We start from the raw sequence: 144,179 nt of genomic DNA, 5'->3' as shown, positions 1-144,179 counted from the left end.
TCGTCTGGGATCTCAGTAGGTGTATCGCATTTAGTAGACCCGTTCCACCGGATTTTAACAATTCGACTGGAACTCGCAAAATTAACTTCTTCTGCTATCAAATGATGTTTAGTGGGGCCAGGATTACCAATGCGACTATTGATATTCGCCAGATGTTGGGTTCAGAAGCACTTTAAAATAGGACGCTCAGTATTTGTTGTCTTTGTAGAAGCTAGTCCGGGGTTGATATCAGTTCTTAATTGTATTCATTAGTTTATATGCTTTTTTGGTGTTTCTATTAGCTAGATTGTCAGTAATGTTCAGCAACTCATCATCACCACCGGTATCCGGCCTAAGCCTGTCTTAATAAGGAACTCCAGACATCCCGGTTTTGCGCCGAGGTCCACCAATTCGATATCACTAAAAGCTGTCTAACGTCCTGACCTACGTCATTGTTCCATCTCAGGCAGGATCTGCCTCGTCTTCTTTTTCTACCATAGATGTTGCCCTTATGGACTTTCCGGGCTATATCATCCCCATCCATACGGATTAAGTGACCCACTCGGGGTAACCTATTGAGCCGGACTTTATCCACAACCGGACGGTCATGGTATCGCTCATAGATTCGTCGTTATGCAGACTACGGAATTGTCCATCCTCATGAAGGGGGCCAAAAATTCTTTAAAGGATTCTTCTCTCGAACGCGGCCAAGAGTTCGCAATTTTTCTTGCTAAGAACCCAAGTTTCCGAGGAATACATGAGGACTGGCAAGATCATAGTCTTGTACAGTAAGAGCTTTGACCCTAGAGAGACGTTTCGAGCGAAACAGTCTTTGTAAGCTGAAATAGGCTCTGTTGGCTGACAACAACCGTGCGGGGATTTCATCATCGTAACTGTTATCGGTTGTGATTTTCGACCCTAGATAGGAGAAATTGTCAACGGTCTCAAAGTTGTATTCTCCTATCCTTATTCTTCTTCGTGTTTGACCAGTGCGGTTTGATGTTGTTGGTTGATTCGTCTTCGGTGCTGACGTTGCCATCATATATTTTGTCTTGCCCTCATTGATCTGCAGCCCAAGATCTCGCGCCAATCACCGCCTGCTCGATCTGGATGAAGGCAGTTTATACGTCTCGGGTGGTTCTTCCCATGATGTCGATATCGTTAGCATAGGCCAGTAGTTGGGTGGACTTAAAGAGGATCGTACTCCTCGCATTTACCTCAGTATCACAGATCACTTTCTCGAAGTCTACGTTAAAGAGGACGCATGATAGGGCATCCCCTTGTCGTAGACCGTTATTGATGTCGAATGGTCTTGAGAGTGATCCAGCTGCTTTTTTCTGGCCTCGCACAATGGTCAGGGTCAGCGTAGTCAGTCTTATTAATTTCGTCGTGATACCGAATTCTCCCATGGTCGTGGGTACCCTGACTATGCTATCTTAGGCGGTTTTGAAGACGGTGAAGAGATGGTGCAACTGATGTCCATATTCCAACAGATTTTCCGTCGTCTGCCACAGAAAGAACATCTGATCTCTTGCTGATATGCCTGGAGCGGAGCCTCTTTGGAATGGGCCAATGATCTTCTGGGCATATGGGGCTATTTAGCCTAGCAAGATAGCGGAGAATATCCTATAGAAGCAACGTGAAATCTCTATAATTGCTGCACTATGTGATATCTCCTTTTTATGTATGAAACAGATAATGCTTCTTTGTCAGTCGTCAGGCATTGATTCCCACACCATGAGCACAAATTGATGAACCACTTAGTGTAATTGGTCGCCTCTATTTTTAATCAATTCGGCTGTAATTCCATCGATTCCTGGGGACCTATGATTTTTAAGCTGGCGGATTGCACGGACTGTTTCTTCTATACTTGGTATTTGTCCGCCGTCTTCAGTTGGTGGGATCTCAAACTCGACGATGTTTTGGTTGTTCAGTAGTTCATCAAAGCACTCATCCCATCGCTCCAATGTGCCCATTCTGTGAGAAATAGGATTTCCCTCTTTGTCTCGGGAAGATGAGCATCGAGGTGAGTAAGGCTTCATCCGGCTGACTTTTCGAATTCACAGACATGTTGGTTCTCCCAGACTTCCTTTTTCCGTCTGTGAAGTCACTTATCCGCCCGACGGAGTTCGTTATAAGTCTCTGCGCGTACCCGCGTCCTTTGAGAATACAACGTTACTCGGTATGCAGCGTTCTTCCGTTCCGTCGCTAGCTTACATTCATCGTGAAAGGTTCAGCACACTGTTTGTCAAAATTTTTCCGTTTCTTACGTTTCATTACTCTATTCGAAATTTGCCGTAGCTCGCTATACATTTCCTTTTTTGGCTCTGGTTGGACGTTGGATATATTGCGTATCATCGCCAAATCAGTCAATTCGCGTTCGCTGGGTGGATACAAGTCCCTTCTCCGTGATTTTCTTAGCGGAGCCTTTAAGTTCTCCCCAGAACCCGTGTACATCTGTGTTGCTGGTATATGCATTTGGCGATTTCCAGGTCTCTTTGTGAATGCACCAGTGCGGGGAGCATATGAAGCTTGTGACAAGATTTCTACTGCTGACAAAGTCAATTAATTGTTGACCGTTACAGTTGCATTCTTCATTTTGTCTATGTCCTCCAGTGGTACCCCGATGCCAACTTTCACATTAAAAAGCCCTAAAACTATTTTGACACCATTTTTTGAGAAGTCAAATAGGGTCTCCAGGCTTGCATAAAACTCGTTCTTCACTGCGTTTTTCTTGTCGTCAGTGGGGGCACGAGCGAGGTTGAAAAAACGAGTCCTGATGCGAATCGCACACAACCTTTCGTTGATAGGTTTGAAGTCGATGACGTGCGGCTTGAGCTGTTTGCTCTCTATAAATGCAACTCGAAACCCTTTGTGGCCCGATGGTTTACAACTTTTGAAAATCGTGTGCGAATTCATATCACTTATTTCGCTATCAATTCAATTTGTGTCCTGGACTGCATTAATGCTCAGTTTGTAAATCTCGACCTGTTGAAGGAGAGCCTTGATAGCTCTTGGTTTGCTCAGGGAGCGTGCATTCCAGGATCCGAAATAATAGTTCTTTAGACGTTTGCTTGATCGAGGTCGTTCATCTGTCCAATCCCTAGTTGGGGTGGCTTCCGTGATACTGCTTCAGGTGATCCGAAACGTGCCAGGGTCCACACAACTATGTTGCTGGTCTGGCTACGTAATTCGTGACACCCCCCTCACCGGAGACGCTTAGGTGTAACTCGGCCATTTAAGCTACGGCTATCTCTCCCTCCTCTTCTCTCAGCCATGGCAGATCCTATCTTTCGAGCCACAGTAATGTCACAAAGTACTAATACGAATCGAAAAGCCCGAAACGAGCAGTCCTCTTTTGGCAAATTTCTGCTCATGAACTTGATGGTTCTTCCACTAACTTCATTCATATTTATGCAACCTTACTTCCGGGTCGTTTCTCCTCCTTTCTAATTTTTCACGTATTTTTTAACACTACAAGAAACAAAACTCCACCTCCCGATGCAATCAATATTTACAACTTCTGTGTTTAAATGCACTCCTATTCGAAGACACACAGACTAAAAAGGACTTCTCTTGTTCTGTTCAAATGTTTAAATGGATTTTTAAAATGCTTCCTGCAATCTGCTTCCTAACTCGTTCATCTCTACCGTCATAGCTCTTCCACACATACCACACCATAATAAACGCTGGATTGCTTCTTCTGGTTTCCATTCAACAATAAATGCACGATGTATGTACGAATGTCCTTGTGTATATTTTCAAGCCGATTCTGTTCTCTTGTAGAACATCTTAAAGATGCTCAAGAGGCTAAAAGATGGTTCCCTGTTTTCTCACATCTCAAGACTTCGCTTTTCTCGAGAAAAAGGATTTTAAATTTTCGTTGCTTCCCAGTGTTTTCTATTGTTTTCATTTTATAATAAAATATTTTCTTTTTCACGAAGATAGGTACAAATGTATTTGTGGTACTTTACCGAAGTTCTCCTGGCATTTGTGGGACTCTTTTGGAAAACGTTTTTGAGAGGTTTTCTTATGACAGAAGGTTGAATGCAGAGTAAGGAAAATAGAAGGGTATGGGAGGTTGAGGCAAGCTTGGATAAAAGGTTTCCTCCGCAAATACAATATTTATTTGGTAAATGATGGCTGAAAATGATGTGTGAAAAGTAAGGACGTTGGGGGTGATCAGTTGTTTGAATTCCTGACATTATTTGGATTTTTCTAGGCAGACACTATTAGGAGTTATGGTTTGCTACTATACTTAGGTTAGATTTATTGCGAAACCTGAGAATAATCTGAGGTCATACATTAAAAGGACATCTATATTTGGAAAATAGGATAACTCTTTCATGAAATTACCAGGGTTCCCTGGAATGCTCGTCTACCAGCGGTAAGGACCGAACAGTTTGTTTCTCCTCTTTCCATTTATTTGTTTGATCATTTTGGAGCAATTATGAAGATATCTGGAAATAACTAGCGGAAATTTCTTAAGTCTTGGAGGCTTCAAAGAGGATCCAAACCACAATATTTGGGTGGAATCTGACGACAGGCCCTACCGAAAAAGCCCGATGCAGAGGAGGAAGAGATTCTTGTAAGGAGTTCGATGCAATTCAGTCAGGGTGCATTCTCATAGAATCTGGTTTAACAGTTCACATCGGCCCGTAAATCATAATATGGTACCTTTATCGGTTAACCTAAATTTCAAGTTTTTCGTCCTTGTATCCCTTTAATGTTTGTAAAGCTTATAATCATCAAGAATTTTAGTACTTGCCCTACCTCCAGACCTTTCAGGCTGGCATTAGGTATTAATTGTGCCCCAGAACATGTATTGTGATTTCTTCACGTAGAACCTGCCTGAAACATCTGAAAGTGTCCGTAGATATCCCTAGCTTCTCCAGGTGATAGTTTATCCTGCAATGACCAGCGAGTATTGCTACCGAAGGTTTTCTTTGATGAGCTCTGCTGTGAGTGCTAGCGTCCTTATCACTCGGTGAGCACCCTGGGCTGTTCTATCTCTGGTAAGCTCGCCTAGTATAGTTGCTTCAATCGTTTCTCTTCAGTCTGTAGCTTCATAGTCAGTTTTCGATTCCAAAAAACACCTCACATCAGAATCCCTGCTTCTATCATGGCCAGCTCAACCGTTGTTTTATTTGCTTCTAACCCAAAATGGTCTGCAACTGAGAGTATCCAGACCTCTACTATAGCATTTCCATACCAGTTTATAGTTCAACTGGCTGGACTTAAGTGCCTTAATAGACTCCTGGCTGTCAGTCAAAATAGCAATGTTCCGCCGTTTATAGTTTCTTTGTATGGTAAAGGAGGCACATTTGCATATATATATTTGAAATATACTAGTGTTCTTGCACACTGGGTGAAAGCACGTGTTTCTTGCGCCAATGACGCCTACGCTCCCTCTGTTGTGACTGACCTTTCAGTGTACCAGGCAATCTCTACCCTATCTCAGCTTGCATTATTGTTTGATGATGTTTGCCATTTCTTGGTATCAATAATTCGAAATTGTAATGACATAATGATACGGCCAATGATCTAATGACTATCTTTAGTGGCCCGAGACAAAGAAGAGGGGAAAGCTATCCCAGAAACCTAAAGAGATGACTAAGTTCACCGCGAAGGTCTGCCCGCAAGTATTTAAGCTCTCGAAGTGCTCCGCCAACACGTGTTTGCAGACCTCTGTGCTAACCAGGCTTGGGAATGGGAGCACTTCGATCCCTCTCGTGTCTTTATAGAAAAATTGACATGTCCTTTTAACCGATGCGATGGTCCTAACATAAAACCAGATAATGGCTCGATCGCGAGCGTAGAGTCATAAAACTCCGGCCCCGAGTGCCGCGATCGAAAGGGATGTATGATGTGGCGCAGCCTTCGAGGTTTCCTCCCCGCCTTGGCATCTGCCAGTAGAATGGCCTGAAGATATCAAGGCAGGGACAGAACGTCGAAAACGGCGACACGTAAATGTCTGTATAATGACACATGAGGGATCGAAGTGCTCAAAAGATCCCCTCCCCCGATACTCCGTGTCGAAGGAACACTTTGATGAAGCTTCAATTTTTGCGGGTGGGCTTTCACTGTCACATTTGCCATCTTTTTAAGTTTTTGTAATAGCTTTCCCCACTTAATCGTTACCGGCCACTCAGGATGATCGTTAGACCACCTTCTCACTATGTCTTAACAATTACATTTTGTCATTACAAGATGCTGCCTAGAAAGAATGCCAATCTTCTCTCGATTTAAGCAGCTTTTTGCCAAGTTGATACCCCCGGGCATTCTGTAGATTGTCCTTCTTCCAACTATCTGTATGTAAAGATCGAGAAGGGTCAATCCCCAAATGTCCTCAAGGGATGCTGCAAGACATGTATTTATGCTGTGAATCTGGTACAGATTAGAGCATCTTGTATCTCTGCATGCGATGTGCTGTTATTTCTTAGTTTCAATAGCATCGCGTTATATTTTCGTCAACTGATACAGAGCAGTTTCGATTAACTGCCTCGGCCGGCAAGGATGTTGAAAGGATCTAAGGTATTGCGCGGCCTGAAACCTTCTCCACTAGTTGCAGTACGAATGATATCAAGGAAATTGGTGTGAAAGATTTAGGATGAAAAAGACTCCTTTTGACCGCTTTCGCAGTAAAAACCAATTCTGCCTTTTGTATATACCCTCTGCTGCCCTTACCACCCTTAGGAGAGATCTTATGATGATACCCGAGGCCCCTCTGAAGCAGTGATGGAAAAATGCCATCCATTTTCGATAATTTCCTTGGTTTGAAGTTCATGCTACACTTGCTTTCGAGCATTCCTGTTTGTTATTGTGGTATCAAGCAGAATTTCATTGCTTTCCGCCCGGGAGGCAAGTTTTGAGAAGCAGACGAAGGCTATATTCCTTCTTTTGACAGACGGATGATGTTACCCTGTCCTCGGCTATAGGTTGAAGGCTTCTTTGGTTGGTTTCCGGCAGTCTTTGATATCTTTTGCCTGGGTGAATAGTTTTCGGATCTCTGGTCTCATTTGAACTAGGTAAAGGCTTAGGGAGACCATTGGCCTGATATGCGTCAATGACGGCTCTGTTTTGAGGTTTACAATGCCTTTAGTTCCAGAAATTCACTAACCGAACGACTAATTTCGGTGGAATCCGGTTGTCATCTCCAGGTAAGTAGCCCGACACCACAATTACCGCAAGAGTTCTCCCCCGGCTTCGAAAGAAACTTCGTCATCCTCCTCCTCAGCCATGGCGGGTCTTGCATTACCCTTGAGCCTTAAAATATCCGGGTCTGGGAAGCCCATGAAGTCCCCTATTGTAGGGAGAACCACTTCCCTGCTCCATCGTGCCCCTTCTACCTCTATGATCTGCGTAATTCCGTCATTTATCTCGGCAAGTCTGTGTCTTCAGAAGTATCTTTCTTCGGTTTCTCGCGATGTTACCGGATCTACAGTCGATGAGGGAATTACGGTGTTTAATTATCACCCAGCATTAGTCGTCTATCCTCACCGTGTGGAGTGTGTCTGCTTGCTTTGCTTGTAGAACTCCCCAAAAATGGACGTGATAATCTTTATTTTGAACAATTAAAAGGTCTTCTCACTCTATCGCTGCGGTTTTGGGAATGTACACTTTCACAATATGTGCCCTTGATATATCATCCCGAGCACATGTCGAGAATTCTATTCATTACTCTGACAATTTAGGAACGGTGTCCTAAGTCATTCCGCTGTGTCGTTTGTCGTCCAGTATACCGGCATACCAGTGTATGGTAAGTCCTGGTCGAAACCGTATGCCAGAGAACACGAGCTCGACTCCCATCCCTAGCACATCTGCTTGATGACAAATTCTTCGCTGATTTCCGAATGCGTGAGTGTTTGTTCCGGATTTCGGCAGTATTGCCAAGGCCTCCTGGGCCTTACCTTCTTCCCTGGTTCGCACTGGATTTCCTTCCCCTTCCTCATCTTGTGCGCTCTGCTCTTCTTCTTCGGTTTTGCAGTTGAAGGCTTAGATCTATCCTAACTATTTTTAAGTGCCTATTCCCGTTCCGGGTCCTCTTTCCATTAAGAACCTGCACTATTGAGGCCTGTCTCCTTCCTGACTTCGCATACCATATACGGATCTCTGGCCTATTTGTCTTCTGATCAGGGATTTTAATCGGTTGATGGAGATGAGGTGTCAGTGAAGCGCCGTTCGAATGCAGTCAGTTACCCCCACCCCTCCCCAGCTTGTTCTTTGTTGGTTATTTTCAGTAACAATTCCCATATAATAGCGCAGAGAGAACATTAGGGCAAAACAACCTCAAATTCACGTTAGTGTTGAAACAGGTGCAATTGAAATTTTAAACAAAACAGCACGATGTTGAAATTTTTTTGGAAATTAATGAAAAACAGGTGGAACACTAGGTGCCTTTTAACATTATTACTCTAAGCACTCCCAAAAGCACAGTTTCATCATCAACGGCGCAACAACCGGCATCCGGTCTAGACCTGCCTTAATAAGAAACTCCACACACCCTGGTTTTGCGCCGAGGTCTACCAATTCGATATCCCTAAAAGCTGTCTGGCGTCCTGACCTACGCCATCGCTTCATTTCAGGCAGGGTCTGCCTCGTCTTCTTTTTCCTTTTCTCAGCTCAGTTTGGCGTCAATTAACACCCTCAGGTGCTTGATAGTTGGCTTAGAGACGACCATTTATCCACTGATTTCAAATTTACGGTGTTCCTTCAAGGTCCGTTATTATGACCGTTCCCGTTTTCTCCCGTCCGCTGGGTCAATCCAGCTTTTTCTAACCAGGGCTTTATCGCTGGTACTCCCGCTGTTACGATATACTTTTGAGGCCTTCCTCCTTTTTGTACAAGAAAGTTCTATCTGAGAGGTAATTGTTAACCAGACTCGCCAGATATCCATTAACACCCCTGTCAGCCAATGTATTTTTAATCCGGCCCTAGTTGGCGGAATTGAATGCGTTTTTGGAATCCGGTGTCACGGCGCAAAAACCATCAGAATTCAGTGCGTTTTTGCCAGGGTTACCACCATTCCTATTGCATCCATCGTAGAGTGAGCGTATCAAAACCCATACTGATGCTGCAAGAGGCTATTGCCGCTTTCGCTGATGAGCAGGAGTCTGTTCTATATGACTCTCTATCTTTTTTTTTTTTTGCGGAGGTGGAAATCTTCAAAAGGCACTGGTCTGGACACACCAGCGTATGGGATTTTTACCCACTAAAACCACCCCCGACTCCCTCCCTGCCCCGCGGAACCACCATAAGGTATTACATCACGGGGCGGAGTCAGCTCACTCTAGCTTAATCCCATTTCTTCTATACGCGGCACACGTGACCGCGTTTTTCTCCTTTCCTCTGCCTTTCGCAATTTTTCTTGAATTGATGCGATCATGGAGTTGACCGCATCCCAATTCTCTTGATGTGCTAGCATTTTCGGCACCAGATTTTCTGGTACCAGCACCTCTCCTAGAGTCTCCTCTAGGTTCTTCCTTTCTTCCACAAATCTCGGACAGTGGAAGAATACATGCTCTGGGTCCTCTGGGACTCCATCGCAATTTGGACAGTCGGGTGAGGTCTCCAATTTAAACCTGTGAAGGTATTGGAGATATCCTCCATGTCCCGTGAGAAACTGGGTGAGATTATAATTAATCTCACCGTGTCGTCTCTCCAACCACTCCTTGATGGCAGGAATGAGCCTGTGAGTCCACCGACCCTTTCCCGAGCGTTCCCACCGCTCTTGCCATCTATTTATGGATCTCTCCCTCTCAGCCTTCTTCGTCTGCAATAAGGGAGAGATTGGCTTCGCATGGTATATATTCGCCATCTCATCTGCCAAGATGTCAATGGGCATCATTCCAGAGATGACGAATGCTGCATCATCTGAGACAGTCCTGAAGGCAGAGCATACCCTTAGAGCTGTCCTCCTGTAGACTGCATTCAGATTGCTAGTGTTAACTGACATCCGCAACGCCTCGCTCCAAACTGGGGTCGCATAGAGCCTGATTGAGGTCACCACCCTGGCTATAAGCAACCTAGAGGTATGCCGTGGCCCTCCCACATTCGGCATCATCCTGGCTAGGGCCATACTGGCAGTGGATGATTTATCACAAACATACTGTACGTGTTGCTTATAGCTGAGCTTCCTGTCTATCACCACCCCCAAGTATTTGATGGCCGGCTTGGAAGTGATGATATGATTCCCGACTCTAACACAGGCGTAACTTCTCTTCCGGCGCTTCGTGATGAGGACCGCTTCCGTTTTTTCCTCCGCAAGTGTCAGACCAGAGCTCTCCAACCAGCATTTGACAGCACTGATTGCCTCGCTTGAATATAACTCAGCATCTTCGAGATGCTTTGCGACAACAACCAGTGCAATGTCGTCAGCGTAACCCACCACTGTGGCTTCCTCCGGAAGGGGAAGATTAAGTACATCGTTGTACATGATGTTCCACAGTAGTGGGCCCAATACGGAGCCCTGCGGGACACCCGCGGAAACGACGTACTCCTGCGGTCCGTCATCAGTGTCGTACCAGAGCCTCCTTTCAGTTAAATAACTATCGACAATTGCGGCGAGGTAGGCGGGAATATCAACCTTCGCTAGGGATTTCCGGATTAGATTCCAATTGGCCGAATTGAATGCATTTTTCACGTCCAGGGTTACTACCACGCAATATTTGCTGGTACTACCCTTTCCGTGGATTGCATCTTCGGCCAAGTCAGTAACCAATTTGATGGCATCAATGGTTGATCTGGCTTTACGGGACCCATACTGCCGATCTGAAAGGCCGCCTTGGCTCTCAACTACTGGGAGTAATCTATTATAGATTACCCGCTCTAGCATTTTCCCCACCGTGTCCAAAAGACATATGGGTCGGTATGAGGATGGTTCACCTGGTGGTTTACCAGGTTTAGGCAGAAGCACCAACTTCTGCCGCTTCCATACAACTCAGCAAACATATCAGGCCTGGATTTCACGGCAAGCTTAAGGGCCTTATTCGGTACTCCGTCCAGACCAGGTGCTTTATTGTCTCCTATTCTGCCACAGATCTCCAGGAGCTCGTCTCTGGTGACTGGCGGGATTGCCGTCACATATGACTCTCTATCTGGGAGCAAATGTAATGGGAACAGAGGTTAGAGACCATCAAATTACGGCTACTTTCGAGGCTGAAGTCAGTGCCTTTTCGTTACTTATAGCCAGAAGACTGATCGCAATATGATCGACCTGATTAGATGTTTATTGCACTTCAGTTGAAAGACGAGTGACCTTGCCCTGTTATTGGGGGTTTTGTGCTGGAACTGTGTGTCGCCCATGACGAAGTGGTGAAAGTTACGGAAGTTTACAAAACTTTGGCCTTTGCCGTTGGAGCCACCAAGTCTATGCCTCCCCATTACATCGCCTGGGAAATTGTTGTCAGATCTAATTTTATCATTCACGCCAGCCAACACAATCACAATCACCTTTAGGCAGCCTTTCTGAACCAGGTGCAGTTGCTCGCAGAAAGCATCATTTTTTTTCTAAATCACAAATTGGCGTGCTTCTTCACCTAGTTCGGAATATCGCTGTCAAGATCCTTCCAGAAACCTACTTCCAAGTGATGAACGCATGACTTGCGAAACCCATGAGCAACACCTAACATCGGATTCGTGCCTGCCACCACTAGGTTTTCCGGAATTCAAGAGAGTTCAGGACAGTACCGGAAGTGGAGGGGCTTGCTTCCTTCACTCCCGACTATCTGGGCCTAGAATGGTCAGCTTATATCCCCGGAATTCTCACTCAAGTCGGAGACCCCCGGAAACCAATTATAAATCATTTTCGATAACCAAAGTCATAGGCGTGAGGTCAGCTCTTACCCGAGACGTGGTTGACGTTTCGGTAGCAAAGCAGTTTTAAAGCTAGCCTGCGAATATTTTATCCTTTTTAGTCCGCTTTCAGGACAAGCACGGATTACTGTGAGGGTATCCCTAGACCCCAATTCATGGGACTCATATTTGGAGTTGGTAATCAAATCTTTCGCAAGAACTCTGATGAAGTGCGCAGCACAATTCCATCGGTCAATTTGGAAACTATCAGACCCAAAGATTTCTTATCCTGCCTGTCATCTTAAAATCGCACTAAAAGGAGTCACATCACGAACCCAAAAATTATCATCTCCATCATCAAACATCATCGCCATCATCATCGCTGCCACCACCATCGCCATAATAAAAGCATTATGATCATCATCTTATGCAAATATTCCCCGAAACCCTATAAATTACCTCTTCGTTCCAACAGGAAAAAATAAGGATGTAAAAAGGCCCAACCCGCAAGAAAGGTGAAAACCACCGAAGTGGAAGAAGGAAAAGTAGACAGCAGCGATGGTGATGGTGATGGCGATGGCGATGATGATGATGGAAAATATCTCAGGTCCTCTAATCCTTTGCTGTCGGTTCTTGTTGCTACTCATGTTCTCCGGAAACCATATCTAATATTTTCGCTTGCTTTCTTTCGCACCCTCGGAGGCGTATAAAAGCGAAAATATTTATAACAATTCAACTACTTAAGGTGGTTCTACACTTTCATGTTTTCCTGGATTCGAGCTTGAAGGAGGAAGTTGCCGCAGGGTCCTTGGGAAATTTAATGGAAGCTTGCAGCGCTTTGGGATTGTATCCTTGAGGATAGTTTCACGGAGTTTCAATTAAGTCATGTGAGGCGAGCTTGGGCAGTTTAAATTTTGTAGTATCAGAATAAGCCCCACCTTCCAGCAAACTAAAAAATGTCCTTTCCAGAGGGGATCTGGTTACATAAAATCAAGTCAACTTACCAAGCGACCGTGTAAATGCTCGCTAGAATTCACACCAACCTCGCATGCAATCCTTGAATAAAGCATGAACGTGTAGAGTCGTCTTTAGGGATTCCAACCATCGACATGATTTTTCAACCCTTTTTCCCGACATTTTTTTTCCTCGGCTCCGCAATTTTTTTCTTCATCACTGAAAATGGCAGGAAGAGTTAGTGTGGTCGAGGTCACAGAGTGGAAGAAAGGTTTCTGTCTATGTTTGCTAACATCCTTTATAATAAAGAAAGCAAATATTTTCGGGTGAACTTGAAAAGGAGCGTAGTAATGCCAACGGGGTTTGAATCCTTTCAACATGATAGCACTTTTCTTGAGTACACTTTTATCCTGTTCCACTTGTGCTCGGGTGCTAGCTCAAGTTCCAATTGAAAACGCTTTTATAAGAAATATACGACGGCATTTTTCCATGAGGCGGAGCGTTAGTTTTTCACGTGGCATCGTTCACGCGACCGAAAGGAAAATCCTTTCTGCAAACATTAAGTGCCAACACTATTCACAGAGACTATCATTCCATCAAGTATGTACTTTCGAACTGAACTGCGGATTGAAGCCGGGGGAAGCTTTGATAGTAGACAAATTTTATCGACTTAGAAGCAATCTGTCGTCTCATAAATATGCTAATTTGCGGATTTCGCGGGTAAGGAACAGGAATCAAAACAATTTGATAGCTGCAAAGCGAGAAATGCCACGGTGAAGTGCAGAAATCCTTTTGTGTTGAGAGCTTGAGAAGGTTTTATGGATTTCGGTGAAGTGTCCCAATTGAATGAAAAAGTGTTATGGGAGAGGAAGACACATTTCTTGAGTAAGGATGGAGTTGTTTTGAAAGGATTTGGAAGTTGATGATCAGATTATTCTAGGAGCTTTGGACACAAATAGCTTTGTTAGCGGCCCTGACTAAAAAGAGGTTGCAAAGCGGAAAGAAACCTCACTACAACGGCTGATTAGGTTTGGCTCAAATGCTGCTTTCAATTCAAGGATAATGTCACCGACCAATCCTAAAAGCTTCTTATTGAGTTATATGATACCAATTTAGGCACCAAATCTTTTTTCTAGAATATGGGCCATATGAGTCACACTGCAGGCTTGACAAAAAGGGAGTGGAAAAGGAGGGGACTTTCCCGGGACCCGGAGTTTTATCCATGGTGCGGACCCGTATACCAGCTCCTTCGGAATGCATCAATTCTTCTCAATTGGTTTTCTGGAGGCCAAGTAGGACGAGTCGCAGGACCTGCGACCAAGAAGGGTCGTTTTGAATCATTATAGCGTCGTTTAGCCTTAAAATTTCCAGACACGTGTTGAATGTCGGAAGTGAACTGACTGATAAAACCCAACTGCCGAAGTTGCAAGGGCTTACGGGCTGTGAACACTGTAAACGGCCTGCCTTCAAAGGAATACCGGAGGTATTTAATTGCAAGGTACGCGGCTAATAACTCGCAACCATAGGTGCGGTAGTTCCGTTGTAGGGGATTCAAATAGTGGGAGAAAAAACTCAAAGGTTGCTTGATTTGATTTACTTTTTGGTGAAGAACTGCATCTACGACAATGTCTGAGGCTCCGACGAATACGGGCAGGGGTGCAACTTGCTGAAGAAATGCCAAAAGTGCAACATCTCAAACGCCTGAACAGCCTCTGGAAACCACACGATCAGGCCCAGATAAGAAGGCGTTAAGGATTGACTGGCGATGGACGGCTTTGGGCAAGAAACGACAATAGAAGTTTAACATGCCCAAGATTCTCCAGATGCCTCCAGGGGTAATCAGGTTCAGCACTAGACCGACCACAAGCAGACATTGAAAAATACACTGAACGTGCTCTAAACGCTCGGACACAGAGGGAGACGTGACGGGAACATCATCCAAATATACGAAACAGAAGTGGAGGTTTCGCAGCATAGAGTGCATGAATTTCTGAAAGGTTTGCGCCGCGCTGCATAGTCCAAATGTCATCCTAATGAGCTTAAAAAGACCGAAAGGTGTGCAAATTGTCGTTTTCGGAATGCCTTCGGGAGCTACAAGGATCTGATAGTATGCCTTGACTAAGTCCAAGGTCGAGAAAGTACGGCAGTTTGCGATAGTGTCGGTCTGGAATTGTTTGAGCATTTAGATGTCTGTAGTCGGCGCAATGTTTCCATTCGCCACAGGGCTTAGAGACCATGTGAAGTGGCAAAGACCAACAACTGTATGAAGGTTTGCAAATACTCTGCTTAAGAAGTTCTTCGGACTGTTTCCGTGCTACTTCTGAGTGAGTAACTGCCGACTATAAAAGACAATGAACACGTCTTGCGGTAATGGAGACGAAGATGTTGGATTAGTGACGTGACACGTTTTGATCACATCCGAAATGAAGATATCCGCGATCGATATGGGGTTGTACCAATCGTGCAAAAACTACGAGAGAGGCGTCTTCGAGTCACGTAATTCGTTCAGTTTCCAAGATTGATCTGAACATCGAAGTTGATGGTAAACGATCAAAAGGTCGGCCGAAACAACAGTGGCAAAAACATAACATTCAGATCAGGCATGTGGTAAAATGAAATATCGAAACCGACCCCGATGAGCTGATCCCGCTTGTGAACGGGACAAAGTCTGAAGAAAAAGAAGAAGAAATTCTAGAACCAGTTCCAGTACAAAGCGGAGGAGCACATCAGCATGGACTGTAGAGCAGACCCAATTTGTGTCACTGTGCAAAGAGAGGAAGGAGGGTGTCGACCATCGGTACTTTGGAAGTGGACGTAGATGACCGAAATAAAGAAGAGCCCATGATCCTCAACCACTGCTAGACGGTGCAGGACTTACTCGCGCAAACCATCTGCCAGAAAGATATCGATGTGGCCATAATTAGTGAACCGTACGGAAATCACGATGGTGACGTTTAGGTGAAGGATCAAACGACCAAGGGACGCAATGGACTTGCCAAGAACATATTCTCCAGGATATAATAGAGCACCGGAAGAAAGATTTATCAGAGCGAAGGTGAAGTTACTTATGAGGCTGGTATACTCCACTAGCCCTATACTTGACGAGTATGGACAAATGCTAAGCGCTTTAGTCTCGGGAGCACGAAGACGTTAGCCAATAATCATAGTAGGTAATTTCAATGCTTGGGCTCTGGAATAGGGAACCGGATGAGTATGAGATGACGTGTTTTGTACAAAGCATTCGCTGGGCCAAACATGGTACTCTGATTTTGGGACCTTATATGCCTTCAGTCGAAAGGGTCTGGGGTCTATCTATAGTGAACCTGACGTATCTCAGCGGATGGAGGTAAAGGGCAATTTAAGCTCCAAAAAGAGTTCCTACTGAGTGCCTTAGTGGACGGCATAAGCTTTTGAAGGGATGTTTTCTATGGCGCTTAAGCCTGACGTATACCTGGATAGTAGTGCCATGAACAAAGTCAACCAAATCACTCAGCGGTAACGGAAGCATGCAATGCTAATATGCATAAAAGGTGACTCCTCTCCAACAGGCAACTCACAAATTCTCGCCCCTCTGTTTCTTCACCACAAAAACAGCGGAAGGTAAACTGTTATTAAGATCAACGAGTATGTGATAACTCCAATTATCGAGGGGGAGCTGCAGGAAATATATGATAAGTCCGGTGATAATAAAATCCGAGGTTTAGATGGCATCTCCAACAAAACTTTGAAACTGGCAGTGAAAACTGGACCTGGTGGGATATAGCGCGTCAGCCATACCTACGCCCCATTGTATCCAGAATTTCTTAAGATGTATGCATTCCTCTCCTACTGTTCTGCGGCCCTAAGCCCTTGGGAGACCCACTCATAGGTCATCTTAGGAGAGTGGATTCCACTGCAAGGCATTGCCCCTCCTTAATGTGTGACTTATCCACTGTCATTTCTGCCTTCCAATCACATCACGTACGGACAACAGGACTGTCTGTCGACCATCTTCTTCGTTTGAAAGACGCTTGCAAATCTCGGAGAAGCAAACAGGTGGAGTCCCTTTACCCCTACTATGAAAGTTTCCAGCGCCTTTAGAACCACGTCAGATGAATTGGGATTGGTGTTGACGAGAATGATGCCAGTTGACATTCTGGCGAATGAAATGAGCATGCTGTACCATACAAGACGTATGGAGGGGAGAACGCGGGAATGCGGCAAGGGTTGAGTCGCGTAATATCTAGTTCCGCAGATAGGACGAGTCTTCGAAGGGTCGGTGAACAATCCCCAAAAAATTCCCAACATTTGGATATGGCTAGAACAGAAATACGTCGAAATCAACTGCCATATTTTGGTGGCTTGCCCGACCGTATTTGCAGATGATTCACCGAATTCATTCAATGACATTTCAGAGGATCCAGAGTATATGATGTTTCACCGCCGGTGGTTCGGTGATGGTTCGCGATGAAGCTAACGAACCTGAATCAAGCGTTTAAAAGAAGTGTGAGCCCGGAGAGTATAGCTACGGGGATGCCGAAATTGAAGGAGAACTGGCTTGCGGTTTCCTTTGCCATTGTAAAAATACAGAACGACCTGGTGAAGGAAGTAAGGAGAAGAAAAGTTGAAAGGACGAGAAGCACGAGTCGTAAAAGGCAAATCCATCCTCAGGGGACATCGGGATGCGGAAATAGAGAAGAAATAATGCGTTTCCTGCGACGGAGAAGGTAACCCAGACAGTACCCCACAGTGCTACAGTTGCAGAAAGAGGTGCATTGGAAACTACTGAAACTCTCCAGATGGTTTCGAATGGAATCCGAGTTGGAGCGCTGTCGACTACTCTGGAAAAAGCTGAGGAGGAAAAGCTAATTAGGAAATGCGCGACAGTTGTGAAACGCATGCGATCTGAGACGCCCTCTCTGTGACAGACAAGAAGGCGCCAGGACCTGATGGTATTCCAACGGAGGTGTACAAACTGATGTTCCAACATCAGTCAGACCTACTGTTCGGCGCATTCAACGCTTGCCTGAAAGAAGGCATTTTCCCTTCTCGTTGGAAGGTGGTGGGGCTTGCGGTAGTCAGCAAAGGTAAGCTTGACACTGCTGGGAAAGTGTTCGAAAAGCTTATCACAAGACTCGCTGAAGCGATACATGCTGCCGGAGACTTATCCCCACGATAGTTTGATTTTAGAACAGGGAGATCCAGAGTTGATACTGTCATGCAAGTCGTGAATGTCGCTCGTCGCGCGGAGGCACACAGCGCCGAGCTCGATGGGTAGTACTGTTCGTAACACTTGACGTCGGAAACCCTTTTAATCCCGTAAGATGAAAGACATTCTAGGCACACTAGACAATACTTTCCATATGCGAACTATCGGATATTGAGGGACTATCTGAGGAACCGCTCCCTGCTTTATGAAACGCTAGAGGACGGATGAAGGTCATGTCTGGGATACGGGGAAACGTTTCCAATGATAGTCTATTTAAACTCGCCAGAAGAGTCGCGCCTGGTCGGTTATGCGAGTCTAGCCCTTGGAATGACTCTTGACTCAAGGATGAGCTTTTTTGAGCATACCAAAACCGCAGCGAGCAAGGCTGCATCGGAAGTACGCTAATGGCAAATATTGAGAGTCTTAGCAGGCGACGCATCTTAATGATTTCAATGCAGCCTCTCCTGTTCTTCGGCGCAGAGATATGGGCTGACGCTCTTGGCAAGGAGGTATATTGCAAGGAGTTTTGTGGGTTGTGTCTGCGTGCCGCACAGTCTCTGAACCGGCTGTGCTGGTGACCCTTCTTGAAAAGGAGCGTAAAACCATATACCAGCACAAAGGAGATGAGCTAAGGGAGTTGGTTGCAAAAACGAAACTACAGGCAGGTGCACTGCGCGGCTCAGTGGGATCTTAGGTGCGTGACTGAATCGGTAGCGTCGTAAGACTGATTATTCAGCTTACTTGCATAAGATTGGAAATGGAGTTGTTGATGAAGCCAATCACGCCTTTTTTCTCCTGGAAATTGGGATGGGATTAGTCAGTCGCTCCATTAAAGCACAGAGGATCTTTTTGCAGATCACATTGCCGAGGAGACGCTGAGGAGCGCTGACAGGTGCAGTCGTATTGCGTAAAGCTCCACCGGTTGAAGGACCGGATGGCAGGGGGTTCCTTGAACTGACAGTTCCCTTTATCCTCTCTCCTTCCGTTGCTGAATTAATTCGCTGATTTGAAGACTCCGCAAGGCAAGAGAGCTCGGGGCCTAGCACACAAACGACAAACGGTTCCAGGCTAGCTCTCTGATGATTGGGAGGTATTCAGTTGGTAGTCCGACTATGTACTATTGCGGAAGTCGAACAGTCTGTGAGTAAATGCATTCACCTACCCTATCCCAAAAGAAACAGAAAAAACTCACAGCGTGAAGTGATACCTAAATGGCTCTTGTTTAACGTTTGCATCCAGTTAATTAGTTAAGAACTGAATTTAAAGGATAGAGTCGATGATGGGCAACAAAAACTGTTTGACTCTTCGGAGTGAGCCTCAAAAAAGTAGTTTTGAGCTCCTCCTGGATAATGTAATGCTTTTCGGCAAGTGATTCAAAAACAAATGAATTACACCCTTGGGGTGTGGCGGGAAAAATGCGTCCTCTATAATCCGCTTAAACGTTTAGTCCAAGGCAAGCCTACTAAATTGTTCTCAGTTAAGAAACGTTGGTGGTTTGAAATTGTGCAAGTACCACTTTCAGCATTAGACCAGATTTAGAACTATTCCATTATTATTTTCACTGTTATTCGGATAAGCCCCATTTCTCTGAACAATTTATCCCCCGAAATCCATTTATAGGTCAATGGCGTATTACACATGAATAATTTCCTAGAATTACTGTCAATTTTCCAAAAGAAACGAAACAAATTCACTTGAAAGTGATCCAATTAATCTTGTGCTTTCGCAGTTCAAATTGCGCCGCAAACCAGATGTGAACCTAAGCGAGCAGCCATCACTTAAAAGGGATATAAGATATGTAAGACGTTCGGTACCGAATTTCCAGCTCCTAAAACTGCCTGAATGAAAAAGCACCACACACCCGAAGTTGCCTAAAAACAAAGAGATGTAAAATCCACCCGGCTCATTCGCTTAAAAGATCATGTCGCATAGTCCTTTGTAAAACGGATTGTTGCTGTTAAGTTCGCATATCTATTCCACAACAGATACGGGGGGAAAACCTTTGCGTAATGACACCTCCCTTTTAGAGAGAAAAGAAAATGCCTGAGTAAATGTTCCTCGACGCGGCTCCGGCATTTTCGAATGTCACGTTCTGTAGAATGTCGCTTGCAACAGTTCTTAGGAAGCCTAAGAAGCTTGAGAAGTGTTGAAGCATTCCACCAAGGAGCAGGCATTCAACTAGCGCAAGTGTTGAGACATTTTCCCATTCATGTACACAATGGGGATGACATATTTTCGCTACTTAAGCTTAAATTTTTGTTCTTAGTCCTCACGTTGCGGCATCCTTTACGTCTCCCAAGGAGTATGTTGCGATTGCTACTACGAGAAATGGGTCTTGTTACTTTTTCTCTTGTCCTTACCTCAAACTGGAATGCCTTGCGGCGTTCTGAGAAAGGACGAGTGTGTGAGGTGAATAAACGCGATAGCTTAGAGCGAATAGAAAATTGTTGGGCAAATGGAATTGGAATAGAAAATATGTATCCTTCCATTGTAGCATAGACGCATTAGGTGGATCCATAAAAATGGATCTCGTAAAATGTGCATTATATTCGGGCTCATACGGGCCTTGTCTCGATTCCAATTCAATTTGGAGATTATTGTGAAAGATGCTTCGTGCGAGTGCGATCTATGAAAGGATTTCCATTGAGTAAATAAAGTTCTTTTGAAAATGAGGGAGCTTCCAGGACTAATGAGGTTGATCCAGACCATGATTTGTACCGTAAACATGGAGTTTTTCGCTTTGAGCGAATAAGCGGCGTCGCATATCCACTTTGGCGGAATCCAAGTAATTGGAAATCAACTCTCAGTCGAAGTTCATCGCAACAGAAAAGTCTAGTCGGTGAAGAGTTGACGGAAGTCCTTTCCAACAAAGCTTTCAGAACCATTGAAAACTATTTAAGTGGAGTTACAACATCAGTCGCAAGAGCAAATAATTTTCAACGAAAATTTCCTTAATTTCCTTCCTCCTCACCAAAGGAGAAAGTTTGATTGTGAAGCACACGAACACCACTTCGGGTTGGAGAGGGTTGTAAAGCGGCAGTTCGTTGTTGTTCCGTAAAAAGGCATAGTTAAACCCCACTTGAAAATTATGCGCTTTGCCAACATTATCATTATTACTTGTAGTACTCGGAGCGCCAATCTACCCCCGTATATTGGTATTTAGCCAAATTCATCGGTGGTTTGGAATCTAACACGTCTCCCCTTGCCCGACATTGGGACTAGTTGACTCCACTGCCTGCCGTCAGCCCACCGACTTGCTTGCTATATGTGGCAAAAGGTCCTTATGATAATTTCATGCTTGAGAAAGCAGCAAAGTTTGGACTTTGTGTTATGGCTGCACTGGAGTTGCTTCTGCACAAACATCAGGCATCAGCGCAATGCATTGGTCGTTCGCCCCATTGCATTCAATTCCACTTGAGACTGCACCAAGTTATCCTTTTTGCTTCACTTTAACTTTTCAAAGTGGTTTTTGGCAAAATGTTTCTTTGGAAGTGGTAGTTCTTGAGGGTAGTGTTGCTTGAGCAAATGGACCGGGGGAAAGTAGATCAAGGAGAATGGCAATCCGACACTCCTTTCATGTTTTTGTGGGCATAAGGTAAACAGGAAGACAACTTGGCAAGTGCTAGGAAAGCTGATTGTCATAATAATTGCACTCCGAGCCAGAAATGTTTATCCTTTTGAGTTCAATATCCAGGACGCCTAGTATATTCGTGCTTTTACCTTTTAAAAAATTACTTACTTGCCCGCCACCTATATAAATGAGTTAGCTATCTTGTATCTGAATCTTTTATGAAACAAGTCGGCAGTCCCATTTGTACCTAGGTCGTAATGTTTTGCCCAGTGAGTTTGGACTCAAGGATATACCCAAACTCTTCCCTGCGTATTGTGAGAGGCAACTTTAAGGGATAGAATTTTATGAACCAGCAACCTGCAGCTTTATTGCAACGACCTTTAGGTATCGAAAACGGACTATGACGCATAGAGTGTTGGACTCCCGCACCAGTACGCTACTGGACTACCAACTAACTGTCATCAGAGAACTAGCTTGGAATCGTTTGACACATTACTTCGGGCTATCCCTCCTACTCTCCCGGCTTTGGGAGCCTTCAAATCACAGAATCTCTTTCACCAACGGGAAGGGAGGGGAGGAAAGGAGTTGTTAGTTCGGGGAACCCCTTACCATCCGGTTCCTCCGCCGGCGGAGTTCAATTTTCTTCACAATACCAAGAGTGCGAAAAGAATGCGCAATATGACTCCAGATGCCAGCGCTCTTCAGCAGATGCTACTCGCAAAGTTCCCCCTCTGCACTTGAGCAAAGCGCTTACGATGCACCCCCTTATCAAGGGCATCAGCCCATACCTCTGCGCCATAGAGCAGAACCGACTGCGTTGCTCCCATAAGGAGACGTCTCCTAGTAGATATAGGGCCCTCAACATTCGCCAGTAGTCGACTCAAGGCCGAGACTTTAGCTGCAGCCCTGTCCGCTGCAGCTTTGATTTGCTCGAAGAAGCTCATCTTCGAATCGAGCATTAAACGAAGGTATTTAATTTAATGGGTAGGGCTGACAACCCTACACGGAAAACAACCTGTTACGAAGCTACAACAGGAGCCTCGGATAGGATGGATTTTAAAACGACGGACCCGGCAACGACAAAGGAACAACGATTTGCGCATTTTCTCATGGAACGTGCGCTCCCTGTACAGAGATGAAGCTGATAAGCAGCTAGCCGATACCCTGTCCCAATATAGGGCTGATGTAACAGCGTTGCAAGAGATGCGATGGACAGGGACCGGTTTCCTGGAGAAGAGCCACTACACCATATATTATAGCGGCCATCCAGTAAACCATGTGCTCGGAGTAGGTTTCTTAGTCAGCCAAAAAATGAAACCTGCTGTTATCGGCTTTGAAAGTATAAGCGAACGGCTATGCACTCTGCGCTTGCGAGGCAAGTTTAGAAATATAAGCCTCATAAACGTTCACGCCCCTACAGAGGAGACTGCAGAGTCGGAGAAGGATACCTTCTACGAGGCAGTAGAAAGAACCCTCGAAGCCTGTCCCAGATATGATATCAAAATCATACTTGGGGATTTTAACAGCCAAGTAGGGAAGGAGCCCGTATTCAGGCGATACGTTGGCTCCCATAGCTTACACGAAAAAACAAATGATAACGGACTGCGGACTATTCAATTAGCAGGGTCACACGAAATGGTTGTTGGAAGTACCTGGTTTGCGCGGAAAGCGGTCCACAAACATACGTGGGCCTCTCCAGACGGGACCACTTTCAACCAAATTGACCACGTGTTGATCGAACGCCGCCACCTCTCAGCCTTGATGAATGTCAGAACATATAGGGGGGCCAATATAGACTCGGATCACTATCTCGTTGGCATGGTGCTCCGAGCTCGAATAACAATACCACCTAGAATCCCCTCTGACAATCAGGTGAGAGTGAACACTGAAGCCATCCACAGCACAACCCTCCGCGACACCTATAAGAGGGAAATGGGTGCCGCAATAACCGCAGTCAACAGAGGACCTGGAGATGAAGCATCAACAAATAATCTTCACAACCACCTGAAGAACGTTATCATGGATACGGCCACAAATATACTTGGCCCCAGCCGCAAAAGGAGTCGGAACGGCTGGTTTGACGATGAATGTAAGCTAGCAACGGAACGGAAGAATGCCGCATTCCGAGTAATGTTGCATTCTCAAAGAACGCGGGCACGCGCAGAGACTTATCACGAACTCCGTCGAGCGGAGAAGCGACTTCACAGACGGAAAAAGGAAGCCTGGGAGAACCAACAAGTCTGTGAACTAGAAAAGTACAAGGAGCAACCGCACCAGGCGCGGAAGTTTTACCAACAAGTCAGCAGGATGAAGCCTTATACACCTCGATGCTCGTCCTGCCGAGACAAAGAGGGAAATCTGATTTCCGACAGAATGGGCATATTAGAGCGATGGGTTGAGTACTTTGATGAGCTACTGAACAACCAGAACATCGGCGAGTTGGAGGTCCCGCCAACTGAAGACGACGGACAAATACTGCCACCACCAAGTTTAGGAGAAACAGTCCGTGCAATTCATCGGCTAAAAAATCATAAGTCGCCAGGAGCCGATGGAATTACAGCCGAATTGGTTAAATATGGAGGCGATCAGTTACACCAAGTGGTTCATCAACTTATGCTCAAGGTATGGGACAGCGAATCAATGCCTGACGATTGGCAGCGAGGCATAATCTGTCTCATACATAAACAGGGAGATATCACACAGTGCAGCAATTATAGAGGTATCATGTTGCTGAGTACCATCTATAAGATATTCTCCACTATCTTGCTAGGCCGGATAGCCCCATACGCCCAGAACATCATTGGCCCATACCAAAGAGGCTTCACTCCAGGCAAATCAGCAACAGATCAGATTTTCTCTCTGCGGCAGGCCATGGAAAAACTGTTGGAATATGGACAACAGTTGCACCATCTGTTCATCGACTTTAAAGCCGCCGATGATAGCATAGCCAGGGTAAAACTGTACACGGCCATGAGAGAATTCGGTATCCCGACGAAATTAATAAGACTGACTAGGCTGACCCTGACCAATGTGCGAGGCCAGATAAAAGCAGCAGGATCACTCTCAAGACCATTCGACATCAACAACGGTTTACGACAAGGGGATGCGCTATCATGCGTCCTCTTTAACCTGGCCCTCGAGAAAGTGACCCGTGATGCTGAGGTGAATGCAAGAGGTACGATCCTCTTCAAGTCCACCCAACTACTGGCCTATGCTGACGATATCGACATCATGGGAAGAACCATCCGAGACGTTCAAACTGCCTTCATCCAGATCGAGCAGGCGGCGCGAGATCTTGGGTTGCGCATCAACGAAGGCAAGACAAAATACATGGTGGCAACGTCAGCACCGAAGACGAATCAACCAACAACATCAAACCGCACTGGTCAAACACAAGCACGAACAAGAATAAGGATAGGGGAATACAACTTTGAGACCGTTGACAATTTCTCCTATCTAGGGTCGAAAATCACAACCGATAACAACTACGATGATGAAATCCGCGCACGGTTGTTGTCAGCCAACAGAGCCTACTTCAGCTTACAAAGACTGTTCCGCTCGAAACGTCTCACCATAGGGTCAAAGCTCTTACTGTACAAGACTATGATCTTGCCAGTCCTCATGTATTCCTCGGAAACTTGGGTTCTTAGCAAGAAAAATTGCGAACTCTTGGCCGCATTCGAGAGAAGAATCCTCCGAAGAATTTTTGGCCCCCTACATGAGGATGGACGATTCCGTAGCCTACACAATGACGAAATCTATGAGCGATACCATGACCGTCCGGTTGTGAATAAAATCCGGCTCAATAGGTTACGGTGGGCGGGTCACTTAATCCGTATGGATGAAGATGATCCCACCCGGAAAGTCTATAAGGGCAATATCTATGGTAGGAAAAGAAGACGAGGCAGACCCTGCCTAAGATGGAGCGATGGCGTGGGCCAGGACGCCAGACAGCTTTTAGGGATATCGAATTAGTGGACCTCGGCGCAAAACCGGGATGTCTGGAGTTCCTTATTAAGGCAGGCCTAGACCGGATACCGGTTGTTGCGCCGTTGATGATGATGATGATTTAACCGCTGGTTTTGAATATATAGTTAACACGCCGATCAATATGGGCCGCATGATCGGATTCTATTTCTGGTCAAGGTCACCCATTCGCTTACCCGTTGCGCCTGTTCAACAGTGCGTCCGGCAACAAGTGCCGCAATGTCATCTGCATAACCAAGCGGGCACGAGTCTTCGGGCATATCGAATCTGAACAGACTATCGTAGGAAGCGTTCGAAAGGTCCGGCCCTGAGATGGATCTCTGTCCTACTCCCGAGGTGATTTCCATCCTCCTCTGGCTTGGCATGAAATGAGTTTTCTAATGTGCCGAGCATATCTGTCATCTTACATTCTTACAGAGCAGAAGGCATTTCTGACATCAAGCGTTATGAGAAGCACTATCTATTGAGATCGGCGGATGTGTGCCTTAGTTTGATGAACCGCATCCACGACCTCCATAACAGCGTCCACTGTAGATTTCTCTGTTCTGAATCTAAACTACCCCGGCAGCGCGGCTTGCTTCAGTGAGTCTACTCCTGATCAGCTTCTCGAGCACTTTCCCAGCCATGTCAAGCATATACAGCGGTTGATATGCAGACAGGAGCTCCGGGTTTCCTTTACCCTTGCTGATCAGCGCGGGTCTGGCCACCTCCTTCAAGCAAGCGTTGAATTCCCGAAGCAGCAACTTTGGCCGTTGGCGGAATACCAGTTTGTAAACTTCAGCCGGGATGCCATCAGGACCGGACGCCTTATAGTTTTTCATAGTGAGAACCGCTTCTTCGAGATCTCTCATTGTGGAAATGGGGCAATCCTCGACGCTTTCTGTGTTATTGACATCAACCAGTACATGATGTCTGGGGAGTAATGTACGTACAATGCGGTCCATCTGGTCGGTAATTCATAAGCAAAGCTTCCGGAGAGCTCCGATTCTCCGGGTGACAAGCTTATAGCCAAGTCCCACGGGTCCTCATTCACCTCGCTAATGACGTTCTGCCAGCCGCGAGTTTTGCTTTTATTTATCGCGATGCCGAGTGCCTTTTTTGCTGATCTTAACTGTGCCTATATGATGCATACCTTCTCGTTGGCATGTAAACGTTGTGACAAACGGCGGATCTTATGACAATCCCTCCGTAGGTCAACAATTTCTGCCGTCCACCAGCATATAGAAGACTTGTCGCAGCCGGGGATCCTCCGGGACATGGAAGCCTCACAGACTGTTGATATCAGGACGATCACTGATTTTACGACGGAGTCAGCTGCAATGCTACCAGCCTCCGGAGCGCTCTTCAGCGCAATTCTGTCTGCTCCAAGAGCTTGAAGGATGTTCACCCTCGCGACATTCTACAGGCAGAGGGAGGGTCGGGTTGGCGCACGTCGGCAAGTAGTGTCAACAACTTCGAACACGGTGTATTGGTGGTCACTTGCCGAGCAGCCTTCCAGGACTCATCACCCGTCCACCGATGATGCCAGAGATTCCGACGCAAAAGTGATGCCAGGGATGCTTCTTTCGCAGCCTGGGTGCCAAAACCTTGGCGTGGATCCGGTATTTAAAACTGCGAGCTCGGTTCTCTCAATCCTTGTCTGAAGACGCCTTTATTCTCTCATAGTAATTAACCAGGACCTTCATGTAGACTGTCGCTACTGGACTTTCCGCTAGGTCTGTGGTAAAATCTCCTTTCCGGAAGCATCTGTTCCGCAAACTTGGGATTTCGTTGTTACACCAGCAATTGGGAGAGCACCTGCCTTCTGGGCATAGTAGTATCGCATGTTTCCGTGACTCATTGATGGAAGTCGGTGAGTTTTTCTACGTTAGGACGGAAACATCTCGTACTCGAGCCCCACAGAGAGCATGTTTGCCTTGAAAGCTTTCGCTTTCCACCCGGACAACCCAACCACTATTTTGTCAGAGCTCTTTTTAAGGCTCAATTCGTCCCTAATCTCCGCGCAAATTGCCTGGTATTCACCGTGGGTATAGCCGTCACTAACATGTCAATCAACTCTTCCGATTTAAGCGGTGCTCACATATAGTTATCAGATCCCAGGCCTTTTCCTCTCAGATGAGATCCTAATATTCGCGAGTACCATGTCTAACTACGCGAATGCTTTAAGAAGAGCACATCCTCTTAGATTTATTGTTTTTTTTTTTTTTTTTTTTTTTTTGGAGTAGGGTAGGTGAATGCGTTTACGCACAGAGTGTTGGACTCCCGCAACAGCACACTGGCGGACTACCAACTAAACACCTCCCTGTCATCAGAGAACTAGCCTGGAACCGTTTGACACATTACTTCGGGCTAGCCCTCCCGCTCTCCCGGCTTTGGGAGCCTTCAAGTCAGGGAATTCCCTTCACCAACGGGAGGGGAGGGGAGGAAGGGAGTTGTTAGTTCAGGGAACCCCTTACCGTCCGATCCCTCTGCCGGTCGAGTTCAATCTTCTTCGTAGTAAGAAGAGCCCGAACATAATGCGCAATACGATTCCAGCTGCCAGCGCTCTTCAGCATCTCTCTGACAATGTTGTCTGGAGAGAGCTCCCCTGTGTTTGCATAAAGCTGCTGGCGGAGGCCATCCCACCTCTCGCAAGAGAAAAAGGTGTGTTCAGCGTCATCCGGCACTCTATTGCAGAACACACAATCAGGAGATCGCGCCTTCCCAACCCTGTGCAGGTAAGACTGAAAACCTCCATGCCCACTTAGAAGTTGGGTAAGGAAGTAATCAATCTCACCGTGCTTTCTGTTCAACCACGGATCTAATTTGTCGATGAGCCGCGCAGTCCACTTGCCCCTTGGCTCATTTTGCCAAGAAACTTGCCACTCGTTAAGGGTGCGTTGACGTTCTTCATGGGCAACCACTTCTCTTAAGTTTTCGCCCTTACGGCGATAGATAGCTTTGCGCTCCTTGGCAAGGAGAGCAACGGGGATCACTCCCGCAATCACCATCACAGCCGGTTCGGAGACAGTGCGATAAGCAGACGCCACTCGCAAAGCTCCCCGCCTCTGCACTTGAGCTAGGCGTTTACGATGCACCTCCTTGTCAAGGGCATCAGCCCATACCTCCGCACCATAGAGAAGGACGGACTGCGTTGCTCCCATGAGGAGACGTCTCCTAGTTGATATAGGGCCGCCCACATTCGCCATTAGCCGACTCAAGGCCGCGACTCCTGCTGCAGCCCTGTCCGCGGCTGCTTTGATTTGCTCGAAGAAGCTCATCTTCGAGTCGAGCATTAAACCAAGGTATTTAACCGCTGGTTTTGACTCTATAGTCAACTCGCCGATCGATATGGGACGCAAGGTCGGGATTCTCTTTCTGGTCAGGATGACTACTTCGGTTTTCTCCAGCGCAAGGTTGAAACCGTGAGCAGTCATCCATCCGCTTACCCGTCGCATCAATATGCCAAGTCTGCTTTGCGCCTGTTCAACAGTGCGTCCGGCAACAAGTGCCGCAACGTCGTCTGCATAACCGACCAGGCGCGACTCTTCAGGCATATCGAGTCTCAGCAGACTATCGTAGGAAGCGTTCCAGAGGTCCGGCCCTAGGATGGATCCCTGCGCTACTCCCGACGTGATTTCCATCCTCCTCTGGCCCTCTAGCGTCTCATAGAGCAGGGAGCGGTCTTTCAGATAATCCCTCAATATCCGCAAGAGATAGCTTGGCACGTGAAAGGAGTTCTCTAGTGTGCCCAGCATATCTGTCCATCTTACGGAATTGAAGGCATTTCTGACGTCGAGCGTTATGAGGAGCACTATCCGTCGAGATCGGCGGCTGTGCGCCCCGGCTCGATTAAACGCATCTACGACCTCCATAACAGCATCCACTGTAGATTTCCCTGTTCTAAACCCGAACTGCCTTGCGGATAAGTCCCCGGCAGCACGGATCGCTTCAGCGAGTCTACCCCTGATGAGCTTCTCGAGCACTTTTCCGGCCGTGTCAAGCATACACAGCGGTCGGTATGCAGACGGGAGCTCCGGATCTCCTTTACCCTTACGGATCAACACGAGTCTGGCCACTTTCCAGCGAGAAGGAAAAATGCCCTCCTTCAAGCACGCGTTGAACGCTTCGAGCAGCAATTCTGGCCGTTGGCGGAACACCAGTTTGTAAACTTCCGCCGGGATGCCATCAGGGCCTGGCGCCTTCCTGTTTTTCATAGTGAGAACCGCTTCTTCGAGTTCTCCCATTGTGAAAAGGGGGCAATCCACGATGCTTTCCGCGCTGTCTACATCAACCCGTACAGGGTGTCTAGGGAACAATGCCCGCACAATGCGGTCCATCTGGTCGGTGCTCAGTATGCAGGGCTTCCGCAGAGCCCCGATTTTCCGAGTGACAAGCTTATAGCCAAGTCCCCACGGGTCATCATTCACCTCATTAACAAGGTTTTGCCAGCCGCGAGCTTTGCTTTTATTTATAGCGCTGCGGAGTCTCCTTTTTGCTGATCTATATTGTGCCTTTATGGCATATGCCTCCTCGTTGGCGTAGAAACGTTGTGCCAAACGGCGGAGCTTATGACACTCCTTCCGTAGGTCGGCAATTTCCGCCGTCCACCAGTACATAGAAGGCTTGTCGCGCCTGGGGCCTCTCCGGGGCATGGAAGCCTCACACACCGTCGTTATCAGATTCATCACTGAATTTACGACGGTATCAGCTGCGACACCACCACCCCCCGGAGTGCCCCCCAGTGCGGCCCTACCTGTTCCAAGAGCTTCGACGAACCTTCCGATGTTCACCTTCGCGACATTCCACACGCAGGGGGAACGTCGTGTTGGTGCTCGCCGGCAAGTAGCGTCAAACACTTCGAACGCAATGTACTGATGATCACTTGCCGAGAAGTCTTCTAGGACTCGCCACCCGTCCACCGATGATGCCAGAGATTCCGACGCAAAAGTTATGTCGGGAATGCTTCCTTCACAACCTGAGCGCCGAAACGTTGGCGTGGATCCGGTGTTTAAAATTACGAGCCCGGTTCTCGCCGCCATTTCCAGAATCCGTTTCCCTCTGGAGTCTGATTGAGGCATGCCCCATTCAAGAGCCCTGGCATTAAAATCACCGCCAACCAGGATTCGTCCCTCCGTGCTCGAAACGGCGTCCTCCAGAGCATCAAGCCGGCGTTGAAAGTCCGGAATCGACTCATTCGGCGTCAGGTAAACGCTAAAAAACGTTATCCCTAAACACCGGATCCAGGCAAATCCGTCCCCCCGGCCCTTGGCAAGAACGCGAAGTCGAACGTCGTCCCGAACCCAGATGGCAGCGGTGCCCGATAAGTCCAGATACCATGAGGACGGGTCCTTGTTTCGGTATTGCTCGCTAATCAGCACTAGATCAGCATTTACTTCCGCAGCGAACTGCGCTAGCAACTGGTGAGCGGTTGCACTCCGGTGCATGTTAATTTGCAAAATGCGGATCATGGCGTTCGCACCCTAGCCCTCTCCAATTCCGCCCTGAAGATCGGACACCGTCCCGAGATTTATTGTTTGGTTACCACATTCAAGAGCTCACTTGTTAAAAATCCCCTGCTTTGATTACCGGCTCACCTTCTCCCGTATACCTCTTATCAGTCCCCAGTATCAAGTGCAGTCGTAGGTCGGGCATAGTAGCTGTGTATGTGAACTCCTTTCACTTTGGCTCTGATGAATCCGAACGCCCCATTATGTCCTGGAAGAGTTACTCTTCTCAAGCCCACAGTATTGCTGGCTGTTTGATCCTTCACTCAAGTGTCACCACCGTGAATACGATATGAAATAGTTATTATGATCCCATTGATTCTTCCCAGGATATGGTCTGGGAAAGTAATTCGCGCCCCTTATGGCAGTGGTTGAAATTGATTTATATCATCCTCATCGGCGATTTGCCTTGAGGACCCTCTTGCGTTATGGACACCTTCTGTTGCCACCAATATGCTGATGGTGCACAGCTACCTTCTCTTTATACAGTGGTGAATTTGGGTCAAATCTGCGGTCCTTGCTGATGTGAACCTCTGTTCTGCATCTCCTGTATTGCTTCGCTACGCTATGGGGCGTGCCTTTGCGATATCCGTTGCTTTCCCAACGGTAACCACCACTCTCACAATGTTTCAGTTTCTCTTGAATCGCGTTCCTATTCAAAAGTTTGTCGAAACCGCTAATGCTCTCCCTTCCATCTGTGTATCACATTTTCCTGTATATCACTTTTCGAGACCACTTAATTCTTCATACGCTCCCACATCCTTTAGTTCTTGCGGTGGCGGAGGACCCAAGAATAAAAGCGGAGCGAACAGTGTACTACGTTTCTTCTCTCCCCATTCATCTGGAATTGTAAGATCCTCATATCTAGGTCCTGGTAACAGAATTGTCTCAGCATAGATGCCTCTAACAATTTAGACGCCAGGACAGAGGCTCTCGGTCTTATGGATATTTCCTCGTAAAATATCGTTACCCGTCTAACTGATCTAATGGCACAGCTTTTACTAAATTAATCCATGGTTCTTGCATCGTATAAATATAAGAACAATCCCAAATTGGCCTATCTTTATGTTTAACAAAGTAGTAAAAAGCAGTGTGTAATTATTTTTCGCTGAGACTCTTATTGACTCGATCCTCTCTCTCATAATCATTTTTTTTTTTAAATTGACGCATTTGCAGGTACAGCAAGATTTATGTCCTCATCCACAATGGGGCTTGTCTCTTCGCGAGGAGCATTCTTCTATCTTCAATTTAATGTCTTCTCTGGCTCGTTGTGCCTGGTTTGTATAGGTCCGCTTCGGTAAGGTTTCATCAAGCTAGTTTTGCGTCGCTACAAGTTCCTAACAGACAGGATTTACCCTAAAATCCCCGATGGGAGGGATCAGCTTCGTTGAGGTCTTTCTCATTGATTTAATTACCTCCTGGTTTGCCGTTTGAAGCGTGAATATAGGCCCTAGTGCGGGATAAAAGGAAACATTGCCCACCGCAGAGTCTGCTGTATCCAGTTTGTGTCTCGCTGGGTTTACCAGTTTGTCCTCATATTCCGCAAAAATTCCGCTTCCTTGCGTCATATTTCACACCTGCAGTCATGCAGTGCAGCTATGTCTACATAGGGCTTTCTTCTGCCGTCTGCTGGAAATCTTCTTAGGTTCGTGGTTGCTGGGTCCTTTGGCTCTATTTTTACATAAAAGTAGCATCCACGTCAACCCCCCTCCCCAAAAGAAAAGCGTCTAACAGGCAGGAGTTAATTTGGAGCCCCTCTCCTTAGCAGTTAGAGGTTCCTTCCGTCGAGCCTTCCGCGTACGGGTCAATTTAGGCAGTAGTACCGCGCACGAACCAGCCAACATCGGATTTCCAGTTTCATTCAAAGTCAGAGTTATCGCATTCTCTTTTCTGGCTAGTTGTGCCTTAGGGTGATGTCCAAGGTGGAGACTTGAATGGATTGAATGGGAGTAGAACGGGACGGTGGTACTGGGGCTATCTCGGTAGTTGTTGGAATATTCACCAGGATCATGAAGTTTGTCACACTTGACGCAGGGGTAGGTTAATTGGCAACAGCTGCTGGGTTTTAATTTGTTCAGAGTGAAAAATGATATGTTCAGTGTCCTTCCTCTCCTGCGTTGATTTAAATGCGACAGGTCAGAGATCCTATTGAATATTTGTTGTTTTTGCCAATGGCGTGACAAAGGGCTTATCGTAGACGCATTCAGATCTTCTGCTATTTCTTGAACGGAGAAAGGTGAATCAAGGCCTCGGAGTATAAGACTGGTTGCCTTATCATTGTTCCCAGACAGTCATTACTGATTTAGCGGGAATTACGGGAATGGCATGGGAAAGGTTCTGCTTGATTTTTTTGAAATCATTCCAAGATTCTACTACAGTAAGCGGTGGTGCTCTTCAACTAACCTTCTTGCTTCAGTCGCTGGCGGTTGTGTAGCCGAGGACTGCGTTGTTGAATACTTGGTTGCTTAACTTGGCTTGTGATTGGTTAAGCACGTGCTAGTGGTGCATTTGCTTTTGCTAGGACCTCTATACAGGGTGCGTGCTTCATCGTTTCCGGCTTCTGTTGTTGTGTTACTGGCATCGGTTGAGGTTTGGATCCTTTGAACGACTGTTTAATCGCTGCTTCATGAGACACAATGGTCCCTTGGAGCTCTTGGACTAGGTCCTCCTTGGAATTGCTCCATACCAGCGAGTTTCCTCATGAGACATAAGTTTTGTTCTTTCATCAGAATCAGGTCCTTCCTCTATTTGTGCCCATTCAGAAGAGCTTACTCTATGTTGGTTATCCTTCATATCTGTACCCTATTACAACTCTGCAGATATGACACTTGCACTCTACGTGGTCCTCTTTGTGTTGCGTTCGTCACTAAACGAACTATAACAGGCAACCCTATTCTCCTGATATAGGCCCCAGCATCCATTTTGCGCTAAAATCCACCCCGATATAGTTCCCAGCATCCACTTTGCATTAAAATCTCGCTATTTGCAACCACATGTTGGATTAATTAAATTTTAAATATGTACGTGTAGCAATGTGTACATGACACCGGACTTTTGAATAATATTGGATACTATAGGCTTACGGATGCTCGTCTACACAAGGATACTTTTGAATTTGGATTAGTGGCGGATTATATCCTTTTTTTCTGTTCAAGCACGACCGACGAGCCACGATAGCTTTCATATTATGGAAAATCTAATCCAATTCATTGTGGTTGAATCCACTGGGATTTGTTCGAGGATTCAATTTAGGAGCATCCAGGTAAATGCATAGGATGTAATTAAAAGGCGGAAAATTGAAAGTATCTACAAATTAAATGAATTAAATGTAAATTGCATAATCTGTGAAATGGATAGTAGGATTGCGAGTTGTTTGTTGGTAGCTTTTGGGGTGCATACATTAAACCCTGCTCAATTTGATCAAATTATGCAGTCATAGCATGCATGAAATTCAACTCCCTTGACGCTATCTATTCTGGGATTTCGGGATATTTTTCATTCGTGTTAATTTCATATCTAAATAGAATTGCCTAAAGTAAATTCAAACAAAAAAAAAAAACAAAAACCCATTATTTACTACGGAGACCGTTAAGGTTGCATAATTCGACAAGCCAAAATTCATCCACCCCGGGGTGGCCGCTAAGAACCCTCTTTGGAAGGGTCAAAACTGTGTGGGAGTAGGTTTATCTAATTGATCAGGATTTGTTTCCCAGGATGTCATATGTTAAAGATAAGTGGGTCTGGCGGGAGAATGAACCGGAGCGAGAGCACGGGGATTGTGTTCTATGCCCTGGAAAAGGTGCTAATAGCACCCCAAGCCAAGGTAAGCATAGCATACGCTGAGAGCCGCATGTCCAATGGGAAGCTTTAGCAATACGAACTCTGAATATTTGGGCGATTTCAGTTTCAACGCTTACACTGGTGGCCGAGTTAGTCAGGGTGGAATTTTCACCCAGATTACTAATGGGACCAAAAGTGGACTCAACAAACAAAAATAAAGAAGAGACGATAGAGCAAGAAGAGGAGATAATATCCAGCGAGGAGACCTTAGCCGTTGATACCAGTTGTAGTTTTTCGCTGTGCTGAAACCAGCAACTGAGGTCTGCATGTGGGAGTCGACAGATTGATTTGTGGTTTCCAGCTTGGGGTACCATAAGGCCATACATATTCTGAGCAAGGTTGCAAAGAAGGTATTATCGGCGAGCAGGATGAAAGTGACCTCGCTGAATACCAAACGATTATCAATGAACACAATAACGAACGTCTGGGAAACCAGCAGAGGCTGAAACCACCACCTTTAAATCCAACCGCAAGGGCTCGGACGCCAAACAACATCTGCAACGGGGAAACAGCAAAAGCTGGCCAAAAAGGCACGAATCGCGAAACACCCCTTGGACGGGAGTCTCTTACATGTGGCGCTGATGGATAATAATTGCTGAAGGTGTGGAGCAGTGTTGGGGCTAGACTATCGTAAATGAACATTGGGGATCTCCTGAACGACAGTGGGAAACCGGTGGGATTCATCCTCTACTTTGACTCCTCCCAGGTGGTCCGTAGGTTTGATATCGTAACATGCGAAATCAATTCTGCAGGGATCGTTTATGCGGTTAACTTCACGTAGGAGGCCATAAAGCTCTACGTCATTCCAAAAAACTTGTCCCCTTCATTTGGTTGCCAAAGATGCGCATCTTTGCGCGTTCAAAACGCCAGGATTCAAATGAACCATTGGGTGGCTAGAAAGCAGAACCGTGAATCTTTTCCACTCCGCATAAATGGCCTGGAGGCGCTGGCAAAGATGGATTGTAAAGTGCGGTTGGGAATCAGGAACGACGAGGACAAAGTGTTCCGTTCCTCGAAATCGGACCACGACCTGGACCTAGTGGACGCCGCCAAGCTGTTGAAGCAGATAAAGATCGGCGGGTCTAGGAGGACGGACTAGCTCATTACCCCTCCCTAAACTACATCGAGGTTGCAGTGGCCTAGCACAAGAGAAATTGATTGGACGGACATAGAGCATGTATCCTCGCCAGAGAGAACTTTTCTAAGTTCCGAGTTGAGCTCCAGTGACCTCAATCGTGGTCAGTCTGGAGCAAGCACTAACGAAGAACGTATATATCGCCTGACATTATATACTTCAAAAACGATCACCTCCACCCGAGGAACTGTAATATTTGATGTTTATTATCATCCACCAATCGTTGTGTAACAAGGGCAGTACACCAACCTTCCATTTCCCCAGTTCGAAGAACTATGACGGTTGGGAGGATCTCCTTGATATCACCCTAATTAACAGTAGAACTTTTAAAGAAGAGGACGGGAGAATCTCTGGCCAGAGATCCTTTTCAAATTGCAATTGGATATTTTTTGGTCCATATCTTGCTCTAGAGGCCTCCCACTCTTTCATAGACCTCAGTAGAATCGACCGAAAGAAGTTTGGCGAAACTACTGTTAGCATTGGCAGCCATACTAGGAAGCTTGAAAAGATGCCATTTTTCTATTAAAATTGCCAAGAAGCGGTCTTGGTTGATGTCAGAAGGTTGAAAGCACCAGCGAATCTGGGAGACTCAGTAAGGTTCTGGGCAAGAAAGATAGGAGCCTATCGTTTCTAAAAAGTCCCGTAACATAGCCATTTTGATCGACAGCCAGGTGACCACTAAGGCTTTGTATTTAGTGGCTTCATTCTCCCGGCTGGTGAGGCAGTGCAGCGACGTGCTGAAAGGTCTGGGCGGTATGCTCAAATTCACCCTTCTCTGGGCTCCGTGTGGTAGGAACTTTGGGGGGAATGAGCAGGCTGACGAAATCCGAATGCTATTTGACTTGGTGCAGGTGGTAATCCATCCACATTTAAAACCAGCGGACCCTTAGAAATTCGACTAGGTTCCGCTTCTAACAGTCGCCAGCGGGACAAAGATTGTGCCCACCAAGAGACTGCCAAGAGAAAAACCCCTACCAGCCAATAGCGTCGAACTACTTGGCGGTCGCTGACTTCAGATGCCAAAGATTTACCACCTGCACTAAGTCAAATAGGACTTGGCACTCCGATCACAATACCCGCAAGAGCTCTTGTACCAAACGCATTCAAATGCATACAAGATTACAGCAGTTTGTATTGGGAGAAGAGACTATGCCACCAGATTCAACATACCCTGAAATTCGTACGGCAGAAACTTTGGAGATTAGGGTTTCAGGCACTTCTTTTCTGATTACCCAACTCTAGCCCCATCCAGGCTAGGAATACTGGGTAAACCATTTTTTGAAGACCTTCTGGCCGTTGCCAATGACTGCGGACTTAGGACCCAACAATTCCAGCATTAAATTGATGCGGACTTAGGACCCCACAATTCTCAAAAAAATAATACTGTTTTATTTTATTTAGTTTAAACCAGATCTCTCTATGGCACAACAATTCGGGCTGAATTCATTTTTCTAAACGAAGAAAATGACGTTTAACGAATCAATTTATGATCCAGCAGAACTACTCGTGCCGGCGTTAAATCAAAAGTATCAGTGTTAGTTCGCTGACATTTTTTCGTCCCAGCTGTGCGAATCGAATTCATCATGGCGATGCGTTCGTGTTTCGTGCCTCCGATGTGCCGTCACATCACTTCGCCCTCAGCTGAAACCGTGCGGGTTCAGCGAAGCAGCCCGACCCCGTGATCCCGCCAATGAGGTTAAAGGGGAACCTGAATCTTCGCGGCCGCTTTTTTGAAACTTGCGCCGACCCATCGGACGGTTTCAACCTTGACAAGGGGAACCATTTGGACTCTTTTCAAACATCAACCTTCAAGGAGTGCTCACCTTGCTCTAGCACTCTAAAGAGGCCCTCGTATGGTGGTTGCAGCGGCCCCTGAGAAGCGTGCACCGGAATGAGTCCCTGTGTGCAAGTCTCGAGGTTCCTGAGGGTGTCGACCTCCGTTGTCGGGAGGGTAAAGTCGGCTGCAGCTTTGAAACCGTGTCCCTAAGCCACAGCATGCCGGAGTCAGGTAACCCTGCCTGATGTCGGGGAGGTGCAGATCATCTCCATACACCATCCCCTTGGAGCTGGACGTGAACTCCTCTCGGTGGGCTGTTCGAAGGCGAGGAGGACGAAAGGCAAGGACTGCGACCGCGGCGGATCGTCGTGAGCCATTAAGGCGACCTTTAGCGTCTGGTGCAACGTTCCAGCACCGCATTGGACTGTGGATTGTATGCAGTAGTCCTATGCCTTTTGAAGCCAAGAAGCTTACCTAACTCCGAGAAAAGAGTAGACTCAAACTGCATTCCCTGGTCCGTGATAATTACGGCTGGAACAGTGAAGCGTAGATCCCCTCTCGACAGAGGGCCACACATGATTGTGTCGTTATGTCAGTCAGTGGTATTGCTTCGGACCACAGCGTAAACCTGTCCATAATTGTGAGGCAATATTTGTATCCGAGAGAGTCTCGCAAAGGGCCAATGATGTCGAGATGGATAGTGTGGAAGCTCTTGGTTAATGAAGGAATGCCTACTTCTATTCTGACGTGCTTGTTGACTTTGCACTTCTGACACGCGATGTGCTGTCTAGCCCAAGAGTTTATGTCCTTGTTCATGGACGGCCAGAAGTATTTTCTAGTGACTAATCGGTTCGTCATCCTGATATCTGGTTGTGCAAGATCATATATTGCGTTAGATACTTCGCTACAAAAATTGGCCGGAATCAATGGCCCAGGTCCTCTGTCTGAGGTCTCGCAGAGTAAATACGAGTTTGAGCCGACTATATAAGGCTCCTTGAATTTGTAATTGGAGTTTGCCTTCAGACTCTGAAGCTCTGCGTCGTTTTATGTGCCTCGGGGATTGCCATATAATTGACCGCGGCGGGGACTATGACCTTCGAGATTCGGGACAAAGCGTCAGCAGCAACAATGTCTTTCCCAGATAAGTGTTGGATATCAGAAGTGAACTGGCTTATAAAAATCGAATGCCGACGTTGGCGAGGGGACACTTTGTGGGGCTTTTGTTTCAAAGCAAAAGTGGATGGATTATAGTCCGTGAACAATATGAATGGGTTGCCCTTGAAGTATTTGATCGTCATCATCATCGAGGTATACGCAACAGAAGTTTAAATTTCGCAGGACAGAATCGAGGAATCTCTGGAATGTCTGCGCAGCGTTGCATAAGCCACAAGTAATCCTGGTGAACTGGAAGAGTGGTGTGCCATTTTCAGCATTTCTTCGGGAACGACAGGGATTTGATATTACGTCTTGGCTAGATCCAAGGTCGTATAAACACGATAGGTCGTAAGCGAGTGCGCCAAATCATGGATGAGTGGAATGGGGTGTCGGTCTGGAACCATTTGAGCATTCAGATGCCTATGATCTCCGCATGGCCGCCATTCGCCGTTTGACTTAGGGCTATTGGAAGGTCTGCAAATACCCTGTTTCGTCGAACTCTCGTTTGCAACCGCTAGCTTGTGGGGTGATAGGGGATGCATCTTTGAGAAGATCGGGGAGCCGGTAGTGTTGATGTGGTGCTGTTCATTGTGCTTAACCAGCTGGCAGAAATTACTTTCAGTGGCAATGTTGCGGTATTTTCGAAGGAGTGCGCGAATGCGATTCTCGGCAACGTCCTCGAAAATAATCGAAAGAGAGTCGTTTGCGCAGGAGGAAATTTTCCCCGACGTCTTTAAAGAGTTTGCGGGGTCTATTAATGACTTGTTCTGCAGGTTCGAGAACAGACCATAGTGACACAGGAAGTCTCCACCCAAAATGGTGGTGCTAATTTTCGCCAGAACGGATCGCCACGAAAACGTTCGGCTCAGTCCCAGACTCACGTTCACCTGCCTATAACCATAGGTGCTGATGAGAGAGGAGTTCACGGCAGCCAGTCGTAAATTCTGTGGTGTTAATGTTTACGAATGGGGCACCAGGAGAACCAACACCTCAGCGCCCGTGTCAACCAAGAGGCAACGCCTGCTCAGGGGGTCGAAGATTGTAGACGATGTGGACTGCGCCTCGGGTAATCGTCGCCGAGGCACCCAGCAAGCTGAGTTTTTTGTCGCGTTAAAAGTGCACATTTATATTTAGTCGCATGAGCTCCAAATTTACGGTGGTATCAACAAATCGTCGAGGCATCAGTGTCAGAGCCGTCAGTTGTGTCCGCGGCCGTTCAATGCGTCAGCAGAGACGAATTCACCACGGCGATGCGCTCGTGGTTCGTCCCTCACATGTGCCGTCACAACCTCGAGGAGATGGATTGCCGGAGAGCTGATTTTCTTCATAAATGCTACGGGATGGCTCCGATGATTTGAATCAGTTGGTCTCTGCCTTCTTACTTTTACCACAGCAGCACACAGTATAGCAGTCGTAGTGTTAGGAGTTGTATCGAAATGGCGTACCACAGCGCTAATTAGGCTCCTTGGAACGGCCACTGATACCTTGTTTTGCCTACCTCCGATTAATGTTTGCTTATATTGTACTCAACTCCGAATTTCATCCACCCCCAAACCCTAACTCACCCGTAAAATAGTTTCAATGAATATTTCTGAAATAAACTGGTGCTCCTCTACCATCAATCATCTCCAACTTCAAAAAGATTACGGCAGCAATCGATAACATTCTCCTCCTTTTATATTCTCGACCTTTACCACGAGCAGTATCATAACAAACTTGAGAATATATTTCAAAACTTTCCGCTCGATACCAATGATGCACAAATTTCCAACTAGCCACGTTCCACCACATGAGCTCCAAACTCCTTAACTACATGCAAAACTTTGTTCGAAACTACAAATGGAGCATTGAAGGATATGACCCAGATAACCGGCAATACTGAAAATCGATGCAATCGCTCAGGATCATACACACATGGCTCGTTCCTCAAGAACGGGCTCCCAACGGTGGCTCCTTCTTTCAGATCCCATTCTGCACCCTTCTGTCAATATGTCGACATTATCCTTAAGGCCATCAACTTGTTAATATCAAGTTAACATATATTTCGCTTCCTTTTGTTTCCCTCCTATCAGACCAGGACTTTTTCTTCTTCGCCTGAACTCAAATAGATACAAGCTATCAGAAAGACCATTTCAGGGAGATGTTCCGATTCCTGAAAACTTTCCACGAGAAACTCTTCCTTGCCGGGGATGTCCGACAGCAATCCTAGCAGAACCAATCGCTCCTCTTTTATGTGCAGCATATCTCAAGACTGTACAATGAATGAGCAATAAATCCTTCAGAATGTCAGAGATCAAACTTTTTTGAAAAAGGCATCTTTTGGGAAAGTCTACTTACCTATCCTGGGCACAAAGGCGTAGTGAAATCAAGGGAAAAATGAAAATATTTGGAAGGAAATTATCTTTTCTTATCGCACTCACTGCTGATGCCTCAGGTACTTAAAATGGAAAGTTTTCAGTGAAATTTTCATATCGAGATGTTTCATGTTCCACGTCAACAGGAGGAGGCTGGGGAAGGATGGTTGGATGGAACTGACAGGCCAGCAAGGAGCAAAAGCTTCAGTTTTTGAAGCCAAGCGCAGTAGTCAGGATCCTTGAAAGGGTTTTTATATAAATACACACTTTAACTGTAGCATTTCCAGAAAAGACAGCTTAGGTTTCCTCGATTTTATGGTACTTGTTTAACCCGTGTTATTTTCGGTTACTCGTTTTGACGTTGCGACCCAACACTTGTTTTAAAATTGACATAGCTCCCACGTCATTTTCTCAAGAAATCTCAGCACTCAAGCTCGACCCTCACGTAGAGGATTAGTCGTGACAGGTTTTTTCGAATACCTAATGAAGACCCAATACACGCGGGTAGTCTCCTGGACCAATATCGAATTAGGAGAACAGGAACGCCTTTATCTTTACGACCTGACTAATTTCTAGCAATTAACTCTTTCTATTAAAAAAATAACCCCCGGAGATGACTATGCAGCATTTCCTGAGAAAGGGTTAATGAAACTGAGTAAGTTCCTTTCTTTTAAACGCATTCATTACTTTAACACAGAAACACAAAACAACCCCCATTCCCAACGACCCACTCAGCGCTGAGGATGATACGAACTTAGTAAAAGTCTACAAAGGGTTTTATCACTTTATTGATAGTAAAGTTGCAATAAATCTTAGCCAAAGACCCCGAGCAATCTGACAGAATGATAAGTAATAAGTTTACACGTCCTGGAATCTGGAAACTCAGAAAGAGCTTGTGGAAAACGTCATCAAGCCTGAACTTGTGTATTTCGTCTCTCAACCCCTTCGTTCTTGGTTTCTGTCCCTCCTCCTGGCGCTCCTCCTTGAGTTTAACATTCATAATCAAGGTTAAGGTCTTTGCTCTTTTCTCTGGTGGTGGTTTTTTCCTCCATAAAGATAATCACTAGATGGAATACCAGGTGAGGTAACAGGTAGATAATATATAATACCGACAAGGAAAATTTATTCAATGAGTTAAGGACCGAAAAGTTTATGTGTGAGCACGATGAGTGGCGGAAAACCAGTAAAATGGTTGACAATTTTATTACATCTTGGAAAATGGATGAATATTTTGCTGAGAGATAATTTGTCATGGTGAATTTAATGGGTTGAGTTTCTTGTCGAATGAAACAGAGTACGGAAACGACTTATCTAGATTGTAGATTTTGTAATTATTGCGTTAACAATTTAGGAAGGTTGAAGCCGCATATCATTGGAGCTAAGATGTTAATTAAGAAAGATAGCGACCGATTTCCAAAACTTCTTACTGGATTATATAATGTCTAGGTAGCCTCCTGGATTAGAATTATCTTTATGGTGTTGTTCTCTTCTTTTGGTTTTATTGGACTTGAGACCGCTGTGCTACCTATTTTTTTTTTAACTCCCGCAACGGTACGCTATCGAAAAACTAAACACCTCCCTGTCATCAGAGAACTAGCCTGGAACCGTTTGATACATTACTTCGGGCTAGCCCTTCAGCTCTCCCGACTTTAGGACTCTAAAAGTCGGGAAATTCCTTTCAGCAACGGAAGAGGAAGGGAGGAAGGGAGTTGTTAGTTCAGGGAATTCCTTACCATCCGGTCCCTCTGCCGGTCGAGCTCAATCTTCTTCGCAATAAGAAGAGCCCAAACATATTGCGCAACATTATTCCAGCTGCCAGCGCTCTTCAGCATCTCTCTGACAATGTTGTCTGGAGAGAGCTCCCCTGTATCTGCACAGAGCTGCTGACGAAAGCCATCCCACCTTTGCAAGAGAAAAAGTGCCCAAGATTCCGACGCAAAAGTGATATCAAGAATGCTTCCTTCACTGCCAGGGCGCCGAAACGCTGGCGTGGGTTCGGTGTTTAAAACTGCGTCCCACCATACCAGAAACGCGTCCTCCAAAGCATCAAGCCAACGCCTAAAGTCCGGCATCGTCTCATTCGGCGTCAGGTAAACGCTAAAAAACGTTATCCCTAAACGCTAGATTCAGACAAACCCGTTCCCTCGGCCTTGGACAAGAAGTCGAACCTCGTCTCGAACCCTGGTGGCTGCGGTGCCCCATAAGTCGAGATGCCATGAGACCGGGTCCTGTTCCGAAATTCATCGCTAAATAGCACTATTTTTTCCCTGCTGCGGAGGAGTTTCCGCGCATATTGCTTGGGCGGTTAGTAGAGCTCTTGGTGTTAGTTCAACAGGCGTGTTTCAGATTTTATGCTTCATTGTGAGTAACTATGGGCGACCTACACAGCCCTTTGACCGTAAAATGACCGTTGACCCTTTTTGAGATTTTATGTAAAATAAAACCTTATAAAATCGGTTTATTGTCCTTTTGTCTTTTTTTTGCAGATGGAAGGTGGGAAGCTTCGCAAGCTACCCTTCACTCCTGCTGGACGAATATGTGGGATTCTTCCGCTCTCCTTAGCGGACTCTCATATGATATTAGGTTGCGAGGCCGAATCAGAATTTATTTTGCGCTGGTGCTCAAATTTGTGTTTGTCGTTCGTACGTTCTTCCGACTGACATTTTCCTGCCCTGTTTCTTATGGATGTTAGCTAACATGTAACCTTTTCGATCAATATCCCCTTCGATTTCTACATGGCTTAATGGTGTATTCTGGTGTGAAATACCCCTTGGTTGTAGCTTTCAATCCGGACCTCTGGCAAATGATTCTCCGGTGAAATACGCTCTATCGGGAAGACTTTTTCTTCTCTCGCCAGAATATCAGTCGGGATCATTTCTGCTATCACGGAGGCTGCTCCGCCAGGAGGTTCGACCTGACTACTCTTGAAATAAGGAGTCGACGGCTCGGCCTTAGGCCACCTATAGTTAGTAGTATTCTCGTCGTGAATGCTCCGGTGTTTTATTGGTTGGTCCATATTCTTGATGTGCCTTCGGAAAGACATCCTCCATAGTAGTCACCAAAAGTTATCCTTTCAATGGTCTATAAATGGCTACGAGTCTTTCAGGATTACAGACTTGATAATCTTTGCGAATGCGTCAATCACGGAAGACGAATCGAGCGCTAAGGTGTTGTCGGGTAATCTGGTTATGCAACTGGCCCGGGCCCTCGAGGTATATGTCATTTCATTAGCAGCAGAAGAATATCTGCGACAAAAATTAAGGGGTCGCACCATTCGAATCTGTTCCGAAAGTCGAGCAGAATTATCAACACTAAACAGCAACGATATACCGAACCAGTTAGTTTGGGATTTTCATCAGGCGCTGTGGCCAACTGAACAAAAGATTCCTGATGTGAGCGGCTGGACACTCAAACATCGCTGGTAACGACAAAGCTGAGAGACTGGCTCGCCAAGGTTCTGAATTCAAAATACTGGGGCGAAAAGCATTTTTTGGCATCTGACCATCTATTGTCAAATTTACCCTGAAAGGGAAAATGGCTAGGATTCACGCAACCGAATGGAAAAATTAGAACTTCTTCCGACAAACGAAAATCTTAGTGAAAGAATCCGGTGACGTTAGAGCGGCATTTTTGATGTCCCTTAAGAAGTGGGACATGAAAATCCTGGTAAGGACAGGACAGGACACTGCTCATTAAACTACTATATGGAAAAGATTGGGGTAGTGGTTTCGGCTATATGCAACCAATGTGAGGCGGACGAAGAGGCGGCACTACAATTTGTATGCAGCTGCTGGCCTCCTGAGATCTCAGACGTTTCTGTCCCTTCCATTGTTTTCGAAATGCTCCTTCTTTAAGACATGCGACAAATGCTTCAGCAAACATTGTTTTCATTATTGCCTTAAGAACTTTGTTGGAGGGACTATCCAAACCGTATGCTTTATATTCGTTATTTTGTTCGCAGCTTCTTGGATCTCATCCTCAGTTACTATTTGAACTTCGGCGGATTCTAGCTCGACATTAGAAACGTCAGCGGTGCACACATTTTGTGCTGTCTGTTTGTCACATACACTTCTCTCAGAAACGGTTGTACCTGTTGAAACGAAATTTGGCGGAAAGGTGGGAGCTTTGAACGCATGTTTATAGAGGTGGGTGTTTGTTGCAAAACAAAACAATGAATTTCAAATTAACACTAGCACAACACAAGCTACGTGCAAATGAAACAATTCCGCCCTCAAACATTCTTACCTAAAAAAACATAAACCCTTTCGTACCTGAAATGCCGTGCTTCCATTTGAAGGATATAATCCTCGATGTATTGCATGGCTCCACCATATACATGCCATACTGCGTATTGGTAAATGCATTTTTAACGTTCATCTCAGGCTAATGTGAAACGATTTGTATATATGTAACTATTGCTACGAAAAAATCTGATACTGCGGATGTATTTGTTGTGGGTGTGGGAAGAAAGAATCGCTCGGCGGTTTTCTCTGTTTCTGAGTTCTTTGTTGGAGACTTTACGCTCTTATTTTAGAAAAATGATCGGGGCTAAACAAGCAAATCTTCTGGCTGTCTTCACCTCTTAATTTTTTAATAACTTCTTATTATAATCTAATAACATATATGGTCAGAATTGTAGGGTCAAACCGCTTCTTTCTGTAAAAATTCCACTTCCTCAAGTATATGCAATGTAGACCGCCCCTTTTTGCATAAACTTAGGAATAGATACATAATTTATCGTGGACAAAAACCTGGAAATAAATCTAAACTTTTGAGGAATTTTATTTTATCTTATAAATTTATGCCTTTAAGCGTTTAATTAACATAGTATGCTGGTCCCAAGCCCAGGTAAAGGAGGAGGGTTTGAGGCAACGTACTCTGTACTATCCTCAGTAAAACAAAAATAAAATGCTGAGATCAGGGAAAGAGATAAATAGAGTATAGTTGGAGTCATTCTACTATGCTAAATCCTACCTGATCTCTCTTGGTGACAGGCCCCGCGACAGGTCGACCAACAAAATGCATAGAATGTCGATACAAACATGATGATCGGATTGAGTCATAAGCCTCGGAGAAATGCTAGGGCGTCCACCTCAGTCGACGCGGCAGGACGGGCCCTGGTCCTGTCGAGAAATGGGCAACGGTTCTTGACGCATGGACGACGTCAGGACGTAAGCAAGTTAATCCGAACACAACGAACAAAACAAATACGTGTATGCACGCTAAATGTTGGTACCTTAACTGGAAAGACCGAGGAACTCGCAAGAGCCCTTCGGAAAAGGTGCATTGACATCTGCGCTCTGCAAGAAACCCGATGGTCTGGTGCCAAAAGCTGCGACATTGAACGCGAACGCGGTAAAAATGGCTACAAACTTCTCTATTTTGGTAACCCACACACTCAATATGGTGTTGGCATTGCCATCTCAGAGGGTTTCCGTGATGCCATTAAAGAAGTCGAAAGATTTGACGATCGTCTGATGAAGCTCACCATTATATCAGCTGATCGAACTATTCACTTCTTCACCGCGTATGCACCACAGACAGGTCGACCTGATGCCGAGAAAGATGCCTTCTGGCAACTTCTCGATGAAAAGACTTGTCACGTGCCTGCTGACGATTACATAATCATTGCCGGCGACCTTAATGGTCATGTGGGTGGAAAGGCAGACGGTAACAGGTGCCATGGGGGAAAGGGGTTCGGAGCGCGCAATGAAGGTGGCGAGCGTATAATCGATTTTGCGGACACCCATGACCTTGTACTTATGAATACATGGTTCATCAAACGATTGTCCCATCTTCCCACATTTTATAGTGGGAACAATAAAACGCAAATCGACTATATTCTCATAAGACGCCAACATTTTACCACTGTCACTGATTGCAAAGTCGTTCCCTATGAGACCATCGCACCTCAACATCGGCCGTTGATTGCCGTCCTGCGAATTAAGCCACCGATAAAACAGCGTGAGGAACGCACTGGCCCGCCGCGCATTAAATGGTGGCGATTTGGTGAGGAGAAAGAAGAAACGGTCTCACTCATACGATTGCCAACCATTACGAATGTGGAAGAATCATGGAACCAAATGAAAGACACGATCCACAAAGCGGCCTCTGCAACCCTCGGGGTCATCAAGCCGGGTAAGCGGTACATCAACCGAGATACTTGGCTTTGGAATGATGATGTTGAAATGAAGGTCCGTGAAAAGAAACGCCTCTACCACAAATTTCTCGACGATAAAACGCCTGCTAATTGGCAAATTTATAAGAATGCCAACCGGGAAGCAAAGAAAGCGGTCGCTGTCACCCGAGCGAACCATTTCAAAAATCTTTACGATAAACTGGACACTCGGGATGGCGAGAAAGAAAGAAGTTCCACCAGTCAGCGCAACTGAAGTCGAGGAGGCAATAAAACAAATGAAATCGGGGAAAGCAACAGGACCTGACGACATCGCATCTGAGCTCTGGAAAGCGAAGAGCTGGGACCCAACACTGTGGCTCAGTGAATTCTTTAACCGGGTTATTCAGGAAGGAAGAACATCATCTGACTGGCAAGAAAGTACCACTGTTCCAATATGGAAAAAGAAAAGTAGCTCAGCAGAATGTTCAAATTACCGTCCGATCCGGTTACTTTCCCATACCATGAAGATTTTTGAACGCATTCTTGACAACCGTATTCGCGAAATCGTTGAAATAACCGTGAATCAAGCCGGATTTGTCAAGAACTGCGGAACTACTGGCACAATACACGCTGCGCGGTTACTCATGGAGAAATACCGTGAGAAGCATCGCCCTCTTTACATTGCCTTTCTGGATCTAGAGAAAGCGTTTGACCGTGTACCACACGAACTCATCTGGTATGTTTTACGACAACACTTCGTGCCAGAAGAACTCGTGCGCTGGGTTCAATTGCTCTACCACGATCCGAAAAGTAAAGTTCGAAGTATGGCGGGTGTATCAAAACCGCTTCTTGTCTCTGTTGGTGTTTATCAAGGAAGTGCCCTCTCACCATTCCTCTTTGTCCTTGTTATGGACACCGTCACACGGGATATCCAACGTCCAGCGCCCTACACACTGCTTTATGCAGATGATGTTTTCCTAGCATCTGATAGCAAAAATGATCTCGAGCAACTTGTTCAAAAATGGAATGATCACCTCATGCAACACGGTCTCAGATTGAATTTAAACAAAACTGAATTTTTGACGACCGATCCCCATGAAACAGGCACAATCACTGTCAGCGGCAGTGATCTGCCCAGAACTGAGCGATTTAAATACCTCGGGTCAACGCTATCAGCCAATGGAGAACTGCGTTATGAAATTGCTTCACGCGTTAACGCAACCTGGATGAAGTGGCGTTCCACAACTGGTGTCCTTTGTGATCGACGTATCAACGAACGTCTCAAATCTAAAATTTACCGCAATGTCGTCCGTCCAGTCGCTCTCTATGGTTCTGAGTGTTGGTCGACCATAAAAGACAATGAACGGCGTCTTGCGGTAATGGAGACGAAGATGCTACGTTGGACTAGTGGCGTCACACGTTTAGATCACATCCGAAATGAGGATATCCGCGATCGTTATGGGGTTGCACCGATCGTGGAAAAGTTGCGAGAGAGGCGTCTTAGATGGTATGGTCACGCAATTTGAAATGGAAAATTCGGAATTCGGTTGGAAAATTCCAAATCAGACTTGCAGAACTTATATATCCTTGGGAATGAAAACCTGGAGTTCAGGAAAAAAATAAGGATAAAAACTATTTTTCAACTTGTCTCAGATAGCTCACGGGTGTTGTTTTAATTAGCTCAGCGTAAGACGGCTAGTTCAGTGCACTGTGGTGCATGCTTGGGAGACAAACCCAGAGGAGGTAGTTGAAGCTGAGTAGACGCCTTTGGACTTAGGTCGGAGGCGTGTCGACTGCCCTTGCCAGAGTTGAACAGAAAAGACTTGCTCCAAAATGCACGGCAGTTGTGAAGTGGATATAATTTGTAACTTTTCTCCAAGCAAACGTCATCAGAGACAGGAAGAACTGGTTGATGGAACTGAACTTACTCCTTTTTTCGGGAATTGCGGCTACATGTGTTTCGCCACCAGCTTTAGCCGTCTTCCTTACCTACTCCGCTTTTTTGAAGTTAAGTAAATAAAGAAGTACGAGAATTGACACTCTAAGTTGCAATATTTCTCTATTTTTATGAAAAGCATTTTTCGGCGCAAATGTCTTCATATCGCCTAAGCAAATTATTATATTCATGTATTTCTCAAAATTCAGGATAACAGCGACCTCGAATCCTTGAACATCCTGCTGACGCGGTGGCAGCACGTGACGAACCGCTTACATTAAACTGTAAAGCTACAGGTCACAACTCCAGAAATTTGTTGTATCATAATGGAAGTCCACTGATATCATCCAGCAGGAGAGTCATCCTTCTCCTTACAGAGAAGTTTTTAACACGTTTTGGCACCAAACTTTCGGGTTTTCTGCGGAGCCCAAATATCAATGCGCCTCTTTCCAATTGCTCTTGCAAGTTCCTCCGTCTCTCCAGTGAGGGTGCCAATAATTATCCTGCAGACGCGTATTCGTTTTCCCCCGATTAATTTACTTTCGTCCTAATGCCATCCGTGCATTAAGAAACCTTTCCTATTTCTCGACAGGAACGGAGCTCGTCCTGGCGCACCAGATGATGTAAACACTTTAGCACTTCTCCAAGGCTTAGGATATTTCAACATAACCATTTTGTTTTTAACGACATTGAAAATGTTTTCTTTTTTGACCTGCTCCGGGACCTGTTACTAAGAGAGCGCAGGTAGGATTTAGCACAGTGGAGTAACTGCAACTTGCACTTCACCACTCATTATTCAACAATTCACTTCCCTTGACCCGGGACGTTTTTCATCGAAATTGTTTTTCTGAAATGAATACTTAAGTGGTAAACCAAAACAGAAGACCCTGAGGTTCTCCTTTCCAAGAACTACTCCATCAGTCGTGTACACGAACTGTAACATCAAAAACTTAGACCGCTGTTCCTGCATGCGAAAAGTGTTTGACAACCATGCGCGCGAATATATTTCCTGTGCCGGCTTGTTTAGACAAAATGCATCTAATTATGCACTTACCTGAAAATGTACATAGCATTACAGTGTTACAATCTTAAGGGAAGCCATTTTTGCTTTAAGTGCTTACAATTGCTTAGGTTTCCCTTAATAATTAAGAGATTTCATGGTTAAATGTTTTCGAAATGAAGCTATATAATCATCTACACTACATAACTCTATATGGGTAAGTCCTTCTTAATAAAAGTAAGTAGTTTGTGAATATAATTAGCTTTGAATCTATTTGTTTAAGTAAGTTTGTCTCAGTGTATCTAATCTCGAGATTTCCTTATACAAATTGAATCAAAACGTAAGTACAAATCTGAGGTTGAAAAAGTGACCATGAATTCTCTGAAAAGTTCACCCGACTCGACCTATCTCAACTTCTATTCTCACCAGTCTCAAATAACTTTACTTAACACTCCGATAATGCATTTAATTAGAACTGTCAGGACTCTTAATTTCAGTTTCCAAGTGTCTTTGCTGATAATTTTCTGAAGGCATGGTAACAGAGCAATCTACAGAGGACAACCTCAGTGTATCCTTGCATCTATTTCAGCTCATATGCTCTGGCCACTACAGTCGTTCTGTCTAGTGACACAGAAGTGGTACGAGCAAAAGAATAAGCGAGAATAACTACTATCATCCACCTTATAAAGTTAGTCGTTTGCTAACAAATTGCGAACAAGGAACTTAATATGTCACCATGTCTCCTAACTAACAACGGCATGGTCATAGTCGAGCGTGTAATGTAACACTCGCTGTAGCGTTTTGTCAAGAAGTTTCTCTCTCCCGATGACTCCACTAGCGGAGCTGCGACTTGGTCTTCCTATGTCCTTTGCCATGCAAGGAACAGTTTGGTATAGCTTCAGTTCATTCCACGCTATATACGGAGGACATGAGTGCTACAAGTATGTTGCATTCAGTTTTTATCCTGTAATTTTTGCTCACTTAACCGAATATTGCGGAGAAATTGTTGTTCTGTGCTTCTCGGTGAAAGTAGAGAAAGTAGAAAAGAATCCTGGAAAATATCTGCCAACTTGTATCTTCGTATGTCATTTCGGAGCCAGTTAGAGTTGCTGGTAGGTATGTACAACGCTCTATATTCGTGACCCCGGGGAGCATGGGAGCAATTGCAGGAAACCTTGAGCTATTGACGTGCATAGTGAAATTTGAATATTTGGGAATGCACTGGTTGGCAATCCTTGACAAACGTCAACCAATAAACGGAGTTATTCCCTACTAAAAGTGGAAAAAATGACTCTGTCGAAATTCTGAACTATTCGATGCTACCTTTCCCTCTCAACATTTTTCCATTCATCTCAGCAATACCCTGTTTGTACTGTTTCAAGGAACATCGACGTCCTTGGTAGTATAACGACGACTTCCAGCGGAAGTAAAGCAACGACGGAAGGAAAAATGCATTATTTTAAGTAACGAAGTTGCATTTAAAGTTAATGAGTTGAGAAATGATGTTCTCACTAAAAGTTTTCGTCATTTTCCCTAGAGTCCTAGCCTGCACCCCACATGCCACATTTTTTCCTTTCATTCTGTCCAGAACTCTTGCACAATTTGGTGTCCGGATGGCAGCTACTGTTTCCCAACTCCAGACTGTTGTGTTAATGATTTCTGTAATGAGTTTTAAATGTCTGAAAAATAGACCGAAAATTGTGGCCTGTCTGCAACACATCCCCCCCTCCCCCTGGAACCAACGGCGATGCAATGGTTAGTCAACTAAATGGACTGGACAATTATGTGTTAAACTTTTCGGATATGTTGGTTTAGTACTCTCCGTTGTAAGTTGCTAGTGGACTTTGCGAAAACTGTCGGAAGGAAGAAATTCAGATAACGTGAAATTTACGGAGTTGTAATTGCATGTTTCCGATGTTTCTTCTGGGAGATTTTGATTTGTGTGTCCTGTGCGTACCAACTCTGGTCGGGTGCTAGATTAATATATTTTGACGAAAATACCATTAGCCAGGACACCAAAACTGTATGTATGGAGAATATTTAGGATAATTGTTAACAGATGACTTTAAGACCCATCAAGGGTGGAGCGCGTCAGCCACCATAACGCGCCTTCCCTCGTGGTCGCCTGAAGTGCGCTTCGGATCCCTCCACGACTTCGCGAGGCGCTTGCACTCCTCCTCTACTGTCCTGCGCCAAGTGCCCTCGGGGCGACCCACTCGTCGGCCATCTCGGGAAAGTGGATTCCACTGCATGGTATAGCCCGCAATGCAATTGTCGCCCCTCCTCAATCTGTGAGCTCACATCGCATACGAGTGTCAAGCCTGTGTGCCGACTAATTTGCTCGTTTGAGATAGTATCAGACCAGCTTACTCCGATGATACAATACGGACAGGTATTGACGAAAGCTTGGAGTTTTTGAGTAACCGTGGAGTTCATTTTCCATGTCCTACCCTCATATTTCAACACAGAAAGAAAACTGAGAACAAGAGAACAATCTCACTTTGACCATAGTGTTGAGATAACTGGATTTCCAGATTTAAGACAGGACAGCAAAAGCGGATTTAGCGCTGTTAATGTGGCGGGCAACATCTTTTTCGGTGCCGCCATCGCAGAAATCACGTTTGCTAGATATACAAGTCAATCGACACTTTCGATGCTCTGCCTACTAATGCAAATAGGGAGAGTGCGACGACTCTTCAGACTGAGAATCTTGATTTCGTCGGTGTTTATCTTCAGTCCGACTCTTCTTACTTTCGTTCCAAACATAGAACCATATAGTCAAGGTCTATGACCCGGTGAGAGAGCAAACAGATGTCATCAGTGTAGTCGAGGTATTTGAGGAAAGATACCAGCGTCCATTGAATTCCTCCACATCATTCGGACAGGCCATCTTGAAGAACGTCACCGATAAAAAGAAGAAACAATATCGATGACAGGATGCAAGCCTGGCGGCACCGAGACTTTACCTTGATGCAACATGCAACATTTTGCGCAATTATATGTCGCTCTGATAATAGTTACTAGTTTCTCTCGAAGCCCCTTCTACGTGAAGCACTCCATATACACACGCTATCGAAAGCTTTCCCGAAATCGATGAAGAACAGGTGCAGCGAAGACCTAAATTCCGCGCACTGTTCCAAAATGATGCGTAGGGTGTTGATGTGGTTGATTCAGGAGGATCCGGAATGGAGATGCGTCCAGAATTATTTCACCTATTATCTTCGTGCAAGGATTACGCAGATACCCCTCTAACCACCACATTAAAAACGGGTGCCATTTTTTTGGGATCTTAATGATCATCTTTCACTTTCCGGAAAAGGTCTCCTATTCCGAAGATTTTCGCACAAGTGGAAGCATCAACTGTGCAGAAACTTCGGGTGTATTGACAAATAACTCTGCGGGACCGTCAAGCCCAGTGGTTGGTGGGAAATGATTTCTCTTCTGCTTGGAGGAACCGTCCGTATCCGCATGTTACGGTGACTAGTCATTTCATCCACAAGAGGAGGAACACCACCAGATAAAATACGATTAAAGACCTTGATGAAGTATTCTTTACACCTCTCCATCATCGTGGGTCAAGGATCATTCATGATGGTTCGTGATGCGGTATTCAGTTCTGATATTATTGCGATGTGCGGTATCTTCGGCTTCTCTGACCAGCGTAATTCTCTTTTGTCACGGCGTGTACTAGAATGAATTTCTCGGGATTTCACTCAATTTGGAGTTCAAACGCGTCACGCCCGCCATCACTCGCAGCGGTCAGTATAGCCTTCAACCCCTTCCGTTCATCGATTCGTTTCAACGACTCCGCAGTCAGCCAGATCTTATAACGCCCTTTCAGGATATGGTCGACGATCTGTGCAACACCCGAAAAGCGAGCATTTTTTATGGCGGCCCAAGGCTTATCGGTATTTTCAGGTGCATTACTCAGCAGATCTGGCGTTCAATCAGCAAGATATCTCTCCCACTGTCCAGCGATAGGTGGCTCGTATAAGCGATCGATATTGAAGTTAGCAGGTCGCAGCCTGCAAGCCAAACTAAGCGACCAACAGGTGGTGATCCCTTTCGACGTCGATGTTAGCGCCTCTCTTGTTACGCGCATCCAGAAGACCACTCTTAAAATTACTGCTGATCACGAAGTGGTTGATTTGATTGCTCGTACGGCGTCGGTCAGTTGAAACTCAACTGATCTTATGGCAAGCTCTGTGCTCGAATAGTGTGCTAGCAATGATCACGCGGTGGAAGTTGCAGAAATCCACGAGCCTCCCACCATTAACGTTGCGGTCGCCAGGCCCTTTCTTTCGTCATCGCATGTCCAGCAACAAAATGTTGTCAGATCCCACCTGGGCATTCAGATCACCCATTACGGTCACAATGCCACCTTTAATTAGCTCCCCTGAACTGCGTTTATTTCCTGATAGAAAGCATCCTTCACCACTACATCGGAAGTCTCCGTTGATGCGTAGCACTACTCAATTGTGATGCTCCTTAACCTGAATCGAAATCTCGCAATTAGAAATCTGTCAGAAACTGGTTCCCAGGTCAAGAGAGAGAAAACGCTTTTTGAGAATAGATTTTAGCAATTCTAGGTAATAAGTACAGAGAAAAGCGGCTCTAAGCACCGCAAAATACCCACGATACCCAGCGTATTCGCGACGCTTCCGAGAATGATGTAGGGTCGGAGTTATCCACGCCATCCGATGACAATGACTTTGAAAAAAAACGACAAATGTTTATGGACGCCAGCAAGCTTGAGGAAATGCAAGCTAAGTATGCTAATGTGCTGCGGAAAGAAGAGAATCAACGAACTCAAATCGAGCTTCTGATGAAAACGATCAGCAAACTTAGGGACACAGTGAAATCCCCACAATCTATACTGGCGACAGCAGACCAAGCTAACAGAAGTACAAACTGACTATCTTCCTTTGTGCGAGCCACGTTAACCATCAACTCGTCATCCAATATGGGATGAGCCCGCAAGTGAGCCAAAGCAGGGACCTGGAGCAGAAAAATGTGTTTGAGGAGCAACAGGAAAACCCCTTCAACCTCGTGTCGTGCGGAAAAAACCCAAAAAGCAACAGGTGAGAGCTAAAAATGTATGCGCTTCCAAAGTGCCAAAGCCCAAAAAGGAGAAAATTCCTCCAATTACGGCATATAATATTAACCTCCCGCAGCTACTGAAATCACTAAAGGGCAATGGCCTAAAAAACAGGGGACCATTGAAAATTTTTTTTCCTCATTAAAGACCAAGGGTTTAGTGCCACCGCAAAAACCCCTTCATCGCTTAGAAATCAGTCTATAATTATCTGCGGTCTCCACGGTGAAACTCACTTTGAAAAAATTATGACCGAACTTACTTCAGACTACCCTCTTCTGAAAGTTCGCTTTGTTCCAAATTTTGTGACCAAAGAAGGTAAGACCCTCAAAACAGTGAAGGAAGTGCAATGTTAAAACTTCGGGTATATCGCCCAAAATTGCTCGACATTGGACAGATGCGTTAGATGTGCAAAGAGCCATTCGCGTGGAGAATGCTCAAGACTCACAACGGAAGTTCCGTACTGAAGCAACTGCGCCCAAACTGGGCACCCTGCAAGTTATCGTTGGTGTACAGTTTATAAAGAGATGGTAGTCAGACGGAAAGCTGCCAAAACCCAGAAAGTAACTGAGAAAGCTTCAGTTAAGTAAATAATGACTCAACTTTCAAACAATTTGACCGCGCAAGCTGCTAAGAGGTTTTTTCCCAAAGCAGCGAACAACAAGCAATCAAAGAACGGTATCACATTTAACTCCGCGTCCTTGGCTTTTATCGGATATATGAGTAATATTAATCGGAACGATACCAACTGTGGTACCGCTGTGGCAGTCAGAAACGACTAAGAATTTTAGGAGGTACCTGTTTTTTGCTGGCGACTTCAACTCGAGGCACACTCCCTGGGGTGATTTGGCAAAAAATAAAAACGGAGTAGCTCTTGGAAAATGGATCCACACTCAAGACCAGCTTGAGATAGTCTTACCCGATACACCCATATGACCTCAAAGTCAATCCATACTTGACTATTTACTGATGTTTCCAGAAGTTAGACTCACATTGCAGGTGTCAACATTTCAAATCTTACCGGGCATGTCCGACCACTTTGTAGTTGAGCTCAAACTTTCCTTCTCGACTCAGCTGCAAAAGCGAGCACCTAGCTAAATTATATCCTCCGTCTACACTAACTGAGATAAGTTCAAGTCAGAGTTAATACCAAAGCTGAACCTGGAAAAACTCACAGTTTTACAAAATCTAACGGACAATGAAATTGATGAGGCCCTAGTCTTGGCTACTGATGCTATCAACTCTGCTACACGCAGCAACTCGTCAGAGTCGATGAGATTCAGGATAGTGAAAATACTTGCGAAGTCCTCCCACACCCAGTTAAACTCGGCTTTTCGGAAATCCTCTGTGAGGTCGCCATGTCTAGGTCTATTATTCCTGCCTTTGAACTCGAGAAGCTATCTTGTATCATTCGAATCCTCTTTTGGTATACCGCTTAGCTACTCTATAGCATTCTGTATAATGTCTTCTCTTCTTTAAATTTTGAGCTTGTGGAAGAAGGCAAAAATCACAGACAGCAAGCTTACGAGAGAGAGGAGATCGGCAAACCACAAATAAGTTGTGTTTGTCAAAGAATATTGAGTTATGACTGCATCACGATGAAGACGCGAAATCCCTCAGTAGCACTTATCGATTGTAGAAGTATCATGCGGGGCTCACTAATCATGAACCACGCCACTAAGTTGAAAAGGGACTTGGACACTATTGAAGACTTTTCTCGCATTTCACGACCCCGGAAATCTATTCTCAACAGCTTTGAAGAGACTTTGCAGAGTCCATTCTGAAAATGTTCAATTAAAATGGAGGTGAGGGGTCCAAACAAAAAGTCATTTCGTTTGGGAGTTGCTCAATTGTTATTGGATGATTCTACATCGGAAAGCAAGGAACCATCATCATTGACGGCAACATTTTTTCAATAACCATTTAACAACACTTGCTTACTTATCAACAGCATGGCAGTGAATGTAGGGAGCTGTGATTGAGCAAGAAATTAAGCTTTACGTGTGTTTTTGAAGAGACCTCAGTTAATGCATGTCCGAGAAAAACACATCATCATTTCAGTTCTCACTAGAGGTTGCTGACGGGACAATGAGGTAATGCAGTTCCTTTCGGCAGACCTTTACTGTTTTTCGAATAACTCTGCCTTCTTAGTTACCTTCGGCCAACTCAGATGGTTATTTAGCATTCCCCCCCCCGTGCAATACACAAAACACCTTTCATCCAATCCCGTTTTGGCCCAATTAAAGACATTAAAGCATCCTCACTACGCACTGACAATAACGGGGTTCCAGGAACCAAGATATTGTTCTGCCGTGTGAGCTGCGTCTACGGCGGGCAATGACGAGGTGCCATAGTCACTCCCTCCTCAATGATGTTCCCTTGCAACGACGGAAGTGAAAATGGAACTCTCTTCTTGGTCAAGATGTTGGTGGTGGCTGGTAGTCGGCTGGTAAATCTCACTGCTACTAGTATGACTTCAAAGGTTGAGCTGGGAAGTACTGGAGAGAAACTTGAAACTTGGCTGATCGTCGGCATGCTTTAGGTGGTCCGTTTAGAGGGTTTTAGCAACCCCGTTGATGTCTATAACGAAAGTGCGACGGTTGACCCTCTTGATCATGTGGTGCAGACTAGTGTACGGCTATTCCAAAGGCTTCTTAAGGGCTTCTATATGGCAGAACATGCAGTCGCAGACGTCAGGTTTTTAAAGATGAATGGATGGTGCGTTGCATGCTTGGCATACGGCATTGGGCGAATCGCATCGAACAGCCGCATAGGTTAACTATAATGGCGTGTGGACTGCTGGCAGATAGATGTACTCTGTGATACTAAGAATTCTCCATAGAAGCAACGATATTCTTAAGACCATCTCGGCGGGTGAAGTCTGGAGATCTTTCTTGAAGGTTGTACGCATCCTGAGTTCCTGAAACCGAAATCTCTCCAGACTATCTCCGTGGGTGAATTCTGGAGGTCTTTCTTGAAGGTTGTACGCATCCTGAGTTCCTGGAACCGAGATGTCTCCTGATTGCACCTTATTGCGCCTTTAGATGGCCATTGCATTAATTCAATTCAATCGCTACCCTGAAGGTGGTACGTCGATGTGTGGTTATGGTGGGCACCTACGAATTAAGCAAGCTGAGCAATGATCAATATATCACTTCGATTGTAGATTCGACAATCAAAGACTTTCTTCATGAACACTCAACTAAATTGACTACCTTCTCCGCCTGAAACGCGTGCTGCAAACCAAAGGACCAAAAATGTTTTTGAGTGTAACATAATTCGCAGCAATCACTAAAATCCGTCACTGTAAAAAATCGACCGGGCCAGATGACATAGCCAATATTGTCATCAAAAACGTTCCTAGGGTTTCAATGAAGTTCCTTCTTGCAGTCAGCAACAACTGCATTAAGAACTTATTTACCCAGCTATTAGAAAGTAGCGAAACCATTAAGAAAGAAGGCAGCTCTCATGAGCCACAAAAGTCCAAGCCCTTACTACCTTGGGCAAGCGAGAAAACAGTGAAATTAGTCCAATATTTCAACCGGAAAAGCATTATTCCGAACAACCAGTTTGGACTACCTTATCAACACAGTGAGCAGGCTTAACGTCAACAACAAAGGCACAGTACTACGTGCGTTGGATCTTGAAAAGACCTTTGATTCCGTGTAGGAAAGCGGACTCATATTCAAACTAATTAACCTCGAATTTCCTATCCCAATGATCAGACGTGCAATAAGTTTCTTCGAAGATAGGCGCTATCGGCAACTTCCGGAGTACCGAAGGGATCCTTTTCAGGATTAGCATTATACAACACTTCACGCTGACACTCCGACTTGTTAAAGTTGCTATTGAGAAGTACTACTCAGATCTCTGCATATACTACAAGACCTGGGGTATAAAAATTAATGAGGCTAAAACACAAGTTACCACTCTTCGGAGAAAGCCAAGACACTTGGGATCTAGATTTATCAATAGAACAGCAAAACACTTAAAACCTCGCATTGGAGATAGAGTAGTAAGCAGTTAACAAAAGAATGGAATACTTGGTGTTACAGCCAGCAGTATCTACTCTAATTTTTGTAAAAGAGTAGGACTAAGCCCTAAAACTAAGCTGACTCTGTATAAAGACCTTATAAGACCCATTCTATTTTACGAAGTCCCTCCATGGATCGCTTGCTCCGCTAAAACTCTGAAGAAATGTGAGTCCTTCGGGGGATGAATTTTCAGACACTATACTGGCTTGTCGTGTAATTGGAAAACCCAGAAGCCCGGCCGCACCGCTGAAGAATACCGGCGAGCAACCTCTTCGAGGCTGTCCACAGGGTGGGGTACTATCGACGCTGATGTGGAGTATGGTAGTGGATGAACTCCTGGACGTGTTAACAAATACTGGAATACAAGTCCAGGGTTACGCGGACGACATTGTTTTAATCTGTAGGGGCAAATATGAAGATACCCTATGTGATAGAATCTAAACTGGACTAAGGGTTACTAGTGCCTGGTGCAGGAAGGTGGGACTGCGGATCAACCCAGTCAAAACAACTATAGTGCCAGTCACTAGGAGGCGTAAGGTTGATCACCCGTGAGCCATAACATTACATGATATGGAGGTGAAATGAGAAACAGTGATCAAATATTTGGGAATTACGCTAGAAGGAAAAAAATGGGGTTGCAGCCCGAAGATACTACTTTGGATATATATTGCAATAGTAAGGCCAAAGTTTATCTATGGAGCGGTAGTCTGGGCAGAAAGAACCCAACTCAGCACACAAGCCAGGGAATTACATAAGCTCCAAAGGCTGGCTTGCATGTGTTTCAGTGGGGCAATGAGGACATGCCCAACGGCATCCTTGAAGGTCCTTCTGGGATTAACCCCTCTCCATCTGCACATACAGATGCAGGCAGGGAGGGCAATATTCAGGATGGGCGGTAGTATGAGTGAGGCGGGGAGCTGCCTAAATCGAAGAAAAATTTATATTCTTTCTAGGCGGTATCTCGATTTACTGATACCAAGGGATAACATGACAACGAAGTTTCACTTTGATAAGAAGTTTGAAACACGTTAGAGTAACAAGGCAAACTGGGAGAGCGTGGCTGCGACATACGGCTTAAACCAGCAACTGATTACTTGGTACACTGACGGATCCCTCACAGCAGAGGGAGCGGGTGCCGGTGTCATTGGTCCAAGGAAAATGTACTTTGAGCCAATGGGCTATAGACAAATGTGCCTCCTTTAATCTGCAAAGGAACTCCAAGGGGCAGAATATAGCTATTCTCACCGATAGCCAAGCAGCGATCAAGGCACTTAAGTCTAATCAGGTGAACTCTAAACTGGTATGGGAATACCTTGAGAGACTGAATACACTAGGCTCGTCCAACAAGGTCTGGATACTTTGGGTTCCAGGCCACGCTGGGTTGGAAGGCAACCAGCAGCGGACGAACTAGCCAAGAAGGGAGCAGGGACGCCTTTACACGGGCCAGAATCCTTCTGTGGAATCGGAAACGCTTTAATGGCTATGAATCTAAGAAATGAAGAGGAGCGATTGAGGGAACTATACTGGGCGGGCCTACCAGGGATGGAGCAGTCCAGGGTGCTTATTGGGGGATACGAACCCATACGCACAAAGGATTGCTTAAACCTCACCAAAAAGAACCTCCGAAGCATAGTGGGAATTCTCATTGGTCATTGTCGGCTGAACTATCACCTAGGGAAGCTAGGGATATCTACGCACACTGCCTGCAGGTTTTATTAGTGTTAAATTAAGATAGAATAAGTAAGTAAATAAGCCTCCTTGGAAGGACTGTGTGAAGCCTTCTTAGAATCGATAATAAACTCCATTGCGTACTATTCAAACCAAGCTTTTGTCACGCACATTTCCAGTGAACTATCAGCACTCGTAAGCCCACATGAAATGATTAGAATGAACATTCCTTCGATCCCTCGCTGTATAAATTGAATTACCTCCGTAAACTTACGACCGATAGTCTGAACCAATAAATGTCTTTTCGCCCTGCTCAGCTTCTATTTAACATTCTGAAAGGATAATCCACACTCACTACACCTCTAACGAACTTCATCCTCCGCGGATCGCTTCTGTATATCCACCCAGCTCCGCTAGATATACGCCATCCACCATTCAGCCAAGCATGATGATATCTTTCGACATTGTATGCTCTGTTCCACCTGCATCGCATTAGATATATTTGTGCGCAAAAATCATACGAATTTAGTGGAGGGAGTGGCTCGGAACGGGAGAAAGCACTCAATACAAAATACAGATATCTAGTGTCTGCACTGTATCTACCCACTTACGATAAGAATCTATAAAAGATGGGCAGAATCTTAGAATGTACGATAGCTATTCCCATGTCTAATGTCATTCCATTAATTCCAGAATTCTGTTTTCTTGATTTCGACATAACTTGCTCGGAATAATTCATCGAATTTGTCTTCAATATATCGATACCCTGAATGTGACCTCCTCCGTTCACCATCGTGATCCCATGCGTTTCTTATCTTTCGTGCTTTTCGGGCATATCTATACTTATTGAAATCAAGCATGGAATATCTGAGGTAATTTTCTCGACACATTTTTAAAAGAGGATTCAATGCTCCGGAATATGGGTGAGGGTGGAGCGCTGTGGAATGGTTGCAGAAACGATACGCCAGGTGTATTGAAGATATCAATTTTCACACATTTATTCAGAACATTCGATACGACGGATGAGATTGCCAATGAGAGTTGGGAGGGAGGTAGGGAAGGGCGAAGTTTCAATGCGGCATATCCTAATATATGTAGATAAAATATTGATGATACTTTCATTGTGGTTATAGAGCTATTAATCCGGTCTTGGTGTAATTCAAGGTGACAAAAGTATTTTACGCGGTTCATACACCTGAGGAAGAATATCGACGTGGATTAAGAGACGTTCATACAAAGCGACATCCCAAATTGGTAATTAATTACTTTCGATCCTAGGAATTGACGGAATGTTAAGACAGACATCCCGCAATCATCTCATGGGGGATGACACTATCCACCTATATATATATTTTCAATATGTTACAAATGGAGATGAACTACTCAGAAGGACTACTCCATCTATCAAAACTATGTAATGACGAAGTTGATTGGGCGGCAGTCAAAAAGAGATCATACACGGTGGCCGAAGTTGACTAGGACAGATCTATCTAAAAAAACACCTGAAAAAGTTGGCGACATTCCCCGTGCTGATGTGCCACTACAGTATCCCTTCGACACGCGCTTGCACGCCTCCATGTTGGGATTTTTTTTGGCTACTTCAGTCCTTAAACATACCTCCTCCTCCACCTCTTGGTATGGAAGTGTCACGGTACATCGGAAGCAAGACCACCGACTGAATTGCCGACGGTAAGATCACCTCTACCAGATATACTAAACTGACGCCAACACAGCTGGCGACTCACCATACGAGACCCTCTTTAAAGGATCAGATTTTCTCTCAACGGGAAGCGATGGAAAAACTATTGGAATGTAACCATCAGTTGCACAATCTTTTCAACGACTATAAAGCTGCCTGTTCATCCTTGTCCTCAAGAAGTGATCCTTGATGCTGATACGAGAGGCTTACAAAAACTGTTTCGCCGGAAACGTCTCACCATAGGGCCAAAGCTCATACTGTACATGACAATGATCATACCAGTACTCAGGTATTTCCCCGAGATCTGGAGTCTTAGCTAGAAAACTTGCGTGTTCGGGAGAAGAACCCTCTGAAGAATTTTTAGCTCTCTATATGAAGGATCGCTCAAGCGGCTAAAGCCCTGGACTGTTGTAGCGAAAGGTTGCGTTTCAAATCTCACTGGTGTCAAAAGGATTTTTTATCGTAACTGGAAGTTCAGATACCAGTCGATTCAACTGTAAATACCTGAGTCAAATTAAGGGGGGGGGGGGGGACGAGCGCAATGCTCACTACATTGTCTCCTATAGTGCACTGCAGTCTACCGTTACGCGCTCTAACACACTTCAAGACCCTGATCCAATATGGATTGTTCTGCCAACGATTATTATTTCCAAGTTGTCATAAACTCGGCAGATGGCAGATTTTATCTAATACTATCACTAAGTGCCAAGCATTTAGGCTCGGATGATGCTACCTACTTCGACTAAGGGGCGCTGGTGGTGGTTAATGGATAAATCGGTCGAGAACTCCCCGCAACATCGAGTACGGATGATCCCGCAAATTCTTGAGTGATACCACAACTATCTGATTGTAGATAAAGTCGGACTCAATAGGTTGGGGTGGGCGGGGCAATTATATGTGATGATGATCGAGCCCTTTCCAGGCTATAAGGGCAATATCATCATCATCATCATCAAAGGCGCAACAACCGGTATCCGGTCCAGGCCTGCCTTCATAAGGAACTCCACACATCCCGATTTTGCGCCGAGGTCCACCAATTCGATATCCCCAAAAGCTACCTGGCGTCCTGGCCTACGCCATCGCTCCATCTTGAGCAGGGTCTGCCTCGTCTTCTTTTTCTACCATAGATATTGTCCTTATAGACTTTCCGGATGGGATCATTCTCATCCATACGGATTAAGTGACCCGCCCACCGTAACGAATTGAGCCGGATTTTATCCACAACTTGACGGTCATGGTATCGCTCATAGATTTCGTCGTTATGTAGGCTACGGAAACGTTCGTCCTCATGTAGGGTGCCAAACATTTTTCGGAGGATTCTTCTCTCGAACATGGTCAAGAGTTCACAATTTTTCTTGCTAAGAACCCAAATTTCCGAGGAATACATGAGGACTGGCAAGATTATAGTCTTGTACGGTAAGAGCTTTGACCCTATGGTGAGACGTTTCGAGCGGAACAGTTTTTGTAAGCTGAAATAGGCTCTGTTGGCTGACAACAACCGTGCGCGGATTTCATCATCGTAGCTGTTATCGGTTGTGATTTTCGACCCTAGATAGGAGAAATTGTCAACGGTCTCAAAGTTGTATTTTCCTATCCTTATTCTTATACGTGTTTGTGTTTGACCAGTGCGGTTTGATGTTGTTGGTTGATTCGTCTTCGGTGCTGACGTTGCCACCATATATTTTTTCTTGCCTTCATTGATGTGCAGCCCAAGATCTCGCGCCGCCTGCTCGATCTGGATGAAGGCAGTGTGTACGTCTCGGGTGGTTCTTCCCATGATGTCGATATCGTCAGCATAGGCCAGTAGTTGGGTGGACTTGAAGAGGATCGTACCTCTTGCCTTTACTTCAGCATCACGGATCACCTTCTCGAGGGCCAGGTTAAAGAGGACGTATGATAGCGCATCCCCTTGTCGTAGACCGTTGTTGATGTCGAATGGTCTTGAGAATGATCCTGCTGCTTTTATCTGGCCTCGCACATTGGTCAGGGTCAGCTTAGTCAGTCTTATTAATTTCGACGGGATACCGAATTCTCTCATGGCCGTGTACAGTTTTACCCTGGCTATGCTATCATAAGCGGCTTTAAGGTCGATGAATAAATGGTGCAGCTGTTGTCCATATTCCAACAGTTTTTCCACGCTTGCCGCAAAAATCTGATCTGTTGCTGATTTGCCTGGAGTGATGCCTCTTTGGTATAGGCCAATGATGTTCTGGGCGTATGGCGCTATCCGGCCTAGCAGGATAGCGGAGAATATCTTATAGATGGTACTCAGTAACGTGATACCTCTATAATTGCACTGTGTGATATCTCCCTTTTTATATATGAGACAGATAATGCCTCGTTGCCAATCGTCAGGCATTGATTCGCTGTCCCACACCATGAGCATCAGCTGATGAACCACTTGATGTAACTTGTCGCCTCCTTATTTAACCCATTCGGCTGTAATTGCATCGGCTCCTGGCGACTTACGATATTTAAGTCGATGAATTGCCCGGACTGTTCCTTCTATACTTGGTGGTGGCAGTATTTGTGCCACTCCACCTCCAACTCGCGGATGTTCTGGTTCAGTAGTTCATCAAAGTACTCAACCCATCGCTTCAATATGTCCATTCTGTCAGAAATTAGATCTCCCTCTTTGTCTCGGCAGGATGAACATCGAGGTGTATAAGGCTTCATCCTGCTGACTTGTTGGTAAAACTTCCGGGCCTGGTGCGGTTGCTCCCTGTACTTTTCTAGTTCACAGACTTGTTGGTTCTCCCAGGCTTCCTGTTTCCGTCTGTGAAATCGCTTCTCCGCCCGACGGAGTTCATGATAAGTCTCTGCGCATGTCCTTTGAGAATGCAACATTACTCGGTATGTGGCATTCTTCCGTTCCGTAGCTAGTTTACATTCATCATCAAACCGACCGTCCGACTCCTTTTGCGGCTAGGGCCAATCATCTTCGTGACCGTAACAATTATAATGTTTTTCAGATGGTTGTGAAGATCATTTGTTGATCCTTCATCTCCAGGTCCTCTGTTGACTGCAGTTATTGCGGCATCCATTTACCTCTTATAGGTGTCGCGGAGGACTGTGTTGTGGATGGCTTCAGTGTTAACTCTCGCCTGATTGTCAAAAGGGATTCTGGATGGTGTTGTTATCCGAGCTCGGAGCGCCATGCCAACGAGATAGTGATCCGAGTCTATATTGGCCCCCCTATATGTTCTGATATTCATCAAGGCTGAGAAGTGGCGGCGTTCGATCAACACGTGGTAAATTTGGTTGAAAGTGGTCCCGTCTGGAGAGGCCCACGTATGTTTGTGGACCGCAAACCAGGTACTTGCAACAACTATTTTGTGTGGTACTGCTAATTGGATAATCCGCAGTCCGTTATCATTTGTATTTTGGTGTAAACTATGGGAGCCAACATATCGTCTGCATACAGGCTCCTTCCCTAGTTAGCTGTTGAAATCCCCAAGCATGATTTTGATATCGTATCTGGACAGGCTTCGTTCTACTGCCTCGTAGAAGGTATCCTTCTCCGACTCTGCAGTCTACCCTGTAGGGGCGTGAACGTTAATGAGGCTTATATTTCTAAATTTGCCTCACAAGCACAGAGTGCATAGCCGTTCGCTAATGTTCTCAAAGCCGATAACAGGAGGTTTAATTTTTTAGCTGACTAAGAAACCTACTCCGAGCAAATGGTTTACTGGATGGCCATTATAATATATGAAGTAGTGACCCTTCTCCAGGAAACCGGTCCCTGTTCAACGCATTTCCTGTAACGCTATTACATCAGCCCCATATTGGGACAGGGTATTGGCTAGCTGCTCAGCAACTTCATCTCTGTACAGGGAGCGCACGTTCCACAACAAAATTCGCAAATCGTTATTCCTTTGTCGTTGCCTGGTCCATCATTGTATTATCCGTTCAGTACGAGGCTCCTGTTGTGGTTTCGTAACAAGTTGTTTTCCTTGTAGGGTTGTCAGCCCTCCCCAACCCCCAACCTGGAGGACCAGTTGGTACAGTTTGTCCCGTTTTTAGGCGTGGGAGACTCGCCTTCATCCTTCTCCGTCTGCAGCTTTTCGTTAAGAAAGAGCTCTCAGCAGAGGTGGAGGTGGAGATAGGGTTTGGTAGTAGAGCTGTTGGTGTTGGTTCAGCAGGCATTTCCCAGGTTTTATGATCCATCGTGGGTACCAATCCACGTTTCGCCCTGGCACCTATACTACCCTTTGTCCATCAACCATCGCCCCGACCTATTACGCGCAGTATTCAATGCTCATCTTAAGGGAACATGTTTCCTTGTCGCTCGAAAATGGCACGGCTCACGCTAACCAGCAAGGAAAAAGGAGATCCTGAGCTGCAGAAGTAGTCATCTTATCTGAAAAGTGAGTCTCAACCCTGCGTTCCATGTTGATCGGCGAGTTGATAATAGAATGAAATCAACGATTAAGTACCTTGCATTGACGCTCGATTTGAAGACGGGGAACTTCGTACCAACAAATCGAGTTCTTGCTCTCGCGCAGTGGATTGAGGCCGCTCGGACTGCATCCAAATATTCTAACATAAAAAATCAACAAAAATTTTTTTATACCTGAAATGCCGTGCTTCGGTTTCCGACTAGTTTAGTTATTAATGGACTATGAAATATTTATTATATTAGGTTGTTGCATGTGAAATGGCCGATTTGGCAATCAAGTGAATTTAGTTGCTATTTTGCTGTATCAAACCACCACCAGTTGGCGCTGTTAGTGTCGGATAATGAAGTATAAATACTCCTACATTTAATCAAGGAGTCATTTAAGTTTTGACCTTCGTTGTGGTAACAGTGAATGAAGAGGAAAAAAGGATGAAAAAAAGCCAAAAACGTATACTTTTTCTGTACGAGTTCAAACTCGGTCATAAAGCAGCGGAGGTGACCAGAAACATTAACAGCGCATTTGGAACTGATACGGTAAGCGAACGAATCACACGGCAGTGGTTCGAAAAATTCCGGTCAGGCGACGTAAACCTTCAAAGTGAGCCACATGGATATCCAGGACCATCGATTGACAACGACGACGAGCTACGTGTGCTAGGCGAATCCGACACACGTCAGTCTGTGAGAGACATTGCACAGAAACTGGGCGTACACTATTTAGCAGTTTCCCGGCACTTGCAACAACTCGGAAAGGTAAAAGGCTCGACAAATGGGTACCGCAAGCCCTTACGGAGCAAAACACGGCGCTTTGAATGGACATTTGCAGTTCTTTACTCTCCCGCAACAGAAGTGATCCCTTTTTGGACAGAATAGTGACATGTGATGAAAAGTGGATATTATGCTAGATGCTGATGAGCCACCGAAGCATATGGCGAAACCGAGCCTCCATCTGAAGAAGGTAATGGTGACTGTTTGGTAGTCTCCAGTTGGAGTTACCCACTATTCTTTTTTCGCACCTGAAGAAACGATAAATGTACAGAAATACTGTGTCCAACTCGAGGAAATGCACCAGAAATTGAGTATTCAACTGCCAAGATCAGTCAACAGAGATGGTGCGATACTCCTTCACTGCAATGCACGATCTCTTGTATCCAGAACAACGGTTCAAAAGTTGAACGAATTGCAGTATGAGACTCTGCCTCATCCATCATATTCACCGGACCTATCGCCAACCGACTACCACTTTTTTAAGCATTTGGATCATTTTTTGGCGGAAAAACAATTTAGGAACGAAGGGACTGTCAAAATTGGCTTCGTCGAATTTATTAACTTCCGACAGTTGGACTTCTACGAAACATGCTCTTGATTCTCGTTGGGAGAAGTATTTTGTATCGACTGGCACCTATTTTGATTAAATAAATAAATTTGTGTAAGCTTTACAGTCGTTTCAAATTTTAGTACCAAAATGGCCATTTCATTCGCAGCAACCGAATACCATCGAGTGTGGTTCTCAAAACCTAAATATTTTGGAATAATTAGGTACAGGCAGTCATTTTCGTAACCTTACGCACCTACTAACAAGTGTTAGCTCTATTTCAGGGGGTCCCTTAGTCTGTTTTCCATACAATTAAATTATGGTTAGAATAAAAAATGAATACCAAATCAGCGCCAAGCATGGGAACTCAATTGGTCGCAAAGTACCTTCCCATCCAAATTTAATGAACTTCCTTTCACATCTCGCAAATCAACAAATTGCAGGCCAAAAACGTCACCTCAAACGAATTCATCAAATTTTTGAAATAGAAAGCATGCGTCCTGAAGAAAGCCTAAACAATGCTTCAGGTCATATTGGTCACGCTTTGATCTGAAACTGGTACACAACCACGTTCATATGTTCTCGTCAAAAAAATCTGAACATAACGACCTGAAAGCTCCGAACCCAGCATTTCACTCTCAACAAAAAAGATTGATCTGAACGTTAAATACGGACACGTTTGGTGTCACGATTTCTATATATTTCTACAAATTTTTCAACGGATCATCTTCCAGTGGAGAATCCATCAAAGTCAACGGAAAGAGCAATCCGTAATTAAGTTCAATGCCACTTCGATTTGAACTGTTTATCGGAGCGCGATTTAAGGCATGTGAAGTGGAGGCTGGGCCTGCGGTCAAGCCAAAATCTGGACCTATCCAATTAGGAAAATGTTCTTCTGCCCTATGGACTGAAACAAATCGATGTCCCACATTTTAACACTCACCAATTTATCAATGTTTAATATCTGACCGTATTCAATCAATCAAATATTCCGAGAGCTTGGTCGAGTGCCTCTCGTCATAATGATACTAGATATTGGTTTAGATACAAATAAATATCTTAAGGGAACGTTCTTGGCTTCTGAGTTTGAACTGAATCCAAATATGGTGTTCAAGGGTGCTTAGTGTCTGCAAAGTTCTTAATGCAGGATTAAGTTCAATGACTGAATTAAGATGGAAGTGTGGAGTTCACGTTTGCATCTGTCTCCAAATCGGCTTAATTGAAGCCACACACCTCAGCACGCAGTCCATAAAGATCCATGCTCAGCCCAGCGTACCCGCTTAAGGTTCTGCATCTTCACTTTCTTAGCTGGATGCCGGCCCCCCTGGCCACACAATCCACTTAAAACGGGCACCCGAACCATCGATTCAATGGCCACTTGTTTTCATCTATTGCCCCGGGCCTCAGATGAGGAGCAATTTGTAGCAATTCTGGAGGAATCTGCTTTGACAATATCAAGTTGTGTTGCAATTGATGACCTAGGCCACTTCGAGCCCTTGACGGATATTACAGATACAAATGTTGGTACAGCGATATGCTGTCCCTTATGATATTCCGAATGGCGAACTAGCTTTCCACTTCGATTATGATGGTCGTTAGCTATGGAATCAAGGACGCTGGTTAAATGGAGAGCAATGATGTTTATATATAAGAATTGGTCGACTTATTGGGAGGAAATCGATGGATTCAAGAAGCTCAGGAGTCTGCAGATGATGTGAGATTATTTTATTTACGAATCGATACCAGTTTTTCGCCTAGTCCTGGATGTATTTCATGGTAGCCATGTATCCAATGTAACCAATGAAATAAGGAAATGTTATCCAATTGCTCCGTCATCACAAAATTAACCAATTCAATTGATGTTGATTAGCAAAGAATAATATTGTCCTTTAGACGATGTAACTATATATCCCAGTATCATTCTCATAGCTCAGTTAGCAAATCGTACTGTCACCACTACTGGCTAATGGGTTGACGGGAGACCAGGGAGGATGACAGTGAGATTCTATGGAGCTGATGTTGTAAGTTTAAAATTGAGGCAACAGCTCTTCACAACTATATTAAATGATCCGGAATGCAATGAGCATCCCAGCAAACATCTTGGGACTTGGTAAATTAGGAAAAAGAAAACTAGTGGGAATGGATGCTAAGAGATCATTGGCAATATGATGACTTGAGGGATAAACATTTACAAGTCAATAAACCCAAAATTAAGAAACCCTTTTCAAAAAACGGAGAGTACCATCGCAAAAATCGATAGATTGCCTTTTCTCAGGTATTAAGTCATGGCTGGAAGCGGTGTGGATCTTCAAAATTACCGCTCTCTCACCCATATCTAAGATAGTATATGCTGCACATATTCTCTCTTCCTCTCCTTCTTCAGCTTTTGTCGCGCTTAGAAGCGGGGTCGGGTCATTTTATGCATGGTTTTGCTCTTTCAAAGGCCTGATCTGTACGCAGTCGCAAGGCTTTCAACTCTTCATCTAGCATATCAAGCCACTGTTCTTTAGGCCGACTTTTTTGTCCCAACAAACTTCGTTGTTCAGACCAATTTTGGGAAGTCAGTTCTCGCTAGGGCGAATCACATGACCATACAATCGAAGGTACAACCCTACATATATCGCAATAGCATGTTACGTAAGCAATTCAACATAACATCTTTGTTTCCATTACCGCGAAACGTCGTTCATTGTCTTTCATGGTCAGCTAACACTCAGAACCATAGAAATCGAAACGGTGGACGACACTGCGGAAAATTTTGGATTTTAGACGTTCGATGATACGTCCATCACAAGGAACACCAGCTGTTGTTACTTCATTGAGGTTGTACTAAGCAATTTCATAACGCAGTTCTCCATTGGCTGATTATATTGACCCAAGATATTTAAATCGCTCAGTTCTAGGCAAGTCACTGCTACTTACAATGAAAGTGTCTGTTTGGTTTGGGATCGGTCGTCAAAAATTTAGTTTTATTCAGATTTAATTTGAAATCGTGTTGTATGGGGCGATCATTCCATCTTTCAACAAGTTGCTCGAAATCAGCTTTGCTATGAGACCCCAGGAAAACATCATCTGGGGCAGTGGATGTTGAATAAAAAGAGAAAAAAAAGGAACAAAGAGGAGTGGTGGGAGGGCGGTTGATTGATGAATGTCGACTGGGACACGAAGAGTTTTTGAAATGTCCGCCGCAGTTCGAACTTTACTACTCCGACGAACACGCGGTCTTCTGGCAAAAGGTATTGCCACTGAGCATACCAGATGAGTTCGTGTTGAACACGATGGAGCACCTTCTCTAGACCCAGAAATGCGGTTGTCAAGAATGGATTTGAAAAACTTCATGGTATGGGACAACAACCGGATCGGATGATCATTTGAACATTCTGCTGAAGGGAAGGGGGGGGGGGGGGGTGCTGTGGTGCTATTTTGCCAATCAGATGGTGTTCTACCTTTGTCAATAACCCAATTGAAGAATTCACTGAGCCAAAGAGCTGGAGCATAATACTTTTCGCTTTCCAAAGGTCAGATGCGATGTCGTCCAGTCCTGTTGCTTTCTCTCATTGCATTCGTTTGATTGTCTCCTGGACTTCGCTCTCACTGACAGATGGGGTTGCCCTAAATGTCTGCAGTGCTTGAGAAAGTGCAAATTCAACAAATTCTACCGCTGAAATCTAAAATATTCATTATCCACGGCGCAACAACTGGATCCGGTCTAGGCCTGCCTTAATGAGAAACTCCAGACATCCCGGTTTTGCGCTGAAGTTCACCAATTCGATGTCCCTAAAAGCGGCCTGGCGTACGCCATCGCTCCACCTCAGGCAGGGTCTGCCTCGTCTTCTTTTTCTACCATAGATATTGCCCTTATGGACTTTTCGGCCTGGATCGTCCTCATCCATACGGATTAAGTGACCCGCCCACCGTAACCTATTGAGTCGGATTTTATCCACAACTGGACGGTCATGACATCGCTCATAGATTTCGTCGTTATGTAGGCTACGGAATCGTCCATCCTCATGTAGGGTGCCAAAAATTCTTCGGAGGATTCTTCTCTCGAACGCGGCCAAGAGTTCGCAATTCTTCTTGCTAAGAACCCAAGTCTCCGAGGAATACATGAGGACTGTCAAGATCATTGTCTGCTTTGACCCTATGGAGCATATGCTCCAGGAGAATTCCTGGAAGATGTGTTCTCGGCCTGGTTATTTGCGGTTGCCTCCTTTATGGGAGTTTTTCGGCTATTGTGGTTGCGACAGTTGGTCGCGCCAAAGTCATGAAGCTAGAAGTGGTAACATCAATATCAGATGACTTTACTGCAGGTAACAGGTTTAGCACTCGGTAAAACATTTTTCTCGCTATGAGACACTGTTAGATAGTTAGTAAATTAGCTTTTTGATTTGGGTTGAGGAACTTAAGAAAATCATTACTGAAAAATTAGGTTCACATCAGGAGCTTGCAGGGCTTACTTAACGCCAGTATAAAAATGATGAGGATTTACCATACCCAGTTGGGACAGCTACAGTAAAAGCTATCTGTCTTATGCAGTCAGCTATGACGCCATGGTCCGCGGAAGCAAACAAGCTTCCTCGAGTCAGCAGGGTGCTCAAACAACTTGATTTTCAGTAAAAGGGAGGAGAGAAAGGATCAAGTAACTGCCTGAATTTCCCTTAAAACTAGGGAAGGTGGCAAAGCCAAAGGACCCTAGCTGCAGGGCGTTTTAGCGCCAGCATCGTTGGGTAAAAATAGATGTCGAGTACCCCGAAATGGACTTTAAAATGTCCGTACTACATATATTAGGGTGATGCGGAAAGTATTATAATATCGAAGTTGGCACAGCAGGCCATCAGGCAAGTACAGAGTTTGAAAAGGATACACATATCCAGAATGACGCGACGTTATTGCAGGAAGGGAGATTGAAGTTGAGAGCTGTGAAGCATTGCCCACACGGGAAAGGTTTTTAAAAAAGAGGGTCCAGGTGTATTTGCGTTATATAGATTAAAGAGGGTACGCAGCAATATTCAAGGATGACGAGGGTGTCAAAAAGCGTGAAGAAGAGGTGGATTAAAGTAAAGTCGGAGCAGGACTGCAGTATTTTGGAAGCGCGATTGACGATCTCAACCAAGCAAGAATTGAAATAATCGAAGATAACACCCAGAACTTGAAAGGAGGTCAGTAGTGAAATGGGTTATCGAATAACACATCAACTAGCATTTGCAGACATTCAGTGTCAGCGTGCTAAACGAGGGAAAAAGGAACAGAGTACCAAGCTTGAACTGCAATGCAGTATATACAGCGGAGATTAAACAGAAGCAACTAAATTAAGGACGTCTGCGTAAAGCCAAGAAGGGCAGGCGAGGATGGTGGGGAGGTTATTGACAAAAACACGGATAAGGGGGGGGGGGCAAGTATAGAGGCTTGGGGAATAGGTGAAAGGAAAGAAGGAAAGGCATGAGTAACCATGAAAAGAAACTCTACAGGAGCTGTATGATAGGTAGAAGGAAAACTAAGAGATGATTAAAGAGAACTCGAGTAGAGAGAGTTTAGAAAGGAGAATATTGTGGTCAACGGTATAGGAGGTTTTGGAGAAATTGCAATAAATAGCGGGTATCACATGTCCCGAATTATAGCACTTCGCAACGAAGTTGATAAAAAGCAGAATGGTGCTGGCCGCTCCGAGGAGCCCAATTAGCGCTGTGGTGTGCGATTTTGATGCCACAAAATATTAAGACCGTAACCATAATGAGCGTAAATTTTGATAACAGGGATGTGCAAGATGTGGCAGGGATGTGGGAGATTGGAAAGAAAGCGATCGAAAGTGCGGTCCGAGAGGTAGTTTTGGTGGAGTTGAAATTCCGGGCAGAACAAGCCTTCATTAAATTAGAGAGTATTAGAGTAGGAGAGGTTGTTTGAGGAAATGGGAGGGCTAGGATTATTAGGTCAGCAGAAGAAGAAAGGAAATGAATGGAATTTGAAAGTAAGGAGTTTCGACAAAACTGGTAAACAATTCCTCGTATAGATGAGAACGGCAAGCACAGGAGACGTATATATAAGATGCAATGAATAGGAGGGCGTTGGCGGGGATCCACGTAGGGCAACACAATCAGAACGAGAGCCAGAGGAGCCGAAGACGAGTTGTATCTGTGGCATCTTTTATTTCAATCAGGACCCCACCACCAGTGTACTTAAGTGATGAATCCTGAAAATGGAGTACCCTTCGGGAAGCTCGGAGTGTAATATATTACGGTTAAACCAGTTTTCAGAGATTCAGATGACATGATGTTGATGAGTCAGGGTGGAAGCCACCCAACTGAATTCTTAAATCCCGCACATCTTGATAGAATAGGCGGGCACTAAACACGGAGCCGGTTACATTGATCGGCTAGGCAGGCTAGCTGTCCTGAAATTTACCCGCGAAGTGGTATGCTTGCACAGCTTGATGAACATATCTTCAGTGCTGAAAGAAGAGTTGCCGATTCTTTCGTAGGTCTTCGTAGGTCAGCGTTGCTACTTTTTGCCAGGACAATGGTGAAAGCAGGCCAACTTTGCCCTTTATGTAGTCCAGTACCTCGTCCGTAGAGGTAGCGAACAACTGTTTTGGTGGGGAAGCCACCATTAACCCGGGACCACTGGCACGGGTGGCAGGGTATAGAGCAGCGGCGGGAAATGGAGCTTCGTTGGTGCCGGGGACAATGTTAAAGGGTGGGGTGACTGTATTTTAAATGGTGACATACTGAGGAGGCTGCGGATATTATCCAGTTGAAGGCGCGGAAGAGTAAGACAGAATCGGAAACTCAGTAGACCGTAACTCGTCGTGTAAGGGATCAGAGATGCATTGCAGATGAAAACTGTACGAAATCAATTCAGCCTGAGAAGCCAATTGTACATACTCCTCAGAAGACGTTGAGACTACACTGTCAAGCGCAGTAGAAGCTACTCGTAGCTTTGTACTGATGAAGTGAAAATTTTTATTTGGAGGAAGTTATTGGTCTATCAATTTTAGGCCAGACTACAAATAGCAGACAATATCTAATCAAGAATGTGCTATGTTGTAGGCAGGAAAGTAAATAAAAGAGTCACTTGCAGCGGAATCGTTTGCAATCATAGGGCAAAATAACCTAAAACTTGTGTGGAACGTTTGATACTCGATAAAATTTAAATAGTGAACTGAATATACAAGTGGTCAAACATACCAAAAAGGGGTGGGTAATAACATTTCCAGTTACATGCGCATCCAAATGCAGTTTATACGAACCAGATAGGCGACTCAGTTTCGCGTCTTTGTCAAGACAATCGAGGCCAGTTCACTGACATGAAATCGACCCATAACCTGATCTAGTAGATGAAGACTTGGGCATTACGTCAAGCTTAACTTAAGTAGCTCAGTAATTGATAGTGTAAAAAACACACTTTGTCTAGGCAATGTTTTCAAGTATGTCAGTCTTCGTCCTCAAGGTTCATTTCATTATACCAGCTAAGCAGATTCTTTTCCCCAAACGTCACTTTGTCATATGCTTCATGTACATAACACTAAACCAGGTGCATCGGGAAACATATTAAACCCATTCTGTATTCCACTATATTTATTTTTATATTATTTATATTTTGTTATAATTACGAGAATGACATTTTGTTCTGTTTTTCTTTGCCGATGACTCAAGGGTCTATTAAAGTGTCCAACTGTCCTGTACATTCCGATGCACCTGATAGCTCCTTCAACTCTCGCGAACCACGAAAAAAACCCTCCGTCAATCGAACAACACCTCGTTGTCAGTTTAATTTAGTCTATCATCAAAACACCATCGGAGTCCCTTACATCGGCAAACATGACAAAAAATTTGTCACACTTTTTAACCTTCGAGCATTAGGTAACACACTAGCCATAAAAAGCTTTTTCGGTGCCACCTCTATGACACTTTTACACATGCCTATGACAACAAATTGTCACTTTCGGACAATTTCAAGCTTTATGGACTTCCATTATTCCCGGCCCAGCTCTCGTTCAGGGAAAGCAACAAAATGGATCGCCTTCATGGTTCACTTGTCTCCGCTGTAACTCCACACACTTGCACATCCCACCGCCATGTTTTCCGCCCTCGTTGCGTAGTGCAAAAACAATAGAAGGAACCTGCAAAACTACAGGCCCGTTGCGTCCTGCCTCAATGTGGACTTGTATGGCCTGCACAAGCCCGTTCTTGACGAGCCATCAGATAGGGACAAGATTGACCGTTTAACAATTTGTTCGTGGAGGATATGGGAGACAACAGGATAATATGCGCGCAATGCTGTATACGTTGTTGTGTCGTTTTGAAGCCTGCCACAGTTTCGGGATAAATTTTTATTGAAATTGTTGACGTCCGTTACGGGGCATAAAATCTAAGTGTCCTTTTAGGTTTTATTATTTGTAGAGAGACGAGTGGTATATTGGGTGTTGTCTGTAAGGTGTCTGTCTGACTTTGGTCCTGGAATACAGTACTTGATAGTTTACTGGTTGGGTTCCCATTTTTTGAACACATATGTTTCCTATGCACCTTTTACTGAGGTAGGGCCAGCACCCTCTTCTTCATTTGTCTTCAAAGGCTTGAAAATTTAATATGCTGGAAGAGCAACTCCATATATCGCGCTCAGTAGGAAGGACCCTTCTCTCCCCTATTATCGCACGTGTTCCACATATGAGCAGGGCGCAAATAAGTAATAAATTTGCTGGTTTACCTCCTGATTAAAAAACGTCCAGCAGCCCGCTATCCTTGAACACAGTTTCTATAAAAATTATTTAGTGACCACTTGGGGCTGATCCGACAAACAATCTACCATCCATCGCTATGCGTTCCACAAATTACGACCTCATATTGAAAATAAACGAAAGCCGGTTTGAACCCCAGCGCGACACACAGAATAAAAGTCCCACCCCCGATCTTTTAGTCCTTGTTCCTGATGGGAGTCAAAACTGCATTTCGATATTAATGGCTCGTATTCAGTTCCGTAAGATAAACACTGCCAGGCTTAGGATAGTAGAAAATTGGACAGAGAGGAAAATCGTCCTGGCATTGTCCTGCACTCACAGAACAAAGGCAGCCGCGAAACGAATTGAGTTCCACATGGGATATGTAATGATGGAGCGGTAACAATACCAAACGAGATGCGATGATTGACCAAAGGCTGGTAAAATCCGCGAGTGAGATTGAATCCTGTTTTCGAGGCTTTTGGGACAAAGCTAGATGGATACAGGCGGGCATTGCCTCATCATGTTCGCATAGTTTTGCAGATTGTTCGGTGCATATTAATGAGGTCCGTTCAGTGCAGGCGGCCGAATGTGAAGGACTACCAACAGCAACATGAGCTTTGGAGGCAGATTACACATCACACATGCAAATATTGCAAAGGGACTCATTGTCTCCGGAATGGTGCATTAGCTTATTTGGATTCGGTTAATGATGTGATGGAAGCGATTTTAATAGTTGATTATGAATGAATTATGGAAGAGACCAAATATGGTGATTTTGGTATGACTGATTGGAAGGTGCTTATGCAAAATTTCGCTTCATCAGTTCCATTTGGCTTTCAGATAGGGCGGAAACATAGCATTTTAAGCGAAAATGCAATTATTCACGGTTCTTGATAGAAACATTATTCATGAGAGCAGGATTAATTTGTCAGACACAGGAGCTTAGGATTCAGGGGTCGGTCTTACTTAGAAGCCAGAATTCGCCGCTTTTACTAGTCTGAGTAAATGTGGCAATAAAGTAGAAGTATATAGCTAGCAAACTAAGGTCTCTTTTCGGGTGGACTTCTGACACTATAAAGAGAGAATTCAACACTCCATAGAATACATGATTAGTTTTGTTTTTTGCCTTCTAAGGAGGTGAAATCTTCATAAGACACTGGTCTGGACATGCCAACCAGCCCCGATTTCCCCTGTCCCGTGAAACCACCGTTTGGAATTACATCAGGGGTGGAGTTAGCTCACTTTAGGTAGTCTGCGTTTCTTTTAAGCCGGCGTCCGCAATCGAGCTTTCCTGGCCTCTTCCGTTTTTCGTAGTTTACCCTGGGTGGATGAAGTTGATCTCATGTCAATCCCCGACAAAATTTTCCGGAGATAGCATTTCACCTAAAGTTTCCTCTATTTTCTCTATTCTCTACGGGCAAGAATACTTGCGCTTCGCAGATTGAGTAGGTAAGGTAGGATTGAGAGGTAAGGTGTTCAATTTAAGCCTGTACAGGTATTGACAGTATCTTCCATGGACCGTCAAAAACTGCATAGTAATTAATATCCTGATGTTTTCTCGTCTATCAATCCCCAAGAAAACAGGAGATTCGACTTCCGGCGCAGTGCTCGAAATTCAATAGTAAAGAAAAGTTATTGCGCATCTTCGACAATTGACAGTAATTGCAGGAGAAAAGTTCGCGCATAAGGTCTAGTGTTAGTGCCGTGTATGGGATGCAGGGCATTTGGTACAGTTGTTTATGGCTTGTCACATAGAATGGGAAAACACACATAAGAATACCATCTAACTGTCATAGGTCACCGACCAGTTAGCTACTTCGTCCCTATCCCAAAGATATGCTAGGACATTTCGTGCAATTTGCCGCTGGATAAAGGAACGCTCGATGGATGCGTTATAGGCGTGCACATGTACGCACCAGAAGATGGGCGTGCGTGAGCATGTTTATACAAAGGCGGGGTGGGAAGCAAACGCCCACCGGTGGATAAAAATTGGCTATGGGAAGGGCACCCAGAAATCAAACCGAATATGGAGGACGAGAAAGGAAGTTTTATTACCGTGCAGGCCTTCCAACCCAATATCGGCGGTTTTTGGGAGTGGCTAAGCGAGCTCTCGGCCGTCGATATCCAGCGATCATAGTGCCTCAGTAGTAGGAAACTTGGCTACTTTGGCATCTAATACTACTAGAGATCTTAGTGGAGTGGAAATTAGATCAACACAGGATAAAAGCTCCAAACTAGGCAGCTCGAGATTCGTCGCGGGACTAGGCAAGGAACTAGGAAGGCAGCAAACTGCAACAGCGCTGGTTTCACTGGGGAACGCATAAATAAGCTCTGTGTGTTCATCAAGGAAAGGCGGAATATTCACTAAAATATCAGGGCTCTGATACGTGGGATTTAGTTTTCCTATATGAAAGTGATGAAAAAAAAAACGGTCAAGCATCACGTGGCAAAGTCACGCGGGAGACCCAGGCGCGCCTCCTCATCATAAAGTAGGTAAACACGTGGGCAAACGCAGTAGGGATGGAATTAGTGAATCCTTTGGTGTCCAGCGAGCGACCAAGAAGAAAAAGGCCTCTTCGCCGAAGAAAGCTGCGCTGGAGATAGTTCCGGGTGGTTCTTCGACTACGGCCCCAACTTCGACGAAAGGGAAAGAGTCTATAGCCTGTAAGCCCGAACAATAACCAAAGACGGGCGGTAGAAACCGGCAGAAATCAAAATAGAAAATTCCGAAAATAATCATTGCTTCCAAGAAAGGAGGTATGTCTTACGCCGATATCCTTGAGGAAGTCAAAGCCGATCTGCAATTGACAGACCTGGGCGGCAGTCTGAGCCATATCGGATGTACGCAGAAGGGGTATCTGATGGGGGAGCTAAACAAATCCTGCGAGAAGACAGTGGACAGTTTTCGCGGCCAGGGGGACAAGGAGCAAGCAGATATGAAAGTTCGAAAGTAATAAATAGCAATGAAATGTACAGACCTAGATGAAGTCACATCACGAAAGAATATCTGTGCTGCACTAAGGGGACAATTTAACTTTAACCGAATAACAGAAAGTGCGATAAAGAGAATGAAGAGGGCGTACGGTGGTACACACACCGCCATCATTAACTTGTCGGTTGAATCAGGGATTGAACTGATTACCGCGGGCAAAGTAAAATGGGCTGGATCGTGTGCCGACTTAGGGAGCAAATATCCCTCAGGAGATCCTTCGGGTGCCTTGATTTCGGTTACTTTGCAGCAATATGTACTAGTGAGCACGATAGGTCGAAAAGATACAAGAAGTCTGAAGATGATGGCTATCTGATCAAAGAATGCTCTGGAAATCCGCGATGTATCTTGTGCAAAGGGAAAATGGGACCTATCGCTGTAGGTGGTAGCAGGTGCCTGGCATATATGAGGCAGCTGAATCGTAGGGCTAAATGAGGTTGATACAAATTAACCTTAATCATTGCGAGGCAGTGCATGACTTGCTGTAAGAGATTGTAAGAGCAAAAGTGAGGGAGGAGGCTTTCCCAAAGGGGAAGAGGGAAAACAGAACTTCGGCAGTCGGGGAAAGAATACCGCGATTTTCTAAGTAGCCTTAAGAAGACTATACGGGAAAGTAAGCGGAATTGCTACAAGCAGTTGAGCCTTGAAGCAAATACGAACTCGAGGGGCGCTGCGTACAAGGTAGTAATGAATAAGATTCGTAGACAAAATTCGCCCCGAGTGACGTGCCCGCAACTCTTGTTCAAAATAATTGCAATCCATTTCCCACAACAGGAAGAAAGTCGACTTCAACCAATGATGCCACAGGACGTCTCCGAAATCCCCTTAGTGACCAGAAGGAACTAGGAGGGATCTGTGGAGGAATTGGGGAAAATAAGGCTTTGGGATTTGATGGGATTCCAAACAAAGTCCTAAAATAGCCTGCTAAAATTAAGCCCGCATGGTTGATAAGTACATTTGAATCGTGAATGGCGGAAGTAGAGGTTGGTTCTGCTACCGAAGCAGAAGGGGGGGGGGGTGTGACATCCATCCTTGGCTGTCAATCAGAATAGCAAAGCGTTGCCCTCTGTAATTCCTTTAGAGATTAAAGGAGGCACATCTGCCTATGACATATATTTTAGCTTGGAATATGTTAGTGTGCATATCCAATAACTCCCACATCCGCTCCCTCTGTTTTGAGGAACCGGTCAGTGTACCAAATAATCAGATATCGCCTAGAAAGAATATCAATCTTCCTTCGATTTAGGCAGCTCCCGGCCTCAGTGATACTCTCGGCAGTCCTATAGATTGCCCTTAATACCTACATTTGTCTGCGCAGATTGAGTGGGCTGAATCCCTGAGGGACCTCCAAGAATGCCTTTGGGGATTTCGTCATTGCCCTACTGATACAGCTGGCATGTGTGCTAAGCTCAGTTCTTTCTTCCGAGATTACCGTCCGGTCCCATTGGTCTTAATAATGCGGAGTAGCATCTTCGGGGTGCCACCCCATTTTTTGCTATTGATATAGATCTGTAAGTTATCAGAGTCCTCGTAACATTCTGACAAGTATTTTCGGCATGCGTCTTCCAGAGTAATTTTTGGTCTAGCTAAATTGGCAAATATTTTATCTATGCTTTTCGTTTCAGCTCCATGTCATGCTGAGACTCAGAGAAAGGGGTTTTCTCCATAATCGTCATTAAGTGGATGTCTAGTGCAGTCCGCTCTCTAGAGTCTTCAGCACGAAGGAGGTAAGGCTGATTGGTCGAAAGTCCTTCGCGGACTTATAACCATGCCTGCCTACTTTCGGTATGAAAACCACGCGTCTCCTAGACTGTGGTACGTTTTCCAAAGAAATACAATTTCAGTAAATCTCGACAATCCACGGCACAAGCTTTTCCTGCTGCCTCTGTAGCATGGCCGGCATTATGCCATCTGGACCAGGACATTTATATACGGAGAAGCTGTTTATAACCCAGCCGATCTTATCCTTGGTAATTACCAACTACCAGACCGCCTCCCGGCAGTCGTCATGGCCCACTTGTACTTCTTCAGGGAAACCATCTATGGCTACCAATATTTATGCCTGCAGCAGATGTTAAACATCTCCCTGGTCAGCTTGCTGAGGCTGGACAGATCATGATTCCACCATGGCGGCAGTGTCTTTTTGCTGCATTTAGTAGTGCGCGAGACTTTAAAAGCGGCATCGAATGCCTCCTCTAGAGCCCCGACCTTTGACTCTCGTTTGTCTGCCGTGCCAATCTTACCAATTTGTTCACCGGGGAATTTGTTCTTGATAACTTGACCAAACTTCCTCCAGTTGATCCCCCTGTGGTCTTTGAAAGGTTTGAAATCCTCTCTGGTCAGACACTTTCCAGTTCTTCACCCTAATAATCCCATTGTCGGTTAGAACCGTCACAGTTCTCGGAGCTCGGAAAATGGGAGATTGGTGTACTTCCCTCTTTACACACCGATAAATTTGTATTAATAATGAAATCAAAGAATGACTCACCACTTTCATTGATTTTTGAGTTGCCCCAGAGCATGTGTTTTGTATTGGCGTTATAGGTTCGCCTTGCAGTCTTATTGGTGGAGTTGATCGGTAGTGAGCAATGTAAGCCGAGGAAATATACACGTTCTTTGCCCTCGCCTGCTCCAGTTTGACTACAGAAAGGTTGCAAGAACTCAGTTCCCGAAACAGAAAATCGTAGATACTCTTCCTTGCCAGGGTACATGCTTTAGATCTGTCTTCATCAGCGTCTCCTGTGCAGTGGAATAAATTAATGGTTCAGTCGTTTCAAATCCAGAGCTTCTGTATTAGTGCCACGTGGATGTCTTCTTCTAGGAGGAGGACAAGCGGAGTAGCCTAGGCGCACTTCGAGTGCTGCAGATTTATCTACATTACCCTCAACATGCTTGCGGGGGGGGGGGGGGTTCATCAGTACCCGTCGGATCGTCGATCCTCATCTTCTCGAGCTGCTGATTGCCGGCGTCGATTGGATTCAGGTCGTTATCCGGTTTTCCTGAGCGGAACACTTTCACCTTTGCATTCCTGACTCTGAACCGGACTTTATAGTCTACCTTTTCTAGTGCCTCCAGGCACTCTCCGTTTATATGGAGCAGGAAAGGTTGGCCGTTCGCTGGGGGTTCTTCTTCCTTTATGACTACCCAGTCGTCCATGGGAATTCGGAGGTTTAGAAGTCGCAGAAATTAGACGAACTTATCCTTATCTTCGGCAACCAAATGCGAAAATAGCGGGGGGGGGGATGACTTTGAGCTTTACTCCCTCCCAGGCGTTGCTGATCTTAGCGACACATTCACCGAGAAAGTGTCTGGAGAATCGATTGCTATAACGTGGACCAAGGGATGGATTTGATGTGTTCGCTTTTGGGAGACTATCTCCAACGGCCATTGCCGGCTCCTGGCAATAACGTTGCTTAGCGTGCGAACTCTTGCACACCTTGCTCCGCTTGTGTTTTTGTTCGACTACATCTTGAGATATGTAGATTGCGTTTGAGAGCGATGGGCTTCTCCTTCCTCTTCTCTGCCAGGCGTTTGTTATTATATTCCTCAACAATCAAGGGATATTTAAGGAAGTCCTCCTCATCCCGCTCGTTGACAGCATCGGGCCCCTCATTCTTTGCAAACTTGCTGAGAATATGTATGGCCTTTACGATACTGGCTCTTGAGCAGGACTCCAGTGGACCTTCGCTTCTTAGCTGGTTTCCGGAGTTCGACATTTTTATCGGTCTTTGCTTTTGAGAGTGCCCCCGTCGTCAGCGATTTCGGGTTAGCAGTACTATGACTGGTACTCACTACATCCAGCTTACCGGCAGTGGATACTAAACTGGGAGTCACCAATCCGTCTACTGTCTTGCTCCGAAAGGTCCATGTGGTTGGTTTCAGCGCAGCGGTGCTACGGCTGGCACCCATTGTACTGCTTTTGACGGTTACTGTCTCCTGGCTGGATATCAACAGTTCATCCTCCGATGTTACGTCAGCCATCACCACTTCTTTTTTTGTTGTTGGTTTTTTTTTTATTTTTATTAATTGAGTCCCTGTCGTGGTTCTATGAATAGTCGGGAAATACTGTCCATCACACCTAGCTCCACTACCAGGATAAGGGTCTTATTTGAAACTGATGGTGCCGTAGATATTCGGAGCTCGCATACTAAAGCCCAATCTCCCCATTGGCTACGAAGTCCTCGGCGTATCCTGTTCTACCCTGGCTTGGTGTCCTGTTTTATCAACTTCTCCAGTGCAGGGAGGACGATCCACGGGCTATTGCTTTGGCTGTTCCCCTGCCAGATCCAGTTGTCCTTAACACATGACCAGCAGGCAAGCAGATCCTCTTCAGTTGCGTGAGCCTACTCCTAGTCGAACCCCACTCTTGGGCCGTCCGCAGACGCCTAAATCTCTCGAAAAGAAAAATTATTCCTTTTAAAGTCCAAGCCATTGAAGTCTACAAGACAAAGCCTTCTCCTGGAAACTGTTTCCTAACTACCGTTCTTAAAATTGGTTACGTTTTCCACGCTTTGATAGTAAATAAACAATATTCGGTTTGATCCATGTTTAGTTTGTGTGTATTTCTCCAATTGACTACATAAACTCTATTTTCGGCTCCAGTTTAGATAAATAAACTTTACACGAAATTCAATCTATTCACCTCTCAAGCTACTCACATCTAAATGATTCTGAGTACCTGAAAATTTTTTACGAAAATATTGAATAATGAAATTTCCACCAAATTAGATAAATCTGACTCATTTCACGGCATCCTCAGTTCCCTTAAAAACTCCTGTTCAGCATTCACACAGGCAAGTCAAAGTAAACAAATGAATCCATCTCCGTCCCAACAAATTATCTACTTACGACATGTTATAAAACGCTAGACAAACTCAAATCATATGTGTAGCAACAGCACGTCACCTGAAAGGTGTCTCTAAGCCTCCAAATTGATTCTTCTGCCAGGCTGTAATCATTCTAACCACTTCTATCTACAAAGCGGGTGCGATGCGTACCAGTATTCCATTAGGCGCCCGTACCTACGTGCAATTCATTCAATAGATTCGCACCTTACCAAGGTGAGTCTTGTCTATAGAGGCGACGTGCAAGAAGGGACTTAACACGGTGGAGGCTGGCTGCTGTTGCTTCCATCACCTCCATCAGGTAGTACTTCTCACCGAGAGTATTCATCTCACGTCGTGATATCTTAATTATGAGTTAGGTAACCAACTGCTGAATAGGACTTTGTACACATCCGCCATATATCGACTTGGATGGCTTCTCAAAGAATATCTTTTTGTACGTTCAGTTATGTACTCACTTGGGATGTGGTAGTTGTGAGCAGGGCGTAATGTTAAGCAGCAAATCGTGCACCAAGCGCTCTGCTCCAGAAAGCAAATTGCTGCCGTAGAAGTAGGGAATTTATAGGATATGCAGTTGCCTATTCTGTATGGTTGTCACTCAACGATAAGTTCCAGGTACACACGAGTACGTGTATCTTATCAAAACGTATTGAATGTTGACATCGAATTAAAACTTCCCAACTGAATTGGGAACTGGCACAGAAAACGCGAAAGCAATGTTTGAAGATAATGAAAATAGCATCCAACTTCATTTGGAAATTGCATCCTTGCTTGTCTATGCATCGAGCTTAGGGGATAACCGAAGATTTAGATGAAACGAATTGGATGTTTGCAATAAGACCTTCAAGAAATCAGTTGACAAACCATTCTAGGTTTACCCAGCATAAGAACAGAAATTTCATAATTTATCTACGACTGCAGAAATGCATCTACATCTCCACGATTCCTTCCTGTGTTTATTGAAGCATGCCCGGCTATTAGGATGATCACCTATTGGATGCCGGTTTGATTTGTTTTAATCGCTTACTTTAGATCTAGTTCGAAAAAAGATACACATTCCACGTACTTGTTTAGATATAGATGCATCCGCTCGATTGATGCTTCCTACAAGATCAAAGATATAACTAGCTATGCTGGGTGGATCGATATGAGGCCAATGGTGATTTCACACTGAGTTCATTCTGGGAACACTATGATGCTGGAGTCATCTAGCTCCGGAAAAATCCTAAAAAGGAACAGTGATTAGATCCTTATACTGCATTATTTGAAGCTCACGAATTTAAAGCATCTTTTGTATTCCTAGATAGCTCCGTAGTGACCTTATAAGCATAAGCAAATGGTGGCTCACCCTCTAAAATTTCTACCGTGTTAACAAATCGTACATGCACCCTCAAACCTTGATATCTCCAATCATCTCCCAATGCTCAGTAGGACCGCATCGTAATCGAACATGTAATGACAGCATCAATTCCACCTATCTCAGGGACCCGATCTTTGTTCACTTCATGACTTACATAATTTTCGATTATTTAAAGATGAGGACGGACGAATGTGTACATCTAGATACCCCTAGCTACCTCCATACCTGCGGCAGAGCGGTTGTGGCTTTTTCATGCTCGGCATCCACTAAAATGGTATGCATCCTGCTATGATTGCATTGTAATTGAACCACAGATTTGTACTTATCTTGCGATACCAAAGGAAGATATCGCATTGAGAAGAAAAATATGAACACTGATTGGAGATATTTAAAATAGTATTAATTCCTTTACATCCTTGGGTTTTTGTGTACATGTTTTCTGGAGAAGATTTCCACTGAGGATAGGCAGGTTGTGATAATTACTATGAAGATAAACTTAATGGATAATAGCGGGCATGAGATGAGTATACAATTGGATTTTATAGAGTTTTTGTGTTTTTTGGGGAGATTAGGGGTTCGTTGAAACCAGGAGTTTATTCACATCTGGGAGTCTTCAAAGTTGACTCGATACTATAACGAAGGGAACACAATTCAAACTTGTTTTTGCCAACAATACCTAATTGACGGATATTTCTGGTGATATCAGTTTTGCACTCTGGTAGAAACCCTTCTTAGGAGACATCTAGCAGTTCCTGCACCTTACTGTTTTTGGAGGTGGACTCGGTGGAGGTGGGCTCGGTGGAGGAGGTCTAGTGAAAAGCTATGGGAAACCTGAAGCTAATCAAACATCAAGAAAAGAATAAGTGGCCATAAGGGTTGAAATGCTGCCAAAAATTGTGGCTTTTAGTTCGTTGATTTCTCCTAGTTCTTATTAGTCATTTATTACAAGAATCCCCTGTATTTGTACATCGATAGCTTGAAAGCAATGAGATGCTAAGACCCCTGGTATGATTTTTAGGCTTTGATCGTTGGCCTCGAAAGAGTAATGTTCAAAAACCCTTTCTTTTTCATGGAGAGCGTTGGACAGATTCGCCCTCCTGGTGGAGATAATGAGCCCCATTCAACAAACAGTGTCTCACATGAAACTGTCCTATATAAGCTACAGAGCGATTGGCTGGTATGCCAAGCTGCACTCACTTCAGTTCATAGCATTTTGTCGACTCCAAACAGGATGCATTTCACCCCCTCTATGATATATTATTATAATATATTTCTCCCTTCGATATAAGGCATAAACCTTGTTGAAGGTGAAGTCGCCCTTGCTGTCTTTCAATGTGTGTACCAAGCCTTACGTGGTAATTAGAGGACTTTGTTTAGAACTCCGTCCAATCCCAGAGCCTTTTTTCTCCGGCACGTTCAATATCCCTGAGTGAATATGCCCTATTGAACCGGTGGATGAGGTCCATTCTGCCCCTGCTGCGTAAAAACCCTTTGTACGTAACAAAGGTCGCCGGTACGTTATTTACCCTCGTACTTTTTTCAGTGCAACCCTGCAGGTAGTGCCTCACAGGTTTGAAAGTACAAACGTCTACGGGCAGCGTTGCATGTCTCAGTTAGACCATGAGCTGTCACGTCGAGGCCGAAGCGCGAATTTTGGAAGCATCACCACACGCATGCCCCCTATGGATAAATCTCTAGAAAGCATGCTTTCCGACTCAAAGAAAAGCTTGCATTTAGTGCCTACGATGAAGACAGTCATAAAGGAAAGTACGGCAACTCTCAACTTGGGAGGAACTGGAAATTCTGCTGCGGCCGGCACGTCCGCGCTACTAAAGCCGAAATCTACCCACAAACCAAAGAGGAAGGCTCGGCAGAACGGAATTTCAGCCGGTCAGAACCTTCTCCTTCAGCCTTACCGGGGAAAGCGGAAGAAAGGGAAGCTGGTGACGAGAACGCTACCGATTTAACGCCAGTATGTGAAAGTGAACTTTAGGGCCCGAACACCGGTACATGGACATAACTGTACCATTAGGTAATATACAGAAAAATCGAGCGCAAAGAAAGAGGCGATAAACTGCTAACCCGCGCGAGACCCACACTGGATGCACCAGGTTCTTCTGTCAACGATAATGCACACAAGAAGCGTAAAACCAACATACCAGAGCCCATATCCGCACGTCCCGCGTGGTTTAGGACCGGTTTGCCGGGAGGTGATCAAACCGGCGAGAGAGATCTCAACGAAGCTGGTCCTTTCGATAGGAATACGGACAAGAAAGAGGGATGGACGTATGCGTATGCAGCAACCTCATTTCTGACTGCTGCCGTGGGATTTTACTCCAAGGATGGCAGAGGGACGATTTACGATACAGCGGGATGCCTGTGGAAAAAAATACTGGAACCTGGAACGAAGCCAATATTTAACAATCAAGGTTTTCGCGAAAGGCTTCTCCATTTGGAGTACATTGGTGAAGCTGTCGAAAAGTGGCTCTAGCAAGTAATCCCGGGTTTGAACTCAAATTCTGATGGTCGGGCCAAGTGCTCTGTGAATACTGAGGTGCGTAGGTCAGAACATGTCGGATGTTCGTTATTGGGCTCTCGAAGGAAGAAAGCATCATCCGCATGTAGGGTGAACAGAACCCGGTCATAGACTTCGGGCACTGGAAGATCAAGTACATGAATGCCAGGAGAACAGAAGGACAAATCGCCAAACGTGGAGGCTTTCAGCTTGGCATTGGAACTGGGCAAAAAAAGTCTGAATGTGCTCAGAGGAAGTCACCATATGATGCTCCACTTTTTCCTAGATAAATTGAAATTCAATCATATCAGGGAACTGCAGAACATTGTCTCCATTTTGGGCGTTGGATGGGTATGTCGGGTACAATGGGCCACTACGGCTTAAGTACTGCCAAGCTATAACCCTCCCCCACCACACACATAGACACACACACACGCTTTCTAAGTTCCAACTAACCTTGACTGCGTGAGATTGTCTGTTATGCCGAATTCAACCTACTTCACTTTACAGCATTGTATATTCCTCGAGACCAGACAGGAGTTGCGCATAGCAGAATGTGTTTCACCATCTCTGCGAGAAACAGCTTGCGAATCCCGCTCATTATTGGTATTTATGTTAATTTATGCTTCTCTTATTGCTGCAAACTTCCGTTTTGCTTAAGTTGCCCAATATGAAAGTCTTATTGAAAATAAAATAGGCGAAAGCATAATAAAAATAACATAGCGGCTATCAACGAACCACGAAGCAAGGGAGTGGAAGAAGGGGACGATCGTTAAGCTTCCCAGAAAAGGTACCCGTTTTGAGTGTGACAACTGGGGGGGTATCTGTGTGCTCTCTGCCGTCGCAAAGATAAAAGCTAAACTAATACGAGAAAGCTTTCGATAGCGTGAACAAAAAGTGTGTCAGGAGTGCTCTACGTAGGAGATATGATATATGATGAAGTAAAGTATCAGGTGGATTTTGAGGCCCACAATGGAGTTCGGCAGGGTAGCATCCTGTCACCGATATTATTTCTGCCTCATCACCAACAGCTGTTCATGGTGCCTTGTTCGGAGGACGTGGAAGACTTCAGTAGATTATGACATTTATCCTTAAACACCTATACTATGCAGATGAGATCTACTCTACCACCGGCTTATGGACATTGGCCAAATGGCTTTGGATTTGGAATGAGAGGCAAGTATAATTGGACTGAAGATAAACATCATCAAAGCTAAGGTTCCCTATCTGCGTTAATGGGCAGAGCACCGAAGGCGTCGATCGGTTTGTATATCTAGGAAGCATGGTCTGTACCGAGAATATTGCCCGAGTCATTATAAGTACTAGACCCGCTTTTGTTGTCTTGTCTAAAATCTGGAAACGCAGTTATCTCAACACCAACGTCAAGTTGAAATTGTTCTGCGCTAGTGTTCATTCTGTGTTCTATATGGAAGTAGAATATGGAAAGGGACCCCCAGTGTCATTTGAAGACTCCAACCCTTCGTGAACATAATGTCTGCGGCGTATCCTGATACTATTACGAACGAAAAACTTGTTGGGATGTGATCGGAAGGCGGAAGTGGCATATTAAGAACCGGCGGCTGGTTATGCCATACAGTGGAGTGGCCTTGCTAAGTCGTGGGGAGGAGCTGAAGCGCATTTCGGATAACCGCGGGCCATGAGATGTAGGTGTTGTTAATGCACTATACCCCACCAAAAGGTAAATGCCAACCATATATATCTATATATATATAGATATCACGTCTTGGTCCGCACTGTCTTCGATTCAAGATCCATGCCTGTGTAGTGTAGAACCATCGCGTCATTGGCTGAAATGTTTGCGAAAATCGGAATGTAGCAATACATTTTCGCATGGTTGCACACAGTTTCCGTTAAAACGCAACATCGCTATGAGGCGGGCCTTTGGATATTGCCTTCAGCTCTTCCTTAGGCTGGTCGCCCCCCGGTCCGGTTGACGGGGCGAGGGTCCGTGGACTTTTTTAACTATATATATATATATATCTTTCAGAGTGGCAATATGGGTTTCGGCGTGCCCATTCTACGGTCGACGTAGTAGCAAAAGTCGTGGAATTGGCTCGAAATGCAATGGCCATGGGCTAATGCTGTGCTCTGGTGACGGTAGATGTCAAAAGTGCTTTTAACTCAGCCAACCGGGGCTGGATTAAAGGCGTTTTGACCAAACTGGGTGTTCCTAGCTACTTGGCTCGGCTAATCGAGAGTTACCTTCCGGACAGACTTCTCTGGTACGGAACGGACGAAGGGCGGAAGGAGTACATTGTGACAGCAGGTGTGCCTCAAGATTCTGTATTTGGACCATTTCTGTAGAACATAATGTACGACGGAGTGCTGGACCTACGCGCACCGCAGTGGTAGTTGCAATTGCAAAGCATCCCGAGGGTGTGGAGCTTTATGCAAATGAAGCCATTGATACCATCAAGTCATGGTTACGAATGGCCAAGCTAGACCTGGCGGACGAAACGACGGAAGCGGTACTCATTACCTACCGTAGGAAGAACAACACGGTTAACTTTTGGGTTGGTAATCGTGAGGACGTCTCAAAATCAATTGTCAAATACTTAGGGGTTAAGATCGATGCCAAACTGAGTTTCAAGGGACACTTAGATTATGCGTGGGAGAAGGCAGCAAATGCTAGCTCACCCCTTGCAAGGATGATGCCTAACGTGGGAGAGCCAAAGTATAGTCGCAGGCTACTCATCGCCGGAGTGGTGAGGTCGATCCTGCTATACGCGGCCCCTGTCTGGGCGGGAGCATTGAACCACGCTGTCAACCGAAGGAAGATAAGTTCGGCATACCGGCCAATTGCGCTAAGGGTGTGCAGCGCATTTAGGACGGCGTCGACGGAGACAGTGTGTGTCATCGCGGGAATGATCCCTATAGTTCTTCTAGCGAGCGAGGCTCTACGAAAAACGGAAGGCAAATACAGCCGAGGTGAATGCGGATTTCCAAAAAGCCATCAGGAGAGAATTGAGTGGCAAATGGCAATAACGTTGGGATGACAAGGGCCGGTGGACTCATACATTGATTCCGCGTATCGAGAATTGGGTCGACCTAAAGCACGGGGAATTGAATTACCACCTGACATAGTTTCTTACGGGACACGGTGGTTATAGGAAGTACTTACATCGCTTCGAGTTGGACGAGTCTCCCAACTGTCCTAAATGCGGTGCTACACCCAAGGACCCGGAGCACGTTATGTTCCATTGTTTCAGATTTCTGCAGCAGAAAAGGAGGTTGAACAGCATCTTGGGGGCGGACATCGAGCCCTCCAACCTGGTGGAAGAGATGCTGAAGTCGGAGGAAAACTGGATGGTGATAAATGAGGCAGTAGCCGTGGTGCAGACAAAACTCCTGGATTTGGATCGAGCTAGGAAGGCGGCGTGACGGAGACGCGACATGGACGAGCTGGTGTAGCGAACCAGAGCCTCCCCCGCGAAGTAATACCTCATGGTGGTTCCGCGGAGAGGGGCGGAAGAGTGGAGGTGGTTTTAGTGGGTGCTAATCCCACACACTGCTGCAACCTGGCGCAGCAGTGTCTTTCCAAGATTTCCACCTCCATCCATAAAAAAAATATATATATACCTACCTTTGGAGGAAACCATGGGGCATTCCAACATTGGGGCTCTGTTGCAGGGTTGACTGCCTCCCCAACACTCTTGGGAACAAAATTGGGGATAATATTTGAAATTCTTTTGATGGAACCCCAGGGACACGAAGACAGAACCCAACACGGTTAAGAGTCGCTCAACAACATTAGAGCGGCTCTTTGTCCTTGGATGTTTTGGCGGTTATGCTGTCAACCACCAGGGATGGAAGACCTAGGCGTCGTATGGTTTGGACGAACCAACTCAACGAATTTATCGTCCGCGCCTATTATCGTGTCATGGATTTGGAACGGAATCCACCAGGGTGCAGACATCGGCTACATGACGCGTTCATAACCCGATTTCCGGAACTAAGTCATGTTCCGGAACAGAACGTGGTCAACCAGTACCGGGTGACAGTGAATAACAACCGAGTTGCCCTACCAACTAAGCAACAAATCTTCCAAGAGGTTTCACTTGAGCTCGGTCTGGAGTCATCAAATTACCGGACTAGTCAAAGGAGCAACACAAATACTCCACCTATAAGGTATTTCATGAACCCAGCAGTCAGGAGAAGCTTAGTAACTGGGGATGTCGACCTAATTTGTAATGAGGCTTTGACCGCATTCCAGGTCGCATTCACAGAATATGATGAAATTCTCCCAGACGCAAGGTCAAAGATCCCAAAACTAAAGTTTACTTCAGCAACTACTGAAATCGTTGTGGCCGTTGATAGAATTTTGGCTGATCGTTTGGCTAGCGAGATTACTTCTACAGAGGTTCACAGCCTGATTTACGTTGCAGCTGCCACGGTTATTCGCCTCCATAGTCAAAATCTTGGAGCGAATGACAGAGGTATGCGTCGGAGGACTATACCGTTCTGGGTATTTCGGCTCAATAAAAGAGTCGAAAAGTTGAGAAACGAGATTGGCCGGGCCACCCAAGCACTTCTTGGAAATCAATCACCAAGAGTGCACAGATGCGTTGCGAACATCATTGGAAACTACCATCTCTCCAATGATGTCCCAATCGAAGAAACCCTCGAGCTGCTGAAGCAGAAACTTGCGGTATGCTCCAATCGCACCCATAGGTATCAAAAGACCTTTCAGCGAAGGACAGACAACACCTTGTTCTTCCAGAACCAACAAATCAAGTAAGGAAAGTAATCTCGATCTGGATCAGGCAGAAGACTTTTGGAGAAGTGTTTGGGGCGAATCTAGCCGTTGCATTTTAGAAGTTGCGTGGTTCCCACGCCGTATGGCTTCATGCGAGTCCCTCCCCGAAATGACCATGCCTGACACTACTGAAGCGGAGCTCCTCGGTCCAGTTGGGCGGGAAGAGAGTCCGTGGGCTTTTGTAACTATATATATATATATCGAGATGCAGTTTTCCATTGATTCGTGTACTACAAACCAGACAGAATAAAAAAATGTATCAGATGTCATTTGAAGGAACATACGTAGCAGCATTAATCAGGGTTTTACCGCTTCACTCAAGCTGGACGACTGCCGGATACTATTTGAACTAAGCCATAGGAAAAAAGTATCTTTTCGACTCTCGACATATTTTTTGAGATGTCTGAAAACATTCTTTACTCCTATTTTAGCATTCTATTAAAAGCCTCCTTGATATTTGAGGCAAGCTCGTCCTCGATATACTATTCCTTCTGTTCGACCTTCATTGCTCACATTTCTAAGATGAAACCTGAATTAATAATGGGGTAGTTGGCGAATTATCTGGAACGTAGTTCTGATTGTAACCTACACTTAAGGCTCCGCTTTACCATCTTTCTGAGCTACGTGGCTATTTTTTGCCATTCAGGTTAAAGAGAGAGTTCCTTGGTTCTTACTCAACCCCACCTGGGATTGCTTTTGATCCAGTTGTTACTATGATTACTAATCGGATGCTATCGCTTAAAAAGACTGTTTGCAGCAATCGGGTTCCACTTTCAAGATTTACATAATAATTGGGAGCATGAAATTCACAGCTTGACTTCAAAAGTTCAATCAAGGTTTTTTTTTCTCGATTTCCAACTCTTATTTTTGAATACATTGCTCTATATGAACACCCCTAAAACACCATTCCCAAACTAGGAACCTATCTATCTCCGCTTGAATTCATCAGTACGTTAAAACCCTTTATTACGTTCTTCCTGTTTTTAAGATACTTTTTCATCTACTCGTGAACATAAGGTTGGTCTGGCGACACCTACTGCTGGGCTTGGTTGGGTCCTCCCTAATAAAGTATATTCACCGGAAAAGATGATAAAAAAACCAAAAAAAAACTCTGAAGGAGCTAAAATGACTAATGTGGATTAACTCATTGCATCGCGTGGCTGAACATCACGCGGATACGCGGTGACAATAGCTCAGCCAGGTGGATCGGATTTGCATAAAAGTGACATCAATTCCTGTTTACATCCCCTTGAGACAGTGACGACTCCACCACGAAATTTATGCAGATGGTTGTGTTTCGTCGGGAAGTAAAGCACGCTAAGGTGAAATTAATGAAAAACGAGAAAATAGGAGTATCTTTTAGGTTTTTATGAGATAAACTGACACATATGTTGGATAGATTGGGAGCGCACACCGTGCGTGTGCCCAATAGGTGGGCTGGAGTGTCATATGTGAAATGACTTCATAGGTTCAGGATGGTGATGGTGTTACCGGTGAAAAATGTGATAATACCTAAATGTGTCCGATTTCTAGGAATTAGGTCCCTGGAGTATCCAAGATTAATTTTCTATGGAGGCTACAGAAATAGAGTCATGAATGCTTGGAAGCCACATCCGTGCGATGATTAGTTCAGATGTCACACATGCAAATGGTGAATATTTTAGTAATTACCTTGCGGGCAACTGGTAATTTCAAATCCTAATTTCCATCTAATACTGGATTTCCATGATTTAATATCATCCATTAGGCGAGTAAGGATAACTGGGTCTGGGCCCGGTAACTCCTGATACTGCAGTAGGACGCAATTTGTTGAAATTTTAATGAGATTTAAAGCTCCGGATCTGATAATCTAATTCAATTCCGACAGAAATATTTTTAGATTTCGAGAGCATAAGTACTTGCTTACCTTCACTTTGATATAAAATTGTTCCAAAAATATTTTATGATTGGTTGGAGTGAAATTTATACGACTCCGTACTTGAGGCCCACTTGGCGCTCCTATTTACAGTCTAGGGAACTTCAATGAAAAACACACTCCAGAAACATATGAGGTCGTTTAAGAAATTTTGGAAAAGAAATTGCTTCCATATATTTTCACCCCCCTCACACCCACTCTATCCATAATACACCTGGAAATGATGCGTAAACTTCCCACGCCATTCGTAGCCATTCTGTGAACCATGATAAATCTCGAGTGGCCTTTTAAGTCCTTCACTTTTTTATCCTCGAATGTTCCGATATTCTTCCTGGAGCAACCACTACACCGCACATCGTCCATAAAACCATCAAACATTGATGGGAATCGGCCATTAGAAGATGTGTTTAGCCCACAAAGTACCATCAGTCGAACCACTAATCGAACAAGCACACACCTTGAGCAAGTGATAAGGATAAGATGGGAAATTCTCTGGAGTGAGCTCTGATTCAAGGCGGCAGAGAATCATTGAAGGACTCGACTGTGCACTTAATTATCCAATTCACTGACCATATTAAAGGAGCTCGGTACTTACTAGGAGTACAATTTAGTGCCGAGGACTAAGTCGAGTAGGTCAGGATAAATGTGGATATTAAACTAAATGATGTGATAATATTTTAAGTGTTAGTTGGATCGGAAATGGATCATCTGCAATAAATTTAATGTTTATTGCGCTCACGCGGTGCCACATAATTATTCTTCGATTTGCAACACATTTAGCGATTAACGAAGATGCGTGGAGCCATTTTTAAAACTACCCCACATTTTTCTCCCCCCCGACTTTCGCGCCCTTCTTACAGGGTCCAGTTTTGCAAGTCCCCCCTGAACCCTTTTGAAAGCGAAGTTTGCCTCCGACTTTAGCATTTCCCCGACGAAGCTCTGAAGCCTTTTGCTGATTTCCACAGGTTCTTCCAGGTTTCTTCCCTCTGAGCAAAATCATGTACAGTAAAACATGACATGTTCTGGGTCCTCAGGTGTGGAGCCGTATTCAAGGCAAAAGCGAGAATCACTCAAGCTGAATCGGTGCAGATACTTTCTGTAACCACCATGGCCTGACTGGAAGGTCAGGCGGTAGCTAATTTCGCCGTGTCAGCGCTCAATCCACTTCTTAATATGGGGAATCAGAGTGTGCTTCCAGCGACCCCTCTGCAAGTCATCCCAACGTTGCTGCCACTTTTTCAGTGGATGCCGCCTTGCCGCTTTTCGGTATTCTGTATCTTTTTCAAGTAGATTCGTTCTCCTTTTTTCATACAGACAGCGTGCCTCACTTGCCAGAATGTTTATTTTCCTCTGTTTGATCCCATACCTTAGTCCTTCTTCCCAAACTGGTACCGCTTATAATAGTATAGAGCAAACCACTCCGGCCATAAGTAATCAGCGACTGAATCTTAGGCTTCCAATGTTAGGCATCATCTGTGCTAACGATACGCTAGTATTTATTGCGTTCGCTGAGGCATAGTCTTGGTGTCCCTTTAAAATTAATCTTCGTGTCAATCACCACCTCCCGATATTTGATAACCGATTCTGAAGTGGTGATATGGCCACCAATACGAATACCAATCGCATTCTTTTTCCTATGGTTGGTAATCCAGACCCCCTCCGTTTTTTATTCCACAAGGTCAAACTGAGAAATCTCCGCCACGTTTTTACGGTGCTAATGATTTCGTTAGCGAACACGTCATCGCCTTCAGGTTGCTTCGCAACGACAATCATGTGTAAATCATCTGCGAAACCGATTAGTGTGAGCTCCTTTGCCATGGGAAGGACAATGACTCCATTGTGCATCACCTTCTACAGAAGAGAACCCAACACTGCGGACTGTGGTACCCCTGCTGTGAAGGTGTACTCTTTAAGTCCTTCATCCGTATTGAGCCGCCCTTTCCGAGAGATAACGTTCGGAGACTCACTTGACTAGGGACAACCGTTTTGGCCAATGAGCTTTTTATCCCCTCCTAGCTGGCTCAATTGAACGAATTTTTGACGTCCAAAGTTACCTCGGCACAGTATTTATTAGACAACATCACGAACCTTGAATTCGAAGCTTCCAAACCACGTCTACGGCGTCAATTGTTGGTGAGGTTTATCGAAATCCAAATTGTTGTTCAGATAGATGGTTGTTGTTCAGGTAGATGACTCTTCCGAGCTTCTTTCCTATCGTGTCAATAACAAATCGGGCAGTATGATGATGTATGCTTCGGTTGCTTTTTGGGCTTTGGGAATTAAACTAGTTTTTACCTCTTTCACCGAGCAGGGAAAACTCATTTTACAATGCTTGATTCGAATAGGCTGACAAACCAGCCATACAGCATCTCTGCGGGGCTGGTGGTGAACTCTTCTCAGTGGGCTGTGCGAAGGCCGAGGAGGACGAAGGGCAAGGACCGCCACCACGACAGATCGTCGCGAGCCATTAATGTGGGCTTTAGTGCCGGTGTCAAGGTTCGAGCATCACGTTGAACATCGAATGATATACAGTGGTCCTGCGACATTTAAAACTAAGGAGCTTGCCTAAATCCGAGAAGAGAGTAAACTCAAACTTTATTTCCTGGCCCTTGATGATTACGGCTGGTACACCAAAGCGGGGGATCCAATCTCGACAGGGCCTCGGCACGTGATTGTACCGAAATGTCAGTCAGGGCTACTGCTTCAGGCCACCGTGTAAACCTATCCATGATTTTGAGGCGATACTTGTATCGGTGCGAGTCTCGCAAAGGGCGAATAATATGGAGGTGGATGGTGTGGAAGCCCTTGGTCAACCAAGGGAATACGCCCCTTTACGTGCTTGCTAATTTTGAATTTCTGGAACGCCATGCACTGTCTGACCGAAGAGTTGACGTCCTTGTTCATGGACGACCAAAAGTATTTTGCAGTGACTAACCAGTTCTTCGTCTTGATACACGATCGTGTACTGCGTGAAATACTCCCTTGCGAAAATCGGCCGGAATAAATGGCCTTTGGTCCCTTGTCTGAGATATCGCAGAGTTAGTAGGATTTTGAGTTGAAGATATTAAACTCCTTGAACTTGTATTTGGAGTTTGTTCTGAGACTCTGAAGTACTGCGTTGTCTTTCTGCTCTTCAGCGATTGTCGTATAATCGACCGCGATGGGGACTATGGCTACCAAGATTCGATAGCGTCCACAACGACGGCTGATGAAGCTCAGTTGTAGGAGTTGGCGAGGAGATGCTTTGTCAGGCTTTTGTTTAAGCACGAAAGTAAGGGGCTTGTGATGCGTGACCACAGTAAACAGCCTACTCTCGAGGGAAAAGCTGAAATATTTAACGGAGAGGTACGCGGCGAGAACCTCACGATTATATGCGTTGTAGTTACGCTAAGCTGGGTTGAGTTGTTTCGAAAAGCAGCTTGCCAGGTTTGATTCACCCTTTGGTGAAGAACGGTGCCTACTGCTGTGTCTGAGGTATCGATGAATACAGGGGTGCATCTCTGGGAGAAAACGCCAGTAGTTTAGCATCAACAACCTGTTGTTTGACCGTTTTATATGCCTAGACGACGTCAGTAGACCACGAAATCTCGCGAAAGTCTTTAGTTTTGGGTTCAGACAAGTAAGCATTGAGGATTCTTAGTGATGGGCGGCGTTGGGCAAGAATCGACGATAGAAGTTTAAAATGCCCAAGAGCCTTCGTAGATCCCAACCCTGTCTGGGTTTGGTTGAATTCCGTCAGCGATAATCATGTGACCGAGAAATTTCTTTTGATTCTGTATGAATTTGCATTTTTCAACATTTAGAAAGAGCCCGGCCTCAAGGAGATGTTGAACAATGCACTCGAGATAGTCCAAATGTTTAGATACGAAGAAGTTTCGCAGGACAGAGTGGATGAATCTCTAAAATATCTGCGCAGCGTTGCGCAATCTAAATGTCATTCCGTTGAACTCGACGAGTCCGAAAGGTCTGCAGATAGCCGTTTTAGGTAGGTTTTCGGGAACAACAAGGATTTTGTGATACGCCAGATCCACGGTCTTTAAAATACGGCAGTTTGTTAGCTAATGCGCGAAATCATGGATGAGTGAAATAGGATAAAGGTCGGGAATTATCTGCAAGGTCTGCAAGTATCCTGTTTCATGAGATCGTCGAACTCTTTCTTTGCAACAGCTACCTTCTAGGGTGATAGGGGACGCACCTTTGAGAAGCTTGGGGTACCGGTAGAGTTTATGTTGTGCTGCACATCGTGCTTAGCAGGCTGGGAGAAACTATCTTCAATAGTGATATTGCGATCTTTTTGGACGAGTGTGACTATGCGATGGTCGGTAACGTCCTCGGAAACAATGAACATTTTTTTCTGACGACTTTAAAGAAGTTGTAGAGCCTATTAATGCTTTATTCTGTAGGTCCACCAGCAGCCCATAGTTACAGAGAAAGTTTGTGCCTAAAATGGGGGGTATTAATGTCCACCAAAACGAATCGTCACGAAAATGTTCCGCTCAGTCCGAAACTAACGTCCACCTGCCTGTAGCCGTAATTGTGGATGGGAGAAGAGTTTACGGCGGCCAGTTGCAAGTTTTGCGGTATCAACGTGTTTGAACGTGGTACATGGAGAGTCTAGTCGTCGATATCCCTTGACACCACAGCGCACGTGTCGACCAGAAAGCAACGCCCGCTCAGAGGCCGCAGTTTCGAAACTCCGGCCACCTTCCCGACACTCATTGACGAAGGTCGCCACCCCCAGGGACTTGAAGACATGATGGCAGGTCCTCGGAAGTTTAGCTCGAAATTTCGTATGCACTTAGAGTTTCTCGTTGAATTCTGGTCTTTCTCTAGTTCGTTGGAAAATCCTTCTTGTTGGAAAACATGCAGCCCGAAACTCCGCTATTTCTTCATTCCACCAATAGGTTTTAACCCTTAATTTGCAATTTTTTCATCGACCAGCTTTGATATCCAATTCTGTGGGAAAGCACATTGTCGCAGCGCCCATATTCGATCTGGAGGATAATTGATTGATGGCCGCTCTGTGTATAGTGTTCACTGACAAACGAGACTATTTTCCTCGCCAGTGTCGTTAATTAATTTGAGTCCGAAGAAGACCGTGGGATTATGCCTACCCAACTGGTACTCACGTTATAACCCCAGGCTTTTCAACCAAGCCCAGCATTTCTAGCAATCCCTCGAATTTTTCTATCGTCGCACTTGGAGCATAGCAACTATATTCGTAGATCCCAGCGATTTCTGCCCTGACGTATCCATCTTTTGGAAACTTCATCACTGCCGCCTTGCCAGTTACATTTGTAGGCCAGGCACCACTATTATTGTTGCTATAAGCTTCAGGGATTATGGTTACTTCAATTCCCTTCCCATAGATGGCCTATGAGGTGGGTCTTGCGCTACCTCGCAGTGGTTAAAGTTGATTTGCATGAATCTAATTTCTTCATTACCTCCAAGGCTCTCTTAAACTCTGCACATCTGCAGCTGCCTGCAATGTCCCGACAGTCAACCCCCTTTTTCGCCTTGCAAAGCATTCATTCCGGATTGGTCTTGCACTTCTTTAACATATGACCGCCTCCCTCCACATCTTTTTGACGTGTCGCAGTCATCGGTACATTTCGCCGTTCTGTGGCCAAATTCAAGACATTTAAAGCAATGCTTGAAGGACACCTGCTGTTTGAGTCGGTAAACGACCCAACCTATATTTAGTTTCAAGGCCGCGAGCGGTTTGAACGCTGCTTCGCCTGGTAAGCTTATAGTTGCCGTTTGCGTGCCTCCATATGCCTTCCCTAGTTCTTCGATTGCGGAATCTTGCAAACCGAGTGATCCAACCTATTTTTCTAGGCACTCCTGGAAATCCTAATTCGTTGGGATTCCATCAACGTCTTCACATGGTATCATGATCTTGTGCTTTTTGGCTCGAGCTTGCGTCCCTTCCCGTAAGGATGACTTTGCCAGGAAATTTTCAGTCATTTTGTTAGGAGAATTTTTCAGCTCGACCGTCGAATCTCCTTTTTGGAAGCGTTTAATTTGGGTGCGATTTTCTTCAAGGTCCTTTAGCACCGGACCAGATTAACCCTTCCTGAGGACATCACCATATTTGTGACATATGTCACATCACCTTTTTTCGAGATGATAATTCGGACCGTAATTTTTTTCAAGTGTGGCACTTTTCTTTCCATCAGCCTTAATCCATGTTTCCTTGGGTCCATTCTGGGGCTTCACCTCCTTGGGACGGTTAGAACTCTTTCCAGGAGTCTGGTCATATTGTTAGCCTTCCTCTTCTTTGGTTAGAGGCATTTTTGCCTTTTCGCGACTTGCGAGGATCCCGAAGAATTGTTCGCTCCCTCTCTACTCCTTTTTTTCAAGTTTACTGCCCTTTAGTTTTTAGGGGACGCCACTTATGTGGCCTGAATGGCGCTTGCTTTCTTTGTTGCATGTTTTTCGTCCTTGGCACTGACAACGTTTTTGATGGTGTGGTGCACATTGTGTTTGTCCTTTATAAATTCGGACAACTCTATTATTTCACCCCCCGTATAAGGCAAACGATGATTTGTCTGTATTCTGACACTGGTCCTCTGTATGGTCTTTCCACTGTACCCTTCCGTATTTATTGGCCTGGAAGCTCCCGGACATCCCTTCCTTCATCAACTTCCGAACTTCCGGTATTCCGACTTTTTTCAAATAGCAATTTGTGGGTCATCTACGGCACTATATCCACTAATGGGATTATTCGGTACCAATAAAAACCAAAACGTGAGATTGGATTTGAAGGGTAAATTGACATTTCAGCAAACAGAACTGATGCATGAAATACGCATCCCTTCAAGTTTTATGGTCCAGTTAGCGGAAAGTCAAATTTCTGATCAAAACCATTTCAATCCCTGCGCCCAATACCAACGATACGGATCAGGCTACACCTTTATTCCACATTTAAATCCGATGAGTCATTAATCATAGCAACATAAAACCTAAACCATGTAAATTTGGGTCTTTCACATTTTTTCCCATGTTATGCGCTCGTGCTGGTACTCCCTGGCCTACGAACACGAATAAACTTTGCGCATATTTTAATATATTAATCCCCAGGATTACATGAACAGAGGCAAACATTTCGAAAACCTAACCCGTCCCCAAATACCATTACTCGGAACAAATGTACGGGCATCGTGGCGAACCCGGTAGAATAGCAGAACATAAATAATAGTGCAGAGGGTGCTGTTATGGCTCCACCACCATCACCACCTGCTGTTTGTCGGGAAAAATCTTATTCGTGCATTAAATCCGTACATTGGACACTGAAATTCTGGTTTTAGGCTTTTTAACCATTTGGGATTTAGTTTGGGAAATATGAATTCATGGAAAGAACAGAATGAAATAGACATGTTAATCAAAGATGGATTAATGACTGAGATCTAGGTCGAGTGCTGGACGATTTAAGATTAGAATAATGTGATATCTTTCTATCTTTCTAAATCTAATTTGCGGCCGACCATGGAGTAGGAATGGCTGATGGAGAAGAATCATTCACAGGCATGATTCAGAGAAGAGCAGGAGGAGCTACCGAACTCCTAATTGGTTTAAGCGGTCCTTTTATGAAGCAGATGAAAAACTGCTCTATGATATGGGGTTTTGGTACCCCAGTTCCTCCGATCGTGATTGCCATTACGACGCGAGAGAATAAGACTCACATGAAGCAGATTCTATTGACCTACACATCTATACTAATACCATCTCAAGAAGCAGGAGTTATTGGGTGTTATGGCATATCTACACCTTCAAACTCGTTGGCACAAAAAGGACACTAGAGGAAACAAAAAAAAAAACCAAAATAAGAAAGAAACGGGAACAGATATTGCCTACAAAACAGGACATCAGACGAAGTTATATTTCCGCAATACTGGTAACCTGGACCAAACACCGGGGAGATGAAAAAAGCAGGCCTCAATGGCGTCCAGTCGTCGATATCTCTCGACTGCAGTGCCTCGGTGGTGGATCACTTTATCACCATTGTATCTAGCATTATAGGTAGTCTGGAAAAAGACGCGTTTAAAATGAGTAAATCCTGAAAAGGCTGGGCATTCATCAACCCACAGCGAGGCGACTACACCTGGTCGGGAGAAGTCGAATGAACCAGTGCTTGGCCCATTTAGGAGAAGTTCTTCGATCCTCTGATCCCTCCCAAAGCCAACGTCGGGGGAAAGTGTAAATCGAGGAGGCTCCCGGAAAACTAATAAATGCAGTGCAGAATGGGAAAACCAGGCAGAGGAACATTGCCGAACAGGGACGAACCATCGTTCGCCCTACTGGGTGAGAAAGTAATAGAAATGTCCCAATTCATTAAAGATAAACACAATGCTCATAACCATTCGAGCTCTATGTAACAGTGCCAAGGAGGAAAAAAGTCTCAAAGAAAGCAAACGTCACTCAGAGTTAATACAAGTGACGCCTTCTTTCACCCAAACCCCAAAGGCAATAAACTCAAAAAGAGAAGTGGAGAAAGAGGGCAAAGGATTCTTTTCGACCCTCGCAGCACGTTAAATGACAAAAGGGTATCTCACTGCAACAAAATTGCCAAAATTATAGAAACAACGACACTGGCTTGAATATACTGGAATTGACCATCATCTCTAAAAAGGATAATATGGGATTTGCCAATATTCTCAGGGGGATCAACTTTGATCTGGGATCGATGGACTTTAAGGAAAGTGTCAGCCGAACCAGACGTTGATGCTAAAAGTGAAGAAGTGCCAAGACAAGCTCAAAAACCCTTAGGAGAAAAGGCACATATAAGGCCAAAAAGTACGAGATTGTTGTTCAATGTAAAGACATTGACGAGCTCATGACCAAGAAGGATATTCGTAAGGTGGTAGGAAAATAGTTCGGATCATTCAGTTTGGAGTTCATAATAGGATAGCTCATGAAAGCATGTCGAGATACTTAGAAGCCTCAGCGTAACGGGAAAACTGTTGACCGTTGGTGAAGTGAAAAAAGCTGGGACTTAAATTGGAGAATTAGGTCGTATATTCAAGGAACGCAAAGCTGACCCTGACTATATGCTTTGCTGGGAGAAAAGGGGATCGATTGTCGGCATGTCACAAGGAGCTGCAAATGTCCGGTATTTAGAAGAGCCTTGGATGCGATGAAGATATCATGCGTTCCAGGCATCGCAGTGGGAAAATTCTTGCATCCCCGTTCGACCGAGGTATCGTTGGCCGAAATCTGACCATTTAGCTTTTTACCAATTTTTACGCTTTCGCAAGGCTCTTTAGCCTCAGATTTTTTCACGATATATCGTGTTCCTCTCATCGCAGCTTGGAAATTCTTGCATTCCCCGAATCTGGGTCACCTGCCCGTCCGAACGAGGCATCAACCGCAGCAATCCGACAATTCTCGCACTTTTGCCCATTTTTGCGACTTGGGGGTCGCCGAACTTTTCAATTTTCTCCTGTTTTCGCCAGGCTCTCTGTTCTCAGCTTGAAAATTCTTGTATTCCCCGAATTGGGGCCACCTTTCTGTTCCAACTAGGTACCGCCAGTCGAGGTCCTGCAATTTTGCTTTTTCACCAATTTTTTTTTTAGGGAGGGTTGTGGAAATTTTCAGTTTTCCCTCATTACGGCTAGGTCAGCTGCCGGTGGATTTTTGCGATATTGTGACGGGGAATTTCCTGCATTCCTAGAACCTGGGTCGCGTTTCCGTTTCAACGAGGTATCGCTGGCCGTAATTCGACAATTTTACATTTTTCTCAATTTTGACGGTCGTGAAAATTTTCAATTTTCGCCGATTTCTGAGTGGCTCTCTGGCTGTCGATTTTCCCCGATATCTCGGGTGTTTACCGTCGTTCAGTGAAAATACTTGCATTTCCTGAATTTAGGAAGCGTTCCCGTTCGAACGAAATATCGTAGGTCATAATTGGACGATTTTGCATTTTTTCCAACTTTTATAATCCAGAGGTCGTGGAAATTTTTGATTTTCCTCGGTTTTGGCCACGTTTTCCAGCTATGAAATTTCCGCGATATCTCCCGTATTCGGTATGGCAGGCAGGAAAATTCTTGGATTCCCTTAATCTGGGTCGACTCCCCATTCAAAGGAGGCATCATCGCCTAGAATTGGGCGACTCTGCTTTTGGACGTGGAAATTTTCAACCTTGCCTGATTTTGTCCTGATCCCTTGGCCATAGATTTTCCGCGATATCTCGCATTACCGACATCGCAGCTTGAAAATTCTTGCACTGTCTGAATTTGGCTCGCCTGCCAGTTCGAATGAGGTGTGCTCCTAATTTGAAGATTTTGTGTTTTCGCCAATTTTTGTGATCCGGGGTTCGTGGAAATTTGGCCAGGTCCGTGACCAAAGATCTCATGAACAATTTTATGGTTAGGCAAAGTTTGTTTCCTCCCAAAATGGTACTGAAAACCCCACAATTTAGCCATAGGACATTCGAAAATAAAGTGTCTCCACCAAGTCCAAAGGATTTTCTCTTCCAGGGCAAATTGCTAACCAAGTTTCCTCAAGGGATGCATTTTTGGAGTCAGAATAAGGATAGTTCGTGTGAGATCAGACATTTGAGTCACCTGGATAACGCCCCATGTTTCCAGGTCTTTTATTAGACTGGCTTTCTTGCAGTGCGGCTCTTACCCCGCAAACCATGTATATTAAGGAAGCCACGGGCTGGACCTGAGATGTAACTGGCAAGAGGGAAATATGGGCGTGTTCAAGAGGTGATGCAATTTCAGGAATTTGGATTCGTCAAGCCATATGCAGTTGCTATTCTCCACTGAACGCGACGATCACATACAACGAGGAAAGGCTAGGTACGCTAGCTTCGGGCGCAAGAAATTGTAATTCTAAAGTCGTAGCGGGAAATTTAAACGAACGCCAGGAGCCCTATTCTCCTCTAGGTTTCCGCGAGGCGAAGCTTGGTGCCTGCAAACACTGGAAATGTATTCAATTTCCTTTGGATATTCTCGGGGCGCACTAGTCGGTCTAATATATGTGAGTATCACACTGACGAAGAAAATGGTCTAGTTTGTTGAAAAGCACTCATAGTGACAACCAAGCAATTTTCCTCTAGTGAAAAAATGGGCCACGCGACGATATGAACACCGCCCGTGAAATTTTTGAAGGGGATGCATTTGTAGATAGGCCATGATCCTAATAACGTGGCTTAATAAACACAAGACGTATAACGAGAGGATGTGGCGCTGCCATGCCGAGGCGGTGATTCTCCGCCAATAAGTAGTCAATAACGGAGTTGTGGGGTGCATATCTTTGTGCAAGAAGGACCTGCCAAAGAGATAGAGGAAGATCAGACTACGATGAAAAACGGAAATTGTATACGACCTTTCAAGGTAGGCTTAAGCAGAGTATACGAACCGGCAAATGAGAATGCTTTTAGGAACTTTAGGTAGAAGGGAACCAAAAATCTAGCAAATATCGTACAGCATTTTTTTTTTTTTAGTTTGGGATATGAAGGATCCTAAGCCCCATCCATTTGATATTGGACCGGGCCAAATGGAGTTACTTTCCAGCTCCACCTTTTTTAATCCACGGACCCCTCGTTTGGGGAACAGGATTCTTATGAAAAAGATGAAAGACCGAACACCAGAACATACCTCTCGATGTAGTGATGGCGCTGCTTCCCACCATGTAGGGAGGGCGCAAAAGTATAAACAAGCGTGGAACATCTTTAACGCACTGATGGTAACTTGACAGGAACTTACAAATATTTGCCGGAGAATCGGTGATGATAAAGCTCTCGGTTTTCATGCTGTTCCCAAAAGAGCACCTAAACATACTGCCATGCTAGACTACCTTTAGATCATGAGGGAGTACACCCAGGAAAACACGTATGGCATCGAGCAAAACCCTGCGATATACAGGAAGACACGTTAACAATGACGAATGCTTTCCTACCATGCAAGTAGCTTTCCTACAACTAATCCCTGGAAACTACACTCACGTAGTTTCGATAATGTAGGCGATGAACTTCGCTAATGAAAGACGTCGCTCAAATCTAAGAAGATTGCAAGCACGTATTTGCTTTCTTCGTTTGTGAATTTGCCAGTTATGAAGCCGTACAATGCCGGATGAGAGATTTTCACCCTCAGTCGCTTCACCGTAATTCTCTCCAAGATCTTGCCAAGCGTCATTAGGAGAGATAACGATTTCTTACGATCGATAATTACTTCTGCTCGGTGACCCCCGAAACACAGCCTTCCCGTACTCATCTCTCATATAACCATGGGATAACCGGTCAGATGGCTTTTCACATCTCCCCGGAGATCCTGACTCAGCCAAGTGACCCTCTAGGCCTGAACTTCGCCGTGACCTCTGCAATCCGCAAACGCTCTCAGGTCCTACTTGCATATGCTCTTCGTTCAGCTTTATGCCGGAATTGTGATACCTTCGTTTCCCTTTGCAAATCTGGTAAAAGAGTCCCCAATTATCATCGCTATGTTTATCAATGGAACAGCTCCAGTGTTCTTCATTAGACTGCATCAACAAGTTTTTCTAAAAAGAGACACTGCCCTTGCAAGCAAGTCTAAAATCATCAACACTAACAGTGACCTTGAGCGTGCCACCCAGGCTGTTCAGCGTGTTTCTGCACTGCCTCACTAGCCTGCAGAATGTCATTGCTGACTACGAGGCCTTAAAGGCTTGGCTGTCGGTCGGAGTGGCTACGTTACGCTTGGGGCTCGAATCATGCTCCACTTCCGCTTGGCATACACTGGGGAAACCTGGGAGACTATACAACTCGGATACATTTTTTGTATTCGCACCGGCTACACAGACCATCTTTATAAACTGTGTCATAACCTTGCAACACGCCACTGGTCTTCCACTCTGGCCTGATTGGAGCACAGCAAAGTTTCCCGTGAAGTTCAGTTCGCGTATGGCATAGTCAGTGGGGAATGTCTAGATTTCCCGAGATATTTTATCAAGGATGTTACTGTGGTCGGACATCACGTAGTCTAACGGCACTGCACGCTACAATGTATTTAATGTGGAGGTTTAGGGGATGAGATGCAGGAATACATTTAGAACATCTCCCGAACAGGAAGAGAGGAGAACCAATATTTGTTCATTCAGCTGGGGTTGGTAAAATTCAGGTATCCTTGCCTTAGTGGTGAATAGCATGAGTCCCTTTTTGGTTGGGTTTATGCCGAATCTGCATCTTGCGGCCCCCAGGCATACCTTTGACGACGCTCCTTTCATGATGTCGCTCTTAATGGATGGAAACATCCCTGGCATTAATATCACCAAGTCGTCGGCTTACGCCACTACCTTCACCCCGCTGCTGTCCAATATTCGTAAAATTTCGTACATTACTATTAACCAGAGCACCGGAGAGATGGCGCCACCCTGCCTCTGTTCACAACTCTGGCCAAGTGGTTGCCTCCCAGATCTGATTGGATTATCCTCGTACTTAGCATGGATGCCACCCTGGGGCGTGCCTCTCTTCACAACTCTGGTCAAGTAGTTGCCTCCCAGATCCGACTGAATTATCCCGGTACTTAGCATGGATATATTCCAATGCATAAGATACCCTCCAACCCAATACTGCTCCTTGATGTCGTTGGTTGCATGCTCCCTCTATATCCAGGTAGCTAGGGTATACTACTTGCACCGCAGCGACCTCTGTACAGTGCCAGTTACCTCGTCCAGAGCGGTTTCTGTGGATTTGCCATGAAGGTATACATGCTGGGACTTAGAGAATGGCATTCTCTCTATAATCGTCCTTAAATGGATGTCCAGCACGCTTTCTTGAGTCTTCAACACAAAAGAGGTGAGGCTGATTGGTCAAATGTCCTTCGCGAACTCATGGCCGCTCCTACCCGCTTTCCGTTTGAACATCACTCGTGCGCGTCTCCAAGACTGTGGTACGTATCCTAAAAAGATACAGCTCCAGTAAATCTCAAAAAGCACGGCACAACCCTTCCCTACCGTTTCTGCAGCATGACTGGCATTGTGCCTTCTGGGCCCGGAGATTTATATGTGGAGAATCTTACTGAGGCTCGTGGATTCGCTGGTGTTTTCGATGTTCTGGCAATAGTCCAACCAAGACCGCCTCGTGATGGCCATGATGGCGGATGAAAAGTCGTGTATACTTCCCGTTTGTCATGAAGCTTGACCATCCTCTACTTTCTTGGTCCTGCAGGTCGTTCTTGTACGAAGGTATGCACGTCACAACTCCGTTATTGACTGCTTATTGGCGGGAGTTCGCCGCCACGATATGGCAGCATTGTATGCTCTCGTTATACGTCTCATGATCTGTGCTACCGTTTCTCTAGCTGCATTATCAAGATCATGGCCTCAGTATTAATGCATACCCTTCAAATATTTCACAGGCTAGTGCTGATTTCCATATCTGCAGGATATGGATATGGATATATTTCTTGGTAGCCGATTTTTGATCTAGAGGGAAGTTTTCTGGTGTTCGCTGTGAGCGCGTATTGACAAACCAGACCATTTTCTAACTACTAACATATTTTAATTCGACTATTAAGTCCAAGCCTGTCCCTCGGGAATTAGATACATTTCCTATGTTCACAGAACCAAGCTTAGCTTCGCGATGGTGCTCCTAGTTTGACTCCTCCAATCCACAGTGCAACAACTCCCTTCCAGCCCCCCCGCCCCCCCCCGTTGGTGAAAGGAATTCCTTGACTTGAAGGCTCCCAAAGCGGGAGAGCAAGAGGACTAGCCCGAAGCAATGTGTTAAACGGTTCCAGGCTAGTTCTCTGATGGCAGGGAGGTGTTTAGTTGCTAGTCCGTCAGCGTACTGTTGAAGGAGTCCAACACTCTGTGCGTAAAAGCATTCACGTAGGTAGGTCCCCACCAAAAAACATAAAACAAACCAGTTACATCTGTGGCCCAGGTCGTACTATTGTCGTTGTGATAAGGTTGACTGAGTATAGGAACTTGGGCTTTCTTATCATAGATGGTTGGTGAGAGGAGGTCCTGCGCTATCTTGCAGTGGTTAAGATTGATTTATATGAAGCTTATTATCGCATTCAAGGCCCTCCCAAATACTGAGTATTTTCAGCTGCCTGCGAGAAACCGTCGTGCGTTTCTTGAGTATGTGACCTGTTGCTCCACATTTTTGCAGCTTCTTTACCTATTTCGGTCACCGGTCCATATTGCCGCTATGTAGATAAATTCAAGACGTCTGAAACAGCGCTTGAGGGACCTGGTCTCTGAGTCGGTAAATAACCCAGGTTAGTTTCACTGTAACAACTGCCAACAGTTTACATGCTACGTTGAGACTTTTGGGTATGTCCACACGCCTTCATGTGCACTCTTACTAACTGAGTGGTCTGAATTATTTTTCTATGGCCCCACAGATATCCTCCTTAGTGGTGGTTTCATCAATGTCTTTTCCTCTAAGGGCTTCTCCCTGTTGTCGAGGAAATTTTGAGCTTATCTCGTCTTACCAGGGGACTTCACCTCAAGCATGAAATCTTCTCCTCCAGAACATATGGTTCCGCTGACGCTTTCCCGAAAGTCCATCGGTTTTATTGCGAATTTGACCTGCCTAAGAATATTGACATATGCCATGCCACCTTTTCTGGAGATGATGGTCAATTCGGTCCGTAATCTTTTCGCGTGTCGCGTTTTGAGTCCCACCAACAATGGTCCATACTTCCTCGCCGGCGTTGCTGTCTCTCTATCGCGAATTGTGTTTTCCAGATTGCTTCCTCCTGACGGGTTGTGGTACCCCCAATGGATTTCTCTTCTTGCGAACTTTACCTTAACTCAGGGTTGTGTCCTATGTGGGGACAATTGCGAGGAGTATGTGCTCTGAGTCTGTCGAGACATACGTCATGTAGATGACATGGTCAGAAATGTAGTGAACGTTGTCCTTGATGTTAGATAGTGCCTTGCTAGTAGTGACACCTTTCGATGTGCTAATGCTTATACGCAAACTTTCCACGATGAAAGGTAGTGAAAACAAATCAGCTCGGTTCTTGACACCGGGTTGATTCCAGGCAAGCTCTTGGCGAGTGCCGTCCCCTCGTGCTCAAAGAAGGCGATCATACCTCGACCTCAGGGACTCACCTGAAATGGTTCTTACCACAAGGCCTCACTTGAGGTCATCTGGTAATATGACAAAGAACATTTTAGAAATAACTTCGACTGAATGCTTGCCACGGATTGCATCCAATCGTTCCTGTCCCTTCCTTTTTTAACAATTTAGTTTCAGAGAGACCACGGTTGGTCTCACTAAAATTGTTCCTATCTTACCCACCCCTCCTGTCAAGAAATATACATTCGTCGATTTGGTACCTAAATGTACGCTTTTATGAAGTGGATTCAGGAGGGAGGGGCCAGACCAGATGGGATGAAAAACATGGAATAAAATCATTCCATGCCTCTCTTCTCCCTCAGTGAAATTTAACTATTATGAATAGTCCCCTTTTCATAATGCCTGGTTAATACAGTTTAAAGTAATATCCTTGAGAAAGTAAACTCCTAATCATCTGTAATCACAAAGGACAAACTAGGTGAAACTATATCTGATCATTAAAGGAAAATTCATCCCCTTTCCAACCTATAATTCCAGATTTCCATTAGTCGCTAGCTCCTCAGACAAAAACCTGAATATTTTACTTTCCCAAAGTCTATTTGATTATTTCGTCCCTAATTTGTATGATTACTACCTCAAAAGTTTATTGAATATTTTCAATACCCTCCTCCTATAAAAAATTCAAAACCCATGATTATTTTTACCCTTTTCACTACAAAAACACAAGAACATTCCTCATTAGTCCTTTCATTAAATATTCACATAAAATTGTGGACTCATGCAATATAGACAACATAGCGTGACTGGCTAGTTTTCCGCCCCAAATTTAAATTCTCCTTCGCATGAATACATATTACGTCAACGTCATCTAAAATCAAAGGATCCAGAATATTTGAACGCCCCAAACACACAAGGCTGAAACGAACCAAACAAGTAGTCCCTCAGTTTTTTGTCTGAATAATAGAACAAAAAGGAAAAACCAAAGGTACGGTATCCTGAATCTATTTTAGTTTCATTAAAAGCCCGATAACATGTCATAAAGGCAGGAAAACAATGTCATGGAAAACTGGACTGTTTATGGGGATGAATTATTGGGGAAAGTTGGGAAAAATAGTTGCAGATGTTACTGGGAATTATTGGCATCTTGAAATGGCGAAACTTTGTTTTCAGCAATCGGATAGGTTTCAGCAATCAAATAAGGACCTCTCAATGATTTCTAAGGATTATCCAAGTAATGCTAATGGTTGATCCATCATCCTTTATACTTCCAAGAAATCCCGACTCTCCCACATCGAAATACGCCAATCTAGGGTATCGAAGCGACCTAAGGCACAAAAGGACAATGGACGCAACAAAAAATGAACATTCATGGGACGATGTGAGGATGATCCGGATAAGGAACGGTCAACAAATCAATTATTACTCGATGAAAACAACAACATAGACTCGGAAAGCAAAAAACAAAAGGATTACGTACAGACGTATATATTGTATGCGATAAACAACATGTAGAGGGAGCAAAAACCCGGAGCTACTATGTGTGGCTTTGTTCACTTACTCGTCCTTTTAGTATTTGTTCAATTGTAAGCTTCAAATACAATTTTTCTCTCTATAAATTTCTACTAGTAGGAAAATTCCTTTTAGTCGAGAACTAAAGAACGAACGATTTTCCGATTATGTTGCTGATGGTGAAAAGGGAAAAAAGAAAGCCAAAGGAAAGCCAGGAGCAAGGACCGTGCCATCGCCTCCTAGTCTGGCTTTTCTCCGAACTATTTCATTCCATGCACACGATGCTTTGCAGGGAGTACTTTTTCGTCCCCGCCGAGGGAACAACAAGAACTGTTAAAAGCTCCTTCAGATTGAAAATCCGTTTCGTTCATTTAACGGAGAAACAAGTGAAGACGACATTATAGAGGAATAAAAGTCTAGGAAAAAACTGCGGGACGAAGCACGAAAAAAACTATCTGAACTCACCTTTGCTTGCTTTGGGGATGGGAGCGACAATGTAGACACGATATAAAAAAATAGAAGTTATTGCGTCCCATACATTCTTGGATTCTCGTCTTCGGTTACCGCACATATAGTCGCCTTCGTAATGCCAGCAATACCAGCAGAATGCCATAATGTCACAAGATTTATATAATGGTCGGCGTCGTCGTCATCACAGTCACCGGTTAGTTCCATACCTGAGCTCCTCACTGAGCTGAGCAAATCCGTCCTTTTTGTTGGCACAACGACGAGCTTCTCGTCGCATCAGCAGTACCAGTGGTTAGCAGCGGCAATAGACAGACAACGTAACTACGGAAGCCCAAATTGAACTGGATTTCCTCGAAGGACCATCCTTATAACATCTAAGGGAATCACTGAAATTGCTCGTCCTGTGAAGTTGATCTTTAGCTAAAACCCATATCAGAAAAATCACAGGATATTTATCTGTGGTTAGTTGGATGATGATGATGAGGATGAGTGTGGCGGGCAATGTGGATCCTGTGATGATGATGATATCAAACAAGAGGATTTATATGTTATATAGATTTTTGAGAAGCTTTGTTGATAAAAGAAAAGGATAATCGTTGTGCACGGGAGAAAAGTGGTGACTTGAAAGTTTAATTACAGTCGAAGGTAAATCCTTGCATTTGAGGATGATTCGACCTCTTTGATAAGCCCGTTCTTATCGTCCTTGATCGGATTTAGTACTCTTTCGCAGAAGCCTGTTTCTTTTGGTAGAGATTTATCTTATGAAGAGACAGCAAAAATGGAGCGCCTTGACAATATTGTGTTGAGCCTGTTATTCTAAGATGGTCTTTAAGGCGGAAGAGCTATTACAGGGTGGAAACGCCACGCTTGACCTCCCGCTCCATACCCCCAAACTTGAAACACTTATCCCAAGGAAACCGTGTCGTACCAGTGATTTAAAAGGCCAATTTAGGACCCAATTAAGAAGAATTGCAGGCGAAGGGTCAATTGAAGTAAAAACTTGTCCACTATGGAGAAGTGTAATTGGTCACATAATAACATCTTTGAGAGTGCTGAGGCGCGGTTGTGATTGACACGCGGCACCCACTTGGGAGCTTGTGAACAAAGACAAAACATTTTACCTCATACTGCCCAGGGCGGAGAGCAAACAATCAGTATTTTCGAACATCAAGGTTCCAGGAGAATCTTAGCCCCTGTGAGGGAGGACGATGAATACAATTGTCAGTTGAACCTCTTAAATGATGAACCGGAAGCTGCTATGTCTATTGAGATTTGAAAACTCTAGTAGGCAGGACATGTAGAATGTATGTACGACAGAAGAATTCCCAGATCCCTACTAAAGGCAAGGTGATAAGGGCACTACCACCGGGAGAACCCCGGAAAAAGTGGAATGACTCAGTGAATAACGTAAGTTGCAGGGTGCTCGGTTTCCGGAATTTGAGGGCTGAACCAAAAAGAATAGAGACGTAAACTTCCCAAGGACCATTAAACAGTAACAGTATATCGAGCCAGTTGTTGTGGAGTTGTCATTAGGTGCTGCGGAAACTTAGCCAACTGAACAAAACATTCCTCATGTGGGTGCCAGGGCACTCAAACTCGCCAAAGTGCAGAATCCACAATGGTGGGGCCACAACCAGCTTTAACATTCGGCCATTTACTGTCAAGTCTACTCTCAAGGAGAAATGTCAAGGATTCACGCAACCGGATGGAGAAACTTGAATTTCTGCCGGCAGGAGAAAATCTTTGTGAAGGAATCCGGGGTCGCTAGAGCGGCATTTTTGTTGTCCCTTAAGAAAAGGGAGATGAAAACCTTAGTAAGGTTTTTGACAGGACACTGCCCCTTAAACTACCACTTGGAAAAAATCGGAGTGGTAGCCTCGGCCATATGCAGCGAATGTGAGGAGGAAGAAAAGACGGCCTTGTACTTTGTATGCAGCAGCCCGGAATTCACCGACCTCAGACAAAGATATCTTGGTAAGGTTTTCTTCAACGTCTGCATGGTCTTTGTCTCTGGAGAATGTTCTCAGATTCGCGAAATTCTGTCGTCTGCCAGGGGTGATGAATAGGCGATCTCCCGAAATAGTGCAATGGGCCAAACACAGGTCTGAGTGCTTGGAGCGGCGGCTGCCGTTGACTTCAAGATTAACACAATATTTTCTTTAAATATTCTGGTAGGCAGAAATATCTTTTTTGCTCTTTAGAAATTCGTAAGATGGACGCCTGACTTTAGAATGCTGTCAGATAAAAATGAAGAGTATCTGGCTAAACTCAGAAAGCTCTGCATTGTTTTCGTCAACACAGGTCTCATACAAGAGAAGCAACCCTCTATCGGCAGTTAGAACCAGTGTTTCTGCTGAACTTTTTGGGGGCCTCCTCATTTTTACATGAGGCAATTGAATTACCAACGTACGTGTGGACATGTGTGCAATTGGAGTCAGAGGCGTTATCGGAAATGGGATACGCTTCCGCAATTCCTCTTTAGAGACCCGAAAGTGAAAATTTATCGGAGGTAAAACTTAATAGATGATTACACTTAGGGAAACCTCCAGGGAAGTGGTAGCCCCTCTGAAAAGGAGTATTATTTTTAACTAATATTCAGAGCCAAACTTACCTCGCAGTGGGGCACGACGGTAGAACGAGTTTTTGTTCTGCGATATCCAGATGTGAACTCCTTCCTTTGATTTAGTTCATAACGGGTAACTGGACAAAGGGGGGTTAATCGTACCCGGCACCTGTCAGAAAGGCGAGCATTGATTGCGAGTAACAATATCACCTGCAGCCAGTGCCTGAAAGTGGTCCAAAGAGACAGCCTAATGGTCGATATATCAGACACTGAATTTGTCGATACAGATGACTTAGAGAAGCGGTTGAAGCAATATGCCTCACATTGGAGTTTATGACAACTACCGGAGAACCTACCACCCAAGCCCAGAAACGAAAACAGCGGGCTTAAAAGCGAAAAATAAAGCATGCTGGGCTTCAATCCGGACGGGGATGGCATAAGGCTACTTTTAAGAATCGAAAGTGCGCCTTTGCTAAATCCGAAATCCAAATAGAAATAGATTTGTTAACTTTTGTGGTAAAAGGGTCAGAAGAAAGTGATCGGGACTACCAGATGGTCCTTCCAGGGACCGACGGAGATAAGAGCCTAAAGAACTATTGTCCTGTCCATTGCCTCCCGATAATCGTTAGCGTTGAGCAATTACAAACCAGAGCGCCTCGGAAACCTAGGCTTGTTTAGCGTTCGAATTGTGCTCAGGAGATTAATACATACATCAAAAACCCTTATAAAGTGAACTGGGAGCATCACCATCAAAACCTGAAAGAAGAAGAAAGAAGAAGAAGAAGAAAGAAGAAGAAGAAAGAAGAAGAAAGAAGGAAGAGAAAAGATGTTAAAACCAAATACTACAACCAGGCGGATGCAAGGAAATGATCGACATTAACTATTAGATGAGTGAGATGGAAGAATACAACCGAAATCTCTCCCAGGACAGTAAACAGAACTGTAGACAACAAAGAGACTCCTGAAAACAATTCCGTGCAGAAAAAGTGACCTTGCCTGAGGGCATTAGATGTTTGAGGTGGACAAAACATCATCTTAGCAGGCAATGTGATATCGATAACAGCTACAATGATGAAATTCGCGCATGGTTGTTGGCAGCCAACAGAGCCTATTACAGCTTAGAAAACCTATTTCGCTCGAAAGGTCTCACCATAGGGTCAAAGCTCTTACTGTATAAGACAATGCCCTTCCCAGCCCTCTTGTATTCCTCGGAGACTTGGGTTCTTAGCAAGAAACTTTGCAAACTCATGGCCGAGTTCGAGAGCAGAATCCTCCGAATTGGCCCCCACATGAGAATGGACGATTCCTTAGCCTACATAACGACGAAATCTATGAGCGATACCATGACCTTGAGTTTGTGGATAAAATCCGCCTCAACAGGTTACGGTAGGTGGGTCACTTAATCCATATGGATGAGGATGATCCCACCCGGAAAGTCTATAAGGGTAATAGAAAAAGAAAAGGAAGCAGACCCTGCCTGAGATGGAACGATGGCATAGGTCAGGATGCCAGACAGCTTTTAGGGATATTGAATCGGTGGACCTCGGCGTGCCTTATTAGGGCAGTCCAAGACCGGATTCCAGGTGTTGCACCGTTGATGATGATGATGAATAATGGGGAGGCCACCTTCTCGACGTTAATATATGACGTGCAAGTTTTCAGTACCGAATATGTCACTTACAAATGTAGTGACCACGTCCTGAAACTGGGAAACACTTGACACATCCTATTCGAATAGCAATTACCAACCTATCTAGATACAGGGCCTGGATGTCAATCGTGATGATGTCTTCAGAATACCTAACATCAAACTTTGGAAATTCATCCAGAACTTGCAGCCCGAAGGTGACCTAAGGAATTTCACGGTTCAAATACAAGATCAGATCAAGCTGGCGGCGTACAAAATTAAGGGGACCACGGTGGTGGAGTAAAGACCCTGGATCTCATTTATGGGAAAAAATGGAAGCGATCAGAGCTTTCAGACAGTTTCCAAACTTCGAGAATTTCCTCAGGACCAAACAAGGAACTAAACGATGGAAGGAGGAAATCAGGATGGCAAAAAGAAAACTTTGGGATAACTTATGGGAAAGAATGTCGAACCAGTCCGGGAGCAAACAGTTCTGGCTAAAGATCATGGGGTTAGAAAACTTTCAGGAAGAGTCCAGACAACTTACACCATGAGATAAAGACAAGAAACAAAAATTTCGTTCAGAAATAAAAGAAGAACAATCTGTATCCTTAGATACAGCACTTTATGCCACCTATTGCCATGCGGGGATGATAAGATACTTTACCATTATATAAACTGGCTGAATTAAGAAATCGTTTTGTACTTTCTGAGCGGGCTTAGGAGGGCTTGGAGGGCCCTCCAACCACCACAAGAATGGAGGACAATCAAGATTATTGCAAAACCCAAAACCAACATTAATCTGAGCAATACCGTGAATTTCAGACCTATCTCCCCCCGCCAAAATTCTAAATGGTATGGTTAGAGAAAGACTTTCTTTCTTCCTAGGAACAGAAAATGTACCTGAGGAGCATTGCTTTGCGTAAAGAAAAGGGCCACGGGGTGCTTAAGTAACTGTTGCTGAAAACTTCACTAGACAAGAGTAGGGGCAGAGTCGTGAAAGACACAGCTTGACATCAGTAAAGTGTACGAAAGAGTGGACCTACTTCTTCTTGCGAAAATTCGAGAGAAAAACGTGCTATCTGACATATACTCTTCGGCCCTGTGCTTTCTGGAATACAGGGAGCTGTAGTTGGACGAGCGGTCGTGCTCGGTAAATAGTGGGTTACCCCAACGAAGTGTTTTAAGCGCGGTACTTTTCAATCTGTACACAACCTCGCTTCACTCCAAACTGGATGACTCAACTGACATTTACCAATATGCAGATGACTTTATTATCCTTGTTATGGGACAAACTACTATAAAAACAGGTTGACCTTTTTATGAAAAAAAATGTAACACTCTAAAGCTCCCAGTGAACAGAGATAAATCTAGCGTTATTGCTTTTAGGAGAAATAATAGCAAATCATGTAAAATTTTGGTACATCAGTCCCCCATAAAACAGCAACCGGAGATAACATTTCTGGGCAAGACCATTATGAAATGCCTAACCCTAAAAGATCGCGTCAATAATACAATCATTAAAGCGAAACAGGCTTCGAGAATTGTAAACTTTGCCACAGGTTTCTAATGGGGATTAAAACCTGAGAGAGCCGTAAAACTGTTTGTGACCATTGTGAGACCAGTGCTTGATTATACTGCTGCCTACACGCTCTTGATGCCCAAATACCTGGACAACAGAATAGCCACGGTTGTGGCATCCCAGCTGAAGAGATGCTTAGGTATAACTCAGTCTTTACCGCATCATGTAGCTCATGCTCTGGCGGGCGAACCACCCCTGCTCCCCTTAAGTTCAGAAAGTCGTCATTGGCCTCTAAGGAGCTAATAAGGGTAAACAAATCTGCTCCCTCCTCCTAGAATTTGGCCATAGACAATCCAATGCCTAAAAATGGTCTATCGGTAGCTTATAAGAATTTCCAGCAAGTCCTTAATAACTTCAAGAGGGGAAATCTGCTGGTCTGAAGTGGGTCAGGGCAAGAAGGAAATGGGAACAGTATCGGTTGGTTAGTTAAAATCTAAAATGAAATAATAGAACTCAGGAAAAGGTTTTTGCCCTATATGGCCTGGCCAACTCTCGTATCCGGTGCGATCATCGTGGGCCGGACCAGAGAACTTAGCTCTCTCTGTTAGCCTCCTGGGACGTCGTGGGTCAACTAAAACCTACAACAACTACTCCTTTAAGAACCAGTGTCCCGTTAAGAATCCTATTATGGCTTCCGTGTCCCCGTTCTTAACGGACAAGAAAAATACAGCTTTAGAGGCACCAAATTCTTTCAAAAACATTTTCGCTTGCTTCATTCGGTGGGTTGAACCCTTATAACTTCACTTTTTAGAGCAGATTTGACAATGGATCGTCTGATGCCAAAAGTTGGCTCTGCTCTCATCATTATGACTCCTTGGCGGCCAGTTCGTTTGCCTGTGTTGTTGTGAAAGTGTCCTGGTCTTACCAATCGTGTCGGACAGCATCAGACAGGACTTTCCAAAATTCCTACCTAGATATGATGCTTCCACGTTAGCTTGGAGTGGGGATGTGCCCCTAAATACTTGTCTGTTTGACCCAGCTGGATGTCGATCCCTGGTAATGTGCGTAGGGCGTAGTTGTCCATTCCCCCCATTCAACGTCTAGTCCTGCCTTAATAAGAAACTCCAGACATTCCAGCCTTGCGCTAAGAACTACCAATTCGATATCCCCAATCGCCGCGTCAAGCAAACATAAATTAAGGATTCAATACCATTCGAAAAGTCAAAAAATTCAAAAATTGTGTATGATGCCTATATAGCATGCTAAATTCTATAATACATTTCGTGTCTAACCCCCTTTCCCCTCATTCTCAACTACCGGAAATCCTGACAATTCAATCGAAACCATATCTTCCAGATATAATTTCAATTCTCTAATACCCCAAAAGAAGTCATTAATATCTTCCTGTATCAATAAAACATTCCGAACCATCGAAACCCGGTTAGCATGCAAAGTGCATCCAAACATGATATTTGGTAGCAATTCTGTGTCCATTCCTGTTGGCTACTTGCCCAGAAAACAGTCATATTTCCAGGTAATTTATAGAACGTTCCGATTGTGCCCAATTCAAACAATTCAAAACATCATAGATTGGGTGGTTGCCTAGATACTCGGGTTACGTAATTCAATGCCGGTATGCCTTGTGGTCCATTGTTGGCACCAAAAGCGCAGCAGCCGTCGTGGGTGTCGGACCCAACTTATGATTTACTCTATCAAATTGCCTCCAAGGGACATTGATTCGGCACTGGTACCATGCAAGTTGGCAGTGAGAGGCGGCAGTCATTGACTTGGGAAGTTCGTGAACTTGAACTCCATGAAAGCTTCTCCGAGTTCCAGGGGGCTCCGAATGGATATGTCATGGGGTGTAAACATTATTTAATTTACCATGTTCATCAAGAATCTAATAATTTTGAAGTAATTTTATTAGTATCTACCTCTGTATCTTCCCCAATAAAAAGATAAGTTACTGCTCAAAAAATCTAACGAGCCATGAGCTGTATTTCAAACAAATCAGATGATTTACCAATCTATTTAATTCCCTGAGTATCTAAAATTCGCAGCAAACCCATCTCTCCACACAACCTTTAAATCCCAGCGAAGGTAACCTCTCACACCTGCTTATCTGTCCAGTACTGAAACACCAGCTGAAATATCTGTTTTTGTTTTCCTCAGATACTAAACACAAACAAATGAGCAAACGAGTTACAAATCCACTCTTTTCTCAGATATTCCCCAGGAGAATGTATCTTAAATCTCGGGAGAGAGAGTTTGGGAGAGGTCGTATAAGAAATGTTTTGGGTGGAGTTACCCCGGTTTTGCTCATGAGCAGAGAGAGAGTGAATCCGTTAGATGGCGGTTATGCTGTTAGGAAGAGGTTTTGTTATATTTTCTGTATACATTTGGGTACGGTTTTACTTTCAAGTGTAGTTTTTGGTGTGGCTCTGAGAAAATTTGGTGAGCAGGAAATACTTAGGGCTCAGACGAGGGGAATTCTGCTCTCCTTAAATTTTCGTTTGTTTTGAATGTAAGACTTCGCACATGAAAACTTAATTTGCTTTAAATACTTTTACTTTGGAATCCTTGAACACCACTGCATGAAGGAAGATGGATACCTGTTTCAAATCTATCCGTATGCATCTATCTAGATATATTGTATATATGTATATACTCACTAGTTTTGTTTAAATAAAAACTTGATTTATCGACTCTAAGGACCTTCGGCTCTCCTCGCATGAATATTATTCAATCCTTAAAATTTGAGTAAAACATTTGCCACTACATTTTGTCAATTTAATAATTGTCAGTTTAGCCTTGGTCAATATAAATAGGCCCAGCGAAGGTAACAATAGAGTGAAAAAGAGTAACCGGAGTAAATGGTACTATCCTGCTGTGAGCTGCTAATTTGGAGACCTTAGAGCATGATAGAGCCTTCTGTTTAGAGACTTGGGCGGCACCCTAAGAATTAATGTGCCTGTTTATGATTATTGACCTAATTTGGTTCAGGCAAGCTAGTCTAGGGTGTTCTAAGGGAAATCCATACTATTCACCTCGGGATCGGATTTCCTTCCAATGGCTCTAGACTTTGGTCTACCTTTACAGCTAATATCCGAAATCTGGCCCATTTTGTACCAGCAAAATTTAAAATACGACTTTCTATTACCAAAGCTAAGGGTACTAAACACTCTTAACGCGTAGGACAGCCGGATTTGACTGAGACAGGTTAGCATTTAACATAGGCATCTCAGAGGGAGTATCAATTTAATATTTGTTCAGTGATATCGTCGGTCTTACACCTTATCCCCTACGGAGGAAGTGTTCTTTCACTACTTCCGCTGGTAGGGGCTAATCATTTGCATAGCTTTCAAGTGTGATGATATCGAAACTAGTTAGTTAGTTTAGTATACTGGGGAGAACTGACGACGCTCCGAACACTCAGACCTTTGTTGGGCTCATTGTACTATCCCCGTAAGTCGCCTATTAAATTACGTGCCGCCTACGGCATTCGTAGAATATAGGGAATTTGGGAACATTCTCCAGAGGTAGAGAGAGTCCAGATTCTTCATTGAAGAAAACTTTACAAAGCTGTCTTCATCTGAGATCTGTGGAGGCCGAGCTGCGGCATATGCTGTGGAGGACCGTTTCTTTGCCCTCTTCACATTGGTTGCATATAGTCGAAACCACCACCCCTATATTTTCCATATGATAGTTTAAGGAGCAGTGTTCCGTTAAAAGCCATACTAGGGTTTTCATGTCCCACTCCTTAAGGGACAACAATTCAGCGGCATCTGGTGACATTTCCACACCAACTGGCATGATATGTCTTTGAGGTTTAAGGTTGATAACGCTGCCCGAATGTCGGGACAGATTCAAATGGTGCGACTCCTCCATTTTTCTTGCAGAATATTATTAAGTCTGTAATGTGAAAAGACTCCTGGCCATTTATCGATCATTCTTCCCTTTTGGTGATTATGATAGTGTAGGTCTTTTCAGAGACGAATCTGCAAACCATATGATCAGCGGGCGTCAGAACTACCGGATGTTTGTCCAGGAATTTCCAGATGGATGCATGACCGAATAATTGGCCCTCCTTTCGCTTTAATGGTATCGAGTCTATATGCGTCACTGGATGCTTTTCGTTTCACGTCAAAATGAATGGGGGTAGATTTATGTTAGCTTCAAGTGCCGGAGTCGGCGTAGCACTCATTGTATCGGTAATACTTAGTCAACCGAACCTCCGAATCTGCGTTAGCGGCTTCCTGCTCCTAGTAAAGTACAATCTCGAGCACCAGACGATGGTATTATTATGAATGTATACATCCGATGATTCTATTGCGGTGAAAATCCTCAGCTCTTACCTACCCGAGTCTCACAGCAACAAAGCAATCTGTAGTGTTTCTGATATTGTTCCTGGATATGGTGCTTCCATGTTAGTTTGGAGTCGAAATGTTCTCCCAAATACTTAACTGTTTGTGCCAGCTGAATTTCTGCCCCTGCTAAGGTGGGTAGCGTGTAGCTATCTCACCTGACGTTCCAAGTGAACGTTACTAGTCCAGTTTTCCTAGCGTTCACCTTACGCCAATTGAGGATGCACCAACTGTGGATTTCTGACACATACTGTGTCCGTAAACTTTCCGGTAATTATTACGGCTAGATCGTCTGTAAATGCTTACCTAAAGACGTTTTTGTTCTTCACGGGCAAGGTATCCATTACCTGTGGGCAGGCCCTAAGACATCCTGCTTCAATAAACTTTTGTTCGACACAATACGTAGATTTTTCTCCATTCCAACATATGAAAGATTCAACTGATTAACAGCGATTCGATTTAATTCCATTTTGCCACGTCACAACTTGACGCAAATGAGGCATAATTGAAGGCACCCTCGATGTCCATGAATGTGCCTAAGGCATGTTCTTTTTCTGATATCGCCTTTTCAATTTTTGCCGTTAGCTCATGGAGGCTTGTCTCTGTGGGTTCTTGTCGTTTGTCGTTTCATCACTTTCTGTGTACCTCTGTAAACGTAAATAACCCAGCTTCTGGCTACTTTCTTTACCAAGGATCCACTTCAGATTTGAAGTTGCTTCAAGAAAGTTAGTCTCTTCGCAAAAATGTCTCCATGATGGTCGTTAAGTCGATCTTATGTTCGTCTTTAGAGCTTTTTGTGCCTCTTTATATCGATTCTAGCAAGCGCCTCTCAGGGATCCTAACTTGGCCGCTCAGTTCTATTTTATACGTCGCCCAATCTGTCTTCCGCGGATTCCGAAATGGAGTGGCCGGAGTTGGGTCCATTATGAAACCAATGCGCCTGTAGTCCAATAGTGTGATATCGTTTGATACTTTCCACTTTCTGACCAGAGTCGCAATGTTAGGTGATGCCACCGTGATGTCGATGACCTCTCGCCTGACCACGTTGAAGAAGGTGCGTTCATTACCCAAATTGAGGATCTACAGATCGGTTCCTACTAGATACTTTAATAGTCTCGACCCTCTTGCATAGGAGTTCATTATGCTAAACCCCACCTTATCAATCACGAAGGCAAGGTCCGCGACAGACGGACTAGGAAAACTCCTTTAATATCGGAACACTTAAGACGGTTCGTCAGAATGGGTTCTGGTCCCGTCGGATAATGAGCAAGGGTTCTTCAATAGAAGACGGCCTCAGGGCGTAAGCAAATTAGTCTGAGTCACAACAAGCCGTGTCTGCACCGAAAATATTGGTGCCCCATTGGTAAAGGAACTTGCAAGAGTCTTTCGGAAGAAACACATCAATATCAGCACTCTGCAAGAAACTAGATAATGAGGTACCAGGAGCTATAACCATCTGTACTTTGATAGTCTATGCATCAATACAGAGTCAGAATTTTTAGTTCCCGTGATACCATTATAAAGCTTGGTTGATAAAGCTCATCATTTGAAGTGAGTGTGAGAAGCACCGTCCACGCGCCAGAGGCAAATCGACCAGACAAGCGTTCTTTGGCAGCCTGTCTATGAGTTGGGGCTGAAAAATACACTCAAAGTCTTCCCTGCTTGTCGAAAGAGGCGATTAAAAGGAATGGAAATTTATGCGCTAGCAGCCTGCAAATTTTGAAACTACGATCTTTGGCTATCAAAAATGGACTATGATTGGTTTCTGGAATGTCAGCAGGTTCCTCGACAACGGCAGCGAGGGTCCTTAGAATGTTCGCCTTCTCTAACTCGAGCGGGAATTCCAACGATATAAGCTGGACATTCCGGACCCAACCGATGTAGGACGGTAGGATTCCAAAGAGTGCTCCTCTCCCTCCTGCGGTAATGTGCTTTTGCTACTTTTGACGGCTACAGCCAGGCTCGTTCTATTGCCTTGGAATCAGGTTTCTAGCAAATTTTTAACTGCACGATTTTGGTCCATGATAAAGAGCATCACAATTGTGCAAGACTATGCATCAACGGACACTTCCGATATTGTGAAGAAGGATGCTTTCTACAGACAATCACACGCCGTTCAGAGTAGGCTACATAAAGGTAACATTATGATCGTGTTTGGTGATCTGAACGCCAAGGTAAAATCTGACAACACTTCTTCGGATATGTGATGGGGAGGTTTGTGGATTTCATTAACTTCCACCGCCTTGCATTGGTGGCACATTGTTCGAGCGCAGAACCTGCCATAAAACCAGTTGGGACTCAAGAGGCCGACACTGTACGAGCAATCACATCCACCATTTCGCGATCAGCAGTAGACTTAAGAGTGGCCCCTGGGTGAACGCAACAAGAGAGGTACTGAGATCGGCCTCGGAAGGGATTACAATCCAAAGGTTGCCTCCGCCGCTTTTCGCTGGGTTGGGAAGCTACGAGCCCCCAAGTTCAACATCCGCCGTTTGTATGATCCAACTGTCGCTGGACAGTGGGAGAGTTATTTTGCTGAATGGACGACAGATATACTGAGTAACATACCTGAGAGTATCGATGAGTATTGAGTCGCTATCAAAAATGGTCTTTTCTCGGGCGCTACGCAGGTTGTCAGTCACGCGAGAAGGAGTGTCATAAGATCTGGTTGACGGCGCAATCATGGAAGCGGATCGATGAATGGAAGGGTTTGGGCGCGCTGTTGACCGTGAAGTTCAAATAATGTATGCCCTGAGCAAAGGGAATTTATTATTGCGCTGATTAGAAGTGTATACCGCATTACGAAAGAACTACTACTAACTATATCTTTTAATGATCCTGTGAAGGACGTTAACGGTCGACTCCGCATCCACAATGACGGACAGCTGGAAAGGTGGAAGGAATGCTTTACCACGATTCTTAACCGTATCACATCCTGTGCAGTTCCGCTTCTTGTGAATGAACTGACTAGTCACGTTAACATACTGGGTACGATATTCAGTGGAGCTCACTATCCTAAGGTGGCCAACAGGTAGGGCGCCCAAAGAGCACTTGGCACTGAATAGTATAAAAAGAGTGGGGGCGGCTCGGGAAGTCCTAGACAGGGCACCATGGGCCGTAGTCTTGATTGCATATAGATGTAATGATGGTGGCGAGGACGACATTTTGAGCAACTCACCTGTTAACGACAGGAAGTTGAAGAGTCAATTAAACGAATGAAATCCTGCAGCTCAACTTTTGAAACTGCATCGAAGAGAGTTAAGACTGGATGTAAAAGGAGGACACCATTTGATTGGCACGGAAAGACGGTTGTCTTAATATGAGAAAACAAGGGGAGCCCGACAGAATGTTTAGATTACCATACGTTGCTGTCCTGAATCTAGAGAAATCTTTGGAGGCATCACACACAAACTCACCTGTTGTCTATTGCGAGAACACTTATGTAGTATTAGAAGAACTCGCGCCTAAGGTCAAATTGCACTGCCACGATTCGGAAGGAAAAAGTCCAAGGTGGCGGCTGAATAGAGACCCCCCCCCCCGCGATCGATATAGATTCATGTTTGGCCAAGAAACCGTTTGCCTGCATGTTCGGCCATTTGTGTCTTATATAACAAAGGTAACGCCCCTGGGTAGCACTATTTAGTGATAGCAGTACCGTGAAAAACGTACTCATTGTGAATCACACCACTGGAGTTAAAAGGACGGTCTACATTACTGCGAACTAGCTTTTTTTCTAGTAGTTATCGTGTTAAGGAACCTGTGGTCCATACTGCTCACACTATTCAGTCTGATCTGCGCCTTCTCCATTAGCCCTAGTCATTCGTCAGCAACTTTTACATATATTTTTTTTTAGATTTTCGCGAACGTCAAAAGTTTCGTTAAAATAACTGCTATTAACGATCCTGTATTATTAAAATCCTTATTTCGTCAATAATCATTCGTGGGCATTGAGTGCCTATCAAAACATTTTGCACGCCCTGTTGGTTTTGAGTCTGCTGGTAAAAGAAGTACCAAAGATGTTACGTCCTCAATTAGCAAGGTGCTTACATCAAACCATGGCCACCCCCCTCCGCCAATTCTCACAATTAAATTTTCTTTTCATCCGATCGGTTAATGCAAATCCGGCAGCGTATGGACCAAGAAATCTAATGGGAGTTTCGCAGAATGTTCGAAAGTTTGTTCCATGATCGATTGTTGAACGTTGGTCTCTGTCAGCGAAATCCAAACAAGTCTCAAAGGAAACTGGTGTCAAGGCTCTGGAAGTGCAGAGTATCAAGGCCTGCGGAAAGGACTGGTTTTACATAGAACTTTCTTGTTGTCACTTAGTGGGGTTAGATGCTGAAATATGAGATGTGGTGGAGTCTACTATGTGACGAACCTGGTTTCCTACAAGCGGCAATCATGAAACTAGAAAGATTTAAACCATTATTAAGTACTGAAGAGGGAAAGTACCTCTTGCTCTGGTTACGGCATGTCGAACACTTTTAAGTTACGCTGTTAAAAATATTCCGATCTAGAGAAACATGGTACATTGGCGAATCTATCGTTGAAGAAAAAGTTTATACAACTCTATGCAGCTCAACCCATTTTTGTGGATGATGGCCCATGATGATATCATGGCATCGATCATGGTGTCCTTCATGAGCACTCGTTTGCGAGTTTTATCGCAACTTGTCAGATTGATAAAAGAGCGCCTCCTAGCCTAAATGGCCAACTATTGATAGACGACTTCCAGTTTGGTGCAGGACAGAGGCAAATCACTAGACAAGACAAGACAAGACATTAGACGCTACCTCACCTCTACCCTGGGAGCAGCGTGATCGAAGTTGTCAGAATGAAGCCTTCGATTGTCTTTCTTCCAAAAAAGTTCCTTTTCACAGTTTCAATGAGATGCCCTCTTTCATTTTTCAGTACTTCTTTCAATAATGGACTGGCCAGGATCCGTTGGAGTACTGAATTTTATAGTGTCATTTTTTGAATGGAGGAGTGATTTGTTGCTGTTGGGATGGTTGCCTGTGTGAGGTCGGTTTTTGGTAGAAGCAAAATTTAGCGTTTGATAATACCAAAAAAAAAAGATTGACAGTTAAGTCCAGTTTCCATGGTGAATGTGATATTCATGTGGATCGCATTTTGTTTGTTTGGAATGTCATTTAACTCATATGGGTGAGGGTGATCCACCCCGGAAAGTCTATAAAGGCAATAGCTACAGTAGCAAAAGAAGACGTGGAAGACCCAGCCTGAGATGGAATGATAACATAGGCCAAAGAGCTTTTGGAAATAATTTTGGAATGGGTGAAACTCGGCTCAAAACCGGGATGTCTGGAGTCTCTTACTAATGCAGACCTAGATATCTGGTACATCAGCGTTGTTGCACCGTTGCTGATGATAAGAATCGAGTGAAGCTCATTGTCCAATTGCAAAGTAGAAATTCGTGAGATGGTTGGAGGTTTCTAAAGATACTAATTTTGAAAATTACATCCAGATGAAAAACGAATTAAATTGCAATCAGCAGCTAGTATCAAGTAGGATCAAACTTCGAAAGCAACAATGAGTTGGGAATGTTCAACGAATCACGGACATATACAAGGACAAACTACAGTATACATAAGGTCGCAAGACAGATGAAAGTGTTGCATCAAATACGCCAAAACCCGATTAGAGTCTAGCGTCATCGAAAGAGAAAAAGATTGGGTTATGCAATTTTACTTACTTCAATTAATGCTCAGCCTCTTCAATTGCTCCGCGATAAAGCGCGCTCCTTATGCCAATAGGTATAAACAACTTAACCCACTTTTCCTTAAGTCCAGTTGTAATCTTCTTTGAGTTTACCAACAGTTTGTGAAATCTTAAGATAGTTCTAATTTCTTGCTCCAATACCTGCATATCAAGGTGGAAGTTCTTAGCTAAAGTGATTCTCATCCGAATTCACTTTCTTCAATAATACATTTTCCATATAATGCCGCAATTGGTATTCACTGGGGTGTACATTATACCTAAGACGGGATTAAGGTTGTAAGTTATCTGCAGCAACTGGTAGGACGAGCTTTTTGATTTGAATCCATTTAATGAGTGTTGCTTGGTGTAATTCCATTACTGTTGCACTTCTAGAGAATGGTTTCGACATGAGGAGGTTTCTGAGTGAAACCTTAGAATTTGTATGCAAATCCAATTTGCTGGAGAATGGAGCCTAATGCCAGAAAGTGGATCGGAAAAGCAAATTCTGAGAAGTGCCTTGTTGTAATTTTCCGTCTAATGGTTGCTTGATTGAGTAGTAAATATTCAATTAAGGTAGACTCTTTCAAAGCATGGCTTAGTAGGATTGAGGATTAAGTGTATGGCCTGCATTTCCCAAAATTACTGAGTCGACTTCAGTTCCTCGTAATAGATACAGCAAGAAGGGATGGTGCATAGCGTAACAAAAGTGTTAGTCATAGTTACTTAGTTTCTAGTTCGGTAAACCTAATTTGGGGATGAAGCATATATTTGGTAATTTCACAATAAAGAGATGAACAGAGCTGTTATATGTTACTTAAGAAAGTAGGTCTCCACCAAACTATTGCGAAACATGGTCGTAAGTGCAAGGAGATTATTATTTGCTAGTAGAAAGGAAGTCTTGGTCCATAGTCAATAGAAACTTGGTGATTACCACGATTACTTATATTGTTCATAGTATTAAGGATTATCTCTTTGAGTAGACCGACAGCTTCATTAGTAGGTCCTTTTGAACTAGCATATTCTTTTAGACATATTCGTATTCGTAATATACGCGTTGACTCAAATACCATTGAAGCATATCGCGATAAAGAGTTTGTGTAAAAAAGTGATAGACCCTACCTGGATCAGAAAATGGACCCATTCAGGAAAAGCTCTCTCTAAACTCGAAAATCCCTACCAATGGCAAAGTCGGTGTACGGTAATACCCAGCAAACTCAACGAATGCCTCCAAAGGTGAAGTAATGTCTGATCGATCGCCTAAAAGCCTTGGGAAAGTTTTAGAAGGAAATGAAATGGGTGCCATATGGATTGTCTGAGGGAGATATTGGAAGACGTTTGCAAATATACCCACTGGTTCATGAAAAACATGAAAGAAAACAATTCCTGCGTTGGAATGTAATGGGTGACAAAAAATGGATTTACCATGAAAATCCCAAGCACAAAAAATCACGGGTTTCATGAGACCAGCCATCAACATCCTAACCAAAGACAAACATCCACGGTAAGAAGACAATCCTATGCATCTGGTGGGGCCAGAAAGGAGTGATCCTCGTATGTCGCAAAAGGGGTCCAGAAAACACTTGACTGGGGGGTGCTACTCCACCCACCGTATTCACTAGAAATTGCCTCATCAGACATTTATTTCGGCCGATGGGCCACCAGCATTTGGAGTCTGCAGAAAGAGCCGAAAAGTGGATATTTCACAGGATCACCAGCGAAGATGAACGAACGGTTATTTTGACACAGCTAATATCAAGGCTAAGTAGAGCATCTACCAATTATAAAGAACGCGATGGGAGCTCATGAAATCCTTTAAGAAAGGCCCATAAGAGGAAGAAAGAAATCCGAAGGAAGAGCCGAAACCTGCTTGCTCAACAGTATCATTGGCAATTCAAGTGCATTTAGTCGTCCTGCCAACGGCTTAGGATCCAACAGCAGAATGCAAGAAAAGGAAAGGGAGCCTCTCAAAAATCACCGAGGGTTCGGAAGGTGACAGATATGTCCTCTGGTGCAAGCACCGACAAATGAAATGAAACCTAAAAGATAAAGGTGGATGGATCAGTTGGTAGAATCAAAGGCTTAGAAAAATTCGTGTAAATGACATATCTCCTGTCGTGAGTTAAGATACTTAGTAGCAAAGTTGGTAAATTCGAGAAAGTTAAAAATAGTAGGTCGATGCTTCGTAGTGTCATATTTCTGCTTCGCTGTGAGGTGACCAAAGTGTGCAGTCAACCAGTCGCTGACGCATATATTTTTCAGAAATTTCGAAACAAGAGGAGAGGGTGGGTAACATAAGGCGGTAGTTGAGTGCTAAAGGAGGGCCTCCGTTCCTCCCAAAAGTGAGGGAGTAGAATTCTTCAAGTAGTTTGTTGAAAATTATGGATAGAGGTAGGGGGATGCATTTGATTGGATGATTGTTTACAGTTAAGTGAGGGGAGATTAGGAAGCCATCGAGGTTAAGCCCGATGATGATGTTAAGTTTATCAATGAGAAACCCAACCAAGAGACGAATAAGGAGAGGGATGGCGTACAACTTAGAAAAGCCCCGCACTTAGAAGAGGTGTGGAGGAGACAGGAAGGCAAGTGGTAAACACGGAGGAGGTATAATAATGAAGTAGGTTGACTGTTCGTTGTAATGGATAGTGGAGCCAGCAAAATTGTTGGAAGCATAGAAAGAGGGAGTGTAGTCACAGGAATCCCGGGTGTGGGACTAAAACCGCATGAAATTCTAGCAAGCTAGGGCGGTCTCCATGGTCATGAAGTATTTTTTATGCGGTATTCATCATCGATTCCAAACCCCCAACGAAAAGCTTTATATAACGAGTAAGATAAGTGATACTTTTGGAAGACAGTGATACTTTGTGGCCGTACAACAGAGGTGCGAACCTAGGCAAGTATGTCAAGTGGTCTCTAGTAGTGCATATATGATTTCCAATCGATGTTTTGTGAACGAGAATACAGTTTCGACTCCTGTTTTAAAATCTCAAGTTACATCAATTTCGAGACAGTCGCCAGATTTGTTTGTTTTTCCCAGAGCAGCTGGGTACGGATAAGGTCGGCTCTAAGCTGTTGAACTCCCTCTAGCTGCAACGACTCCCGGAGAGCACAGATGCCATCTTGGTCTGCGCGGATTCGGGATTGCTGGAGGTGTTGGCGCAACAGGTAACAGGGTACACGAGCTATACGCACACCCCGTCTTTGCGGAAGTTTTCCGAGACACAACTCGGGAAAAGTGGGAGCTTAAGTCCATGGTGACGACACTGGCCGACGCAGTCATAAAGCTTGCGGCGGCGGTTGGTACGGTAGATTTGGATTGGAATTACGGTCAAGGTGTGCTTCCCGAAATGGGCGTTCGGATAGTTGCACACTGGGACCCTCATCGGGCTGAACGATTTACTGGTGCCATCGTAAATACGGAGCTTCAGCGATTAAATGTACTACCGGATGCACGTTTAACACAATAAAACGACAGCTACCCGAAGCGCAGTACCGCGTCGTTCTACAATCTTCAACCCCCTAAGGAGATGTTATTTCGTAGTGGATACAGCCGCTGAGTTGTTGGTTCTCCCTGTACCCTGCCCGAACAATTTAAACTCGCAGAACCTGCGACTGACGGCCGTGAACTCTTCTCCCATCCGCACCTGTGGCTCTAAGCAGGTGGACGTGAGTCTCGGACTGCGCCGAAAGTTTTCGTGGCGTTTCGTTCTGGCGGACATTAGTATCTCCATATGTCACTATGGATTACTGGCGCACTTGCAGAATAAGGCTTTGATAGACCCCAGAACCTCACAACAGACGGGGGAAAATTTCTATATGCCAAAATGACACTTTTTCGATAATTTTCTAGGATTTTGCTGAACATCGCTTTCGCGCACTCCTCTGAAAGTAACGCAGCATTACTACGGAATGTAGTCTCTCTAAGCCACCACATCAACCCTACCGGTTCTCCAATCATCTTGAAAGTTGGCTCACTTTCACCCCAGGAGCTTGTTGTTGCAAAGAAAGAGTTCAATAATTTAATGAAATAGGGTATTTGCAGACCTTCTAATAGCCGGTCCCTAAGCTAAACGGGGCATGGCGACCATGTGGAGATTATAAGCTGCAGAGAATTCTAGACCGATACCCCATTCCACTCATCCATGGCTTTGCGTAATCACTAACGAACTTGCGTGTTTTTACGACTTCGGATCTAGTCAAGACATATCACAAAATCCCTGTCACTCCCGAAGACATTCCGAAGATGGCTATCTGACTGTTCGGACTCTTCAAGGTCGTTTCCTCTACAGAATCTGAGCACTTGGAACATCTCGAATAAAGATTCCTCCAGAAGTGGGTAAAGTTTCTCGTTGACTTGATAGCCCCTGACGAAATCCAATTTGAACCAGACAAGGTTGAGGCGATAAAGAGCTTTCTCTTACCAACCACGGCAAATAGTCTGCGAAGGTTGTTGGGCATGTTAAACTTCCGTTGTCGTTTCTTGCCCAAGGCCGCTGATCACCATGCGATACTGAATGCCTACTTGTCTGGGCCTAAAACTAAAGATCCTCGCGAGGTTGCGTGGTCTGCTGAAGCCGTCCATGCGTCAGAGACGGTCAAACAGCAGCTTTTTGATGCAAGACTACTGGAATTTCCTCCGCAGATGCATCACTAGCGGTGCCCGTCAATGCCTCGAATCAAATCTGGCAATTATTGAGCTTCATTTCAAAACAGCTCAACTCGGCTCAACGCAACTACAGCGCCGATGATCGTGAACTACTCGCCACGTTCCTCGTGTAAAATACTTCCGTCCCCTTGACAATTTCCGCACTTGAGTTATATCAGTCAGTTTATTTCAACACGTTTCTGGATAAGAGAATGTTGTCGCAGACGCTTTGTCTCAAATCTCGGAGATGACAGTCCTCGTCGCGGTCGATTAAACGCAATCGTCGAGGCGCAAAAAGACGCCGCAGAGCTTTAGAACCTGAAGGCAAAATCTAAATACAAGTTCAAGGACTTTCTTATTTTCAACCCAAACTCTTATTTAATCTGCGATAACTCAGATAAGGGACCCAGGCCATTCATTCCGGCCGATTTTCACAGGGAAGTATTCCGCGCAATACACGATCTTGCACATCCAGGCATCAGGACGACGAACCGGTTAGGCACCGAAAAATAATTCTGGTCGTCCATGAACGAGGACGTAAACTCTTGGGCCAGACGGCGCATCGCGTGCCAGAAGTGAAAGGCCGACCAAACGCTTCCACACCATCCATATCGACATCATCGGTCTTGTTCGAGGCTCGCACAGATTCAAGTATTTCCTCACAACGATCGACAGATTTACGCGGTGGCCTGAAGCAACACCTCTGTCTAACATTATGGCAGAATCATGTGCCGATGCCCTCTATCGATTTCGCGCTTTGGTGTTCCAGCCGTAATCAGCACGGACCACGGAGTTAGGAAACCTCCTTGGCTTTAAACGGCTTAGGACTACTGCATACCATCCACACTCCAACGGTATGCTGGAACGTTGGCACTGGACGGTGAAGGCCGCCTTAATGGCTCACGATCGACGATCCATCGTGGTCGCGTTCTTTGCTTTTCGTCCTCCTCGGCTTCCGTACAACCCAACAAGAGGAATTCACGGTCAGCCCCACGGAGATGGTGTACGGGGAGAATCTGTGCCTCCCTGCCGACCCTGTGTTGGACATCAGAGGAGGATTAAGTGGCTCTGGGTTGCTGCATCTGCTCGCCGTCCCGGCACGCGACATCGAAGGCCAACACCCCCAGAGATCTTGAGACATATAGACAGGTCCTTATTAGAGTGGACGCTCCTCGGGGTCCGTCTTATGAGGGTTCCTTTAGAGTTCTGGAACGAGGCGAGCACTCGCTCATGCTCGACGTCCGAAGCGGGTCCAACTGGGTCTCCTTGTCGAGGCTGAAAGCGTTCGAAGAGTGGGCGGCCGCTTTGGAAAACACCCAAGAAGCGTCAGATTTGGAAGAACAAGAAGAGAGGGGATTGAGGAGGTTATGAAAATTATTAAGATCCTGACGCACATTTGGTTAATTAAAATGCGACCAGAAATTGATTGACACTCGCACTAAGTTGAGGGCTGAATGGCGAGTATCGACTTTGGCGTACTGGGATCGACAAGAAATATGGAAAGGTAATGCTGGGGTGAGTTGCAAAGAAAAATATCGAGAGTGCAATCCAAAAGGTTTTTGGTCGATTTGGATTACGGAGCAAAACAGGTATTCATAAAATAAGAGAAAGTTCCGTATAGGTGGATTGAAGTCACAGCAAAGGAAGAAAGGAAGGGGGAGGAAAAACAACGATCGCCAGAGCCAGTAGACTTTTGGGATTGATCCAGGACTCCGCTACTTTAAAACACGGGAGGAATGGTAGGTGGTAATTTAATGTTTTATCATCAAGCCAGGATTTTGAAATTCATCATGGTACGATGTTGATGAGCCAGTGCGGACAAATTAAAGGCTCCCAGTTTGGTTCTTAAACCCCTAATATTATCGAAGAATAATCGTACAGTAAAGACGGAATCAGTTGGCCGACGGCGTAAGTGGGCTACCCAGATGAATAACCGCGAATATGTACGCTGCTGGCCGGGCTTGACAAACACAACTTGCGAACAGGAAAAAGGATTGGTCATTAAGTCGAAGTTGCTTTCCTTTGAAAGTTTGACAAACGAGAGTAGTGGAGGAGAACCAACTTTCCTTTTGTTGTATTTCAGCAACGGAGTACACTAGCCTGGGGACAAAGAGCTGTTTCGGTGCATACGTCACCTTTCATCCGGGTGTGAGGGTGTGATGGTGGAAATTCTGCAAAATTTCCCAGGATTGACTGGCACGTTCTCTAGATTGGGATAATTTACAGAAATGATGATTCAGATGAGTCTGACAAAGGTTTTCTACTTATTTTGGATGAGGCTTTTGGGAATGAGCAGCAAGAGTTCACTCAACCCCTTCAGTGCTGCCGATTGAAGAATTTATCAGATTCAACCCTTGCATTCTTCGAAATAGAACGTTCATTCCTGAAAATCAAATGACTAAGAGTCACAAAGATGCGGGTATCATATTTCATGTTTTTTGTCTCTAAACTGAAATTCGATCAAGATCTCAATTCATCTCTAATCAATGTCAACTGTAGGCACCATTTAGCCTCCGCTTTCATCCCTCAGCTGCCTCAACATGCTCAAGACAAATTTATCGAATCAACCGATAACATCGACTTTCTACAGCGCACCTGCATCTTACCCCTTTGTCTACCGCTCGTGTTCCCATCAATCCATTCATGTACTTCTTTAATTCATCACATTCCATCAGCACTCCGTTGGCAGCATACCTCGATACTGCTGAAAATCCTTTTCCTCACTCTCAAGATTTTAAGTAGGTTTGGATTAGTCTTAGTCACTGAACTGACAAGAGCTTCCTTTCCAGTGAGTCTGCGACATCAACCGCATTTATAGGTGAAATCGTTCAATTCGTTTTGTCCCTCAACCCTCCCAAGAAAAATAAAAACATCTTGACGATGAGAGTAAGACGACGAAAAAGGAAAATTCTTATAATTTGTTCGTTCCCATTCGGATATTTTGTGATGGATATCAAGGTCTCGACTCAATCATGAAAAGATTTTCATCTAAAACGTTCATTCGTTCGCTCGGTCTACCCAGAAGCATTGCGTTCTCAGGTGATTGATGATGTCGAGGCGGAGTTGCGTCGTCTTTTGGGGGCCTACCGTGCTATTGCCTCTTATACTCCAAATACCAACCGAATCATTTACCTGTCGCCAATCGATTCCACCTTGCACGGTAGACATGGGAGCGTAGGGAGCTAATGATGAAGGGAAAGGAACCACACTTTGGTTTATCGACAGAAATGTTGAGGTAATAACTTTGATTTTGGGGAGCTGAATTTCGAGGACTTGAATTGATTGGGGGTTTGGAGATATTTGAGATATTTCTATAAAAAAGTAAATTGTGATTTTATAAGGATTTAGTGCATTATATTCCGTTAAATCTTCTTCTTCTTAAGGTCACTTAAATCTTGTACTGAGTGTGGTACAGGATCATCTTTTTCCAAATTCAGTTATCCATTATAGGATAGGCAACTGGAATAGCCAGAGTTCGCTCATTTATCAAACCAGTGTATAAAATTGTAAAACAGGAGTCCTTGCTATCGCTAGAACATCCTTATCGACATAAGAACATAAGGATCGTCCCACCGTGTTACCATAAAAAGTACTGTACAGAAGGAATTAAACTGAAGCTGGAGCTAAGACTGCAGAAACTTGAAGCAAAGTCGACAACTGAAGGAATCAGTTAGTCACCCCCACCTGCGCCTGCAAATGAGGTAGAGCTGAAGGAAATCAGCAAACTTCCGGATTGCATAAAGGAACTCCAGCCATTCGATGGCATAGAGGGTGCGCAGATTCTTCTTTGAAGAAAACCTTACCAAAGTGTCTTCGTCTGACATCTAAGGAGGCCGGCAGTTCCGTAAAAAGTGTAGGGCTATCTCCTCCTCCTCCTCATGTTGGCTGCACATAGACCAAACCACCACCCCAATCTATTCCATATGATATTTTAAGGAGCAGTGTTTCCCTAAAAGCCCTAGTAGGGTTTTCATGTCCCACTTCTGAAGGAGCAACAAAAATGCCGCTTTGGCGACCCCAGGTTCTTTTACAAAGATTTTCATCTGCCAGCAAGAGTTCAAATTTCTCCACCGGGATGCCGCTATCATCCTTCAAAGTAGACTTAAGATTGGCCGGATTCCGACCCTTGGCAGACCAGTCTATGAGCCTCCGCATTATCAGCGATGTTTGAGTGCCCTGCACCCCAGTCAGGCATGTTTCGTTCAGTCGGCCAAGTTTCAGCAGCACTTGATGACAACTCCACACCAACTGGCATGATATGTCGTTGCTGATTAGTGCTGATAATGTTGCCTGATTGCCGGAAGAGATTCGAATGCAGCGATCCCTCTAGTTTTGTCGCAGACATTCTGCTGCTGCCAATGAAATGACGTATACCTCCGCCTGGAATATGATCATCATTTTTCCGAGGGGTTAAGCCAGTTCCATAATTTTGCCTTGAGTTCATGGAGTGCTGTCTACCTGGATTTGCCTTCCTGGTAGGCGTCTTGCCTATGGTGAAATGGCCATTAAGGAATGTGTGTATCCCTTCCGAACCGATCAACTACTCTTTCTAGTCAGTTTAGTAGAAAGGATGTAGACTGATTGATCGGAAGCTTTTTGCGTCCATTTAGGTGGGTTTCTCTGGTTTGGAAATAAATATCAACTTCAGATCACGTCAGTTATTTGGAATATAAGCGTGTACTAAGCATGCAGGGCAGGGCATCCATTCTATCTATTACTAGCTCAGCAATGATGCCATTCGGACCTACAGACTTGTATTTATGGAAGGAGTTACATTTTGTTTGCTCCAGTGATATTACTTTGCATGCCAGTTTTCAGTCTCTCAGTTGTGGGCTTTATGCACCTGTCGGCCCCGAGAATAGATATTCGATACTGCCTGGCACGGGTTTGTCGTTTTTTATCGCTTTTTGGGTACCTCCCGCTCTGTAAACGTAAATAACCCAGCTTCTGGTTACGTTCTTTAACAATAATTAAAGGGTTAGTCTCTTCGCAAAAACATCTTCACGGTGATCGTTTAGCCGATCTTATGCTTTTCTTTAGAGCCTTCTGTGCGTCTTCATAGTGATTCCATCCAGCGGCTGAATCATACTTTAGGGCACGATTGAGGAGCATCCTTGTCGTTCTCCTCTTCTCTTTTGCCAAATCCGAGTTCCACCATGTTGTCCATACATCTTTCTTTGGCGTCTTGAGTGGACAGCTATCTTCAAAAGCTTTTCTCAGCTGCAATCATCTGGGTTGCCTTCAGGCATCGTGGATCGAGTGTTCAATTCTATCTTATACATCACCCAATATGTCTTCCGCGGGTTCAGAAATGGAGTGGGTGGAGATGGAGAGTGTGATATCGTTTGATACTCTACACTCTCTGACCAGAGCCGAAATGTCAGGGGATGCCATCATGATGACGATGACCTCTCGGCTGACCATGTTGAAGAAGTATCCAAATTAGGCATCTGCAAATCGGTTCCTACTAGATACTCCAGTAGTTTCGATTCCCTTGCATTGATGTTGGAACTTCCCCAGCATATGTGGTGAGCGTTGACATCACATCCCGCTATTGCCCCCATGCCTTTACTTTTGGTATATTGGATAATTTTGATGAACATTTCACTGAGAAATTCTTCTGCGTCATAGAGGAAATAAGCAAAGCACCGTAGTTTCTCTTTATCTCGCTGCTGATTTTCTATGGTTAGTTTAGCCGATATGGTGCCACCATCACATAGCTCGTTAACCAAATTAGGCTGGAAGACTTTTGATACTGCCATGCAAGAGTGGGGTCTATAACTTCTATTGGCATACAGCAGGTCAGCATGTAGGAAGTTTATGCCCCTAACTACCTCACCAACAGCCCACGGTTCTTGGATGATGTATATCAATATCTTGCAGCTATTGATCCAACGACTGATTAGTGCAGTCGCCGCTTTACAATGCTGCAAATTTAATTGAGAAATATGGCACCTCATCTACGCATCAGAAGCAGATGCCGAGGGCTGCACGTCCCCATTCATTAGTTTTAGGAGTCGACACTTGAAACGTGACTCTCCCTAGTTCATAGTAGAGCCGGGAGTCCGATTGTTCCGGAACCTTCTTAAAATCGGATCCGGGAACGCCGATAATAAGGAAAGTTCCCGGCCTATCGAATCTCTCTCCTGTTTTGCTGACTAGCAGCATCCAGGTCCAGGTGTAGAGGTTATTCTGGATACCAAGTTGTTTCAGAACCTCAGTATTAATACTCTCTTCTTCCGGAACCCAGAAGAAGCGCTTTTTGAACAATAGCACCTCAGAGTTGCTTTTCAGGGTTAGTTGCGTACTCTCCCGCACATCGTTGAGGGAGAAGCAGTACTGCCTGCATCTGCGTCCTGTCTAAGGACCAAGCTGTCGAAATTCAAACTGTCTGCCTTAGCATTCCAACATCATGTCATCTGCATCTCTGACACCTGGCTGGATGACAAGAGTTTAGATTCTGAGCTCGACGAAGGTTACTCTATCTTTCGTTGTGACAGAGGCTGTGCTGCGCTTGGTAAGACAACTGGTGGAGGTGCCCTAATAGCTGCTAAGTTCCCTCTTGGTGCTGAAATCATCTTTTTCTCCTCCACTACCGCCTACGATTCTGTCACCATACGAGTCATTCCGCCAAATATATGCCTCTTTATCATATCGTATGTATAATTTCTCTGCCTCAGCCCGCCTTCTCTATACGAAGATTTCTTCGACAGATTATCAGAGGTCTAACCGTTTTGTTTCCTTCACTTCCTTTCATTTTCTGTGGTGACTGTCTCTCCCTACCTAATAACCCCATCCACCCTTCCCTTCCTCTGTCCACTTTCATGTACACCTGTGCCACCCTCCAGTTTAACCTTTCTAGAAACCATTTAGATCGCACTCTTGACTTTGTCCTTTCTAGCTTTCCTGTGCGTTGCCTTTCCCAATCCCCTCATGCCCCGTCTTAGGTTTTCCCTGACGCTCATCGTCCTGCTCTCGAGTTCGATGCTCAGATATCAACGTCAAAAAGAGATTGCGAGCAAAAAGTTCCTGTCCTATAGAAACTATGCTGACTTAGTTTTTTTCAAATGTCTATGCTCCTCGGTCAAATCCTTAATACGTAAGTCCAGAAACGAATATTTAACCAGTGTGGAAGACTCACTAAAGCGCGCAAAACCTGAAACCTTCCTGGTCCCACATTCGCAACTCCCACTGTCCTGCCAGTTATCCCTTTCGCCCATTAAATTCTCTGGCTTCTCAGCCAACTCCCCGCAACTATCTTGTGACTTATTCTGCCGCTACTTTTCCTCAGTCTATGTTGCCCTTCATCCTCGCCTACATCGCCTACCATTCCCCTTCCTAGCCCCATCTTTGTCGAGTACCTTATTGCCAAACTTGATACCAATGTCGGACCTGGCTACGATGGTCTTCCAAACCTCTTTTTGCTCCGATTGTTCAACGGTTTTAGCGAAGTGTGTCTTTCGTGGTCGGCATTTTTTGTTATGGACATGAAAGAGGAACAAGGTGTTTGCGCGAAATTTTGCGTTCAAGTGGGGAAATCGTTCATGGAAACTTTTCAAATGCAGTAGCAAACCTTTGGTAAGGAAGTAGTGGGTCATTCACGATGTCACCAGTGGTTTAAGCGATTCAAGGAAGGCAGACCATCGACGGAATATGACCCTCATTTAGGAAGGCTTTCAAGTTCAATTGACGAATTTCATGTAGCCAAAGTGGATGCCTGGATGAAACTGGTAAATTCATCTCTTTTCCCTTCTATTTTATTTTCAACAAAAACCAGGAAGAGAATCATTTTCCTGGCTTATAGAAGGAGGCTTTCATCATCCCCATTCACAAAAGTGTCGATCGTATGCTTGCCGAGAATTACCATCCCATTTTCCTCCTCTCCTCCTATTTAAAAATCTTGGAAAGATATGTCAGCGACTGGTTGTCTGTCCACTTTGGCCACCACATAATGAAAGAGCAAAACGGCTTCGTTAAGTGTAGATCCACTGCCTCCAACCTGCTTAACTTTACCAGCTTTGTTGTCAAATGTCAAAATCCACGGCAAGAAATACATACCGTTTACACTGATTTCGCTAAATCCTTCTACACTGTAAATCACAAGATACTTCTATCCCAACTCTCGTCGCTAAGCGTTCCCATACCATTTGTTTTATGGCTTGCCTCTTACCTTTCCAACCGATCCTGCCGCGTCTCTTTTGACGGCTGCACTTCCGGCTCCTTCTCCCCCCCACTCTGGCGTCCCACAAGGATCTATTCTGTGCCCTTTGCTATTTTTGCCTTTTATGACCGACCTTCCCCCTCCTTACTTGTCCCTGTTGGCTCTATACCGACGACCTTAACATGTTTTCCGCTATATCGTCGCCTATGGACGGTGTTTCCCTTCCATCTAACCTAGATACTCTGGTTCGTTGGTACTTGACTAATGGTTTAGCGCTAAACGTCAGGAAGTGTCACTCTATGTGCTACTCCCTAAAATCCTCACCCACTTCTTTCAAGTACTCTCTTAACGGACATCCCTTATCCTGCTTAAATTCCACTCAAGACCTCGGAGTCACTTTCGACAATAAGCTCCGCTTTGACACCCATTTCCTCGAAGTCACCAATCGAGCAGCAAAATTATCAGGCTTTATACTTCGCCCCTCCTCTGATTTTGACTCCATCCAACCCTCCTTAGCTCTCTTCAATTCCTTCGTGAGGAATTCCTTGGAGTACTACTCTGTGATCTGGCTACCCTCCCGTAACTGTGATTGTCTTGCCCTAGAAAATGTGCAACGCAAATTCACCCGTTCCCTCTTCTTTAAGAAAAGCTTCGCTCGTGTGAACTACCCTTCCCGCCTCCGCTTTATGAACCTTCCTTTCCTACAACAGCGTAGATCCTATCAAGATCTAAGCACATTTTATAAACTTTCCCCGGGTCTGATGAACTGCTCCGCCGCTAACGACATTACCTGCAGTCCTGCGTCTTATAACTCACGTAGCGCAGACATTTTCAATGTGCCCTTCGCAGAGCTCGAAGCCTACTTTTATTCCCGGATTCCTAGGCTTTGCTGAAATTACAACACACAACGGCTTGGTCCTTTTAACTTCTCTACTTTAAGTAGTTTCAGAGTAGTTGAAAGTACTGGAGACAACACCATATTCCTGGCGAACTTCGAAGGGAACCTTATATATCAGGAAATAAGTCAACACCTGAAGAGAAATTTGATCATTCAAATCTGATGACATTGACATGATCGAGAGCACACTAGCAAAAAGGTGGAAACAATGCAAATCCTGCCACCTGAAAACTGTACCTGTGAGCTTCCGAATAACCACCCACAAGTGCAGAGCTACTGTTTTGGGCCGTGAAAAAATATACTAAGCAGGAATACTACATGACCATCTATCATTTACATACCTCAAATTGCTCGCATATCTCTCGGATTTTCAGATGCTCAAATCCACTCTGGCATTCACATCCATAATTAGGATCATAAGTTCCACATTAGCCGGTAGGAAGCTCCAGCATTTCTCCCAGACCATCTCAGACCTCACACCGTCATCCGCGACTGCAGCATTCCTCACTAATTTAGAAATATTTCTTCCCCAATAGTATCAATTCGAACTGCATCCGAAGAGGTAGCAGCTCCATGGCTTCCAAAACCCAGACTCCCAAATAGTTTCGAGCTACTAATGGAAGCTAATTAAAGTTAGGAGCTCCGAGCGGGGGAATGTGTGTGCCTCCACTATGGAAGTTTCAGCTCCAGCCCAGGAGCTCTTTCGTGGCTTCTGCCTTGGGCCGAGTATCTTATCCCCAGGTGGTGCATTAATGGGAAACGTGCTGCTTGACAGCAGCAATTTGTTTTCAGGTAAAATATGCATGTAAAAGAGTTGACAATATGTTTGCTGGGCTGGGTATCGCTCTAAAATATGCTCCTAATCAAATTGCGTCAGGGAGACATCCATTGTATAATATATGCGAGCGCACTGTCTCCTATGATGTATACCCAGAGATAGTAGCTTGCAGAGAGACCCAGTTTTATCTTAATGTGAATCTTACATTTCGGTGTTAATTACATTGTAAATATAATTTTTCCATGAATTTCCAAGTTAGATTTAGTTATAATGGACCCGATTTGGAATTTAGATAAAAATTCAGGGTGGATCCATATA

Source organism: Hermetia illucens, chromosome 2 (genome assembly GCF_905115235.1).
Source record: "Hermetia illucens chromosome 2, iHerIll2.2.curated.20191125, whole genome shotgun sequence".
Lineage (NCBI taxonomy): Eukaryota > Metazoa > Arthropoda > Insecta > Diptera > Stratiomyidae > Hermetia > Hermetia illucens.
The sequence above is the reverse complement of the archived record's forward strand: the minus strand, read 5'-3'. Positions refer to the sequence as shown.